We start from the raw sequence: 138,924 nt of genomic DNA, 5'->3' as shown, positions 1-138,924 counted from the left end.
GCTAGACTTTCCCCTCCATCTGTGCCCCACTGTTATCTCATCTGAATGTGATTCAAACTAAAAAGTGATGATTTAATGCCTTCAAACTTAATTAAAAACACTGAGCACATCGTATTGTTCAAAGTGTTTATGTGCTGCTGTGCATTTTATTGCATTAAGCAATTTTCTCTTTTAATATTGTCTTCAGTGCAAAGACACGTCTACAATGAGTAAAATTAAACCTTTTGGAAAAAGGTAAATTTTGTCAAAAAATATGGAAATTCTAATTTTGATGTTGTTTGACAACACAATTAAAAATATAGATGACTCAATTTTGTATATAACATTTTAATTTTACTTGACATTGTCTGCTTTAACTTATCATCCAGCAAATGTTTTTTTTTTTTTATATTGAAGTGGAATATTTTACAAACCCCAGGACTCTCCCCTTATAAAGCAACAGACATATTTGCACTGTTAAAAACTGAGGATAAGAAGTTTTACAAAGATTGTTGGAGCATTTCATTTCTCTTGAAGACTAAAACCTGCATAAATGGCACACAATTAGACATAAAGATGCACAAATCACGAATGCCAAATCACGCACACACATTCACACCCAAACATACAGGTAGACAACACAGCAGGGCAACATTTCTCCCTTGTTCAGATGTTCACGATGCAGCCATGTGGCTCTGAAACACTGGCTCTGACTTGCAAAAAACAAATCCTATAACACACACAAGCTTTCCCCCACCTACACAAACACACACACACACACACACACACTTGAGATGCAATTACAGCCAGATGACGACATCAGTCTGTTGCTGCTGCATCAGTGAAATATGTCTATTAGAGTTTCTGGCTCCAGAGACTCAGAAGCAGACAGCACACAGAAAGTATGAGATCCAACCGTTCTTCTTCTAACATGTGATTCCATTTTATCTTATGGGCGCTTTTACATTTATAAACATGCATGTGTGCTGTCGCGGTTTTCCTAAACCCTAGTTTCAGTTAGGGTTCAGCTACTCTATTTTGTGTTAGCATTACATAAATAATCGGTCATCATCAGTGGTTAGATTTTATGAACCACAGAAACAAGGAATCTGATTTCATCAGGGTTTTCATGTTTGTGTTACTGACGTACAAAACAGACAATAACTTTGATGGAACAAGCAAAGATCAATGTTTCAAGCATGAACTTGAACTAAAACACCAGGGAACCTTTAATCAGGGATTTTATATCTGACTGCAACAAGACACGCTCTACTGACAAAACACCAAACATGAAAACATAGAGACAAAAGCTTTCACATTCTAATAACGTATTTTCAGCCCCCAAAAGTATCAGCAATTCTGTCAGTAAGTCTCAAGGAGATTCATACGGTTATTTTATGAAATCTTAGATAGACTGGTTTCGCACAACAATAAATACATTTTTTTTTTCTCCTAGAAAAACAAAACAAAAAACAAGTTGCCATTTGACAAAGCTTGAAAAAAAGGTTCTAAATGTCAACTAAAAGTATCTGGACTATCCAAGTTCTGATTGTCAACCTTCATCATTAACGTGATCAACTACACCTGTGGTCACACTGCTCGGGGCACCTGATTGAACTTAAAGGTAATTAACTTCGTACAACCACTGGATGTATAAAATAGGCAAAGACAAATGGATGTGAGCTCAGAGAAAAGGTCAATTATTGTTTGTTCGCACAAAGACGACTCTTTTTGTCAGCTCAGCAAAAATCTTCCATCCTCCACCAAAAGGTTCGGACATGAAACCGCAGCGCGGAGCGGGGGAGCCTTAGGAAGACCAGCAGCAGACTGGATCACATAATGGTGTGTAACATCAAGCAAAAACGATCAACGAGATTTATCAGACACAACTCGGTTCACAGTCTATTTTGAAATATTACCAAAAAGTGTGAGCACAAAGGGAGATTGATAAAGCATGAACTATTCATATAAGCTCAGATGGCCTCAAGAGTTTAAAAAGCATGCACAGAAAGTCAGCATGTGAATGTGTGTGTTTTTTTTTTTTTTTTAGATGAGTACAAACTCAGCCTACAGAGATGTGTGTTGAAAGGAAGAACTCTAACCAGACAGCACTAAGGGTTCAGTAGAGCATGTAGGTGGGAACGTCAAAGTCTGGAGCTGTTTTTCAAATAACTGTCTACGGGTATTTTCAATGCAAGCTTGAAGATATCGGGCCAAAACATTTTTGAGTGACAGAAGTGGGTCTTTAAGCAGGATAATGATTCAAAGCACACCAGCTGGCTGTTGAAAGAATATTTTGTTCGAGAAAAATCTGAGTCTTAAAACATTCCTCGCAGAGCACAGACCTAAATCCCACACAGCACCTGTGGGATACCACCGAGAAAAAAAAAGTCAGTTCATCAATGAATTAAAGGTTTTGGTGGCTGAAACATGGAAGAAACTTTCACTGCAGAAACTGTTTGGTTCCCATCGTAGATGCGCGTTGTCCAGCAGTTCAGCTAATTACTAAACACTGATCTTTAGTGACGCCATGACTGAATGTCAGCATACTTTTTGTCTTCATTTTCAGGGGGACACTGTATACTTTAGCAACCTGCCATAGTCATTTCCCATTCAATAAACCTGTATAATACATAGTCCATATATTACACTGCTATTCTTCTGTCACTATGAGACGTTCAAAATAATATGAAAAAGAAAACAATTAAAATGGCTGAAGCCTTTTGTTTTTTCTTGCTGAATATCCGTGTTAAAAAATGCAGGAAGATTCCCAACTCAAAAATGTGAGGACTGCAGCTCTGCAAGTAGAGAGCAGCCTGAAGTCACCCTCCAGCCAACGAGTCCCATAAGGTGACTGATCAAAGAGCTGTGGGAGCTCTTCAGTTTCCTGTAAGCAGCAACACTTGCCATTGATTATTCAATACATTATTAATGTGCAGTTAAGTGGTTTGCTGGACACTTGCGGTGAGATTTGCGTGCGGTTGTACATCCTGAAACGTGTAACTGATCCAGCAGAAAACCACCAGCTGCCAATCACAGCTCGTCTCACCTGAGACTCGCGGGCATCAGTTCTGATGAAGGTACAGCTTTCATACTCAAATGTTTTATGAATGTATTGTTTTGGATTTTGATGTTATAATGAATCTACAAACAAATATTTTATTACAGAACATTGTGGTGGCCAGTAATTCTAAAATAACGACCACATAATCACAACGTCTGATGTTGGAAGTTATCTGGGAACTTTTTGTTTGTTGTGTTTCATTTCTTGTCACCTCTATACACTCTTTTTAGCACTCTTTTGGTTTCCACTAATCCCCGAAGAAAATATCACGCTCTTTATTGCAAAATGCTTCAATTTGTTTACCAGATCATTGATAACTTTGTCTGCCGTTTGGTGCTGGGCACGTAGTTTTTGGTGCGTGAGAATGTTTTCACTAAAAACAGCTGCCTGCTGCTGCAGCTGGTGAAACCTGCAAGACTGAACAGAAACATTAATGTTGTGGCCTTAAAACCAAAACAAAGAGCTGAAAGGTGCTAAAACAGTCTGAAGCTAGGAGGAACAGCAGACTGGACCCTCTTTATATTAGACATGGTAATTTCATCTGCACATACACAAAATACAGTTGTTTACTGCAGCTTTGGAGGGATAAATTTAAAAAATTTAAAAAAAATTTAAATTTTGTTTTCAATTCTCTGCTTGACAAATTTAAAAAAAAAATTAATTTTTTGTTTTTTTTTTGTTGTTTTTTTGCTATAACACATAGGCCAGGAGTAGATTTAAGGCAGACTTAGAAGCAGAGGGAATGTGCGGACACACAGCCAGAAACTAAGACTCAAACTTGGGCCTGCCAAAGAATAAGAAGATATGGGTCCTATTAGCAGGCTGAGGACAGTTTGTGTGTGTGTGTGTGTGTGTGCGTGTGCGTGTGTGTGCGTAAGTGTGTACGTGTGTGTGTGTACGTGTGTGTGTGTGTACGTGTGTGTGTGTACGTGTGTGTACAAGGGGGTGGAGGTGGGAGGGTGGACCATGAAGCTTGGCAGGATCTGGTCTGAAGAAGCCAGAGACAGTTTCCCTCCCAGCCGGCGACCATCTGAAAGTGTCTTTTTCTCTTCCTCTTTTCCTCTTCTTGACTCATTCTGCATCGCGCTGTTCGACAGTTTTAGTCGAGTCTCACTCCTCACATGCCTCCTCTCCCTTCTTTCTGCTCTGTTTGTCAGTGTGTAGTTACTTCACTCAACGGTAAATCTATTTATTCCTTCCTCCCCCTCCCCCAGACATACTCAGGATCTATGTTGACTCCTTCAGGAGCACACACACTTCACGAACACCAATGAGGCAGCTCTGTCATCTGCAGAACTTCAGCAAGCTCACACTTTCAACCAAAAACACCACCAGCATCTTTCAGATCTTTAGTCGAATCTGCATCAACCCATGCACAACCTCCGACATATTGAGACTGACACCGTCTTGTGTGTCTAAGTGACCTAGATTTTAAGTAACCCCCCACAGTCAGCACACCCTGGACGGGGTTAACTGTGTAATTGTATCAGTGTGCGTTGGGGCACTTGCGGTGACGGTGGCATCTTGCTGTATACTGTGTTATATCTTAGCTCAAACTGCACAACTGTAGAAATGAATCAGCTTTCTAAAATAAAGCATATGTGCTCAGAAGAGGGTCTGTTAGCACCTTAGGTGTCCTTTACATCCAAGTAAGTTTATCTACCCAGCAACCAACTACTGACTCATTATACAAGCTCTGTTCTCAAGCACCTTTTTGTCACCCACTTCTTAACTCTTGCCCCTCAATCAGCGAAACCATCATCTCTTACTATACCGCCATCCTAACAACATTTCCTCTGTCCGACACCCTCCTGTGCCTCTCTGTGCTCAGCCCTGATCCGACTGTGGCCTCTCATCTCCATCATCTGGGACCTAGCAACAAGCCTGAGGCTGCTATTAGCCTCCTTCTGCTCAGTGTCTGGGTGGATCAACTGAATGGATCAACAAGGACAAAAGAGAGATGGAGAAGTGGGCCCAGTAGCAACGGGAAATCAAGGACTGAATCTAGCTGGATAGTATCGCATAATAGGGGATTTTTCCATTAATACATGGACAGAGTTTGAGTTCAAACTGAGCAGCCCTTTTCATTATCAGTTAATGAGATATTTATCAAAATGATCTTGCGTGTCATTGCACAGGGAAGCAGCAGCACAGTGTAAGACCTTTTCAAAAACAACGACTAGAAAAACAAAAGATGCCCTATTGACTTTTAAGTTAGTTTGCAATAGTACTTAACACAACAAGTACTATAACACTTACTTTTCCACTTAAGGAGGGAAAACTATCCAGTCACTATTTCCATGTTTTGTCTCCAAAGCTACATGAGGTTTCTCAATACTTTCAGACAAATGAAAGCTGGGTTTGTGTGTTTGGGTAAATTACCCTCTTTAATATTCATCAGTAATAATTTTGCGGTGTATTATTTCAGATAGCAACAAAAAAAACGACTATAATGACTTCTACACATTTAAAAGTCAAGGTGGACACTGACTGTGCAAAATATGAAACTTCCCAATATGTATGTATAATGCAAATATACTTGTCATATGTCAAAACCTCATCCTTACTGATGCTGATTAATATAAAAAAAAAAATGCATTGAACAAGCACTTTCAGATGTAGCCTGTAATTTAGTACTTTGCAGAGAGGAATTCATGGTCTCTGAATCCCACTATCATATTGAAATAAAAACTCAAAACTTAACTAAGAAAGCAGTCCTGGTGAAAATAAGCATCTTGTTTTTAGCAGAAGAACCATGAACAGAAGAGCCCCATGTGCTTCAACAATATATTACAAAATACAGTAAGTTGATAACAAAAAAAACTGACCAGCAAAAACAAAGAACAAACCTCCACATTTTGACACCGATTATTTGGAAACCGTCTTTTTCCGTCAGACTTAAACAAGGAAGTGTTTCCATCTGTCTGCTGCTGAGTTCTCCTGAGTGAGTGAAGGCAGTGGCCCCTGCACCATTAAAAATGACCTTGGATCAGCATTAATGATGTGACCCATATTGATTTTTCCATGTGCTGCATACAGAAGAGACATAAGTGTTTGTCTGACTGAAGCTTTGCTTTCTCTATCAAAATGACCAATTAGACTCAATAGGGCCGACTAGAAACGAGAGAATAAGTGAAAAGGGAAAAAAAAAGAGGTGAAAGAAGTTGGTAAAAGAGAGCACAAGGAGAGAGGGGAAGTTAAACAGAGAAGAGGTGGGAGGCTGATAAATGAACAGAGTGGATCTATTCTCTGTGGAGGTTGTTGAAATGAATGGATGACTTTCTCAAATAAACTGCAAAGTCTGCAATAATGCGAAGCAGCTTGATGAAAGTCCGCCTCTTCCAATGGCACAAGTGGCATTTACTGATACCACAGGGAGTGTGTGGGTGAGAGAGAAAACACACAACCTTTTAATTCAAATCAACACTCGTTTCTTCAGCCCCACAACTTCATTGAGCTCAGGTGCCATCCGATTATCAATCTGGGCAAAGTTTGAGGTGTTGTGTATGGCCGTGTTGTGTGCACACTGAGACGCACACAAACTACTGCAGGAGCTGTTAAACACGCATGAGCATCAGCTGGGTGTGTGGCAGGCAGTTTTATATCCTTTTAATGGCGAGTAAAGATCAAGCCGGGATTTCCATACAATTTATCTGGCAGCCACATAGAGAAGAAATTAACAGCTCCATGCAGGACAGTTTGATGACCTGCTGTTCTATTGATTTATGACACTCATTAAATAAACGTTCAAGACTGCTGCCTCACCAGTCATTGCACCAGTCAGTCCCCAGAAATGTCGGTTTCTGCGGGATTGGGAAGTTTGGATGATAAATGTCAATGGATGCAGACACTTTGTTACTGAGCTTACAATGAATTGACGCCCTGGATCAAAACTAGGGACTCACCCGTACAAGGTTGCTGACTGCCGCCTGCACCGCGGCCACCGGCACCGTCAGATCCGGGATGGCTTTACCGTCCACCTCCCCCTCCTCGTGCATGATGACGAGGTGGGAGATCTGCTGGGCCACCGGCTCCAGGATACTCTCGATGGTCTTGGTGTGAAACACCGGCATCGTGAACGACTTTTACCGCAGCCCTGACAGAAGAAAGGCGGCTGGTCGCTCCAGCACTGATGATCTCCCCTCTCTCCTCTCCTTCCCTCTCCTCCTCCTCACCGACACCAACTGGAAGACAAATATCGAGCTGTCAGTCCAGCCCCTGAGAAGAAACCCTCTCCTCCCGGTGTGCACCGTCTCCCCCGTTCAGCACCTCGGTAAAGGCTGGACGGTCGGTGTCTTCCAGTGGGAGCGACCCAAATCGTGACAGAAGGAATCACCGCCCTCCACCCAATCACAGCGAAGGAATACAGCTGCCAAGCGGGTTGGTGTTGGTGCGCACTGACGCTTTCCCTGCACGCGCGCGCGCGCGCACACACACACGCGCACACACACACACACACACACACCATGCACATAAACACACTGCAAACGAGAGCTCTTCCCAAATTACGTCATGCATGCAAGTGGCCCCAAAAAGGAAAAGTGTTGGGGTAACTTAATGGGAAGAGAGGGTGATTATATGGGAGAGGAGGTGCAACATCTACAACGAGGAAAGGTAGTAAACGTGTTGTCTCCACTTCATGCAGGCTTCATAAAGGTCAGTTTCACATCTATGAAACTGTAGAGGACACCAGTCATGAGCGGAGGATCTGCACCTCTGCCTACAATGTGAAAGAAAATTATGGAGGTGTTTTTTGGAAATGAAGCTTCAAACCTTCATCTGACATATGATCTATGTTCATTAAAAGGTGGGTCAGGAGTTCATGTCTCCTGGCCTCAATGTGCACGTCTAAATAAAGACCAAGGATTCAGCTTGCTGCTGGCTGAAGCTGAAAGAAGCAGTCTCACTGATCATTGCACAGCACCCACAGTGTTAATTTTTTTTTTTTTTTTTTTTTTTTTACTGAAATACATTAATTAAAGGCAATTGTCGTATGGGTGTATCTGCAGTGGTTTGGTTTCTCTTTTACTCTGAATGTGTGTGACTGGTTGTCCCTGGTCCTTAGATCTGAATCGGTATCGGGGAAACCAGAGAACCCAGCAGCTAAAACAGCAGTATTTATACCCCCGAGACCCCCTGTTGAGCCTGCAGCCAGAAGACCCCCCCCCCCCTCTCCCCCCCGTATGTGTGTATGTGTAGACAAGAGGCTGCTGTCCAAACCAGACAGACTGGACGCTCTGGTCCTCCAGGTCCTCCAGTAACTGCCCTTTCCTCTTGTCTCCTCGCCTCCTCTGGAATTGTCCTTAAAGAGGAGTAAGAGTCGTACTCGCTGCATCAAACCCATATATGGATAGAGGCAGCGTAAGAGATGCAGTAAAGTAAACTAGTCTCAGTGATTAATTGAGGGGTGGTCGGACAGACTCTGATTGGCTCCAGTAGCCTTGCTGTGAACTATCTGTATATGTGGACTTGTCCAAACATACTATGATAGAAAGCATTGGAGCTTGGTTGCTTGGAGAGGTTTTGAAGTATGCGTTCAGTAATGATGCGATGACCATCACACCGTTAATCTGTTTGTCATGGTTGGAGCAGTGATGCTGAGTGTTCCTGTGAAATGTTCCTTTTTTTTTTTTAGGTGGGTGTTTGCGGTAATGCACAAACTAAAACTAAACCACAATTTCTTACAGTAGCCCTAAAATAAACATTTATTTTTAAAACCACATAAAACGTAAAGTATAGAACAGTATTTACCCTTCAGTACAGCTGATTCAGGGATAGAAATGTGTCATCTGTGCGCAGTCAGGCGTTTATAGCCAAAGTCAGCACAGTAAATCAGCAATGATTCTTACAAAATTATGGATTTTTGCCATCATGGCTTAAGGGACGACCACGTCATTCTGTCAGCCTGTCTAGCATTCTTTTAGTTTCTTAAAGATATTTAGCCTCAGACATTTAAAATTCTATTCGCTGCATTTCCATGAAATTTTGTATAAACATAATTTTTTTGAGGGTGAATCTTTGTGACTTTGGGGATCCTGACGTTTTCCCCTCGACCCAGCCAGTTGACATTTGTTGTTTTCCATGAAATGTCTCAATAACAACATCAAATGTTTGATCGATTTCAATGAAATTTGGTTTATACATTCATCAGGATTAAATGTATTGTTTGGTGACTTTTCATCTCGCACCATCATCAGGTGAAGTTTCAAGATGTCAAGTACTTTGGTTTATGACCAAATAAATTATAGACATTAACACCAGCTTTGTTTTCAACAAACATAATAAATTGAACAAGACAAACCTACCTGCTTGACATCACGATGTTTTCATTGTCACCGTGAGCAGAGAATTGAAAAAGGTCCGACTGGGGTACTAGATTCTAAAACGGGCAACATGGCCTCCCTCAGGGAATCTGCTTGATTTCTGTTGTCAAAATACAGATAAGGGACAAACAACCTCTTCAACATCCATATAAGTCAACTCAGGAACAAAATGGAACTTTAACGTGACATTTTAAACATTTAGCAGCTATTAAACTAGATAGATCTGGATAATCAAGTCTGGCTATTTTCAGAGCACGTACATTTCTTCCTTTCACCACAAATGCTGCCATGGCAAGTGACATCCAACCTAATTGTCATGGATCTCAAAACCTTCCACTTTCCAGCTGGAATATTCCTAGTTTGACAGGTGTTCAGGTGTATTTTCTTCAAGGGCTGGAACGATTAAGACATTTTTGCTGACTATAAATTGTCATCGAAATAATTACAATTGTTTAAATTCCTTTTCAGTTCACTTTATGCCACTAATATAAGCTTAATCATAGTTTAATCATGCACATATACCTTATAAAGAAGTAGAGCCATTTGTTGGCATTGAATACTGGAATACAATTTTTATTTTTGTTTGCCCTTTTGACTTTGTTAAATTGCACAGGGCAGATATGACATATATAACTTAAATATACCAAGCCTATCACTGAAGTATACAGAGAAATTACTGACAAAGACAGGCACCAATAATCAAAATAAACAATGAACTAAGGTGGTGCTAATTGTCCACTCATGTTGATGACATCATTAAAGGAGCGCATGTCAAACTTCAGAAGATGTGGAATTAGTGATGAAAATTTGAAATTTCCCCCACTTGGAGGTTTGAACTTTCCTACTTCCAAATTGCTCTTGAAAGCACCATTACTCTTGTTTCTGTGCAAACCATCTTTTTTTAATTTTTTTTTTTTAACCAAAGTACAAACTTTTTGCCCGCGCTTAACTATTGTGCTGAGATGGTTTTTGTTTAAAAACCAATGCTGTGACCTGAACTTTCTTTAGGACGTCAAGACCGTCCACCTTTATTGCACTAATAGTAAGTAACTCAAAAATAAATAATTCAGAGACCAGAAACAGGCAGGTTAAAAAAAAAAAGGCTGTAAAGCTGCAGCTGGGTTGGCACAATAGATAATCAGGTAGGGGGCATTGGACCATAAACTACAGAGGTAAAGCGGGAATGGGTAACAGGTGAGCAGGTGGATGGGTGTGGGGAATCAAGTGACCAGGATAGAAGGGGTTATAGCGGGACAGATGGGAGTGGCGGGATCTCAAACAACAGGAGAGCAGAGATAGCAAAGGGCAGACAGCAACAAAAACTGTGACAGAAAAGAGCTGGAAAGCAGTTCATCTACTGTGCTACTGGTAGTTTCTTTACATCAGAGAAAGAAGACAAAAATGACAAACATCCTGAGACTGAGTAGCATTTTCTTTTGTCTGCAGGAGAGCTTCATTGGGAGAGTTTTAAACCATGGTGAGAATCATTTGCAGTATACTCGGTGTGACAATAAAACGTAAATGCAGGCTTAAAATCAGGACAAAAAGCCAGCAAGAATCAATCAACCATTTGCTGCCATCATCTTTCTTTTTCATATGGACCTATCGCATATAAAGATGAATCTGTTGCAGTCCATTTGACAGATGTTTAGTGCAAGAATTCACAACATCTTTAGGGATACCAGAACAAAGCCACAAATATTTTGTCAAGGCTTTTGAAGAATTAAATAGTGGAAATTAAAGTTTTATAAACACACCACCTAATATTAAGCTACTATCTCTAGTTTAATTTGTCTTGCATTTCTTTAGTAAATGAAATTTTCTGCTCTATTAATTCACATCTCCAAACTGCTACACACCCGATTGGTGCGTAACAAGTAGCCTATAGTTTAAGCCTACAGATGACCTAATTCATGAACACAGTGACTCAGTTTTCAAGTCAACATTATTTCTACTAAAATTACTTTCATACTCTTTATTATGTGGGACTACACAGGTGCCTGTATGCACGTTTTACACAGCAGCGCCCCCTACTGTTTGACTCGGAGACACCTGAACTCACAAACTGAGTACCAGACTCACTTGATTTGGATTGTCAGGTTACTTACAGGAAGGGAGGGGACCCAAACACAGGGCACCGGAAGCGGGAGGTTTGAGAATAACCGCAAGCCTTACTCACGCAGTCCTGCAGGCTACAGGCCAAGGGACTGGCAGAAGTCTTACACGAGGAGGAATGAGCAAGAGAGCAATCATTTCTCAAGAAGGAAAGAGGACGTGACGACCTTGCAAATGAAACCGGGGAGAGGAGAAACTACACAACTGTGCTGATGAGCTAGTGAGACACAGGTGAGCCCAAAAACACAGGAAGTAAAACGAAAAAGACAGAAGAGGTGAGTGATTTCAAAGTAAAACAGGAAACCCTACAAACTAAAAGCAGAATCATAACAGTCACATGAAGTTACTTTTAGTAAGATATATTTAGATATACTTTACTTGTTAGGCTCATTTAAAAAAAAAAAAAAAAAAAAAAAATTATGTCCGCCAGCAGCTGCTAACTGCTGCTTCTGACGTATAAACACAGGACAAGAAATATGAGGCCTAAAGCCGGTGAGTGTGTACATGTTTAGTTGTGTTTATGTGTAAGCACAAGCAAAATGGAGACAGAAATATGTGGGGAATTGAAATAAAGGAGCAAGATGACCATGTAATACTTTTTTTTAAATTTTTTATTTACTTAAACAAATATTGCAGGTTCAACCTTCTACAAGAGGAAATGTATATTGAATTAAATTAGTCAAGATAAATAAACTTTCTTATTGCTTGTTTAAAAAATCTATACTTTAACAATGAAAAGTTTATGTACAAGTAACAAACAGATTTTATGCACTATATACAATAAAACATTCACTTAGAACTGTCACAGTAGACCATTACTGTGCAAAAGTATTTTCACTGTTCATTAATTTCAGTCTCAAAACCAAACGTGCAACATCTGCACATGCTTGCATACACAGAGCTCAGCTTACAAAACTGCTGCCAAACTTTACTTTATGAAACATTCAATGCCCGACAGAAAACAAACCCTTGCCACTGTTTCATTTTTGAGGGTACATCCGTCCATCTGTGTAGCCGGGGAGTCCTGTTTCTGTTGCGATCCACTGGTTGTAGTTGGTGACCCGTGTGTAAACGCCTGGTTTGTTCCAATTGGCGCATCCTTCCCCCCAGCTCACCACCCCGAACAGAAATATTCGGCCTGATACTTCACACGCCAGCGGACCACCAGAGTCACCCTGTGAGGAGAGGGCACCACAGTTTGTCAATCAGTAAAACATGAAGTATTGTTCCAATTATATCGTTTTTAAAAGATCGTATGAATACTGACAGACAATAAAAAAAGAATGGTGGTAGGTGTACTTCAAATTCTTTCAATTTGTTTACTTTTCCTACTGAGATCCAGGTATTTAGTGTTGTTCTAATGATTTTATTCTGACCCAATGTGGTCTAAAACTGAATTTAGACAATGGCACTAAGCTTCTCCACTGAAATTGGAATAATTTGAAAGTACCTTAAGGAGCTCTTTGGGTCAATGACCAATTCTTTATTACACACTAACTCAGTTCTGGTGTAACAATTAGTGAAATGTTTCTTTCCTAACAATAATAATGTATTTAATAAAACAAAATATAATTTGAATGTGAAAAAATAAACCATGTTAATGTAGAAATACAATGAAAAGATATTCATAAAACATTACACAAAAGTGAGAAAGAATAAAAACTTCTTGCTTGCAAAGAATTTTTTGAGCTGCACACCGTGGGAATAAATATTTTCAGCACTATTCAAGATCAATGCTCTTCTTCAACAAGTGAAATAAATAGTTTTCAGATCCTCTTTAATGCTACCAAAAGGTCACTTTACTTTACCCACTTCTGTTTTTGAATACGTAAGCAGCCTCCAGTTTTCTTTCTCTTTATGTTTATGCGCTTAGCTCTTTAAATTCTTGTTTATTCATTCATTTATAAACTGGACTCTTGTTTACCTTGCAGGCATCAGTGCTCCAATCAGGGCTCCCAGCACAGAGCATGTTCTCAGTGATGAGATTGTCATAGTGAAGTTCACTATTACAATTAGTGTTGGAGAGCAGTTCAACGTTGGCCTGTTTCAGGAACTGTGAGAACTGCCACGACTCTGCAGACGACACAATGTCAGGTGTAACAATCATAGAAAAGGCTGAGAGAGCAGTCATGAGTCTGAAGGTCGGAGGCTCTGCAGGACTTACCGGGACGCTCCTTCCCAAATCCTGCAATGCTGCATGTAAATCCTGCAGGAAGCTGAGTGTGAGCAGGAGGGAGACAAACTGTCCGTACAGAAGGTGACCTCACTGCACATCCTCCATTGGTGCTTTTGATCTTCAACAGTGCTGAAATGTAAAGATAAACTTGTTTAAGTCCTGTGTACAGACGACTTACTCACTCACACAGCAAATAAACACAGCAATGTTTGCACACACCAATGTCGTTGTTGTAGTTTGAATCATTGTATTGTTGGTGGATGATCAGTTTTTCCACAACAAAGCGCTGCTCCTTGTTGGCATATGTCTCATTGATGGCAGTCTTCCCCAGGTATACGGACAGATCTTTGGTTTTGACCAGCTCACTGAACACAAACACAAAAGGTTGCTATAAACACACGGGTGTGTAAACATATTACATCACCAATGTGAGTCATATGGCCTGTATAGTTTGATAATTGCAGTGGTGTACGTGTGTGTGTGTTTGTGGTTTCTCACCTATCAGAGAAGCAGTGAGCAGCTGTGAGAACCCAGCACGGCGAGATGAGCGAGCCACCACAGAGGAAACCGTATCTGTAAAAGATAGCAGCGACCCACGGGTGCGACTCTATAGGTGTGAAAGAACCACCTACGATTTTATGCATCTGCCGCTCAGACCTCTCGCCACATGTCAGCTCTGGAGGGACATACGAGAAGAGTCGGTGAGTGCTGATGAAGGAAATCACGTGATGCCAGTGATAAAAAAAAAGAAAAGTGGACGTAAACAACAAAGCTACCTGTATCCATAGGGGGTGGTGTGGAGCCTGTATAGGAGAAGAAACTATTAGAAAAGTCCAAATCAAACATACAATGATTCCATGAAATATTGTTTACAAATAAAGTTTAATAAATAAATTTTATAAATTCCCAATGTCAGTCTTACATCTGGGAATATTGCAGAAAGATCTCTCAGTCTTTTTTCCTTTTCGGATATGACACCAAGGCTCCGTGCTCTGGTTCGGATTCCTAGTGTTCAAGTGCAATAATATTAAACATGTGATACCTCTCTCTAACACACATCTCTGCATCAGATGGGTGACTGTGTACCTGCAATAATTATGGTTGCCAAGTCCCTTTGAAGGTCCCCAGAGGTTTTTAAACATGTTCCAGTTGAGACACCTGCGGCCATTTGATGACTTGCTGACAAATCCTCTGTAACTGCTCCCATCCCCAGACTGACACATCTCTGTGGATCACAGCGCAAAGAGAGGCAAGGACATTTAATGCATCCAGTTATAAACAAGGAATATTAGGAGGCCTGTCTAGACATTTGACTTACTGCCTCTCTTTTTGGAAGATCTTTGGGAAAAAGCCTGTGATGAGCAGAGACAAACTGAGTTATAAAGATTGATAAAAAAAAAAAAAAACTTCTGTGTACCTAGATTGCTATTAATCCTTAATTTACTTCCTCTTATTGCTGCTTACCACGTTCACACTGAAGGCTGCAAAGACGACGATGATGACAGAAAGATTCATCTTCACTTCTGGTTTCGCTTCTGCTTCCTGGAGATATTTTTGTCTGAAATTACAGAAATGGAACATAACGAGTGGATGTAAAGCCCCTGTGCTCTTATATGGATTGTAAAGCACATGACAGAGGAAACGCACGTTAAAGAGACATTTGGTTTCTTTGTCTGGGTTCAAGAGTGAAGCAGAAAAATACTCACTTTAATATGTTCTTTTGTAACTTGCTAATAGGACCCCAAGAGGAAAGATTGCATTGAAATTTCAGTCATGGCTTCCTCAGTGTCAATGTATCCATCATCAGTACACAAAGTATTGCACATACACGTTTCTGATGATTGTATGTGCACATTTGAAGAAAACAGTGTTGTCGAGGTTTTAATTTGAGAGCAACAGAAAGAGGATGTTCAGTGTGTGTGTGCTCTGTACTGTCAACATAATCTCTATCTCTACACTAAGTGCGATATCAATTTATATTAGTTGATTACAGCGTAGCATGTGCACACCATTGCATCACATTAGTTTTGCACTGCATACAGTTCAAACTTCAAACTTCTAGATGTTCCTGGAACACAGTGTCAGCTTGATAAAGGCAAAAGCAAATGTCTGAAGCTTTACTTTAAATATTTGACAACAAAGAGTTGGTGCACTGTATCTACTAGATTAAGATACTTGTGTCAGATTTCATTGTTCTTATTCATAAAGTTAATCAGAACAACATCTTATATTTTACATAACATGACAGTCTACCGCAGGAAGCTTTGTTAAAGATCTATTTACCTTATTGTCCAGACTTGCAGTTCTAATGAAAGCCTCTATTTCTTCCAGCTGAGGTGACTCCGCTCCTCTCTGTATCCTCTGATATTCACTTGTGTTGTGGGAAGACTTGAACTCGCACTGTTGTTCTCGTGTTGCAGTGCTGATCCTCTCCGTGTCATCTCCCTTTTTATAACCCAGCGGCTACGAGCGGGAGGAGTTTAAATGAAAACATCACTCGCGACTAATTGCTGAGCAAATCATAAAATTCTTGACCAAAGAATTTGTCATTTCCCGTGACACATACCCGATGACCAAACTCTCTGAATGTTTATCCAAATTGGGAGATGTGTACAATAAAAGCATCCGATTCAAAAGTCGAGCGTTGTTGCAGATAAATAACATAAAAAAGTGTCATTTTTTACAGTCTGTTCACCATAAACAAAAGACAAAACAAGATTTAAAAAAATAAATGGACTCAGTGCAGAGTGCACTCAGAAGTCTCTAATCAGTGCAAATAATCCTTTCATGTTCAATGCAAGTACAATGCAAGTAGTTACACTGTTACTCTACACAATGACATAACTCAGAGATTCAGCTACAGCTCTAAATCTTCATTTAAGTATTAACAAATTCTTTAACTTTGTTTGCCTCTGTCTTATTTCAGTGCATTATATTACAGTCTCAGTCATTGGCAGCTTTTAACCAAGTGAACACATTGACCCTCCTCAGTCTACCATTTACCGTTAAAGCATTATTGTTAATCTAAAACCATTCATGGTGTTGCTCCTTTTTGCATGAATTATTTCTTTATCTCTTCGGAAAACCAACATTTATTTTTATAAAGTTTGAATGTACCGTAATGTATTTTCCCTCTCCTCTTCCAAAAGGAGGCCATGCACTACATCTATACTGATGTATACACCGAATCATTTGCTTGTTACCACATGCAGACAGCTGTATTCTTAATCAAGACCACTCTTTAAAGGCACGTACTCCTGAATCTTGAAATAATGACAAGTTAAAGCAAATGTTTGACTGACGTCTTTGATCCTGAATCTGTTTTGGATAACAGCGCAGTTGTTTTGCAAGACAACATTTGTTGCACATCCTTTGTAATACCACTTCCCCCAAAACAATAGGTATTGTAAGTAATTTTGCATGGGACTTTCAAGACTAAAATCTCCCCCATAAGTTACCTCATAAATAACTGACGTCTGTGTTACTCACATTTCCTCGTCTTTGGTCATGACAATGACCAGATATGACACCTACACGTCTGAGGTTTTGTGAATTGGAGGTCTTTGAGGGATGAAATTAATACAAGCATAATGCCAAGTCCATGACCAAAAAACATGTTAAATAAATGATTTACTGACTCCAATAGCATGTACCTGATTAAAGTCTACTTTAAGTCTCGCACAGGTGTTTCATCAAAAGAAAAACTACGTGTTAAAATTACCCAACCCAGGGAAGCCCAGGATATTTGTGGTTTAAGCCAGCTGCAACCTGGAGTGTCCAAAATATCTGACGCCCCCAGATTAGTCTTACCACCAGCCACACAAATGCTGCCCTAGAGGCTGAAAACACACCTCTTGGTGTCCCTGAATCTTCTTCACTTTACCCTTAAACAGCTGTTTTAGATTTTTAACTCTTTAATGTCCACAGTTGCAGAGACAAGTGATGTTAATAGTCATCAGGCTGTTCTCTGTCTTTATCTAACAAAATCATCTTTGTTTTTGTTTGAGCTCAACTGTCCTCTTTTTGGCAATACTATTTTATAAAACAAATGTAATTGAAATAGAGCTTAAAACCGAGTTTTAGGTAAGATCTTTCTCTTTCCTTTTGGACATAAAAATACTATTCCCACAAGAAAATGGTACCATATATTTGTGAATGACACACCTACAAAAATAACAGTGATTATTATATATATTTTCTAAAAAACATATGGGTTGACAGATTTGTCAATACATCCTTGCAAACACACATATTCAAGTCAAACAAATTCGTGTTTTACCTTATTTCTTATTATTAATATTATAAAACATATGTATGAAGGAGCTTCTTTTTAGACACAGGAAACAAACTCGTGTGGAGAGAATGAGTAAGCAGAAAATTACAAATAAATACATACACAGAAACAAAGTATGACTCGTGTTTTATTTTTGTCATAATCACATAATATTAGAATAAACTTCACAGATTTGCTCTCTGTCTTGATTACAGACGAGAACATGTATTAATATTTTTCTGGATCTTGAACTTTTGTAATGTGCAAAATATCTTTTCACTGTTCACTTCTACTGATGGGGATTTTCAAACCACATCCTTTCCAGCGTACTGATGAAAAGCAGCATTTCACTGGAAAATGTGTAAGGGTAAGGTGTTTTGAGAAATGCCTGTTATATTTAACAATTTGCATCATCCCTTCATCACTGTTTTGACCATATCAACACTTTTCTGGATTGATCACACATTTCTTACTGTGAGCTCAGCTTTTGTTTAAAAAAATAAAAAAAAAAAAGATGAGAATTTTTTGTTCTCTCAAACAGTTTATATTTCAGTTAAATAAATCCATCTATTGCACAGACAATGCAGATATTCTGCAATATACTCATTGACAGTTGATTGTTAATTTCATGTTCTTTTATTTTATCTTGTCATTGAAAATTGATTTCTAAAAAAATGTTGGAAAATATTGTTTACCCCTGTTTGCATAAAGGTTTCTGCAAAACGCCCTCAAAAGTTTCCATGTCTGACTCAGGTTTACCTATTTGTTAAAAATACATGACAGACATCGTTTGGACGATCTGATATGACCATCAAATGTTGAACGAACGGTCCAATATATATAATATGTTATAGGCTGCGCCATCCATTCGATTTTTTTCAAATTCAACAATAGGCTAAAGAACTTGAATAAATTAATCCGACCTCATAGATGTATTGTGCTCCAATTTACTTTACAGTCACTTAATAAAAACACAGTCGGGTATAAACCTTTTTCTGTTAATAGGCCTACTCTTGAAGCAACATCAGTGGGACCAAAACATTCATATGGAGCCCCTCAGGTCCCGATTGATACATTACACACAATATGTTGTGTGCAAAATAAATAAATAAAGCTGTATCCATATAGTGATCTGTATATTTGTATAAATATGTAATAGCCTGACTTAGGCTCGGTGAGGAAACAAATCTGTGGAGTATTTCATCTGGTGATATTAAGCAGAGAAAGGCATATTTTTCAACCAAAATAATGAACCAATGGAACCCCTGCGTGGATCTCCTGTATTTTTTGTTTTTGTTTGCCTGTGTATGTGCCCGCAGATTATACCGGCTCCAGATCATCTTCGGGTGTGCGTAAGAGGCGCGTTTAAAAGCATTTATCCTGAAATCGATATTGACGTGACAGTATTGCCTGACTGTCTAATGTGTCGTCATCAAACATGTGGGGCAGAGCTGGCCTGATAACTCATCCTACAAGACCGTATCTTAATTCACACTTTGTTGATTTCGGGAAATTAATGTTGATAAGTGATGAGCCTAATTTCATTTGAAAATCTTGTTGTTTTTCTTAAGTTTATTTTTTTCAAAAATATAGTTATAATAGTTCGCCAAAGGTCTATTTGTGCGCATGCGCCCACAAGTGGGTGTGGCTGTTTGGAAGGTCTTTAATCTTTTTTATGTGTGATGTCATAGGCTGTTGTGGAATACTATAAATTGAGCTGCTTATTAAGGGCCTTCTTTTTCATTCAGAACCGACTTTAAGAGCACATTCAACAACCGCAGTGAGGATCCAACAGTATATTTATAGAAGCCCAAGTTCCAAACAAGCCAAAGAAAGCAGCATTGTGAAAGAAGAAGGAATGTCTACAATGGAGCAAATCAAAACAAAAATTAACTCTGTGAAGGAATTTGAACCAGATGTTGACGTTATGGAGCAATTGAAATTCAAAGTTGACGCTATGGGGGAATTTCAATCAGATGTTGACGTGATGGAGGAATCCGAATCAGAAGATGACGCTATGGAGGAATCTGAATCAGACGATGAGGCTATCATGGTCTCACAAGATCTTATTCAGCCCATCGTCAACAAACATTTGAAAAGGATCTCTGCAGCACAATGGACCATGTTAGCTACAGGGGCCAATGACTCTGACACAGCAGCTACACTGGCTGATATGATGACTGAAATCATACAAAGCTGTTCGACATATATCCTGAGCTTCGCCTTTCCAATGATTTTTGCGTACAATTTTCATTGCAAATCTGGGAAACCCGTAGCTGTGGTAGGCTTTGAAACATCCCTGGGAGACTCACTCTCAGCCAGCTTTGCCGAGGCTCTTGATCTCCCACAGAAGACATGTAGGACTTCTAAAAAGTTGACATCACTGGTTGAGAGGGAAGTGTCACACAAGGTAAACACCATTGTTTCTAACACCATCAACAAACCTGATTGGCCATCAGATCCAACCGTTAATGTCAGTGGCTCCATGTCCAACATAAAATCTCTTCGACGCATGGTGTCTCACGCTGCTAAATGTCTTGGAAGATGTTTAAGAAAGGTGAAATCCAAGTACCCCAGACTCTGTTGGCCAAAAAGCAGAGTTTTTAAGTCAACCACATGCTCTGAATCAGAAGGAGATGTAATAGAAATAGAGAAACCAAAGCGATGTGACATTAAAAGCATAAAATCCAAGAAAGTAGACTTAGCTACAAAAGCCATAAGCAAAATTCTCATGAAACATTCTGAAGAGAAAGTAGTCATTGGGAAAGATGCTGAATATTCTTTTGTGCCTTTCACCACCTGTGCGGATGCTAATGAGACAGCAATTGAAATTGTCCAAGCAATTGAGGACCTGTATTCTTCTGGAAATGTTGCTGAAGTTGATCAGGAAAATATACCTTATTTTGATATGAGGGAAGTATATGAAAAGGTGAACATGTTTTTCACCTCACTGGCTGCACCAGAATATACCACCAAACAACAAGCTCACAAAACTCACTTTTGCAAGTTTGCCCAAAAACAATTTGAAAAAATGAAGGAAGAGCTGGAGACCATATTTAGGACAAAAGACACAAAGTTCCTGTTGAATCCAAAACAGGCTCCAGGATCCTCCAAGTCTATCCCGGAAGCTGCTGAAGACATTTTACTAGAATCTGTTCCACAGTCTCCCCAATCTAAAGCTTGGAGTCTGCCTGGTAGGGTGAAAGAGAAAGAACGTCAATCTTTATCAACAGATTTTGACACCATCAAGCCTGACGTAGAGAGCGTGTTTGATCGCTTAAACCAGATGGATAAACCTACAGGATATGCCAGAAAAATACTGAAAAACATCAAGTGCAGTGGTGAAATAACAAAGTTTTCAAAGAAACTAAGTGATAAAATGTACGGCGATCTGACACTTGGACGCACAAATCTAGTTCCCGTTACTAAAATGGGAAAATGTCTTTCTGACTCTATCATTCCTATGAGGGGGCAGATGGACGACAGTCCGTTCGACTTTTCTCCTGAAGTCCTATATGCCATGACAGAGGACGCAGTAGGAAAGTTCTTGCAGCAGGTGCTACTCTGGTTGGAGAAGGAGACATGGGAAAAAACGAGTCGCAGTGAGAAAGTGTCCAGTGCACTAACTGATATTGGAAAAATACTCACAACAATGCTGTCTTCAGAAGAAGAAGAAAGCCTGTCAGAGTCCCCTGAAACCAACTACAAGCAGTCAACATCATCTTGGACAACTTCCGTCTTTCCTGTTAATGACACTGTATGCAAAGCAGAAATGGAAAATAAGGACATCATCAGGCCAGAGTCTCCGCAAACCAGTGATAGTATTATTCCTTTCAATGGTTCTGTATCCAAAGAGGAACCATCTACAACAACTAAGACAATGACCAATTCCCTTATCACTACTCTGTTCTCGAGAATACTCAAAAAAGCCCCTCAGAAAAGCCAAACTTTCCCGATGCCAGAAGACACCAGTGACATCATCAATTCTCTGTCAAGCAAGGTGCTGGATGAGATGGACGTCACTGAATCTGTTGTCATTATAAATGATGACAATATAAAAGAATTCATGAAGGCCGTGGTTAAAGACCTTCACAAGGATTTTGAATCCCCAAAAAAGCTTCTGGCGGCTGCAATGGCATCAAACGATACATCTTTTGAGGATGCTGTTGTAACATATCTGAAAGTTCATCTGAAGTTTATACCCCGGCCCCCCGAAAAGAAGTCTGCAACCGGCAAGTTGGCTCAAGTTTGTCAGATGTGCCTGTCCAACTGCTACAGATCAACCTGATACCCGCTTATCTAACCAAATACGCCCCAAAAAACACCATCAACCCCAACCCCTCCAAAAAAGACTCATATAACTCAACCCATCCAATTGACCCCCCCCCCCCCCACACACACACACACACACCACACACACACACCCTCAAAAAATGTAATCAACCTACCCCCCTCAAACATCAAACCAACACCCCCAAATTAAATTAAACGCACCTCACTTCTCTATAAAGGGCAGAGGCATCTCGGTGTTCTCTGTAAAATATCCTCTTGTGTAGGGAAATATTGACACTTCTGTAAATGTTTAGTCTGCACACACACACACACACACACGCATTTTTCAAATGTCTGATGTTACAAAAAACGTGTTTTTTAGCTGTTAGTTTATGCACTCATTTTTTTATGGACCCAATTTAGGCACTGATTTGTTTAAGCACTATTTTATGAACTTAAGTTATATGCATTTGTTTATGTGTTTCCTTATGCATTAATTTATGCGTTGTTTCTACCCTGGATTGATACTGACTTTATACACTGAGCTTATGTGCTGAGCGTACGCACTGTGTTTATGTTTGTTTTACTGACTTAGATGAGTTCAGGTACTTTCAGTTATCCAAGGATGTGAGTCTTTGTTAAAAATCTACTTCCAGACAGTCAATTTCCCATCTGCTCCTTTCAGTCTGTGTTTTATTTGACTTTGGGATCATGACTGAGGCTGCAGCACATGGCACCATCTAGTGAACAAATGAAGACATCACCAAAGTTTTGGAAACATTAGGTCTCATCTGCTGGGGATCGAGCCCAGCTTGTAAAAAATGGCAAAGAAAAGAAATAGTCTTGTTTTTAGAGGTTGAAAGTCAATTACTCTACATATGTACATTTCTGAGCTAGGATTGTTACTCAAGTATTTTCATTTGATGATACTTTATACTTCCACTCCACTATCAAAGGGGAAGTATAGCTTATCGTACACTACACATATTTGTCAGATTTAGTTACTTTTTAGATGAAGGATTTGACCTTTTTGTCCTCTGATGTCTTACAAAAATCAGATTGTAGTCAGGGTCACATTTCAGATGTCTGTGAATTGTCAACAGCTCCCCCAAATAGTTGCTAATTTCTCCCTCTAAACTTATCACATTGTTTCTTAACTAACAGTTCAAAGGATCCAATATCTCACCAAAAATCATCTGAAGACCCTTCAAATTTATCTCCTGTCCAAGTGTATAAAACTGGATATAAAGTAGACAAATTAAACCTAGCTTCACCTGCAGTAGCTACAACAATGCTTACACACTGATGTTTCAGTATTAATAATCTAATGATGGTATATCTATTTTAGTCAGAGGGACCAAACCAGTACTTTTTACTTTAATACTTTAACTTCAATTTGCTGTGGGTTTTTACTCCTCATGCAGAACATTTGCCTGTAAAAGAATACTTTGCATTGCTGTATTGGTCATTTTACTGAAGGAAAATACCTGAATATTTCTTCCACTGCTGCTAAATAAATAAATAAAAAATAAAAAAAAACAACGATATCAAAAAAAAAACTTTTTTCACTGCTGCTAATTTCACATCCCTGTAAATCCGCAAACTAACTCGTCATTAGCTGGTTTGGGTGATTTATGTCTCGGGGTGACAGAAAGCCTCAGCGCCCGCATGCTGCTGGGAAGATGGACACGCATGCGCAGAAGCAACGTCTGGCTGTCAGCGTGCGTACTTTCACTTTGGCCAGATTGGAGCTGTCTGTCTCTCAGCCGAAGATTTGTTTTTTTTTCCCCCCTCACCAATCCCCCACCTGAAACTCCAACGAAAATACAACTTCAACTTCAACTTCATGTCCGATGAGTTTACAAACGCGGACGCGTAATTTCGCCGGCTCGACCTTTTTTTTTTTTTTTTTTTTACTCAAAACAACACACGAGAAAAAACGAACCGTAAACAATACGGTTAGCTAACTCTGCAGCAGCAATGTGCTGACACTCAAAAGTGATCCAACTCTCCTCTGCAGACTCCGACCTCCCGGACAGGTGAGTTCAGCGTATTTGCGGAGTGAAGTGTTGCTTTGGGTTGACGTTTTGTTCAAGACGGTCACGCTAACTTTGAGTTATGCGACTTCGCTGAACCCAACTACAGCAATAAGACGACAGCTAGTTAGCTGCAGTACGAGACACATCCAGCATCAAGGGTTAAATATGGCATTAAAGAGCAAATAAGATATTTAAAATGTCATTTTTACCACTTGAATATACAATAAATAAAAAAAAACAATAAGATAAAACAATAATCGTAAATATATATGTATAAATCAGGCTATAATATCCATGGAAAGTAGTGTGGGAAAGATATATTAACCTTTGTGTTATTCACTATATATGAAAAGTTTTATATTCCTTAAATACGTGTCGTAAAGACAGTTTAACTGTTGAAAATAACCCTGTTTGTCCTGCTGGCTCTGAGAGGAGTGCTACAGATAGTATTCAATGAAGTGACTATTTGTTGCATTTATAGTTTAAATGAAAGAAGCCGTGATTAAAGCTTTCAGTGGAGTCCAAAATTATTTGGAACATTTTTTTAATTTGTTGTTGTTGTGGCTCTTTCTAGCTGAGGTCGTTTGCAGACTTCCTCCGGAGCCCAGAGACCAGCAGACGTCTCACTATGGAGAGGACTGCACTCAAACAGAGTCAGCTGTGTGGCTCCTGGGAGATGAAGGAAAGACTCGGTATGGGAGGCTTCGGGCACGTCTACCTGTACCAGCACCTTGTAAGTTCTGTCATCCGTCTATACATCCGGGATCATGTGAACTCCAGGTCCAGGTGTGCCTTTTCTTTGTTTTAACCCCTGTTTGTGTTTGGAGCAGGAGTTGGGAGCAAAGATTGCTGTAAAGCTTTGCCGCCTGGAGCTGAACTCCAAGAACAAAGACCGCTGGAGCCGAGAGATTCAGATCATGAAGAAGTGAGTGGAAATCAGCTGTGTGGACAGATAAAGTAGCCCATGCACAAATTGACTGCACATTTTGTTTTTGTCAAACCATTGCGGCATGTTTGGTGCTCTTCTTGTTCCAGGCTGAACCATGTAAATGTGGTTCAGGCCAGAGAAGTACCAGAAGAGCTGAGCTCCATCGCTTTAAATGACCTACCCCTGCTGGCCATGGAGTACTGCTCGAGAGGAGACCTACGCAAGGTACCAAATGAATGTTTTCTAAAGACCGTGTTGTCTTCAAAGTACTGCACTTAAATGACTTACCTCTTTATGTAGGTGCTGAGTAAACCAGAAAATTGTTGTGGGCTGAAGGAGAGTGAAATCCTCTCGCTGCTCAGTGACATTGGTAATGTTTTCATCAGCTTTTACATTGACTTAAAGTCACTGCAATCACATGTTAATGTGTAAACGTATATTAATTATTTTTTGGTCCAAAACACAGGTTCTGGTATCCAGTACCTCCATGAGAACAAGATCATTCACAGAGACCTAAAACCAGAGAACATAGTTCTCCAAGAGACCAATGGGAAGGTGAACCTATTTCCCTTTGCACATATCCTGTGCAATCTGCAAGTTCATATACATATTAAGTGGTTCTCTTTGCCTTGCTTTCATAATGAAAATACGTTTCCTCCAGCTTGTCCATAAAATCATTGATCTGGGTTATGCAAAAGACCTGGATCAGGGCAGCCTTTGCACATCCTTTGTTGGAACTCTTCAGTATCTGGTAAGTGTTGAATCACGATGCAGTCTTCTGCACGCAGGTTTCTTTCTGTCATTTCCTGCTCTTGTAAATTCATCTGCACATGTTTTAGGGTCCAGAGCTGTTTGAGAGTAAACCCTACACTGTAACCGTGGACTACTGGAGCTTTGGGACGGTGATCTTTGAATGCACATGTGGCTTTCGGCCCTTTTTGCACCACATGCAGCCGGTACAATGGTGAGTCAACATGGCAGTGATGCAGCTGTTTTCTGCATACTGAAAAATCCAGGTATACGCACAACATTAAAACACACATATTGAAGTTGGTAATGTTGATGTGGATTAATGTGAGCTGTCCCATAATAATGAATTAATAAACACATACATGTTTTATATTAGACAGCTCTATAAGAGATACTTGACTAGGTTACAATGAACTCAATACAGACATTTTTATTAGTCAACCAAATAGGTGTTTATTAAAGGACCAGTGTGTAAGATTTTGGAGGCTCTATTGTCAGAAATGGAATATCATATTCAAAATTATGTTTTTTAAAAAAAAATAATTATTTAAAGGTGTATAATAATCTGAAAACTAAGAATTATTTTCGTTACCTCAGAATGAGCCCTTCATATCGACAGGTCCTCTTCCACAATGCCACCATGTTGCGTCACCATGTTTCTACAGTAGCCCTGAAGGGACAAACCAAACTTTGGCTTTAGAGAGGGCCCTTTATGTTTTCCATGGGTTTCGTGGCCCCTGTAGATCCTCTGACACGGGGAGGATGAGATGTGGGTTGGTTACAATCTGCAACCTCACCAATACATGCCACTAAATCCTACACAGTGCTCTTGAGGGAACACAGACTATTTTGTGGCTCTAGTTTGCAATTTAGTGGATTTATTTTCTGTCTTTCTGCATGTTTTTCTGCTTTTACAGGACAAGCAAAGTCAAGAACAAAGGTCCCAAAGACATAATGGCCGTAGAGGACATGAACGGAGAAGTCAGATTCTCTACACATCTTCAATATCCCAACAATCTCAGCAGGTGGAGACACACAGACCCTTTTCGGTGCCTGCCAGTAAAGCATTCCTATTCTAACTAACGTCTAACCTGTGTGTGTGTGTGTGTGTGTGTGTGTGTGTGTGTGTGTGTGTGTGTGTGTGTGTGTGTGTTCGTGTGTGTTCGTGTTCATAGGCCGCTGCTGGAACCAGTCGAGTCTCTTCTGCAGATGTTGTTACTGTGGGACCCGGCGACCCGCGGTGGGGGGCTGGATCCCGACACAAACAAGCCATATTTCTGCACCACTCTGCAGAACATTCTCAACATGAAGGTGCATAATGTGAACTTTTGCTTGTATCTAGACTTTTCATGAGTTTTTTTCATGGCTTCATACAAACCGCAAGACTGGAATGTTGTAAGCAAAGAAAACCTCATATTTTCGTCCAGGTCATTCATGTGTTGGACATGACGTCAGCACAGCTGCACTCGATGGTTTTGGGTGCTGAGGAGAGCTTACACTCCCTGCAGCTTCGCCTTGAGACACAAACTCAGACACACATTTCCCCGCTGAGTCAAGAGCTGCTGCTGGAGACGGGAATCTCCCTCGACCCACGCAGACTGCCGGCACACTGTTTGCCAGAGGGATTGGTATGTAAAACTATTTAATTTCAAACAGGTGAAACAACAAGTACAGTGGACAACAGGAGATTCTGTTTTTTATCTCCATATTTTAAAATGTTGACTTTGTTTTGTAATATTGGACAGTCTGTACTGTAGTGTACTGTAATTTCTGTCAACAGAAATGTGTTTTTGCAATTTTTTTGCATTTCTATTTCAACAGCATGTTAAATTAACCTTCAAATTTCCAGTGGATTTTTTTGTAAAGTAAAAATAAACAAGTCAGATTTGTTGGTTTGTATTAACTGATAAATTATTTTACAATACATTTGCTGACTATATGATTGAATGTATGAAAATGTCGCGCTTACAGTCCCTCCTACTCATCTGGTATGAATTGCAGAGGAAAATCTAAACCTCTGCATTCATGGACGTCCACAATGAGTGAACTTCTGCTAACACATGATAATGTCCACAGTGATATTTTTTGGTTGTTTTTAGCGGGGATGGGACAGCTCCATAGTCTTTCTGTTTGATAAGAGCCTGATCAAGTACTCCGGACCTCTGACTGCCAGACCTCTGCCAGAGAGTGTCAACTTTATAGGTGAGATGTATAACTGTGCAAAGTTTATGGTTCCTTTTCAATCTACAGTGAGTTTTTGGTTTGAAACATGCCCTTGCATTAAAGAAGATCTTTGTGTAATGTTTTTAGCAAAATTATAGCAAATTCTTTGATTGTGGCATCCAAATTGAATTGTGAATCATGTATCTTTTGTGAACTCTGTGTTGTCTCAGTTAGGGAGACGAAGACACAGCTGCCACTGTCTGCTCTTCGAAAGGTGTGGGGCGAAGCAGTAAGCTACATCTGTGGACTGAAAGAGGACTACATTCGCCTGTACCAGGGGCAGAGGGCCGCCATGTGAGTGCATAATCACACACATAAACACATCCACTAACACTCTGACACATTCTTAACTTGTGTTTTTTTGGGGTTTTTTTTTGTAGGCTGAGTCTGCTGCGTTACAACACCAACCTGACGCGCTACAAGAACCTGCTGTTCTCCCAGTCGCAGCACCTCCGAGCCAAACTGGCCTTCTTTAAGACCAGCATCCAGCATGACCTTGACCAATACACCAAGCAGAGGAGCACCGGCATCTGTGAGTGGATGTTGATGTACTGATGTAATACTGCGTGTAGTTTTATGTCATGACTGAAGCCGAGTGGACAATCTGCTGTCATTGTGTTTATCTGAAGCTTCAGAAAAAATGCTGAAGACATGGCAAGAAAATGAAGAGAAGGCTGATGAGTGTACAAAGGTAGGACCGTTTTTTTAATCCATTGTAATTCTACCCAAACTTACCTCTCACTGTCACTGCGATGCTGAGGCTTTCTCTGCTGTAGGTTGCAGATGTGGGGTATCTGGATGAAGAGATAGTGGCTCTACATTCTGAGATTGTGGAGTTGCAGAGGAGTCCGTTTGCGAGGAGACAAGTGGATGTGATGGAACAGCTGTCAGTATCTCTGTGACACAAACTCAAAGTATAGTTATTTCCTTAAATTAATGGTTCACGTGTGGCTTTAAAATATAGTCAGGTGTCCATATGTACAGTAAAACCGATGTTTTGAGTGCTGTAATCATTCCTTCTATTTATCAGGCCCCCCAGCAAAGCACAATCTTGAAATCGCAATAATTAACACGAATTCAAGCAATCTCCACAATGGCGCTTGCAATTTAGAATTTTTTTTCGGCAAAAAAAGGTATTAAAGCCAAAGTAAGGCTTATAAAAAAAAACCTTGCTTAAGTAAAAAAAGATAAGTCCTCATTTACAGTCAGTAGAGCTCTTCAACTTTTGCTCTCATCGCCAAAACAAACCACACGCTGGCTGAAAACATTCAGAGCAACTGGAAAAAACATTCAGGGGTTTTGTGGGAAATATGGTTTTATCATGGGAATGAAAAATACGTTATATTAGTTTAATCCACACTTCCTGTCTTTGTGCATCACTTTTATGATTTATTTGTTAACATTTTTCCAAGTGCAAAACATTTACAAAAATATTAGAACTGAAATATTTCTGTGATGTGCAATATACCTATTATCATGGGAAGTGATTACATCGTAAGCGGTTTCAAAATTGTACGTTTTTTTTCCCCTGGATTTTTGCAAGTTCTGTAAGTACTACATCACAATTTTTGAGAAACCATGCTGCAAAATCAGGCAGTTTTTGATTTTAACAATCACAAAAAACTCCTCGAACTCTTGGAGGGTATCGTTTATTCTGTCTTTTCCACACCTAAAGTGGAAGTGATGGGAAACTGTGTAATTGTCTTTTTGCAGATAAACACCATCCAGGGAAACACAAAAAGTAAAAATGGAAACAGAAAGTAACTTTAACGGCTGAAGCTTTAAAATACATTTTTGAATGGGGTTTCAATGTACATATGGACACTGTTGTTGTAGGATAGATGTCAACCTGTATAAATAACCGTGGTATGCACAAGTTAATATGATGTTTTTTTCCAGTGAAGAAAAGGCTATTGAACTCTACAAGCAACTGAAAGCAAAATGCAAAAGTTAGTACAAATCATTATACAACTACTAAAATAGTAGACGTGACCTATTACAGGCTCCTGCTTCTTTGTTCAAAGTCTATTACAATGCTCAAGAAACTGATAATGCTTGTTGCTATGGATACAATTCAGTTGTAAGATGTGCAGAAGGAGTCGCTGAACAAACATGTCACAATGTCTTTAATGTTTAATTGACTCCTCAGCATGGCTGTGAATCGAAAAAGCAGGATGCATGATGGGTGGTGTGCAGTGTGTATGTGTGTTTTACATCACCGTGTCAGACGATAGTTACATGGATGATCGTAGAAGTTTGTTTTCTACAGGTCCGGACCCTCCACATGGCTACAGTGACAGCTCAGACATGGTGAGGACCATACTCCAGACAGTTCAGAACCAGGACAGAGTGCTGAAAGACTTGTACACTCACCTGAGGTAATTTATCCACGTTTCATTCAAACAGATACACCCACAAGCACGCAAAGTTCAACACTACCGACGTGTCATTTCACCGTTCCATGTGTGCCGTTTGTGATGTTCTGCACATTTCTCTTTTTTTTCTGTAGTACAATTCTGGTGTGTAAGCGACGCATCGTGGATTTGTTCCCAAAGCTGGAGAGGGCGGTAGAGAATATAAAAACTGCAGAGGCAGCAGTGATGCAGATGCAAATGAAGAGGCAGAAAGAGTTCTGGTATCTCCTCAAGATTGCCTGTGTGAGTATGTAATAATTATACTGGCAGTATGATAATTGGCAGCTGCCTTCTAATGAGGGTCATGTTTTCAGAATTGGTGGAGGTCCCGTTGTACTTTTAGTTGTATGGAGTTTTTCTTTGTAATTTGATAATACATGAGGAAAATGCTAATGTTCCCAACGGCAACATGTTTTCCCTCCATTTTTTTTAATGCTTTTTCAGCGTTATGTTACCTGCCTGCTAGCTTGATAAACTGTTAGCCTCTGTTAGATGCTGACAGTAACTTTGATATTAGCTAATGTGCTTTTTACAACCCTGTTTCCAAAAAAATCGGGAGACGCTGTGTCAAATAAAAATAAAAACAATGCGATGATTTGCAAATCATGCGAACCCATATTTAATTTAAAAAAATAGACCAAAGACAACATATCAAATGTTGAAACTGAGAAATTTTATTGTTTTATGAAAAATATATGCTTATTTTGAATTTGATGCCAGCAAAGCGTTTCACAAAAGTTGGGACGGGTGCATGTTTAACACTGTGCTGCATCACGCCTTCTTTTCACAAAACTATGTAAATGTTTGGGAACTGAGGAATCCAGTTGCTGGAGTTTTGAAAGAGAAATGTGGTCCCATTCTTGCCTGATTTGTAGTTTGGGTCCATTTTGTTGGAATGTTTTAGCAGCTTAAAGCTCTTCAGTGCGGTATGAAATCTATAAGTAATACCATGTGTGCTTGTCTTCGTAGGCCCAGAGCATTTCTCCATCGCAGTCACTTCAATCACAACCCACGGACAGGTAAGATCTGGTTGAGTCCCATTTCTCTGCCTCAAATGTCACAGAGCTTGTAATCCTATATGTTACGATTACATCTGAAAAACATCGAACGTATAGCTTTACTAAAAAAAAAATCATGTGGCTGTTTTTCTGTCACCAGATTTATCTGCTGGGTTTTGTAAAAATCACTAGTCTGCCACAAGAGGTCACTCTCTGAACCTTAAAGTCTAGCAGGGGAACTTTTCTTGAATTACTAGACTTGAAGATATGCAGTTAGTTTAATGTCTCTTGTGTCTTTCAGTGAAACTGTTAATCAATTACTGGATGAAAATCAGCGCTACCTGAGTCACCTAACTTCTCTGTTGCAAGACGCCACCCAGGAGCTGGAGCACAGCGTCATGGTACGGTATACAGGCGAGAGGGAGTGTGTTCATACATATGAGCAGATTTCTGAAGTAAATCAATGCTCCCATTCACTGTTGATGCCAGAAAGCATTTGTTAAAAGTAAATTTTATTTCGAAAATTGTATTGACTTTTTCCTTCTTAAAGTTATACATTTGCATTTAGTCTTTACTCGATCATGCAGGTTCTTCTGTTTGAGATTTGAGAATTGCATGAAAATAGATGGTAGATGGAGAATGGTATGTTGAGTATTAACAGTACATACATGTATCTTCTCTCTCCAGCAGGACTGGAGCTGGACTCAGTACGGAGCTGCGAGAGCCAAACCTCAGCAGTTGTAGAAACTTGCCAAAGACTATACAAAGTGCCTTATGAGAGTTACACTGTCAGAAAGCTTTGTGATCCCTTACTGTGTCATTTACATGTATGTAATGCTGTCAGACAATAATGTATGAAACAGCATGATGTAAGTTACTCATGTTTTAAGTTAATATAAAAATATATTATTGAATGTTCAGAGGTATTTCCCTCTTTAGCCACCATATATTTATTTTAATGGTAATATTGATTAAGAGTTAAACGATTGCTGCTGAAAAACAAGGCATGATGGAATGTGAATCTTTTTTTTTTTTTTTTTTTTAATATATTCATGGCACTTATACCATGTCTTGTCTTCATTCAAATTCTCTTTGAATCAGTTTATTTCTCTCCTGCAAGTGTGAACCTGCTAAAGATAGTAAATTATTCTGGTCATTAACATTCACACAGTGGACCAGATTTTACTCTGGTATAAAGAATGCATTCAAGGATGCAGAAAATTACACAAAACAATACTACATCTATTTTATTCCTAGTATAGTGCTATTTTGTTTTATTTTTTAAATGAAAATATAGCTTTGTAACATCCAATAGATGGAGACATTAGCACATACACAAACACACACATTATACAGACATACATAGATGAGAAAAAGCGGTACTTGAAGCTAATGCAAATAGCCCTCCTCCCATTTCAATGCAAGAGACCAAAATATGTAGCTCTTATCATGTGTATATATTATTAACATAAACTATGTATACTTCGACTGAAGTATTTAGGTGTTTATACAAGACAAACCAGGTGAACTGTATTGAGTGGCAGTATAATTTTGAAGAAAAGAAAAAAACTCTTTTAACAGGAAGAGGACCTCCAACAGAAACACTCAGAGGCAGGCGACCATCTGCTTCAACTGGCCGGGCTGAGACAGGAGCAGATACAGAAAAGAACAGCATAGAGTTACAAGACACAATACGTAGTTGGTGGGGCCAGTAACCACAGACCAGAAACATGCTGGTCCAGGGACAAGGATACCTGGGGGAAAAAAATAACTATACGTCATACCAGGCATATTTTTTTAATCCGAATTATTTGTTTTATTTGAGTTAAAACAACTTGGATCTGTCCGATTAAGATCCACAGGGCAGAGTTCAGGCACTCGGGATATAAACGGCATCTTATCAACTGACTGGTGATCGTTTTGTTGATTGTGCTTCAGTCAAATCTTGACGACTGGTATGGAAAAAAAAAAAAAAAAAAGGTCTCGTCTTGAAGCTATTTGGCAAATGTTTATGTACATGGAAGTAAACGGTTGGACAAAAAAAAAAAAAAAGATCTCGTTAAGCTCCTTAAACGTAATAATAGATTCTGTATTTCCGAGGGTCCGTGAAGGCAGCATGTGTAATAGTCACTGAGATATAGAAAGCTGTGGGAGGCGGGGTGAGGGGGATGGGTCGTTGAATGATTAGAGGAGAAGGGGAGACGGTTCGAGTCAGTGGTCATTTCTATTTGTATTGATCACAAACCTGTCGTTTACTCGGACCCCCCCACCCCCCACCCCGCACAGTGAGCGTTTCATTGAGCCGCAAGGTGAGTTCACGCGTTTGCTTCACGGTCGCCGCATAGCAAAGGTAAAGTTAGCATGTAGCAACACGACGGACGGAGTGGCTGACTTCCGAAACCACCCCATGTTGAAAAGCGAGCTAGCCCAGCCTGTTGGGGTTTAACCACGAAGGGAGGCTCAGCCTTGTTCATGAATTAGTTGTAGTTCACAGCGGTGTGGTTACTTTTGAAGGATATAACGCAGCTTTCGGTGACAGAAATGGACCGGGAAGACTTTCCCTGAAGTAATTCTGCAAGCTGATCGTGCATGTTGGCTTGTTTGGCTGTTTAACGCAACGTGAAGTAAATCATTAAACTGGGTGCACTTGTGTTCAAGTCGGGATATAACACGTCCTAGGTACAGTAACATAAACATCTCGAGCTGTGGGTACGACGTGCTGGATGTGTACTGTTTAATTTACACTTTCATAATTCCTATAATTCCCCATAATTCTCCAAGTCACTTGTTAAAACCTTAGTTTTGAGAATGAAATACGATAATACGTTTTTTATTTTTTTTGTCTTCCTCTACAGGGTTTTCACAAGCATGTCTGTCTGCAGTTGGGACAATTTCCTTATATTGTTCGTTTATGCGTTTTCTCTCGTACCACGTTGATTTATTGAGAGATATGTGTGTGTGTGTGTGTGTGTGTGTGTGTGTGTGTGTTGTAATTGATATTTCACCCACTCCACGTGAGAGCAGACTAAATATTAGAAACACCTCTCAGTATGATGACGGGTTAACAGCACTGCAAAAACTACAGGCTCCAAAAAAACAACAACCCATAAAGCTGTTACCTTTCAAACTAACCAATACACCTGTGAGTGACTGCATGCAGTGCCGCTGACAAATTCACCATGTTTACGCTCCTTTCTCTGCCTGCAGGTGATCTCTAGTAAGGATGACGATGCCGCACGTCGGGGCAGTATTTGCAGCAATAGCAGGAGTGATGGCCATCATATTGCACTCCTCTATCCACAAGATAGAGGAAGGACACCTTGCTGTGTACTACAGGTATCCTAACGCTGACCCTAATATCTGTCTGGCCGAATTAACACACACACACACACACACACACACACACACACACACACACACACACACGTATACCAAGAATGAGGACGGCGTATTATTGTTTGTAAGAGACCTAGCTCCTGATAATGATTTGTATAAATTCAGCCTGGATGTGTAAATATTATCTGTGGCGTCGTGGTTCTCTTGAAACCTTGTTTGATGGAAGAGATCAAGTGTCCGTTAGTGTACAAATTACCAAAATGTAACAGGGACGCACAACAAACCTTAATTGTTGACAGTGTTCATGAGATGGGTGAAAATTATAGGGACACCCTGTAAAAAAAAAAAGAAAGAAAGAGGAACATTTTTCAACAAAAACAAATTATTGCCACACCTGAAGGAACACATTTCTGTCCAGTCCTTTTCCCACCTTCTTTAATATACATCAGATAACCTGATGTTCAGAACGCAGACCAAATTATTTGTTTGTATTTGTTTCAGAGGTGGGGCACTGCTGACTTCTCCCAACGGTCCTGGATATCACATTATGATGCCTTTCATAACCACCTTCAGATCAGTGCAGGTAAACTTGCCTTGCAGTCCTGAAACTCGGCCTTTTAGCGGAGGCATATCTATTACATAACGTAAGAGTCAACCGTGAGGTGCTGCTCAGGAGAACCAGAGTGGGATCTCCTATAAATAAGTCCGCCACAGCATGCAAATAGCTGTCATTCAAGCATGGCTGCCGTGTTTCTGTTTTACACCCTGGTCATGCATCAGTTTTGTGCTGCTGCATACCTGTACTAGAATAGTAACTCTATAAAAAATATATCTGTATTTGAATGCTGAATCTGTTGGCAACGGGACAAGACTTTGGTACCGAAAGTGTTCTGGTTTCTGTTTGTAGTCAACCAATCATGTTTGAGTGGGCTTTAGTTGCATACAGATAAACAGCCAGCACAAAAACAGGAATGCATCGGCTGAGATGTAATCTCTGAACCCATCGTCTATCGTCTGATGAGGATTTTGCTTGTTATTAGCTTTATTGTGGCACTTTAACTGTAAACTGGGTAAATTGGGTCGTAGATGTTGTCTCGCAGCTCCAACTGAATTCTCACGTCTAAAGCTGCTGAGCAGACAATAAACAATGAAGAGAAAGTCTTGGCTCAGATATCATCTGCTGGTTTTACTGGAACCCTAAAAATATTGATTGTTGCCCCCCTGAGGGTAAATCGTCATCAGACAAGATGCCAGTGGGTTCTGTGATTGATAAGAAAAGAAGATGAATTGGTCTTAATAACGTTCAGTGTTTTATATACAATAAATAATTATGTATTACAACAAATAGCTGATAGAAGATCTTGGTTGAATTCATGCATTTTAACAGTATTTTCAAGTTTTCTGACATCACCTTTTGTTTGCATTAAGGGTGAAATTCCATGAATACAACATTTTAATATTTTCTAAATGAAAATGAGATTGTCAAATTGGTCAAATTACCATAACAAGGTCAGTTGCATTGGAGATCTCACATCTCTAAACTATAGGACCTAAGTTGGCTAAAAGATTAGTTTACCAAACTCCTTTGTCCGAAGTTCTTAATTAACTTTTACCATCAGCATTTATATGTGACGTATGTATTATGTATGTAGTGTATCTATGTATGTATCTTCTGTAAACTTAAAACAGACATGCAATACTTTATGTATTCTTGCATTCTTAACATAAACTCGCAACATACGTCTTGGAAAAATGCAAAGATTTGTGTATTATTGTGAGACTGCGTTTTGAATGAGACTACGTTTTGAATTTTTGTTTCAGACGACACTCCAGACGGATGAGATCAAAAATGTGCCTTGTGGAACGAGGTACGACTGAGCTCACTGATGTAGCTGCCATCGCATTCATCCCCTCGCCAAGCTAATAATGTATTTAACAGGTTCTTTGTTTCTTCACAGTGGTGGCGTGATGATCTATTTTGACAGGATAGAAGTTGTTAACATGCTCCTCCCTTCAGCAGGTAAAACATGTTCTCACTTCTTTATTTGTCAGACTCATTAGGCTTTACAATAACGGTTGCTTTTCTTCTTTTATGTGGAGTGGTGGAAATTGTGAGGAACTACACCGCCGATTACGACAAAACTCTAATATTCAACAAGATTCACCACGAACTCAACCAGTTCTGCAGTGTACACACTCTACAGGAGGTGTACATCGAGTTGTTTGGTGAGTTAAGTTTCATGTCGGTACAGTTCAGTTCAGTCCTGAAATACCCAAGACGCATATTCAAAGTTCTTGATTTTCTCTTGCAGACATTATTGATGAGAACCTGAAGACGGCACTGCAGAAAGATCTCAATGGCATGGCACCTGGACTTACAATACAGGTATTTAAACTTCGACACGTGTCACCATTTTATTGAAGTGATTGTAAAATGGGGTCATAGGTTTTCTGCTGCAACAGCTTATTCAGCCGTTAGTTGACAAGTTCTAGAAGACAGTTGTAAATGAGGCTTAAAAAAAAATCAGAACATCACAGCTCGTCAATATTACTAAAAAGATACTAGAAGACCAATTCTACCCAGTCGTCCCCTCGGTAAAAATGTCTTGGTTGTGAAGCGAAGTGTCAGTTTTTTTCTCTCTGACGAAGGCAGTCCGTGTTACCAAGCCAAAGATCCCCGAGTCTATCAGGAGGAACTTTGAACTCATGTGAGTGTAAAAAAATGTACTTTTTACTTGACTTTTTTTTTTTTTTTTTTACTTTTACTTTGTACTTTTTTCTTGCACCAAACCTGCTTCAGTTTCTGTTTGACCCAACCACTCAGCTTAAGTAAGATTGCACAGAAAGCACAATATTGGTAAGAACGTCATTTTTTTTTTGTGTGTGTGCGTGTGTGCAGGGAAGCGGAGAAGACTCGTCTGCTAATAACAGCTCAGACTCAGAAGGTTGTGGAAAAGGAAGCAGAGACCGAAAGGAAGAAGGCCATTATTGGTAAATGTGCTGTTTTACTGTAAATCAGCCAGCTGTGGCAGTTTGTCTCTTGGAGTCACTCATGTGAAACCCCACTGCCGAACTACACCTTCTTATAGTTCATGTTTTTCGGCACTGCAGAGGCTCAGAAAGTGGCTCAGGTAGCAGAGATCCACTACCAGCAGAAGGTGATGGAGAAACAGACGGAGAAGAAGATCTCTGAAATAGAAGGTCAGCCTCGCTTGCTCGGTCATTTCTCTTCTGCGAGATGGATTTGTGTACGGTGACGTCTGGTGTGCTGGTTTATCATGTGTCTGTCTCGTTCAACACTGCTTCTTTGTCTCAGATTCTGCCTTCCTGGCCAGGGAGAGGGCGAGGGCTGATGCGGAGTATTACTCTGCTTCCAAGTTAGCTGACGCAAACCGGGTAAAAAAACAACAACAACTGTTAAATCACTTTCATACATAAACACAGACATCAAGCAGTATCTAATCGAATGGCCTTAAAATGATATCACGGTCGGGAAGTATTTTTGTGGTAGGTACTCTTGAAATATTGCTGGACTTTAACTAATATTTTTGATAATTGTTGCAGCCCACGTGTGTTTTTTGTAGATTTATACAGTAAGCCTGTGTATTCTGATTGTGGTGGACTTGTTTGTTTTGGCTGAGCTGTAGCTCTCTCCGCCTCTTTAAAATAACACTGATCAGAGTTTTAATGCATACAAACCTGCTGTCATGAAATGAATCAGTTCAGTGCACCTGATCAATAGAGAAGTAGCATTAAATAGATGCAGACTATATTGGATAAAACGTGTCCTGTTGGGTTTTTAGCAAACTAACTTCAGGTTTTTTTTTTAAATGTTTTTTTTTCCTCCATGTCCCTTCCTACATGTGACTATTCTATAATAATAAGAACATTTTTCACCAATTGGCTTCTCTTATTGATTTAAAAAAAGATGTAATGATCAGTTCATAACCGTCCCCTTGACTAGAATCAGATCCTGAAGCCACTCATTTAACTGAAAGTCTGTGTAATCCACCATTTCCGCACTCCTTAAGCTGCCCCAGCAGCAGTGTTACATTTAATACACATAGATGGCGTACATTGTCGGGCCACATTACGATTAGCACCAGTATTGTCATGAACAGCGGTATGACTCGGCACTAATCCAATCCTAACAGACTGTTGTCTTTCTCTTGAATCTTTGCAGATGAAGTTGACGCCAGAATACATGGAGCTGGTGAAGTACCAGGCCATAGCAGCCAACAGTAAGATCTACTTTGGCCAGGACATCCCGAACATGTTTGTAGAGGGAAGCAACGGCCCCCCCAAGTCTGCGCGCTCCCCTACTTTGACCAATGCTGAACCAGGCCTGCTTAAAGATGGGCAGTGAGTCCACTACTCTGCCGCTGCACAGGACGGGAGACCCTGACGAGCGCTTGTCTCGTCAGTGGGGTGGAGAACGTTGAGCTGAAGACGACGGGTGGGATAGCTTTGCTGCTAATTTGGTGAACAACACACTTCAGTCTTAAATCTAAATGGCAAAGAAAGAAGTGGGGAAGTGTAAGGTGAAAGACAAGCGACGCAAGTTAAAAAGAAGAAAAGGAAAGTGTTTTTAACCTTCCACTGTTTGGGGAAAAGACGAGCTTTAGGAATGAAATCGATGCCATAGTTAAAAATCAAAAGCATAAAAAATGATTATGCCTAGAAAGGTGGACAACTAGGAGTCGCCCTAATTTACATGTGCTCGCAATCTGTGCAGTGTTTAACTTTGCTTTTGGAGCTGCATACATTTTTTTGTTGTTGTTTGCAAGCGGAATGATTTGTGATGAGTTATATTTGAGCATTAAATACCGTCTGCTTTAGCTGCACTGGAATCCACTGGTGACACTAATTAAACGATGGATGGACAATGATTAGGGTGCAAAGAGGGGGGGGGAGTCATCTCTGTGCCATCTTCTCTTGCACTGTGCCGCTGGTCGCCTCTCAACTCGATTCAGCTTGAGGGCCATTTCATCACAACTCATGAAAAGCTTCTATTCAGAAGTTTGTGCAGTATAAATAGTGTAGTTCACGACAAGGAGTCCATTCTCATTTCCAGTTGGCTGAAATCATACAGATGCTAGCTGTGAGAGGGGAGTGGTGGACAAGTGGTGTCAGAAGGATAGTAATGTAGTTTATTGTCTGTTCTCGGTTGTGGTTGAGATCCTGTGGCATTTACTATGAAGCAAAATGAGATAAAAGGAAGGAAACGGTTCTAGTGCTACTTAGACAAAATCAGATTTTGCCTTCTTGAAACTAAGATTCAATAATTCATTAATATAGCAGTGCAACGGTGAAGCAGTTGAATTATAGTAGGTAGTTCCACTGCAGGAAGTTGTGATTTGTATTCCTTGTCAAGAAGTCGGGACATTTTTTTCTTTCAGGGCCATGCATGTTGAAATTTGTAGTTTGGTTTGATTCAGATGATTAGTGGAGCCTGCGACTGTCTGCCAACTCTGTTGTTATACAGCTCATTCAGACGCGGTTAAATGTAAATTCTCAGGAAATGTGTTTTATTTTAAGAGGATAGCTGCCTCATTTTTGGCAGAGCGTTCGCTCCCAAAAGCCAACATCGACAAATAACTTTGATTTAAAGATGAGAGAAGCTGTGATTTAGTGTCCAATGGAAATGGAAAAAAAAATACTGCGCTCAGCTAAACTCAACATGTCTCCTGCCGATGCGTAAGGTGACCTTTTTACTGCACCACCATCATTTTTATTGCACCATATATTCACAGTGGGTGTCAGCGGCAGTAACAATATTATGAGGATGTAGCTGTCAAAGTACAAATAATACAAACACAATCTCCCTTCCACTGTCAACGTTTACATTTTTTTCTGTAATTCAACAGCTGACGGTCTAAAAACTTCAGTTTTTTTATTAACATGATCATTTAAAGGGTTTCCATGACAGCACACAGCTCCTAATTACAATACTAACTAGTGGGAATTTGGTTAACGTCTGATCAGTTTTGTGACGACATGAGTTCCAGAGCTACACAGAAACGAGCGTTGAATGTTGATATTGCTTTGGCTTAAAAAAATTTAAAAAAGCTGCAAGTTGGTGCTAGTTTTCTTGTGTTTAAGCTTTTGGATTTTGTTCAGATCTGTGTTTCACAGACATGGAAATACTTCCACTATCGAGAATTACAGCGTTAAATAATGTTGGGTTTCCCCAGACTTAAATATTCAGTGATTCTTGCAAACTAAAAGGCTCCACTTGGACTCGGCTGCAAGACCTCTTGAGAGCTTGGATGTGGACGTGCAGCGCGGTACAGCCTCAGCATAGATTGTACCCGAGAAAGACTCATGTTTGGAAGATGTCTTGCTGTTTACGTGACCTCCAAATGGCAGTTAAAGGCTGCAGTCTGCATTCACTTTGGTGGTGGGTTCTAATAAAGATGCAACAGAGGTGTCTGAATCACTCATGAAAATGATTTTTTTTGTTTTTTTGTCAGTATTTTGTACAATCTGTGAAATTTAAACATTGTCTCCTTGTTTTAAAAGGTTTATATGCAAAAATGTTTTCACAATGTTCTTATGTAAAATAAAGCCTATTTTGGTACCTTTCTTCTGTGTTGTGTGTGTGGGTGCTGTGGAGTACACTCGGGTGCCAGCAGGAGGAGAGCTGCCACCATGTTAGAGAAGTAATCTGATTGGAAAGAGATGATCAGTTCAAAGTTCAAAGTTAAATTTACTGTGACGATCAATACAAATGAATTATACTTTCTTGACATGACAATCAGTTTAACTGAAATTCAAATTCAAACCATAGACCACTAATAAAGTATTCACAGACTTTGTCGCTATCATAATGTTTAACTGATAGATTCAATTTCAAATTATGATCTTTAGATTCAGATTTTCAATCCGATTATTCAAGTTCGATAGTACGGATATAAATTATCGATTCAAATTCAGTCAGTAATTATCTAAGTTGAACAATTCAAATAATGATTAAAATTCAGTTGTGACATTTCTATGCATGTTTTATTTCGATATTTTCAAAGAGTACCCATGTTTCATCAACTTGTATTTCTTTTGTAGAGGTTTTTCACAGGTTTACAAATGATTTAAAATAATTTCGCAAGCTTGAAATGATTCATATTGCACCAAATAGTTTAATTCAAAAATTGTAATATGATGAGCATGTGTAAGTTAGTTATTCATTTGAATGACTGGGTGGTTGTAACAACGTGAGGACGAGTCAGTGAAAGCCTGCTGAATAAATAAACAATCAATCACACAGTCCCTGTTGTTCTAACCCACATAATGTGTTGCAAACACGACAAAAACAGAGCCGCGTCTGTCCGTTGTGTTTTTAAAATGGTCGTCCCAAGAGAATGACTAAAACTCAAGTCCTGCCCTCAGCACGGCCGGTCAGATGTTCACAGGGTCTTTCCAGGAAGCATTTGAAGTGTGTGTGAGTGCGTGTGATCACTGCCTGAATGACCAGATGAGGGATAGCTTCCTCTTCTGACCTCTCAGTCCTCACGGAGATCTCCGGTATCCCCTTTACAGCCAAACCATCCGTCTCTGGTTTCTTGTGTCTTGATTTTTTTTTTCCTGATAATAGGATTTGAAAGAAGTCCGAACAGAAAGCAGAAAGGAAATAAACTTCACTCGTCCTCATTTATTTACGAAGCTGAGCAGTGTTTTGTGTGTTTGTCTGTGGCCTGTGTTCGTTTTAACGGGTGGTCTCATTATTTGCTGTCGGGTAAAAAAGTCAGTGAGTTTAACGCTCTCCCTCTCAGGAAGTGAGGTCAAGGTCAGGTTTTACTACTTCCAGGCTGAAACAGCACTTTTCTTTCCTTCCTTTTGTCCCCGATCATCAGATCCTGCATGAGCCATCTTGCCTTGACTCCTTCCTGGATCTGTCCCTCCCCGGAGACACAAGGGTGTGGTCCCTCATCTCAGAGTGAATCTATTTCCTAAACAGCAGTGTGATGCTGAGTATGATTCATCAGCAGCAGGCTGCGCCTTTATCAATAGCTGCTCTGTTCTGCAGTTTTTCTTTTGCATTCTTATCTTGTGTGTTTGCACTATACAACCTCACCAGGGGCATTAGATTCGCTGTCTCCCTGCACTTTTCACCGTCTGAGCTCCTCTATATTTCTCTGGTGATCCTTTTGTAGTCATGACTTAAGTCTGCTGTTCAATTTAGGCTCCAATCTTAAGTCTGTTGCATCATTTATGCATATTTTGGTCAACCTACTTGTGCTTTGTTCTTTTCATTCTCCCGTTCTCAGTGTAGTCATCATATGAGTACTATTCAGCCTGTAAAAACGTTTGCATTACATTTTCTGTGGCTCTCAAAAGAGCTTTGTTTCGGGGAAAGTGACCCTGATATCGTCAGGGTTATATTGACTTAAGGCACAGGTCACACCAGCAGGTAAAACAGACAGAAGTTGATGGTACAAACATTTCTTTTGAATAATCTACTTTAACTTTTAACTGTTAAGGACCAACTATTTTTTTTCTATCTTCAACACAACTTTTTGTTGATCCTGAAAATCCTGGACAATCCTGAGACTGAAATGCGAGTACTGAGTGAATGTCCCAGCACAGATAAAACAGCCCCAATAATTAAGTCCCTTGGTTTCAAACATCTGGAGCACAACATTTGGTGAAGAGCAGGCATTTGGGCCTGACACTTAAAATGATTTGAGATAAAAAAATAAAAAAAAGTTTAAAAAAAAGCAGTATTATGAACTGGGGGATTGAGGTTTAAAGATGAGGGGATTTCACAGGCTGAGGAAGTATGAAGACATATACTCCTGAGTTGCATTGTGAGAATAGTAGTAATTATTCATTTTATGGAGTTTGACTACTAGAGCTCAATACTCTGTTACTTGGATTTTGGAGACGGTGATAGCAACAGCTAGAGGCATCATGTTTTTGGGTTGTCCGTCCATTTGTCTGTAACTCTGTCTGTTATTTCAGGAACGCCTTCAGAGAATGTTTTCAAATTTTACACAAACGTTCACTAAACTCAAGGATGAACTGCCCAAAGGGTAAAGGTCAATATGCCGGTGGCCATTACTCAAGAATTAATCAAACTAATTATGACAACATTTCCCACAAATGTCTAATAGGATAAAAGGATGAGGTCATGACATTAAACATGTAAAAGGTCAAATGTCAATTTCACTGTGACATCAAAACGGTCTGCAGAAACACTTTTCTGTCCATTATTCAACACAATAACTCAGAGAAGGAGATCATGGCCATATTTTACGTGTGGTCAGATACTGAATTGGCGACACTAATCTTTTTTAGAATTTGCAGTTTAGTTGCAGCAACATCTTTGGCATTGTCGGCTGTCAATCATTTATTCAGTGGCCTAGCACGTGAAAACATATCATTTCTTCACATTCACATTTCTTTCAGTCTTCACCAGATGTATTATACGAGTTTGGACAGACATGGCTCTTAACTGCAACTTGATGAGCTGGTGGAGGTGTACCACCGCAATGCCCTAACTCTAGTTTTTAGTCTGTCAAGAAACTCCTCCAGCTGTATGGAAGTTCAAAACTAAATCGCAGAACTATCCCTAAATAAATAAAACTTTTGATGGCATTCATTTTTCAAAGCATCAACACTTTACTTTTAGTACCTAAAACTTGAGTACAGATTTATGTATGTAGTCTGTTGTCAGGGTGGAGAACTCTTTTAAGAGGAACCATTTATGATGCTTGGTGGGTTTGCAGAGGCACAGTGGTTCACCACACTTGTTGAGTGGGTTCGGATCAAATGCTTTACGAGACTTAATTTACCCCAAAATAGAATGAGATGCAAGCAAACAGTTTATCAGTCTAACCCACTTTTACTCTGTATACTGTAAAATACATGCATTGCAATGTTCTTTAATTCCCAAATGTATGGTTGATCTCATTTGAAAGTTGTATTTTTTTTTTTTTTTTTTTTACTCTAGTGTTGTGTTCCTTCAGGCTTGATAACGGTGATTAAACAGGTGGTATGAAGCGGAGCAGAACAAGAACAGTGACAGCAGCAGGCAGCTGGAGAACATCAGCTGCTCCTGATAAAGCCTCAGCAGGTTGTCTGCCTCCGGTATTACCAAGAAGACAACGATAGAGACACCACCAGGTCCTATATGATGTGATACGACACTGAAACAACCTTTACATTTCAACAGACTGACCACAGGCCGTGTCAGAAATGCTCGTCTGTATTTGGTCATGTCTCAGCTTCATCGTCACATTAATTCTGAAACGCAGTAGTCGCAAAAGTGGAAATCATGAATAACTGTTCTATCTATAATCAGTTTAAACAGAAACTCGAGTGTTATTTGAAAAAAGTGATGTAATTTTAGACATGGAAGGAAGTGATGGTCACAGTGAATAAACCTAACGCCACATCTAATTATGTTTGCAGCTCTGACTGGAAATCTCCACTGTCATTTGCAACCCTGTGCTCTTATACAGTGAGACTGGAACATCAAAGTGGTCGGTCACTTTATTGAGCACTTGACAGTCAGAAGTCGTATCGGCTGTGGAGAGAAGACTGTAAATACATAAACACCATCAAAAACACATTCTAAACACTCCTCACAAAAAAAAAAAACTATTTCTATGTCAACAAGTTTTTTTCTCACATAAACAGGATTATAAAACATTTACAGCAGAATCTCCATTATTCACAAATATGCATGTTTTGAAACAGGTGCACTTTTACGTTATGAAGCACGAAATACTCGTACCTACATGTCTCGGTTGTGAATGATGCAACTGATGTCACCGGGAATTGAATGACTAAACTCAAATTTCTTCATCACAAAAACACACTTTACTCAGAAAACAAGACATTGAAAGATTGCACAGCTGAGGAATTCTACTCAACAGGTCATTTTAGCTGGTAGGACCAAAATCTGGGATCTTCATATGATCATATTGACTAATGGTTTATTGGTGTTTGTGTTGAAAGGTTTTATATCAGAACTTCTAAAACAAATTCTGTGTATATGTGTTACATATTATTGGTATACACATTTGTATCAGCGCTTGGTGCTTGCTTTGTACGTCTCAAGATGCTGTCTCAGAGCTTCAATTCGCATGTCCTTCAAGTGAACCAGATGCTCTAACCTGTCCACTTTCATCTTCAGGATCTGCGTGCACACACACACACACACACACACACACACACACACACACACACACAGACACACAAGGATGCAAAAGGGTGAGGTTAAACTCGAGGAAGTTTCTTTCGACAACCGTGAATTAAGAAGAAAACTACCTAATGTGGTCAAAGAGGAAGTTGCACACTTGTGTCATAATTCAGCTTCTTTCTTAAAACACAGATGTGCCCACAGATGGAAGAGTTAAAAAAACTGTTATATCCGCTGAGTAGATACTGACTCATTGACCGCTGCTAACACAGGGTATGACGCATATATAACTCACACACACACACACACACACACACACACACACACACACACACACACACACACACACACACACACACATCTGCAACAGCATTTCAGGTGGTGTTTTCTTTATGACAAGGTTCTTCCCCTGCAGAACATGAGAATGGAAGCCGGTTCTGTTTACAGATGTTGGACCAGTCAGCAGAATGTTTCCCGCATTCATGCGAGTGTGTGTATGTGTCAGTGTGTACCTCCACAGTCTCCTGCAAAGCCATGACAGCTTGGTCTTTTTCCTGAAGGACTAGGTGGAAAGTCGGGTCCGTGTCTGAGACAAACTTGGCTTCATGCTGCGGTTTACTGTACAGGAAAAAAAAGACACATTATAAACACTTGTACTGATTTGTTTTATTTAAATTAAAAGCAGTGTTTTGGTCAAACCTGTTTTTCTGTCTGTTCTTTTCCTCTTTATTAATCTCTGCCAGCTGAGCCAGAAGTCTTGTTTCAGTCTGATGGATCGCTGACGAAAACCACACAAAAGTACAACATTTCAACAATAACAATGTGACTAAAAACTCTGCTGTTGTTGGAGACCTGCAGCGGTTCATCTGATAAATGTAACGTAAAAAGATTAGACTGGAGTCTAGAAGCTAGGAGAAGAGGGAGAAACAAGGAGGGAAGATAGAGAAAGAGAAAAATCAGGCTTTAAGTCAGCAGGGCTGAGCTCAGGCCAGCGATAAAGGCCATCTGGTGATGTTGGGAACTGATATGAGGACGTGAGTTTTGTGTCCGATTGTGGATGGGGTGTAGCTTGAAGAGGAAAGAGCAGAGGGAGGAGGCCCTGGCCCGAGGTCAGCTGAACAGGGTAGTTTCAGGGACAGATGAGGTGTGGGAAACATAAGAGACACATATCAGCAATTCACTCCCTTAAGGTCGTGGCATTTTCTAATCAGTCCAGTCTGTCGCCTTCAAACGGAGGGTTTGTGTCTCTGTGTGGTCACTGCTATCTCTGGGGCTGTTGACAGGCCACATGCATGGACAGTCAAGAGAGAGGGCAGGAGGCAGAGAACATCTCGTGAAAGCATCATTTCAGTGGCAAAATCAGCACCGACAGCAGTCACTATATGGTTCTCTCAAACGCAAAAACCACCTCAGTGTGTGTTGAATATGCTGATTTGGTATTTGTCAGCTGAGCAGCAGATACATTACTAGAATGAATCTAAAATTATACCCACTTCCTTCGCTGTGCTAAAAACAGGCAAATTTCTGACACTATCAGTCCAGTCAGGGTTACAGACTGACTGTGTCAGCTAATACTCTCCCCACAAGACACTAACATGCTGCACAAAAAGGTATAAGGCACACAGTCATCACATTCGTTCTCATTCAGCAGCTGTAGTGTCCATAATCCACTTGATTTCGCTGACTTAGTCATAGTTTAGTCACTTCCAGCTAAATCTTTATCACTATCCTGTGGTGTGATGTGATGTCAGGTCAAATATGACACCAGATATAGTGTCTATCAATTACTAATTTGCTTCATGAGTATGTTGGTGAAATAAAAGATATGTCAGTTTTGTATAAATGCAATAATAGAATACCTGCACGAGATCTCTCCTGGTTCCTAATGTCATAATATTCCAACTCCTAAGTTAGAAAGAAAAAAGAAAAGATCAAATGTAGTCATATTTTGTGATTCACATGGAAGACAATCACAAAATACAACACAAAATACTGATTCATATTTTGTAATTAGCATTCAAACAAACAAAGTGTGTCACCAGTATATCGTCAGCGGTGTGCTCCAGTTTCTTTTCCATCTTCTCCCTGAGGGCGCTCAGTACGGGCACTATCACTCCTACGGTGCTCAGAGCAATCTTCTTCACTGTCTCCTCAGGCACATGAAAATCCAGCTTGGAAAACACTTTTCTGTCCATAAAAAAAAAAAAAAAAAAAAAAAAAAAAAGACACGAGTCTGATCAACAAAACTAGTTACAATAGGAGCAACATGTGATTTAATTGAGGAGAGACACCACAGGGGCCAATATATTTACAGTGAAGTCCCATAAATCTGAAGCTGGCTATGTGCCATGTTAGTGGCTGGGGAGAGGATGAGTGGGTGGATGTTGGATTTGTTCTCACGACCATATGCAGAGGCGCAGCAAATGCTTTGCCTCTGTGTTTATAGAAAAATTGTCCTGAAAAACAAAAACCGAAGCGAAGTCTGTCATTTCTATGAAGAGATATAGATTGGGATTGTAACATTTTGTGAAGTCATGTTGAAATCTGACATTTTCCAGCTGTGAGGTAACATTTTTCAGTAGTTATCATCTCATGACCTACATTCACTTCGTGTTCAGTAGCCTCCATTAATAAGGCCTCTTTCATCAGATCAATATGAAATCCGATTAAACAAATAAACAGCGATAGAAAGAAGTGCCTTTACTCGAGTACTGTACTTTATTGAGGTACTTTACTTTAGTATTTCCATTTGATGCAACTTTATACTATATACATTTTAGAGGGAAATATCGCACTTTTTTTTTTACTACACTACAGTTATTTGTCAGCTTTAGTTAGTTTTCCGATGAAGAGGTGTCACAAGCTTTTAAAATCCATCACATTGTTAAAGATTAAACCAGTAGTTTCCAACCTTTTGTCTTCTGAAGTCTTAGAAAATATCATTGTGCAGTCGAGGTCACATTTCAGATGTCTGAGTTGTTGACAGTTCCACCAATTTCTTTCTGTAAATTTCTCACATGGTTTCACTTGACTAATAGTTCAAATGATCTAATGTCTAATCTAATGTCTCCCTCTCAAAAATGTAAAACACATTTGTTTCAGAAAGTTTTTTTGTTTTTTTTTCTCATTTCATCTCCCAGTAAACATCTTACCGCCCCTCAGATTGATCTCCTGTCACTTTATATAAAACAGAAAATAAAGTAGTTCAAACTAGCTCCACCAAACTTTTACTTTAACACTTGAAATACATTCTGCATCTAAAAAGGCTATTTATGTACTTTGAAAAAGTAGGTTTTTTTTTCCCACGCAGGACTTTGACTAATAGTGGAGTATTTTTTTTTACATTACTCTACCTAATTAAAGGATTTTAATATTTCTTCTGCCACTGCAAATAAATAAAAAATAAACTGGTGTCTTGCCTGTTGAGGAGGTCCCAGTTAATGAGCTTCTGCTGTGTGGAGTTTGCAGGATTATAGTTGTGCAGGTCAACAAGCTTTGGGAAGAAATATTTTACAACCTCAGCAGCCATCACTGCAGAGGGTTCATCAGAGAGACAGTCAGTTCACAAGTCAGTCAAACCACAAACAGGACATTTGAGTTGGTAAATTACGCAAACAGCCAAACAGGATTGTTTTAACTAGAGAGATACGTGACACTTTCGTGTAAAGATCGTGTTACTCCTGCTGCTTGTTTGGTTTAACATCCTCCCTGCGGACTTCCAGCATAAACGAGGGCTGACTTCACTACCTCCGTCGCTGAAGTCTCTTGATATATGTCTTTTGGGCCGGGACAGAGGTATTTTGTCTATCCATGCGAACAAATCCTGCAGTTCCTCTTCGTCCAGTTCTCGGTCCATTTTTTTTTTTTTCTTCTTCTTAAAGCGGCATCTGTTTCTTGAACAGTTTGTGAAGACCCAAACTGTTTGAGGGAGCTAGTTTTGTTAGCTTCCCGTCGAAAACAGCTTGTTTGAGGAGTTGCTAGGTTACCGCTGCTCGAATATGGCAACGCAGATAAAGACTTCCGGTCAATAAAGGTGGGAAAAAATAAATAAATAAAAGTGACCGAAACATTTATGGTCGTCATTCACGTTTATTGCAAGCACCTTTTTTTTTTTTTTTTTTTTTTTTTTTTTTTTACAGGAACAAAGGAAAATCTCAATAAATAAGAACATTCTGTGCTCAGAGTTTGCAGGACAAATCAAGGCAATTGTAAGAATCATTGGCATGAAGGACTGTGTGATCATGTCTGCTGCATAGAATAATCAATAAAAAAAAAAATTAAAAAAAAAAATCCCTTGAATAATTACAATCAACATGTATCAAGTCAGCACACAAATAAAGCAGCTGCTGGAATAATTCAGTCCCACAAAGTCAAGCATACATCAGTTAGTACAAAAAGAAAAGAAAAGGTATGTAAAATATTGTTGATTTAAAAAAAAAAAAAAAATCTGTAAAGTGCCCATGTTGATGACACGTTTTAAAATCCCTTAACAACATTATTTCCGAGAAAGGCAGTACCAAAACCATGTGAGGGAAGAGTAACTGTTAGTAAAACAGTTACAGCATTGATAGTGCAGTTGTCTCATAAAGTGTTCACATATCCCAGGATCAAGGCAGAGAGATATATCCCTTAAAAAAATCATCATGGCAGCATCGCCATTTGTCATTCAGAAAGCACAGAAGTAGAGTCTGTCGATCATGGCTTCAGGTTTTCATCAACATACAGAAGGCCTATATAAGCAAGACACAGACAGTGGTAATCCTCCGGGAGTCCACGAGGGACAGAAAAGCTGTCACGAGACTTTGCTGGTCTCTCGTGGATCTCGTTTCCACTTTAAAACGGACGAGCGTCTCCTTCTCTGTCCTTCTAGTTGGGACAAAGACAACGTCCACTGTCAGAGGATCTCAGTGTTTACTCCAAGATGAATTATTCCCTCTGTCATCTGGGCCTGTTGGGGGGCATCAGCGCAGATCTCCCTGCGAGCTGCAAAAGCAAACAAATACTGTTAGCACACATACTTCAGATAAGCGTCTCTTAACACAACTGCTCTCTTGTGTCTTTATTTCACTTGTGTCAGTGTCTTAGCTATTCAGTGGTGGCCAGGAGAGGTTTATGAGTTTACTGACTCACTAACAGTGAGCCACTGCTTGTTCATTACACTGCTATGTTGGGATGACTCCAAAAACCACAGACATTCACGTTCCAGCCTTTTGAAACGTGAATGCTGTGAATAACATTAACAATGTCTGAAGGCTGACCGCTGGGATTCGGAGGTTTTAGGAAAGTCTGGTTGTCTCTTGCCGCTGTCTGAACACTTACCAGCTGAGTGTGTGGCAGTGAGGACAGGACTGCAGAGGGCTTCGGCTTCATTGGAGGCATTGGAGGCTTTGGCTTCATGATCTAAGATGGAGAATGTCCATATTATAAACAGGCAGCAAAGGCAAGGACAGTCAAATATGTGGAAAAAAGTGTAGCTTTTATAACGCCACTTGTAATGTTCCTTACTGGTTTTGTTGCAAGTGGTGGCAGAGGTCTGGATGGAGGTAGCGGCTTTCTCTGACAAAAAAAAAAGAGACCAAAAAAACATTATAACAACAATTTATGCATCATTTTTCAAAGCCAACAGTAAAAAAAAATAAAATAAGGGATGTCACCAAATTGATTGTGCAATTTTACCTCAGTACAGATTGGATTCTTCAACAGAGTTGATGGGTGCATGAATGGCCTTATAGCCTAAAGAAAAACATGAATTTACGAAATGAAACACAGTAGTCTGCAATTCTACATATCAATAATGTTACATATAAACTAAGGTCAGAGCAGATCTGCTTACCTGTTGTATCGTTGATGGCTGAGGCACAGATGGCAATTTCTTGGGTGGCTGTAAAGAGAAAAAAAACTCAGATAAGTGGAAGCAAAAGCATCTGAATTCTTAGTGGTTTTTGCAGCTTAAATACAATAACAGCCTGTTTATGATGCAGAATCACACTGTGGTTGTCAGCGTGTGGCTCAGGGACACTTCAGCAGGCACATATTTGCTGTTTCTGTAGCTTCAAATATGTTCCAGTCACTAAAAATTAATTACCACGTTGACATGGCTTGAGATGCAAAGTTGCATTCCTACAAATGGAAATTTCACGTCAAAGGTATCGATACAAGATAAAAAAAAAAAAAAAAAAGCTAACGCATACAGTGTCAGTGTGCGACACTCAGTGCTCTCTGGTGCCGAAGCTGTTTTATCGAAATGGAAGCTCACCTCTGGAGCTGCTCTGCTGGGCTTCGCTGCTCCAGCCTGTGGTCTGACGGCAGTAGAGAACAGGGGTTTACAAACTCGAGTGGCCGACGACTCCAAAAACGTAGGCTGGCTGATGTGTGTGGGCCGGAGACGAGGGCTGCCTCGTGAACTGCTTGACCGAAACAACGGGTTGGATTGTCCTGAGGTAGATGATAGGCATCTACAAAGAAATATACACACAGGAGCTCAAATTAAAGATGGACAAGATTATGGTGTTTGGTTAAGTGTCTTAATGTACAAAGTGATCTGAAAAGAGCAACATCTTTCTGTACCTCTTTGCAGGTCGCCTTTTTCTGATGCAGCACATTAACGTCCCGATAACCAGGACCAACAGCAGGAGTAAGCCGACCGCCAGTGACACAATAAACACAACCAGGTTCGACTCTACACACACACACACACACACACACACACACACACACACACACACACACACACACACACACAAAACAGAACAGATTACACTTTTATTGCAGAAAGATGAGCATGCAACAACATACGTCAACTGCTTAGGAAACAAAATTCACTGTAACATCATTACGGCATTTGTACAGACAATTGTACAGGCATTTGTAGGGAAATTCCACTAAATCAGTGTGTGCTTGCACTCATCGGAACAGAGCACAATTGTTTCAGGGTCCATGAGATACCTAATCCAAGTATTAAACTATGGTGAAATACAGAGCATAAGAGTCATGTGTAAATTATGGTTGCTAAAAGGTCAAGCATGTACAGAGGCAGCTACACAGACTCTGACTGTCAGTGTGCACATGTGCATGGGAGGACATTACAAGTACAATACCTTCAGGCAGCTCTGACTGCTGCATGGCACAGAAAGGTGGAGCCCAGCCAGGATCGCAGTGACACTTCCTCTCATGGTTGCAAACCTGTCAGAGATCACACTCTCAGTCAGTTATGTTATCACGGCACTCCAAAGTGTTGAGATTTCAACAAAGTACTCACCCCACGGTTGTTGCATTTAGCAGAACAGTCATTTGTTCCGTACACTTTTACGTTCTTGATGTCTTGACACCGTTGATTGTAACAAACCTGAAGGACAGATAAAGACACCGTGAGGACACTGATCCTGTTCACAGGTTTGCAATACGTGGAGGTTTTGATCACACCGACTGTCACCAGCTGTTTTCTTACCATGTTGCTGCCACACTTGGTGCCAGTAGGTACCATGCCCAGATCTGCGGGGTAGTTATCTTCAGGGTTCATTGTAGCCTCATTGCACATGTCACCATTTCCTAGTTTGTAAAAGGACTTCCTGGATGTCACTGGGAACTCCCATCCTCCAGAGCAGAAGAGCGTCCCACAGGATTGATCTCTGTAACCGATACCCACAAAATCTATTTCAAAAACTAACAGTTCCACCTTTTTAATATGCACCGTTGCAGTGCTGTTTTGGCTTTTGATTACATACCGGCTGGAGCATCTCTGGCTAAACAGTGTCTTTCTGCAGTTTCCATACTGGTAGAAACAAGCATCTGCAGCTACGCCAGCATCTGAACACAATCATAACAAGACGGCTTTATGAGGCATGATGTATCAGAGTCAGAGCATATCTAAATCAAACTGTCAGTCACTGGTGTTTTACCTGGTCCCCAGAGTCTCTTGCAGTGTTCCTGGCGTGAAGGACATTGTCCATTGTAGCAGTATCCTTTCCCGCGGTTGCAAGACAAGCCATTTTGGGTGTAGGCGTCAGTCGGACAGGAGGCGGAGAAGCCAGAGCAGTACTCTGCCAGGTCGCAGGCCCCTGCCTTTGGTCGGCAGACGCTGCCTGTCGGTTTCAGCTGCAGATCAGAGAGAAACACAGATGGTGATGTACCGACTACTGAAATACATAAACTCACACATAACCAGCCAGACGGCGCGGTCACACCATTTCTAGTTATACTGTAACTTAATTAGTATCAGTGTGACTTCACTTGTCTAGAGAGGACACAGCGAGTAGTACTTACTTGGCAGTTCTGGCAGCACTCTCCCTCTGCACACTGAGCTCCTGCCTTCAGTTGACAGGTGGTGGCATTGCAGCAGGGATTCTTGCATTCCTATGTGGCAGACAGAGGGATGCAGAATATGAAAATTTAGTGTCCTGTGTGTGATTTGCTTATATGCATGCAAACTCTTTGGGTGTCGCATGTACAAACCTCTACAGTGCCACAGTCGCACTCTTCTCCGGGCTCTAGAAAAGCATTTCCACACACTTGTCCCCCATAGATGCGATCAGTGGTGGGAGTGTCCACCAGACAGGCAGGGTTGATCTCCTCCAAGAACCTGTTGAGCTGCTGCTGACTGCAGCTGCTGAACAGCTCTGGATACACAATTCTACAGGGAGAAGTAACAAGAATAGGACGAGAGAAAGAAAACACTAGCTTTACTTTGGGTTTAAGATTTGTATATTTGGGGGTTTACGTGCACGTCAGAAACTAAGCTTACCCGACACTCTCAGCCATGATGCAGCCTTTTTTGGATGTGAAGGAGCCACAGACGCAGTTTTCAGTATCGTGGGACAAACCCAGGTTGTGACCCATCTCATGTGCAATAGTAGAGGCCACTCCTATCGAGTTAGTGTTATGGTCCTGTGTGCATAGTAAACATAATTCCCTTTAATTACCTATTAATTTCCACATTTTTGCATGAAAATAAGTAAATATTGAAGTATAATTACCTCATTGACAGCTCCAGAGTTAGAAGTGCACATTGCATTGGTGTTTGCTAAGCCGACAGTGGAGCCATCAAAGTCCACACCTCTGAATAAAGATGAGGTAAAATGTTGAGACATCCACTCTAACAGTTCAGACATCATCCTGATATCATCATTTAAGTGGAGAGTTAAAACAGCAGCATCTTACGTAATGAACTGTGCATTGTCATGCTTGGTCTTCGGCAGCAGGCTCCGCTGACGCCAGTCGAGGAAGCGAACAAGAGTGAGCTCAGGGTTGGTGCTGACTTCTATCTGATCTTTGTACGACCAGATATCCAGACCGACCAGCATCACGCGAACACCCACGGGGCGATACAACTGAAACAGAGCAGTTAAACTCAGTTTTTCTGAATGTGTAAATCATGTAATGGCACAAACCACAGAACCTATATTTCAATGACAGGAAATCACTGTTGGGTCTGATGCATTCATGTCTCAGGGTATGCAAAGTGGATTGTGGATTATGTGTGAACATTTTCAGCTTTGGTGTGAAGATTCACAGTTAAAGTTAGATTTTCACAGCGACAGAACTTCTCCTTCCTTTTATTGGTCAGATTCCAGTCAGAACAAAGTATCAGGACAGATTTCCTGAATGTGATCCAGAGTGAAAGTAAAGATTGATGAAGTGCTACAAATGTTTCTTTTTCTATACTGAGCAAAACACTCATCAGTTTGAATCATTTAATTCACAGAGAAACAGACGTACCTTGTCCACATGGTTTGCTATTTCCAGTGCTCTGGCCTCTATTGTCTTCTTACTGCCAAACTTCTTGTACTAAAAGAGATTAGTATTTAAATTAGGAATACAACCAACAAATCTCACCTGCAGTAACAGACTCAGTGAAAGACAGGAGATCAAACCTCAGTGTGGTCGACCACAACAACCAGCTCCACCGTCCTTGGTATCACAGTACGGTCTTTGGTCTGGGCTCTGCTTTTCTGAGTAACACAAAAGGTGGAAGATATTAACAATATTAAACACGTGTTTATATTTATTGGTTTAGTTTGAGGGAGTTTACTATCCCCAATAATTGAGACTGTTTTCAAGTAGTTTTACTGTTTGACTGTTTAGATGCTTTTAGAGCGAGAACATGCTGTACTGTAGCAACAAAATGCACATTACAATCATCCTACTGAGATATTTTCATGGAAGCATATGACTTTATACATTAAAATATGATATAATAAAATTTTGTCATTTCTAAAATAATTTTGCCTCTTTTTTTTTTAGCTGGTTTCATGTTGTAAGGGAAACATGCAAAAACTGAATTATTGATATAGAACTGTGCATTGTGATAATTTAGAGCTTGTTTTTTTTTTTTGCATAAATGTGTCAGTTGCATGAATGCATGGTAAAATATTAGCAGTCTTGTTCCAAATATATCAGCTGTAGTCTTCGAAGCCATGTCCATGCTGTGTTTCTTTACCAGACTGCTGAGCCGGAACAGTCCAGACGGACGAGCTCCATGATCATAGAAAGTGGTTGTGTTTCCATGGGAACAGGAGCTCCTCTTCCTTCTCAGGTGTTTGTAGTTGTAAACAGCATGAAGACCCTCGTCGCTGTGTGCTTCAGAGCTCTGTCCGGCGTCCGGCTGTCCCGCCTCGGGACCGGCCAGAGGTTCAATAAGGTACGTCTGATCCTGGAGACGTAAGAAACCCCTGCAGGGCAACACAAGAGTTTTAGAGGGGACAGCGGTAAACTGATCACATAACTCTCTTGGTGTCCCTTCCACCTTAATGACCCTGACATGTAGGTCATTGTGATGGAGGACATGGATGCTGAGGGACACATCCCCTCTTTGGATTGGACACGCTGGTCATGAGTCGCGGTTGGAGACTTACAGTCCCATATCATCATGTGTTTAATTAAATTTAACACTTCCATTTTGTAATTACAGCTAAAATATGAACGAGAAATTCACCAGCTGCATTACTCACTTTATTCCTGAGCACAGTCCAATGCTGGCAGAGGAGTCTTCTACTCCCACAATGTGCCCATGGTAGTAGCAGTGAACCTGAACAGACATCCAAAGAGAGATTTGGTTTTCATTAATCTTCAAAATATAGCCAGTCAAAATGAGTCCTAATTTGAGAAATACAGAGTATAACTTACATATATATATATTGTACGATATGTGTTGTGACCAGAGGAAATGACAATCTTTACGTTAAGTTCCTTAATTCAAGAACTGCTGTAGTTGAGAAACTTACATTTCGTAAATGTCTTCTGATATTTTGAAATAAGCAGGAAATACTGGCATGTACTGTATGAAATGTCCTTAATGTGACTTGATAGGTACATGATGGAGATGACTGTGATCTGTAGCAAATTAATAGCCAAATGCCGATTAAATTAGTTTGGCTACTGACTACTGTAATGATAAGTGGGTCAAGTTTAAAGATCCACTTCTCATGGAAGATATGTGTTTTACAAAAATCTTCTATTGAACAGTTCAAAACCAGGACTTTTAGACTGGCAACAAAATGATCACATCAGTTATTTCCTTTACTAGAAATGAAATGACACAAAACCGCTGAAACTGGGATGGCAGGTGGGACAGGATATCCTGCCTTCTTCACTGAATTTTAAGATGTATCTTGTTCGTGCTCACAAAAAAGACTAATCTAAATTTTGTATAATACATCCTTCTCACACACTTAACAAATATAAATGAAAGAATGAAAAGCTACATACTCCAAGATCTGGAGTAGTTGAGACTTGGATGCCCTGATCAGAGTAATGTGTCACAGAAAAGTTTTTCCCGACAAGATCTCTGAAAAGAAAAGAGTTTTTTATGTCAATAATATTGACAGTACAGAATATGAGAACCATGCACAGCCTTCACCAAAAAAACACTGTTCAAAACATAAATGGATGTTTCAGGTTGTCTCACTTGTTCTTTTCCAGGTGCAGAGTGTAGTTTTTCCCTGCAATCCTCACAGAGTACTGGAGTACATCAGGGTACTTCTATTCACACACAAAACAGGAAGACAAAAGACTTTAATGCAGCCTTCCAAAGATTTAAACGATGTTAAATAAAGTGATTCAACAGTACAGAAGAGTGTGTGTGTTACCTTATGTGTAGCAGCATTATTAATAAGAGACGAATCTTTCAGCCTCTGGGGTTTAACTGTTTGGTACTTTATAACATGAGGCAGAGTCCTCACATTGGCCGCAATTATTCCTGCAAGTATTAGAAAAGATTTATGAGACAAAGAAAGAAAGAAAGAAAGAAAGAAAGAAAGAAAGAAAGAAAGAAAGAAAGAAAGAAAGAAAGAAAGAAAGAACAGCTACTCACCCCATGAGGAGAAAAATATCCATATAAAATATCCAGTCTGTGACATGTTGCTCTACCGCACGGACTCTGTCATTGTGTGCCTTGCAGTCTGAAGGAAAATGCAGCTCTCCGCCCTCTCTGCTGTGTAATATCCTGAGAATTACCAATTGAAGCCGAGAAACCACGAGTCACAAAAACCCTGTAAAAGGTTCAACAGCGGTCTTACACAAATATATAGCCTATGAAATGTGGGATGCTGAGACAGACAAAGAGAAGAAACTAAAACGCCTAGAAAGTTATTTTTGCAGTTTATTGAAAAAGAATAAGCTCTGCCTGTGTTGGTCTTAATGTTGGCATCGTCGTAATTATTCTCACAAGTTCACAAGAGGCGGTATAGGCTATCTAGTTCAAATGCGACAGAGTTTTTGTCTTTTTTTTTTTTTTTTTTAAATTATGTGAAAATTTCCAAAAGTTTATCAAATAAATGTTCATTGAGCTGACGGAAGCAAAACCCATTGAGACATATGTCACCATCTAATGGTAAATTGGTAGAATTGTAGGCTTTGCTCTAATGTCCTCTTTTACAATTGAAACGTGAAACTGACTCTCAGTTCCGTTTTTTTGAGGAACTTTGCATCCAGAAGGACAACAAAACATAAAGTAAAACACGGAACAGCTTTTAAAATCATAACAAAAATCAATTTAACTTCGGGCACCGCTCGTAGTGGATTCAACGCCAATGCTGAGTTTGGCCAGTTGGTGGCGGTATCGCACCTTTTTTTTTTATTTTGACAAAAATAACGAGAACCCTGCCTGACGTCATCAACCCGCGCCAATTTAAACCAAAACAGACAATTCCTTCGGACGCAGTCAGACTTTTAACTTTGCGGTAAAGAGCAGAAAGAGAGCATGAGAGCAATGCTGCAGCCGCCGGTCGAACCGCTGACGGCGGGAAAGGTTTCAGTAAGAAGCCGCACTGAAGACTGTCCGACGGGAGCCGCAGAGCAGCAGCAGCAGGAGCGGAGACGGGACGTTGAGGGACAGAGTGAGGACGAGGAGGGACACCCGTTCAGCTTCACGCCGCAGCTCGTCCGTCTTCACAAAGACCACGAGATCTTTGAGGTAACAGCAACAAACGAGCCGACCCGTCACTGAAAAGACTTCCCGCTGTAACATGCTGACTGCTGTTCACAGGACGGAGACGTCCACAGACACATGTACCTGCAAGACCTGGACATCTGCGACGCAGAGGACAAGCCAGCACTCAGGTATGAACTCGTGTCTCTGCTAGAAGTAGTTTGTGTCGTGCATAATTTTACAAGCTAATTATTAGGGCTGCAACTAACAATTAGTTTCATTATCAAATCAATCTGTCTTATTATTTTCTCAATCAGCCTTTAAACTGTCAGATAATGAACAAAAGCTGAATTCAGCTTTTTGATAAATCAGGTTTCCACGAAATCTTCAGTTTTGTGGAAATCGGTGAAGAATATAAATCAGTGTTTCCCGAATAATCCACAATCCAAACATATTTAGTTTGGTACCACGAAAAGAACCATACAATGTTCACATCTTGAAGCAGTTATATTTTCATTTAAGAAAAAATGACTCAAAACCATAAATTGATGATCAAAATATTTGGTGATACATTTTCTATCAATCAGCTTTACTGATTCGTTGTAAAAGAAAAAAAAAACATGAACTGCTGGAAGTTTTCTCGAACTGAATAGAACAGAAATTAAATTTGATCATTTTATCAGTATTTAGATATTTTTGTGGCTACTGTTTGTTAACAAATTGATATCTTTGTTTTCTGCACTAAATTCTTCCATAAATGTGCTACAATAACAGCTGTGGCGTCCTAATTGACCGCTCCTCTCAGGGAATCGGGGGAGAAACAAACCATCAAACCACAAATTTCCGCCAGAAATTATCTTTTTTTTTTCTTCTTTTTTTTCCCACAAGTGGTTGATTTTCCTTTTCTCAAATTTCCGCCCGGTGTGACGTCAGCGTTGGGTCAGCCGGTCAGTCAACCTTCCTCCTCTTGTCCCCTCTCAGTGTGTCGGAGTTTGCCTGTCACATCTCTGGCTGCAGTTCAGTCTTCAGTACGCTGGAGGAGTACGAGCACCACTACAACTCCCTCCACAGACACGTGTGCTGCTCCTGCCGTCGCTCCCTGCCGAGTGCCCGACTGCTAGACATTCACATTCAGGAGTGGCACGACTCCCTCTTCACCATCCTCGCCCAGAGGCAAGACATGGTGAGTCCTTGGGTAAAATACACACTCCTGTCATCGCTGCCGTTTGGTGCACATCCTCTTAAACTCTGAGCCAAAAACAAACAAAAAAAACTGCATCTAAAAGAAAATCCTTCATGCATTGTTTAAGATAAACACCAAAGCTTTTAAGGAGAAAATTCTGCTGACGCTTCTTTCACACTTTCAGTACCAGTGTTTGGTGGAGGGCTGTGGACAGAAGTTCAGGATGAGTAAACACAGGAAGGACCACCTCATAAGAATTCACAAATATCCTCCAGACTTCAGATTTGACAAACCTAAAAAGGACAGAGGGTGAGACTGCGCCATCTACATTTTGTCCACTAGGTGGCAGCAAGGTTTTAGTAGAAACATGACTCTATGCATGATTTCAGTTGAGGTGAGCTTGTGTTGGATAAAAATGACTTGTGCCTTTGAAATGATTTTTTTTTTTTTTTTGGACACATTCTTGAAGTGTGGAAGAAATGTTGTTTTTACTTATTTCAGATTTTCTTTTGTTAACATGTAACATTTAGAACGGTCAAGTTCTAAACTAAAAAGCGCTTTGCTGCTTTATTGAAATTAGTGTGTAACTCGGGATGATGTTTTTTCCAACAGCTTGTTTTAAATGCATATTTTTGAAGCACATCTTGACCCATTAAACAGTAAAATGAGTTTTAAGTCATCGTATTCGCGTCAAATACTCTTATGTTTTTATATATGTATTTTACAAATCGTATCTCTGTTGATAGAACCCGAGATACAAAGAAACAGCAGCAGCAGCAGCAGCAGCAGGACTCAGCCATGGAGGTAGTGGATGATGTGTGTGAGTCTGAGGGTGTGTGTGAAGTTTTGTGTAATGTGCTGTCCGATCAACCCGAGCAAGGGGAATCCATGGAGACGCTTCGGTCCGAGGAAGAAGCCGCTGGTATGGAAAAGTCCGCCTCTACCGAGGATCCTTCTGCAGCAGCTCAGGGCGAAGAGTATACAAAGCCCACACCACAAAAACCACAATACTCCTACAGGTTAGTCTTTAAACAAATCTGTTGGGAAGCAGACTGAGACAGGCATTTTTAAGATGTTTTTGGGTTCTGGGAAATTAGAATACATTTTTTGCTGTAAGATAGATGTTTGGTCTTCTTAAAGTAAAACTTGGGCAATTATGTTTTTAAGTCTGTGTTAAGCAAACTATCATTCTATTATTTATGTGGAAGGATATATAATTCGAGTGCATGCGAGTTGATATTTTCACACTATTTCTTACCGTTTTTATGATTCAAACAATGAACAGTCTGGGATACTAAATTCACCAGCCGTGCTCTTCTCTCTCAGGGTGCCTGCAGCCGTGTGCTTCGGTCACGGCTCTGTCCGCGGCTTCAGAGGACGACGGGGCAGGAGGAAATGAAACGTCAGCGTCAAGCCTTCCGTTTGCTGTCCTTTAAGATTTTATTACTTTGTACCCTTTTAACAGAATGAATTTACTGTCATATGTGTCCTTACATCAAATAAAATGTTTTTGCAAGAAAAAAACAGGATGTGTGTAGTTCTAACTTAGCTGGTAAAGAATACCTTTTGTTGTTGTGGCTCTCATCTCACTTTTCTCCTTTGTGATGACATCCAGCCTGTCAGCAGACAGGATCAACTGCACTGATAAATTAAAATAGGCTTTATTCCCATGTTGGTTTCCAAATGGAAGGTTACAAAGTACACCATATTATATTGGATGTTGTTGACCTGCTTCATTCTGATGGACAGTTTGACGAAAAAAAATATAAATGCACGTATTTTCCTTTTAAAAGAAGGACACAGTGCAGTTTGAGGCTTTGATGCAGATGTTTTTTTTGAGTCCGCTGGAAGATTGTTTTGAAGAAGAAAAATGAGAGAGGAAAATTTACATTATAGACTTTAATAATTGTACAAAACAAATGTTCAACCATAAAATAAAAAATACACTGTACAATAATGGCTGATGTGAGTTTATCAGCCATTTTTAGCACATTGAGTGTTTGCAAAAATAAACAAGGAATTTTATTTACATTTAGTAATGAAACTAAATGTTCTTGAGAGCTCCTTTAACAACTGTGCAAAAACATTCTCCCTTTGAGCTAATGACAATATAAAGAAGATTCATAGTTCAATTGTGTTGAAATGAGAAAATTCATTAGGAAGTTGCAAACAGGAATTGTGTGGTTTGGTTGTTATTGTTGTAGGAAATTCACCTGGAAAGACCTGATGCTGCATAGTTAAGTCGCTGTGCACCACTGAAGAGCTACAGGTAAACATGTTTTTGAAGATGAAACACAATGTACAGACAGATTTCATTACAAACACAACTAATGAGCACATCATAGTCTGATCCATGATACCTGGGTGACGGCAGCTGGATGAGTTGTTGATTGTGAGCTATTACAAATGACCCAAATATTGTAAATATGGATATACTTTTGTGTATGTTTTTGTTGAAATACTTTGAGGCTTAAACATAATTGTGGGGGACTCTTTACCAATCGCATGTGGTAACGTTTATTCTCTTCAGCTTCTTAAACTGTCTGACTGAGCTCTTACTGAATGGTTAAATCCCTCAGATTGTACAAAACAGTGTATTTTCAGAGTTTTAGACGATTAAAACAGAACTAATATTCTTTATTTTTTTAAGGCCCGTTAAAAGGCTAAATCCAGCAATGAACTGATTCCAGCAGCTCCACAGAATATTAACAGCCATCACTTCTGAAAATACAAAAGTGGTCTCTGTTACATGTTGAGCTGTTTCTAAATAATCTGTATTGCCCTTATTTCTTGTGGAGAAACATGGCACCCAGTGCAACTGTGTTGCTCAGTGAGGTGTTTTTAATAGTTTTTGGACAACAATGGATCTCAATGGCACAAAGGAATAAACTAAATCAAACAAATCTTATATTAAGCTCATTTCCATGGGATTTTTTTCACTTTAAGAAAAATACAGAAAGTCTCCAAAGTCATCCTTTAAATAGGCCTACTGATTCCGGTTTTATTATATCCCCAAAATTAAAACGGTCCTTTAAAATTGAGAACATTTCCTGAAATGGAAATACACAAAAATCACATCTCTTCAGGAGTTATTGCTTTCAGTCCAGAGCTACAGGCCTTTAAATAATCATGTCACTCACGGAATAATTCAGCCTGGACAGAAAAGCTCAGTACAAATGGAATTAAAAAATTATACCATAGAAGGAAAAAAAAGGATTTCACTGGATACACTGAAAAAAGGACCATCTTAACAAATAATTTATTGTGAGGTCCTTTTTAAATAATTGTTCACTGAAAATCAAAGACATTTTTGGAAAGAAATCTAAATTCAGTAAAATTATTTTTCTGACTTCTGTTTCTTGAATGAAACGACTATTTTAAAATTCAGCCAGATCAACAAAATATATATTTCACTTTAACGAAAATAATTGAGATTTGATTTAATATGAATTTTCACAGATTGATTCATAAAATAGACATTTTTGCAATATTTTCTGTTTGAAGGCATTTTTTTAAACGCAGCTGTCCCAACGAAGCAGCTTAAAGTTAGTGAGAGTTAAGACAAGTAGTACATCCCATACGGTCCAGTGAATAGTCCTGGCACAGGTAAGGCAGGCCGCGGTCCGTTAAGGGACCCGTACAGTGCCGGTGCGCCCACGGGTGCGCTCAACGGGAAGGGAAAGGCGAAGGCCGGGAGCAGAGGCTTCGCGGCCAGCTTTAGCTTCTCCAACTCGGCCTCCTGCAGTCTCTTGGCTTTAGCCCTGCGGTTCTGAAACCAGATCTTGACCTGGGTCTCTGTGAGGCTGAGGGAGCTGGAAAACTCTGCTCTCTCCGCGATGGAGAGGTACTGTTTCTGACGGAACTTCCTCTCCAGTGAAAGCAGCTGAGAGGTTGTAAATGGAGTTCTGGGTTTCCTGTTGTTCTTGTGTTTCCGTAGGTTGCAACCGGTCGGGCTGGGAAGTCCTGGAAGTAGATGTAGAAAGTCACATCACTGTGGAACATTTGTGATCGATGTGACACAACTGTATATGACTTTTCTAGTTCGATTTTTGCATTACGCATGGACTTAAGTAAATTCAAATCAGGGAAATATCAAACACCAAATTTAGGCATTTGTCAGTGTGCTGCTGCAGGCCACATCGGAGCAGTTATTGAAGTTGTTTAAAGCAAGTTTTTAAAGTCCCTCCCCTTCATCTTTTTTTTTTTTAATGGATGAAAATTAAGGACATTGGCTTTTTTTCTACATCGAATTTCCTCATCAGCGCAAGCTGCTCTTATGAAAAGATAGAAAATATAATACACAATGACTGAAGTCACTATTTTGCGCAAGAATCTTTGGAGATCCTCAAAACAGTTTCGGTAAGGTTTGGAAATAACGTGTCTGTCAGAATTAAGAAAGAAAGAGAACAACCGACACTCACTTGTAGGGGATGCGTAAGGAGCCTGCAACCAGGTGCTTGTCTCCTTGTCGCTAAGTTCCACCTCCTCCGGTTTGGACCGATGAAGTCCCCCCGGTGACGCACACTCGGTCTCCTCCGCTCGGACACAGCCTGAGCCAGGCTCGGGGGAGTGCAGGCGTCTGCACGGCGTCTTGTATGATATGAGTGACTCGACACTGAAAGGCAGATCTAAACTTTTGGTTTTACATCTTCGAACAGGTGACAGCTGCAGCTCGTCTGTTCTCACGCCACCAGCGGGGCTATCCTCTGGCGTGGAATCCCCGGGAGCAACCGAGGGCGGTGATCCCTGCGCAGGATTCATCACGCACGATTGAGGTGCCATACAACCTTCTTTCCTGCAGCTCTCTCCGTCACTGTTTGTGTTTTCTTGCTTTCACTTGAGGAGATCCGTGTTATTGCCGAGGTCCCTCCGATGCTGCGCACTGACTTGCCTTTCCTTCAGTGAAGTGCTGCAAGTTCCTCTCTCATCTTGCCGCCTGCCTATCGGTTTTTAGATGTTTCCACGTGACACGGTTAAAGTGGTTCCTGATAGGCCAAGCTTGTAATGACAATGTTGTGGTCCATTTATTGCGCCGTGGTTCTTGACAGATGTAAACCTTTCATCCGTTGCAGAGCGCGGAGTCATGTCATGTAAGGTAGGTCAAATGTGGACCTACCTTTCCAATACCTTCTAAAAACTCCTGAAATACTCTAAATAATATTAGCAGTGGATCAACTGACTAATGTGAAAGGTGTTGTTGATACTCAGATAATGATCACCCAACAGTCCACCTCCAGCTCTGCAAAGCATTTTAGTGTCTTTCAACTCGTGTTTTGGTGTTATGTCCCCAACTTTACGGTTTTGCATCACTGTCACTGCTCTCATCAACCTCGTTTTCAGAAGTAACAGACAGCTGCTCTAAAAAAAAAAAAAAAAACAAAAAAACTAGACTGGTGGACATTAAGAAGGATTTTGCAACTATAGAGTCAAATATTTAAATAAATAGTATACCATTTTTTGGTGTTGTTGTAAAAACTATACAGTGGCATCACTTGTTACAGGGCCTCGTCTGGAAAGTTGTGCTTCAGAATATGTTGTCACCGTATTTAATTAAAAGTAGCAAGTCTATCTAGGCTTGGATTTACAGCGCTCTTTATCTTCCTAAGAGTTATTATCACTGTAAATTTCTATCTTGTGGCCTCTAATCAAATTGTCTATGGCCATATTTCAGTCTCTTGTGTTCATTGTCTGTAATCCTTTCAAGAGACAGTGAAGGGCCCATTGAAGAGGCCCATCCAAATTGGCCTTGTTCTGCAGCTCTTCAAATCAAGTCAAATCATTTTCAGTGAAACCCAATATGTGAGAGGTTTTTTTTCTCTCTGTTATGGGAACTGCTGTTGGGCCTGCAGCAGCACACTGACTGCCTGTCTGTCTATAGGACAATTGGTTAAATGGAGTTAACTGTTTCTCTCCCTGAGGTATGTTCCTGCTTTGATCCTGCTGCGCCTGGCGCCTGTCTGCTCTCTCTCCCCCCTCTCCCTCTCTGTGTGACAGTGATAGATCGCTGGCAAACCATACAAGCTCTCAATGACTGTAATTTAGTGCAACATTACATTCTCCTCTACTTACTGTGAATATTACCACTCTCACTCTTCGTCTGTTTGAAAGGGGATGTAAGGCGGTCTGTAATGTTTTGGTTCTCCTCCATTGTTTCATGCCAGTAAAGGCAACTGTCAGGATTTTGGTTTGAGAAATTTAAATCGGTACCTGCACTACAGTTTTCTTGTATTACAAAGTATGTCTGAAACAGCTAATGTCTCATGTCTTTATTTTCAGGTCAGTCCAACCGCCAGATGTTGAGATAATTCAGTGGATGCAAGCGAACTTTGACCTGTTGGTGGCGCTACATGAAAAGCCCCACAGTACACACAGACAAATTTACACAAACCTATGAATTTCGCTGGCTTCCCCCAGTGGAGAATTGTTGTCAGAGTTAATTGTGGTAAAAGATTTTTTTTTTCTTCCGAACTGAACGTGTTGAACCAGGCCTAATATATTTCCTTTTTTTTAAATCCTCCTCTTTCATCAGAGTTGGCAGGGCTTACATGGCTCCTAAGCAAACTTTGGGTCGGGGGCCGGACTCGTTTGGGATAAACATTTCTGAAACACACAGCGGGGAACTTGTGGTGGTGAAAGTGTATCATCTTTAAAGGAGACGGGAGGCCTCCCCGGTGAAGCACAACAGAACATTATTCTGTGTCTTGGGTGGACCTGCCAACATTGGTATGTCAAAATGTCAAAGCATGTCAGATCACTAACTTTCCTTTTACATGCTGACATTTACAATAACTCTCACAGCTTCTGGGAAATAAACGGCGGTCACTTGTTAAGCACCACTTACAGCGATCACATTGTAAAGTGGAGTGATTGATCTGGGTGTTACATCCATCGCTGAAATAATAAAGTGAAGCTTACAGGCTGAAGCTCAGTTTCAATCAGGCCCAATCATGCCAGCCAAAGAGGATGTGGAGGCCCTCAGGTCTTCCTAGAGATGTGTCTCCTTATCTGATCTGAGGTTGAAGAGAATTGCAACATGTCAGTCTCCGTTATTTGTCTGATCTTTACCACGCTCAGCACATTGTGGCATGTGAGCTGCTGCTCTCTCTGTCTACACTCAAGTTCAAACCCAAGCTGACGACCTGAACTATTAAAAAAAACGATACAACAATTTTAACATATCTACATTTTGTCCTTTTTCTCGCATACCTCACGTAATGTCCGGCCTCAGTTATCACCTGAGAACATTTCTCAGGGTGTCACAGAGTCAAACAGGACAGGGGGTGACTCTGTCCTGTTTGTCAGATCAGATAAGGAGACACATCTCTAGGAAGACCTGAGGCCCTCCACATCCTCTTTGGCTGGCATGATTGAAACTGAGCTTCAGCCTGTAAGCTTCACTTTAAATAGGTCATTTAAAGTATGTTTCAACTGAACCTCAACTTTCAGAGTTGGTAATGGAGGTGGCTGTGTCTGACAAGTGCGTGAAGGTGAAGTTTTTATTTTTGAGGAATATTTCTCAGCAACTTTCTTGAGCAGGACATGCTAGGGACTCACATGGCAGATGAGGCCTGAAACCTTTGTAATTACCTGATGGCTTGCTGATTGGTTAAGTGCTTTTCATTTATCCTCTATATGTTAGCATGACGCGGCTGTCAGGGGAAAGTGTTGACAGGCGAGCAGCGAGCAGGTTATTATGCCTCTGTGTACTTTTGTATGTACGATATTGGGTTTGGTGACAGGAAGGCGCGTCCCACATGGCGTCTGACAGAGATGAGCAGAGTGTTTGGCTGACGGGGACTCTGTGGTGAGTCTTGCCTGAAGCGCCAGGTGCTAACAGGTGAACACAGAGATATTGTTGCTGCGTTGTTACGGTTTGGTAGAAATGGAGGGGGGACAAAGGGAACCGGACACCCTCTGTGGACCTGGAGCGAGCCAGGGGTTAGAGTGAGCTCAGTGACGGCGCTGACAGCAGGGGGGGGGAACTCGGATGGCAGCCTGCACTCAGTGATGATAATGATAACGATGATGATGATGTTAGAGAATGACCCACTAACAGAGGCTGGGGATGTCAAATTATGATACTGCAGGCTCTTTATTGTCTGGCCATGATAGGAGATGTAGGCGGCCGTATGAGGGTGATGACAGCAGAGGATCAACGGGGACATCGCGGTAACTCACGGAAGCAAGAGAAACCTGACACACACACACACACACCACAAAAACACACACACACTCGGAGGTACACGTCTTCCAATGCAGTGTCAGAGTCTTTAAAATACAGAGAAGCTCAACTGCAGGATCTGTGTATAATGACAGAAAGCTTCCTGTGAATCACAGTGGGACACAGAGGACTGGTATGTCCTCGCAGTATTTGTAGCTATTTTGTGGTGAAGTGGATGACTGAAGGCTGTTACCACAAAATAAAATACAGTATTTTCTTCACTCTCATTCTGTTTCTTGCCTGTCAGTTCCCTGTGTCCCCGACAATGAATTAAATCTCTTAAATGTGTCTGCCCCAGCATCAGTTTCCCACTGGGCCTCTCAGTGACTAGCAGAGCAAGGTCAGACGGCAGCACAGTGGGGGACGGTAGGGAACACAGTTTGGTGTGTAAGCTCTCTGGAAGATGAAAACGGTGCACTGATTTGTGTAAAACCACCGTTGCTGATTGACTATTTGCACACTGGGTTAAACATTTCCAACAATTTTCTTCAAAACCTCTCAAGTGATGGCAGCTGCTCTGCAACGTGTTGCGACATTTAAACTGTGACAAATCACACAACAGCACCTGGAGACGACTGGCCCACGCAGAAAAAGTCAGGCTTGTGTCTTAATTTGAAGACTTCTGTGTTCCTCTTGGAGATTAAAAAAAAAAAAAAAAAAAAAAAAAAAAATGGACTAATAAGTGAAGGTGTAACAATATATTACTTTAGAAATGTGACACTTTGTACCTCAGTCTGATAAGTTTGCTCTCTGCTGTTCAACTTTGATGAAAATATTGATTATATTAGACACTGCATTGATATTGTATTGATGTATATCAAACCGTGAGTTGACTTCTAGTCCATCAAAAACAAAAGAGGAGTTCAACATTTTGGTAGTTGTGGTTTAGTTGTGGTAGATGTAGTTGAGCCTGTAGCTGGTTAACGTAACTTAGTTTATCTCTTAGACTGGATACAGCTGAAAACAGCTAACTGTCTCTGTCCAGAACCAACCAAATCTGCCTACCACAACGTATTGTTTTTATACTTCAGTTTTTGTGCAGTAAACAAGCAACATACAATGATTAAGTGAGCTTTGGAGATGCTGGTTGAGAATTTTGAAGCTAGCCAATCCCCAAGTCGTTGTGCCACTAAAATCTGCTGGCTTTAGCTTCATATTTACTGCGCAGAAACAAAACATATGAGTCAGCAAGACAGCAAATCATATCTTCCAAAATGTCAAACTATTCCTTTAATAGAGGTGAGCTAAAAGCACCTTCTCTTAATTGTTCCTCCTTTGTAAGTCTCTGTAAGAGTCTGGCTCATCAAATTATCCACTGGAGCAAAACTGTGCACAAGAAACACGATTTTATTTGACATTTAGCAGAACAATTGTGTGTTTTAGATCATATTGCTTAAATACTGCTGTCGATGTCTGTTCAGAGAAAATGCAAATGAGTTCATGAAATCTTTCAATCTTTAGAACAATTTGTTTTAATCAATCTTTAACAGTATTTTCAGAGGAGACATTTTTATATTTTCTCCCTTATATTACTGTAGCTTGTGACTCAGATTGACTTCAAAAGATGTTGAAAGCATGTTGATGATGTCAGTAAATTATGGCATCATCATCTATCAGAGGCTTTGGATAATGTGGCCACAGAGGAGCCGAAACTGGAACAAATTGGGAGTTTCATGCCTTGCTCAGGGGCATTTTAGTGTTAGTTTGAGATGGTGGGAATTGCCCTTTGCATTCACTTCCTCTCAGCAGCCTATAATGTTCTGGTCACACCTTCCTCTCAAATTTGAGAAAACCGTTGTACTTCAGCTGTCTTGTACATACAGATTCGACATAAGAATATAGTTTAAAATATTTAGGGGCACTAACCTGTGAATTTGAGTGCGAGTCTGTGATCTCAGCCCGAACAAATATGCCGAGTTGATTCTTCTGTGATTACAATAGATTCCACGTCGTCTCATGAAGCTCTGAAAGGGATGGGAGGGCACAGTGGAGGCCCCTGAATAAACAACCATTAAATTCTCCCTACGCCTGTATGAGGGGAATCTTCAGGGGAGTTGGGGCTGTGCTTTAAACCAACCAAAACACAAAAGCCAGACGCAAACAGATTTAAATGTAGAGAAGGGGAAAAGTGTTACCTTTACTGCTTCATCTTTTAGTATGGATGCTCAGTAAAAGAAGCAGATTAGCGGACAGCGGGATAAAGGGAGGTAGACGTGTGGAGGGAGAGAAGAGGGGGATGAAGTGGATGAAGAAGATGAAAGCTTTGTTGTGCCGATGCTTAATGAGCTGGAAAACACAATTGAACTTCTCTGACTGTGGAAATTGCTGTGAGGGCATCGTAAATTAGCGCCAGTGTGGGAGCTAGCCCGCTGACAGAAAAGGGGCTTTGTGTGGTAAAAGGCTTCTTCACAGGCCTGTAGCTGCTGAGATCTTCACAGCGGTATCGTAGCTCGATCTGTCACACGACAAGGAGTTCGGCGGTTACTTCTAAACATGGATGAGGAACTGTTTGGCAGCATTTTAGTTCGTCCATTCATCAGTTTTTCCTGCTGTACTGTCCCACCTGTTGGTCTGCTGCACTCTGTGCTGGTACCTGTAGATTATAAACAGCGAGGCTCGCCAAAGATAGGGCGAGGGAGAAAAGGAGATGGGTCTAATTCTTCCCTGATATTTGGTGAACTCCAAAAGGGTGACTCTTCATTCTGGCTTTGCAGGCTTGGCACATGCCTTCTGTTACTAAGTGGCTTCGTATTGAAAGGCTCCACGGCCGCTATTCTCTCTCCCACTGGGTGCCAGCCTCTCTGCCCTGGCAGCTGCTGGGCTTTAGAATAGACCCATAGTTTCCCCTCTGCAGGTGAGCTGCACAGCCAAAACAGGGCCCCTCAAAGGCCTTTTCAGAGCCTCAATAGGAAACTGACTTGGGGAAAGAGGAACGGGCACACAATGGCCGCCTTCTCTGGACACAGAGAAGATGGAGATGAGCTATTGGGGTGCTGCTTTAGTGTTGCTTATAGCCATATCGAGGAGAGGTGATGAGAGAAGAGAGGACAGGATGAGTCCCCCCTTTTTAAAGTTTCTGAAGGCGTGGTTCTTTCCCCTTCGATGTTTTCTAGCTCTGCCGCTGCTGTTCAGGGATGTCCTGTCATCCTGCGTCTCCGATGTAATTGCTGCTCTTTTGAAACCTGATGAAACAAAATAGTTTTTTTTTCTTCCATGTCCTGGGGTGACGGAGGTGACACCCCTATCCCCACCTCCCCTCTCTACACCCCGCCTTCCCCTCCAGTCCTGTCCCAGACCACTGGGACTCCCTTTTGCCCCGGCAAAGCTCTTCCCATGCAGACAGGAAAGAATGCACTTCCCTCTGCTCCCTCTTACCTCCTATTCATAGTTTGCTTTTTAACTTTTATTAGCAACAGCTTTCACTGACATATGAAGAGTTGGCAGTCGAGAGACGGGCTGAGCGAGGGGGTGAGAGAGGAGGAGAGAGAGTTTAAGAGTGCGAGGATAGAGAGGAGCAATGAAGGAAAGGAAAAGCGGGATATCTTTTGTGCAACATGTCCACATGCCGTCAGAGTAGGACAAAAAACAAATACAATCTGGCAACCAGGATCTCTGAATCTCTGCCAACAAACGTTTTGCCAAAAATATTGTAAATTCTTCCATCGGTATAACATGGTTTCTTATGATTTGTTAGCTCATTTGACACATTAGTTGTCCATACCTCCCTCTAGGAAAACCATAGGAGGAACAAAATCAAACACTGCATCTTCAAAGCTGTTCTCTTGAGTTCACAGATGTCTAATTTTTGCCTGGAATGATCAAATGTTTGCCCAAAGTGAAACTGATGTTTTCACAGGCAGTACCAATCTGCAGAACTGTTTCTGCTGCTGAGATACTGCACTAAACAGTTTTGCCCCCAACAAATGAGTTGTGATTTATAGCAGAGTCTACAGCTACAAAACAGGCAATAAACAACATTTAGAAATTCCCCTAACATTTGCTTAAAGCTATTTAAATGATCATAAAGTAACTATGAGTGCAGACATCTCAGGTGGACATAAAGTCTAAATGACTGATGCCCAACTAAATAATTATTTACACATGTGGAGCAAAATTATGTGACTGAAGCCACATGCTTTAGGACAGATTACATATGTTGCATCTAAGTTAATATGAACAAATAATTTATCTAAAGTTGCTTGAAATTAATTTTTTGAAAAAGTTCAATCTTAATACTTTTATATGTGTATTTCATTTAAAACTTGTATGATTTGTAAAACATAATCTCCTGTGACTTTATAGCATGAAGTAAATTTTCTACTGTGGGATTATGAAAAACTGTCCCATCAAACGTAATGATGGTGAGTGTTATTTTAATCATGCCAATAACAGCCACTCCTACCCCAAAATTACAGAAATATATCTGCAGCACACTCTTTTGTTATTGTCTGCATTTCACATGAGATTTAAATACGCCGCCATCTGAGAGATTAGGAAGCCTTTAGCTGTCTAATATGATTATTTTGGGTAAGAAGATGCTATCAGTCCCTGTCTCATTTTTCCTCTCTTTTCTTTCTGTCTCCCTCCTTCCGTCTCCTCCTCTAATCAGTTCCACTCTGTTATTGCTGGCCCCGGGCTGTTTGCCTCTTTGCTCAACTGCTTTCAAGCATGAGCCCGAAGCCTGCTCAAATGTCTATTAGACGCCTTTAAATACCCAGTCAGGCCCACAGTCACTGTGTGGCTGACCTTACGCCGGTTGTTGCCAACATTATGGCATCAATGCTCACTGATCTGGCGTTCTTCACACCTTCTTCAGCCAGGAGTCGTTTTCCCCTCTGAAGTTAGTCACCCACTCTTGAAAGGTTAAGTGGTGAATAGCGACTCTCATGGCAGCGCAGAGGACTGAGCAGACTGACAGAGACTGACTGTGAACGCGGCCATGGACGACGTTAGACGCTTGGAAACCCAGGACAGACAGTTCAGCATAAGTTCTGAGGACAGACATACTCATGAATGCACCGCACTTCATGTACTATTTACTCTGAGGTTTTGAGAAGAAAGAAGCATTTCCTCCAGTCAGGCCAGCTGGGAGTGATTTAGTGACATTAGTAAAATCCCATTCTGGCAAGGTTCTTTCCTCAGGGATAAGTTCATAGGGCTATGTAAACCAACAATGTAACAGTAACCCTCTTCAGTGAGATTCATCTTATGTTGGTTTATTTGGAAAGGACACAGTGGGCATCATTATTGTGTTTGTTTAATTCACTGTGACTTTTGAGATTAACCTTTCCTGGTGCAACATTCAATAACTCCTTTATGTCAATAGTTGCTGAAATACATACTGTACAGCACCTACATAGTTTTCAGTACAGTGCCTTCTACGCCGAGCAGTTTCTAAACTAAGGAGGTTTGATGTCCTGTGGTGATAAAAAGGTGTACAATGTATTATTGAACAGAATTTACAGTTTTGCTGATATGAAATGCAACTTTTAACAAAAAAAACAACAACTGCCAAAACATTCCTGTTGAGCACCTGTAAGCCAACATATCTGTAGCTATTACCTTTGCTCTATGCGGCCTTATGTCTTGTTTAAGTTCTCACTTTCTGAATTTACCGACATCATCATAGTTATGATAAAGGGGAAAGAGATCAAATATTACTCTCAGACCTCATGTTTTCAAACAAGTGGTGACACTAAGTTTAGACTTAGTCTGACTCACCAGATGTAGAGCGTAGGACTAAATCTGCCGTTAACCGACTATTTCAGTCGACATTCTCTTCTCCTTCTGCTATCTGTGACTTACCGTTTTCAAAATACTTGTTGCGGCGGAAAAAAAAACAACAACATCCTAGCTGGCAAAAGAAACTACAAAAGAAAATGGCAAGTTTTGAAGAAGATTTGGATCACGCAATAAGGCTGTGGTGCTTTTCAGTCTTTCGCAGGGATTTAGACGTTTTAATGGCAGCTAGCTTGACGCAAATGTTCAACTAAAAGTTCCATCCTGACAATATTTTTCAAAGGCATGGCAGCTTAATCCTGATCTTAGCGCTGTGCAAAACGATTGTGATTGCTTTAAAGAAATACAAAACAGGTCAGTGTGTTTATTACCTGATAACAGAATGATATATGTGCAGCCAGTCCATTCTGCTGAGCGAGATTATCATCAAACAAACAAAACCTAGCTGTCTCCCGCTAAAACTGAAGCAGAAGAGTGTTATACTTCATTGACACATTGAATTATGTAAGAGCTTGTAAATCAACGCCTAAACACTTAATTAAAGAGTTACCAGAGCGATGAGCAAATTGAACTCAATGGGGAACTTAAAACCACAACATACAGTAATGTACAGCAGCTACAGAAAGGTGTGATTTTCTCTAAGCAGCTAAATACAAGGAACTCAAACCTATACTATTTTCAAAGTGTACCTATTCATCTTTCACAGCTTAGTTTAACTTCCACAGTCTTATCTTCATATTTAGAAATCACATTAAAGAGTATAAACAACAGAGAAGCATCTGCTGTTGCTTCCTGTTCCGCCCCCATTTCTATCCCTGAACTGTTTGACTACACAGTTTCTGCAGTTGGTTTTATCCGCATGATGTAAACATGTCCAATGACTATATTCTTATCAGTGACACATGTACCACTATATGTTGACCGGGTGGGATTTAGAGGAACTAAGGAAATAATAAAGTTAATTTAGTTTAGTTTGGTGAAGCACCGTTCGCCATGAAATCAGAAGAAATATACTGCTGTGCTTTAACCTAAATTACAGCACAGTGGCAGAAAGTGATCACTGATGGTAACCCCTCTCCCTTTCGTGCTGTGTCTCTCTTTACTCTGCTGCCGTCTGCTTTCTGCAGGTATGTAATTATGTTTTGTCAAAGTTTGGAGCCAGACTTTCCACAGGGTACAGCGTGGGAACAAAGCAGGGGCTAAGCAGGGCTGAGGTCAGGGAGCACAGTGGCTGCATGGTGGCGGCTACAAACAACAGAGAAAGACATTGAGGGACAGTCATCATTGTCAAATGAAAGTCTGCTATGGTGGAGTCAATTTGGAGGTCTGACTCACATCCTCTGACTGTGCCGAGGAAAGTTAACGTGGCACTTGAGCAACTTTTTTTTTTTTTATCTCTGTCATGAATGGAGATAGTTATGATATCTACAGTTGATGAACAATGCATTACTCATAACAAGATTCCTCAAATCTGATTACAATTTGTCATTGAGACACACTGCAGAACAAGAAAACATACAAATAAATGGTCAAAATTATATAAAAGGGCAGATAAATATTGGAAAGATTGATAAAAGGAGACATTTTATAAGATGACTGATTGATTGAGACATATTTAAATTATTGTTATATTATTAGCTGTAGTTATCTAACAGGGTATAATTATGTATTTATATAATAAATGTGTTTTTTCTGCCCACATTCACCTAACATTTACTCTTAGGACCCATCAAAACGTACTAAAAGAGAGATGGAAAACATGTTCAAATCCAAGATGCCTTTTTTAAAATGATGTGAAATGCTAATTTCTAGAAGGTTTTTTTTTTTTTTCTTCATAATTTTAGGTGTCTTTATATATTGTGTTGTGCTACATGTCAGTTCCTTGCTGCCATAACTTGAAGATTGGTACATTAGGCAAAGTTTGGGACAGTGTTGGGGCGCTGGGACTTTTCTTTGTAGAGTAATACTCTGGATTTCAACTACGAACAGGGATTAAAAGTTGTGCTAGATACTCATATTTTAGGACAAATTGTTCACTCTATGGTGGCAAACAACATGTGCACATGAAAACAGCCCTGGACTCAGAGCTCCATTTAATTTTGGATAAGGGAATCATTTTAAATTATAAAAAGATAATTGTTGTTACCAAGGAATCTGTAATTATCCTTTGACTGTGTAACAAAGAAACCATTGGTATTTTGAAATATGAAGATGCGCACAACGGAAATCAATCAGATTCACTGATAACAGTCTTTATACAGTAAGCGTTCCATATACTCATAGGCTGAGTTTGTTATTTGTTTTAAAGGAATGTATGAACTGATCATATCTGTGCAAAATCCGGTCTGTATTGAGAAAAAAAAGTAAAAGCAAAGAGCATAAAAAGTTTCACCCTCTGACATAACTGCTCAGAGCGGGCACATGTTTCTTTAATAAGGATGAAAGCGCAGCGCTCTTGTAACCGGATCTTTCTGTAGCAGGCAGCTTTCCATCAAGGAACAGCAGGATCCTCTCTATAACCCAGGAGCATCAGGACATATGGGACTGTGACACGCAAACCCAGACACACAAACTCAGACAGATACTGAGAGCATTTCTGGATGCAGTGTGCTGTGAATATCAAGGTAAAGGGCAGGAGTGAAGACAGAGTACAGAACATCTGTAACAACTGTATACTGTTAACACCTGTATTCATTGTCTGTCGTCATAACAGTGTTGGCAGGATGCACTCCCCTCTGAGATCTTTTAGCTGACGGCCCTGTGATGAATTCTGAGGGGCTGGGGGTCAGAGGTGAAAGGTTAGGGGTACTCCAGCTGGCAGCTAGGGCTGCAGCGGACTCCAGTGAAGAGGCATTCAGTGACTGGAGCAGGAGGGGGGAAATGGGGAAACAGAGAAGGGGGGCTAAAATTGTCTCTCTGTGTGTTATTGTGTTTTGTGTTTGATGTCCTCAACCCTCGAGGCCTTTTTTTTTCTTTTCTTTTTTTTTTTGCCTGAGTCATCACTCCTCTAAAATGTCAATAAAAGCTAAAAAAAAAAAAAAATAAAAAAAATAAAAAACACACAAAACCCCCCCCCCCCCCCTAAAACTAGATAGGTTATATTGCACAGACCTCTTTATTTCTAAAAGTTAATCAACATTTTTAATGAATCACATGACTACTATGTAATACTATGTTTCTTCTCATCCCTTTATAGATTTGCCAGAAAAGGACAAACAGTGATCAGTCTATGCTTCAGGGTTTTTATTTTTTTTATTCTCTGGAAGGTTGAATGAGTTTTGTTCACTAAAGACAGACGTTATTGGCATTTATTTAACTTGTCATGTGTAGTGATAAATGGATGCTATGCCATACTTCACATTTGCCCTCCGCTCTGTCTAGCTTTATCTTGCCATTAAAAGGTACAATATGTAGGTTATTATTTTTTAGTTGAAAACATTTAAAAATGAACTAAAATTTGCAACAGAATGTGAAGAAGAGAGATATCTACTGAAGTTTAGCATGTTAACCTGCCAGCCCCGCCTGTCCAGTCTTGTAATACCACCCGGCACCTCAAGAGGCGTTAGTGAGTCACTGCGGCGTTCAGTCTGCCCTCAGATGTAGTCTATTCTAACTTCTTGTTATGATGAATGGTGTAACTTTAACAATTGCTGAAATTCTTGACAAAAAAGAAGCAGAACAAGAGTTGACATTGGCATTGCTTTCCCCTGCTGATAACAGCTCTCGGCAAGTAAAGGAATGAAGTTTGATGACTGGTGAGTAAACAGTTGTTAATACTAACATGTCAAGCTCAATTAGCTTCAAAACATCTTTTAGTGCAACTAATGACAACACAAGCCATCACCCACTAAAAAAACATTCTAAATTGAGTTGATATATATGTTTTTGGTTGTTTTCTTACTACTATTTTGCTAAAAAAAAAACCTGACACAAGCAAGCTATAATGTAAACTATAGGCTTAACTAATCACCACTTTTTTAGTCAATCCACCTCTGGGCCTATACAATCCAGATTTACAATTCTTCATCGTTTAAAAAAAAAAAAAAAAAACATCCACTAAGTAAAGGCAGGGCAAGTATACACAAAATACAACCAAACTGCAAAAAAAACAAAAAACAACGAGAGCTGTACTGGACTACATAACTGCAGTGACTCACTAACACCTTCTACAAAGTGGTATTCCAAGGTGGGACATAAATCTTACATTTTTCCCCTTTAAGTTTGAATGTTGTGATTTCTGGGCCTAGAGGTTGAACATAATAGATCATTTAGTAGTTAAAGAGACAAATATTTAATTCAGAAGTTGAACATAAAAGAAAGTAAATATTTAAAAGGTCATTATTTGTCTTGTGTTTACAATTTGTTTACCACTGTCGTTGCAGATTTAAAGTTTTTGAAAGGCCGAAAGCAGTACATAAAGACAACTGCTGTGAGTCCATGTCAGTAGTCCAGTTTCCACAGTTCCCTGTTTTCTCCAATAGAGGGCAGATCTCTCAATTACAGGAACGAGCAGCATGTGCCAAGTGTTGGCATGATCTGTTTCATCTAACAGAGTTTTCCAAAACATTAGTTCTCCTCGAGTGGAAAATCTCTTTAATGAGAAGCGTACAAAACACAGTAAATAGCCATTAAACTTACATTAACAGCTCCCACATGTTTACTGAGTTTATGACGGGTGTGATTGAGGGAGGAGAAGGGCATATGGCATGTTTGTGTGTGAGTGTGTGTCAGAGAGAGAGACCACCTGAGCTTCCCCTCTCATTATGTGTCTATAATATATTATTTCCATGGGTGACACACACTGTCAAAGCAGTGTAATGGCTCATGCAGCTAGGATCTTTCATTCAGATCAGCTATTCAGATTAGCTGCCCTGGATGAAAAAGGCCAACCATGCCCCTCTCTTAAACAAAGAGCTTCCCGTCATTCTGTCCTCAGTTACATAACAGGCTGTTCTGTCTTTCTCCTGTGCGGTTCCTGGTCCATCTCCCCTCGTCTGCCTCGGCTGTCGTCGGCACTATTGTTACTGGAAAACTCAAGCATTACCTGTGGAGCCAGATAGTCAGGTGGCTCCGGGTCTCAGACTGACTGACTCATCACTCCCCTCATTTTACCTACACCCCCCACCCCCCTTAAAATCCCACCTGTCCGCAAGCAGACATTTTATTAAGCAATGTTAAAGGCAGTGTCTGAATCCAGTGTGTCTGCATGCAACTGTTGAGCAGATGGCTCACTAATTCTTTCTGCGGCCGCTTCGTAAGTCTGACGGCCCCCCTGCCAGACCATCGACATTTCGTGTTGGCCTTAGCTCTTCCATGGAGGTCCTTCCCCCCCAACCCTGTAATTCGTGCAAGTAAACTCCACCGTTGGATGTCTGATGTGTGCTTAATGGATGTTGGTGAAGCATCAATTAAGTTAATTGTAGATCATTGAGTTAATTTTAGTTATTTAGAAAACCCCAGCTTTCCTAAATGTTGTGAGTGCGGGGGATATGACGGAAAACTGTGTGTAAAGACAGAGGGGTGGTTATCCTCAAATACAGCCCTGCACTCCGGCACGACCTTTATGGGATTTACTGATAGTAATGACGGTGATGATGAGGTTTTGGTGCTGATGATTGTTTTAGTGTGGAGAGGAGTGGCTTTTTCTGTTTTTGTTTAATTTCAAACAGCAATACATTATGTGTTGAGGTTTGGTGTGGAGTCTGATGTCTCTGGCTGATTGTCACCTGTTAAATATTATGTTCTCTATTTGTTTGTCAGTTGAAACGTTTCGGTAAAGATGCCAATTAAAGTCAAGTAGAAACATGACATCTGCATTCCTGAAAGTCAAAGCAGTAATAAGCTGTTATTGGTTTCAGGGTAGAGCCAGGACACCGTATCCTGCTCTTCACCTATAATTTGAAGAACTTTCATTTGTTAGCAGTGCAATGACATATTAATCTACTGCATCTGACTACACATGGTGCCCGTGTGTTGGTATGTGGTGCTGCAAACTGCACACACATGCATTCATGCTCATAAAACTCATGCAACAAGTGTGTGATGTGAACATTAAGCAAAATGAAGCCAGGATCATTCATTGTAAAAATGGGAATTTTGTCAAATATTCATTTTGGTGGTTTCCCCCATAAATTGCTGCAAGCTGCAACATTTGGAGCATGTTCTCTATCCCAGAATTACGGGCAATAAATCAAGACTTGATGCTGCATTTAAACAGTTACAGACAGGCAATTTATTCTTGGCTCGCTCTGTGCGTTTTGTGAAATAACATTGTGTGCCTCTGTGTGTGTGTGTTTGCGTCTCACAGTTTATTGGCAGCAGTCATTACTTGCTGACAACTCCCACTCATTGTGGTCTTCATTGTTGCCCTTACATTTTTTTAAAGGGCTTGTTATTCATGAGATGCATGCACGTTCATACGGCGCACCAGCACACACAACTAGCCAATAGCAGGATAAAGGCAGAAGAACGCAGTGTGACGGGGAAATATATTTGCACCTCATGCACTTGGCAGAACAAATAAGGCTTCTGATTGCTTCGGTATCAGGGCACAATCTCAACACACCTCATATAAATTATCTTTGCATCACCCGCAGCCAGTTTGAAACAAAAAAAAGCTGAGGGTGGGTCAGAGACTCGGAGGAGAGATTCCGCCTTCTTTTCTGCTTATTTTGCTTCTGGTCTTGATAATGACCCTCCATAAATATCTTCACCTCCAAAGTTGAGAAGAAAATAAGTATTGTTTGTAGTATATGATCATGTTAAAGTGGTAAATCTTCATCTTGATATTGAAGTTTTATTTACAGTTGGTCTGTAAATTGTAAAGTTATAGGTTTGTACATATGGCTCTGATAGACGGGCAGATAAGCAGCAGACGTGCTGGAGCCGTCCTCTGAACAGAGCAGGAAGTGTGTGGTGTATCCTACTGATCCTGTTCTGTTGTACACTACACTGAATCCTGTTGTCATGAGACATTATTAACTCACATGTTAACGTAACGGCTCCCCTATGAACACTGAAGGAGGTGTATTGAAGAGTTCTCACGGCCGCAATGGCAAACAGCAGTTTGATGGAGGGGCTGCCAGATACACCGGGCTGAGATGAAAACACACTCCTGTGGGGCGCGTGTGTTATTCAAGATGAGTCGAATTAGTTTATGGCTGCGTATTTCAACTTACAGATGTTTAACATGATCTCAGTTCACATATCAGAAAAAGTGATTCATAACAGAATTGTAATTTAAACAAATTAGTCTGTGCATCAAATACAAAGCTGTTTTATTCTGAAACAGTTTTTAAAGTGTGATAGGATCTTGGCATGAACATAAATTAGAGTAGACACACACACACACACACACACACACACACACACACAGTTGACTCTGAGTGTGGTGCTGGCACTAAGATCACAGACCGATCATCTGCCTCCAATCTGTCCTCCTACAGCGGTTGTGCATGTGAAGGGTAATTAGTCGTTTTTAAATGATTGAAGCTGTACACAGTAGGACTCTGTCTGCGTCTGAGAAGGTTCCCATGAAAGTGAGCCAAGCATGGGCAACATATGCACTGTTGCTTTATGGTACTCTAACATGATACATATGCAAAACATGTAATTTGTTGGGCACCATCAGTTCCATTGAATAAATTATCAACCACCAGTTAGCGTATTAATACATAAATCCAAAACAACAACAGACTATTACCCCCTCTGAGGCCTCTAAGCAGGACTCACAGTTGGTTTGCGGGTCCTGCAGTAATGAAAAAAACAGGAAGTCAAAAAGGTTATCATTATTACAACCTTGATTTAATCATGTGACGCCCAGATTATAATCTCATTTTTCATGGGAGATCTGAGTTGACGTAAACGAGCGCTGCTTTGAGCAAAGTCTACATGTTACACCAGTAAGCTAACACGCTGACAGTATATGTTTATATGCTAATGTTTCACAGTTATAGAGTGTTTACCATCTTAGTTTCGCATGTTAGTATTTAGTTAGTTACATTTGCCGATTAGCATGGCAGTGAAACCGAAGTGCACCCGAGGCTCATGTCATAAACTGAAGTATTTGAAAAACTAAATTTGGTGCTTTATCAAAAGTCTTGGAATGACCAACATTATTACACTACAAAGAGAATCAGATTTCTATCCAGTAGTTCTCCAGCATTTTACTCAAAACCTCAAATTTACACCTCCAGGTAGCACTAGAAGAAATGTCTCCAACGTTATTAGGCTTCCTCATCTGGGTTACATAAATATCTGTTAAAAAAAAATGCCATGACAGTCCATCTAATAGCTGAGATATTTCTGTGTGGATTATGCGGTGGACAAATCCACAGACAGACTGCCACTGCCATCTGGCCGTGTCAACAGCATGACCAGATGATAATATAACAAAATTAAGAAACTGCAGTGCGTCTTCGGAGCAGGTTTGGTGGGTTTCTGCATTTCAAACTGACAGATGTAAAGTACGCTGGTAGTTTACTAAGAAGCATTTAGTCGATGAACACGTGCCTGGTTTGCTGCTGTCTTTCAGCAACATGGGACCAGCCAGATGTTTCATTCGGCACAGAGGAAAAACCAAAATCATCACTACTGAAAATCAGAGTGACGAATAGAAAACTGCGTATAATTTATTGCTCACACGGTCTAGTACAGAAACACAGGCAGACTCAATGATCACTGCTCAAACACATGTACTCAATAGATAGTAAACTTAATTTAAACTGTACTGTCATTACTTTGAGCCGAGGTAATATCCCTTTAAAGAGATTGGATGAACTAATTATGCAAGATTAAGTTTATCTCACTAGCTTAACCTCATATTTAAGGCTATCAAGCTTTATGACCTTTGAACTGCATGAGTGATTGCTGACATGATGATTAATCACAAAAACTAGTTATACTACTGTCAATTAAATCGTATCAGGATATGCAGTCAATTTTACTATCTTTGCATGCAAGAAATCAGACACAAACATAACCTTTAAATCACAGTTAATGATAATAAGAATGGAATTATGGGTATTCTGCAGTTTTATTTTTTCAAAGGATGAGCCCCTTTTTTTTTTTTATCCACAGCACAGACTAGATAAGGAATGAAGTACTTACAGCTGACGGTCACGTGTCCAGAGGATACGAAGGTCAGGAGAATATTACAGGTTTACGGGCCAAACTTTGATCCTTCATTTCCACAGCAAGGTGTTCAAAACATTTAGCAGACAGCAGATAGAGACATCATGTTCAGGTAAGAAAATGTTCTGGCTGCTTTTAATGCTTAACCATGTAAAAGTGCGCAGTTTGTTTTAATGACTGAACATGGATCTGTGTGTAACATCTACGAATCATGGGAACCAGACGTCTAATCCATACTCTTTTCACTTGTAGGATTTCTTTAATCGTCTGTGTTTCCCTGATATTTGGCGTCACAGCAAAGTCCCTGGTATGTACAGAACCTATTGCTCCTGGCTGTCCACAATATTATACTGTAGCTTCTACACTTTCAAACGTATCATACAACCTTCCTGATGACTTTAAATTGAAAAATATGTTTGTATGGTAACTATTTGGACAGCAGATGTGTAAAGTTTTCCCTCTTTTTTTTTCCAGAATAAACTTACAGATGAAGCCTTCCAGGAAGCTGTTGTGTGAGTTGTAGTTTCCTTCACTAAAATAGAGGTAAATATTCTTCCCTTGCACTGAGAAAATGCAGACTGACATTGTGTGACATTATTTCAGGTCCATAGATGAAAAAGGAAAGATGTCGTGGAAAGTGGAAGTGGAGCCTCCAGAGGAAATGGATGAGATTCAGTATAAGATCGACCCCAGCATGAAGATTTGGAAAAGTATGAAAAACCAGGACAAACAGCCCCTGCAGGTCAAGGAAGACTTGGATGAGCTGCACCATCCTTCAATGGCAGATCTCCTCCAAGTTCAAATCCAAAACCTGGACCCTGCTGCCGCCATCCAGGCAGAGCGCTTTCAGGGAGGTGCAGACCTGAAGTACAGTGAGGAGGCAGAGAAGGATAAAGATGACATCGACCACCCTGTTTTCAGTGAAGTGGCCTCAGAGGAACCTGAGCAGGACCGGGATGAAATCTACCACAAAGCAAGAGAGCAGCTGGATGTATATCTGGCCCCACTAGTGGCTGAATACAAAGTTGGTGCTGAGGTCCGTGGTGCACTCTATGAACCGGAGAAGGATGACAACGACCTGTATCACCATAACGACCAGCCTGTGATGGAGCCACGGAGACGTGAGATGAAGGGTGACAGTGAGGTCAGAGTTCATCTTCAACCAGAGGAGGATATGGACGACCTGTACCACCAAGACTTCTTCATGCCCGTCCATTACTATGACGACACTGAAGCTGCCGCTCCTGTCGATTTGCCATCTCAGATGGAGTACAGTGAGCCAGAGGTAGATCTGGATGATTTCTACCACCAATGATCCTTCAACAACTTGTCATTTTAAACCAGACACACCGCTGACACACTGTAGCTGGAACAGGTACATTGAATTGTCATTTAATTTTTTTAGCAAACTACCTTAATACCTTAATAAGAATGAAGTCATCTTGATGATAAAGATACTTTAACACACTTATTAAAGACTTCATGTGTTTTATTTATTATAATAAACATACAGCACAAGTTATTTATAAAGATATCAAATCTTGCCTGCTCCACGTCACATCACATTAACTATTAATTATAGATAAAAAAAAAAAAAGATGTTTTGAATTCACAGTTTCTGATGGAAACCAAACAAAATTGAAAATCAGTTTTATGCAAAAATATTCACCTTTTGATCGGAAAGATTTACATTATAAGGACTGATATCACTGAACAAAATGTGTCCAACAGAAATTAAAAACAGAAATTGTTAACTTAAACAACCATTAGGTCAAAATATGTGTTTCACTGCAGCTGCTCAGCAGGAATGACCCCCTTCTTCAGTATCAGGTTACCATACAGAGCCGTTTCCCTGAGTATAACAATAAACAGGAAAATATTTAAATTTAACGTGCATTTTTAAAAGACGTGTTTGAAATAATTAAATTTTTTTTTTGCAGATTTTCAAAACACTCTGTTGTGCATATGACGATCTCAAATCATTAAAAAGGTTGATTAAAACTTAGACTGGTTCCAGGCCTCTGAATTGTTGTCCACATTTCACATTTCTTCCGAAATTCACGAGTGAAGAGAAACTAAATGGACATTTTATCTGGCTGCTGAAACTTCATACAGATCTACCCGTTTTTTGTCATGGTAGGTATGCTGCTTTCTGAAAGGAACAACTAATAAATAAAATCTTAAAAAAGGTCCCTTTAGTAGAAAATGTCTACATTTTACCTTAACTACACCTTTTTGTAGTAATTTTGCCAACATAAAATGAAACATTCAGCTTTACTATTCGAATGAAGGCAGAGAAAATACGCACCCTGTTGCCACAACAGCGTAGGCCTTCTTAGCTCGTTCATAGAAAGCAAACCTTTCCACCTTCTCAAAAAGATCCTACATAAAAACAGAAATTAGTGCATAGAGAGAAATCATTTTTGTTTTACTCCCTGGATGTTTTATTCACTGGGTGGACAGGCTGTCTTACCGGAGACCCAGCCTGGCTCAGGAGCAGGGTGTAGGTCTCCCAAACAGGGACAGCTAAACATTTCTGTTTGTCAGTGTCTACCAGATCCATGACTGCAGCCTGGGGAAACACATGAGCACAGATGCAACAAATGAAATGACAGAAGAAATCACTCATTGATTTTGGTATAGATGTGTTGATCCTATATCCTACCGCAAAGGGGACGTAGGTATCCAGGGGCAATAACTTCAAAATGGCCTCCAAAAGCTGTGGGATTCCTAAACCTACATAAAGACGGTACACAGTTTGAACTATGAAAACACACTCACCCAATATTTTTGTTTTTTGTTTAGTGGTAATTACATACCATCAGCTCTTATTTCTTTTGGACCACAAGCACAAATGGATGACGCTGGGAAATTTGCATCAGCAAGCACTGAAAAAAATTAAGAAAAACACTTATTGACTGAATAAACAATAATGAAGAACAACAACCTTTTCCGCCTCTGTGTAGCCTGAGGTGAATGACCCTGTGAGATCTGCTCTGTCACTCTTTACATAGTGTTGACATCAACTTATTAGCTTCCTGTCCTGCACTGTACACAGGTTATAGGCTATTCCTGCTTAGCACCTATGTGTATATAGTCACAGATCATACCCAGCTCATCCCCATGCCCCATTTTGGCGAGGGCATACAGGAGGTCAGGTGATAAAACAGAGGGGATTCCTTTCAGTACCACCATACTCGGGCAGCCACAGAGAACAGAGAACCAACCGGAGAGGAAGTAAAGCGAGAGAAGTAACTCCAACGAACTTCCGCCTTCGTTAAATGAGCAAAATCAAGCCGTAACGTGTTGTGTAAGTTCGTTGTCTACGGGTTGACAAAGCACGCGTTTACACGTGTAGGCGTACTCTAGGCAGAGCATGTACTCTTGGTCGTAAAGATAAACTTTCCGACTGTACGTTTTCGTCTGCCGGACAGAGATTTTAGGGATGGATTGAACTATCTTGACTGTCTTTGGAGACGAAACGAAGCGCGTCACGTGATTAGGCAGCAGATATACGTGGTTGAGCAATAGAGAGAGAGGGGGGAAGCCCACGAAGGTGTTACATGCCTTAATTTAGCCCATTAAATGAGGCTTATGATTTTTATTTATTTTTTTCAAATACACTAAACAAAATGTGGTAGCCTATCTGAAGCTATATAGGGTGGCATTAGTTTGACAGAGAACCTCCTATCTGTGTTGTTTCGAACACCCTTGGGTGGGCATAATTCAAAGCAGACACCGGTGAATGTGTTATTCCGACATTATGCCAAGAATGTGAGATAATGAAAATATTTGTCAGATGAAAACCACTGACTCCACCCGGACTGTTCATCTGTGCCAGAAAAAACTCTCTCAGCTGGATGGCAGAAAAATGCTGAGGAATCCTTTCCATGACCGCAGAGCCTGGCGCTGTTAGAAAAAAAAAAAAGAGGCTGATCTGCATATAAAAAGGCTTTTATAAAACTCAAGTCACAGTTGCAGGCTTGTGGGCTTATACACTGACTTTACAGCTGCTGTTAATAATGAATAGGAGGAATATCTTTGTGCATGCTTTTAATCTGAAAATACATGTGATAATATTTCTGCATTCCAAGCCAACAATATATTTTGCTTTATTCCAGTTATATTCACCTATAGCTTTAAAACTTGGAATAACCTGTATGTAATGCCAGTTTTGCTTTTTACATTTAAATTTTTTTTTATTTATTATTTCCTGTTTTGCTATGAAGGAAATAGGCCCACATTGTATTACAAAAACAAACAAACCATGTGCTATCAGGAACTATAACTTACCATTAACTTAATTGTTCCTTATGGAAAAGGTTTATGTTGCTGCTCCCTTTTTCTATTTCGCCTTTTGACATTCTCTGCTTTGTTTTACTAGAGTGAGTTTCTTATTTCATGTGAATATAACGTTGAATTAAACTGGCTGTAAAAGAGCAGGAAAAAGTCACCAACATGACTGAGTGTCACAGATGCGACGTTGTTCAGGAGTATGAGAGTTGTTTCAGAGGGGTGGGGGAGACGGGGGGTGGGGGGGGGAGACGGGAGGCTGCTGTGCAGGAGAAAAGGCCCTGTCGCAGGAGCCAGGCCTGTCTGCCAGACTGAAAGCCCCTTCTCCCTCTCCGGACCCATGCTGCTCTCTCTTTCTTTCGCCTTCTTTAAATGAGTTTATCACGCTACGAGGGTCTGCGCTGCCAAAATGTAACGTTTTGCCCCCTTTGTCTGCGCGGAGAGCCTCAATTGAGTCTACATTTATTATTTTGACCTTTCGGTAGCCTCAAAGAGGAGTCTCTTTTCGGGCCCTCTCTGCGGACTTTTGTGCTTCCCCGCAGAGCGAGGAGACGAGTTTTTTTTTTTTTCTCTCCTCCTTTTATAAGTTTTTGTTCCAGGGGTCCGACAAGAAAGCAAGCTCCGGGGGAATATTGAATGAAAAAAAAAATCAATTAGGCCATGGCCTTGTGAAGATATGGGGCGCCGCCGTGTGAAGATCAGAGAAAAAAAAGGTGCCTCCTGATGATTGGAGCGCAGAAAGAAAGCGCGCACTAACCAAATTTGTTCTGGTGTTTTCTTTGAAGTCAAAATTATGGTTTTGTGTAGTCTCGAATATTTTCAACCGATAGGTGATGCGTATGAGTTGCCACGGATCAATCTGTAAGGTTAAAGGTTAGATCTGAATTTTTTTTTCATATTTTCAATTAAATTGCATTTTCCCCCCCCCTCTGATTTGCATAATTGATGCTGTAAAATGATATAATTTCCTCTAAATCAGCTTACAAGAATCTTATACTCACATTTTGTCTAAACGCCAGCAGCTATAAGAGTTATTTAGTGCTGCAGGCCAATGAGACTGCTATACCACATATTTTTAGTAAATAAATCAAGTCAGATTTCCTTTGATAGACTGATGACGTGTTCTCCGATTAACATACAAAACCCAATGCAGACAGGAAACGTTTATATGTGAGTTTTTACAGTATTTTAATGACCTCATAAGTGTCACTTTTCTTTCAGTTGCTCAAATTACGCGCTTGTCTGTGTCCGACTGTCTGTGCAACAAGGCCCACTGAGTTTCCTGACCACGTCCAGTTTCTGTACTTGTTTCTCAACGCGAGAGCGCCATCTGCTGGAGTGAAGTGCACACTGGTTGAAATCTGGATAACCTTCCCTGACTCAGCTCTGTAGCAGACGCTCTTTATTAAATTTGGTATTTCTATAATGCGAATTATATGTGATTAATCTATGAGCGTCTTATGATTATGCAACAACGTCTTCCCTATGAAACCACGGTTTCCCTGAGGGCTCCATAATGACTGGTTGCTTGAGCAAGTACATGTGTATCCTCGAGGATTATTGGTTACCATGAATGTAGATTGTAATATGGAGTCATCATATTTCTAGAATTGCCCATGTCGTTATGATTAAACCTTACTACCATCTGCTGGAATTTAACATGTATTGCATTTAATACACCAAATGTCATATCTTGCAATGTAGGCAAAATGAAAGTAAATAATTAATGGATCCCAGTTATTCTGGTCTGCTCCAAAATGTGGCCCATGCTACACTCTTCCACCAGGTTTCATGAAAATCAAGCCAGTAGTTTTTCTGTCATCCTGCTAACAAACAAACAAACAAACGGCAATTAAAAAATGACCTCCTCAGCAGATGTAATTAAGTACTGAGTCATTTGATATTATAAATGTGTAGTAAGGAACACCCCAATGTCTTTTAAAGCATGTTAATAAATCATCTTCCCATTTCTATTTACGCTTTACTTTCAGCACTGAAAAACACTCTAGATCTTTATTTGTAAAATGTACACAGGAAGGGTTGCATACAAAATGCAGACAAACCTTTGACAAATGAAAAGGCAGTTAGTACAAGTCATCGTGACTAATTTCTCTCATTTCACACCGGATATAACACGGTTATTAAATCATGTTCGCAGACAAGCCTCCTGCACCCAGACTGCATTTGATTTTAGAATTCCAGCAGGCAGAGCTTCACTGTGATAAGACACTCTTGTGCACGCACTCGTTGCCAAATCATAATAACCATAGCTGGTGTGCTCCACGACAGTCAGGATTTTTGCATCATTCAACGTATTGCAGATGAAGAAGTGACCAGCTGATATCAGGAACTTTGTGATCTTGGCCGAGCTCTTTCCTATTTGTCCTGGAAACTGGCCTTTCTCTTCTCCACAAAGGCACTCATGCCTTCTTTACGATCATCCTGTCGGGACAAACAGATGCACACATCATGAATGGACGGTTAAAATCAGAGTCAGCACTTCTTATATTCTCTCATACGAACTCTTGTACTTACTGTTGCGAAGGTGGAGTGGAACAAACGCTTTTCCAAACGATTCCCCTCAGCCAAGGTCAGTTCAAAAGCTGCGATCACACACACACACACACACACACACACACACACACACACACACACACACACACACACACACACACACACACACACACACACACACACACACACACACAGCAACAAGTCAGACAAAAATGAAACATTAAATTCTGCAGGTTATAAGTTACTCCGCTTTTTAAAATGAGCAGAAACAAAAACTACACACCTGCGTTAACAGCCTCTTTAGCCATAGCCGAGACCAGTTTGGAGTTGGCAGCGATTTTCTCCCCACATTTAACAGCTTCAGACACCAACTGGTCCACAGGATAAATTTTACTCACCAAACCTAGGAAACACAAAACCCTACTGAGTCAAAGTACAGTAACGTTGAGGAGGTACACCGGCGCAGTCCAATTTAAGAAGCTCATATCCCATCTTTAGTCAGGTGCAGGTCTATTCTGTCAAAGGTTTTAGCATTGTTGTTACGTAGAGGAAGTATTCAGGTCCTTTACTTATGTAAAAGTACCAATACTACGTCCTAAAAATGCTCATTTCATGGAAAAGTTCTTCTTTTCAAAATCCTTCAGGTGCTTTAGTGATATCAGCAAAATATGAGTTTTTTTTTTCTTTTTATGAGATAACTTAATATTTTTCGAACTCCAACGAATTGTTCAATGAAACCATCTGAAATATTTAGAGGGAAAATGTCTCTTCTGCCACCTTGTGGACAGGTCACATCAGACGTTTATCTCGTAATGTTTTGTATTGCAGAGAGCATAAAGCGAAATATTTCCCTCTGAACTTTGGTGAAGTATAAATGTAGTACAAACAGAAATACTCAAGAAAAGTCCTTCAAAGTGCAAAGTAAATGTTCTTTCCAACATTATTGTTACCCGATTGCTTGGCATCTTGTGCATTAATCTTGTCTCCCGTTAGCACCATTTCCATTGCTAGGGATTTGCCCACTGCACGAGTCAGCCTCTGAGTGCCACCCGCCCCTGCAAAGAGAGACCCGTCAAGAGCAGCTGCAGGAATCTGGCGACTTCCCTGTAACGAAGTCTCAGCAGGAAGGAAAGTAGTCACGAAATAAGTCTTTCACCAGGAATGGTCCCCAGCAGGATCTCTGGTTGGCCGAACTGCGCCTTCTCTCCGGCGTAGATGATGTCACACATCATTGCCAGCTCGCAGCCTCCACCCAGCTGAAACGGACGAATGCAGAGGGTGAAACACAGAAACAGGACAAGGACATGACTGAGATTTTCACTGGTACAGGGACTCACTATTTATTGTTTTACCACCCAACTACATTTTGTGCATTCTGAACTGATCAAATACTGGATTTATACTATAGCATTTGGACATCCACGTCTTTTTGGTCTGTTTTCATGGTGCAATTAAGGAAAAGCTCAAAACTATACCAAATAACAATATTTTAGACTCCACTGGGCTTCCACGGTTGTCACAACAGTTTGGGGAAGGCCTTTTCTTGTTATAATACAATGATGCTCCAGTGCACAAAGTGAAGTTCATAAGAATTTATCCTCTCAGACTTATGAAGAAGAGCTCGGCTGTCCCGCAAGAAAGCCCTGACCTCAAACCCATCCAACATTTTTGATTTATTAAAATGCAAACCGCTACTGATGATCCACTACAAAGCCCTAACCGAGGAGAGAAAGCCATTTTAGCAGCACGATCCCATACAGACGAGACATTCAGCTATCACAGGTGGGTGAAATGATTGGTGGTTTCACATACTTTTGAAGAGTATAAGGGTTATTTCATTTTATATCCAAGAAAAGTATAGGGTTTAGATTGTATTGTGTTTGAGTTAAGTCAAGGTAATGATAGTGTACCAGTGTGGCCAGAAGTAAACAGGAGATGGTTATATCATATCTAGAGATAAACGATGATTTAAACTAAAAGCATAACTAGAGCCCCAGACTTAGTTCAAGAATGAAGTGAATGGTGGGAGGAAGACGGGAAGATAAAAAAAAAAAGAAAAAAAAAAAGGAGGTAAATAGGTGGGAGAGAGAAACAATACGTGACATGTTAAAAGTTAATAAAGTAAAAATAACCTGACCCGTGCAATAAAAATATTACACTGGAAAAGTTATCTATTTTCATTACTTGTAGAGCTGCTCATTTGCTTAATTACTCTTATTTTAAGAATGGTTTCAGTTTTCTTTTCATTATTTAGATTTAATCACATTAATATTCATTTTCTTGCCATAGAATACTTTAGTGTCATTATATTGTAATGCTTGTGTATCGTTAAGTCCACCTACCGTCCCTCAATAAAAAATAATAAATATATAAATAAAATGAAATATGATACTCACAGCAAACCCATTGACAGCTGCGATCACAGGCTTCTTCACCGTGGACACTCTGTTCCAGTGAGCCAGGAAGTTTCCACCGTAACACTCTTGGAAGGTTCGATTCTGCATCTCTTTAATATCCGCTCCGGCTGAAAAACAAAAACATTGTAAACAGCTTAATGCACGTTATCTTGTAGGGGGGTACACATTAAAACACAAGCACAGACAAAAAAAACAACAACAAAAAAAAAAAAACACGCAATTCTCTCACCGGCAAAAGCTCGGTCACTGCCGGTGATGACAATAGCTCCCACGTCTCCGTCGGCTTCAAAGGTATCCAGCGCCTGTCCCACCTCCTTCATCAGCCCGTCACACAGAGCGTTGAGAGCCTTCGGCCGGTTCAGCTGAATGAAACCCACGTTGCTGTTCTCGCCACGTTTTTCCACCAAAATGTACTCATACTGACCACCTGCAGGAAGAAAGCACCGACACGGACGCTCAGGCGACACTTCTGTGCAAAGATTTCTGCACCAAAAATAAACATTATAAATGTCAATACTAAAAAGAATGCAATTCATTAGATGTATTTACCATATCACATTTTTTTCTGTAGTTTCCAGCAGAAAATAACAGTTTCCTAATAATTTAAGTCTTTGCTGCAATTGACACTATGAGATGATGAGCCTTTGAGTTACATTTAATACCCAAGATTACCAAGACTGCTGTAATTTATAGATCCCCTCCAGGCATGTTTCAAAACCTAAAGAATATATTCCACTTTGAAACAATAATTTGTGTCCAATAGGTGTTTTTTTTTTTCTCCAAGAATGAAAAAAAAAATGATTTTCATCAAAAAAAAATCTTTAAAAATGACATAAATTTCTACTCACAAATAAAGAAATTCCACAATCTATAAATATATTTAATTTATAAAGTTTAAGGGTTCAACACAAGATGCCTCATTCTTCACTGCAAAGTCCATTTCCAGTGTTTCCAGTGTTTCCAGATCACACTTGTGTAAATTGAATTATACCAGGACGGACTTCTAAACTATTTGTGATGTCACATATCATGTTTGAAGATCGCCCCCTTAAAAATCCGACTGTAAAAACAGCCTTCTAGTTTTAAACTCTGCACCTTAATCGTTGTGCAGTGAAGCTCAAACATTCAGGAACAAAAAGGAAAGTTTCAGTGACTTTTTATGCGGAAAGCCAAGTTCAATTGTTCTTTTTGTTCAAGACCTGCACTGTCGACTCCGAAACTGCTTTTGAGTGTAGTTCTTCAACCAGGTAATGGGTCATCAAATTGGTCTGACTTAATCCAATTTATCTTGATAAAAACACGGCTTTCTCCAGGCGAGGTCAGTTATTCAAGAAAAGGTGAAGCACCAACAGTAACAGCCTTGAAGCAGACCTTTAAACACAAAGACCTTTAACACACAAACACCTTTACAGCCAATGAGCAAGGAGTCTATCAGGATTTCAATGAATGAATAAATAAAGGATTTCTTAAAAAAATGATTGTGTCTGTGCCTACCCAGCACGAGCGTGCAAGACACCACAATTTAATAAGCCATATCCCTCTGAATAAATATTAAAAAAAAAAACAACAACAACCTGACGAATAACAAAAAAAAAAAAAAAATCAAATTCAATCATAACACTTATTAGAGTCTCCTACAGAGAGGTCCAATTTCTGGAATAACAGCAGTCATTTCTGGTCCTTCTCTTCAATTTAACTTTTAAGTTCTGTGGTATAAATTACACGAATAAAAATGTTGCAACAGACTAATTGAGCGGGTACAAACGTCGCACAGTGAATGACGCAGGTTTCTTGACATTGTGGCAGCAGTTCGTGCAGACTTCAACAACCGGAGCCCGGGCTGCTTTTTAAACACACACCTGAGCTGTAGAGGCGCCAGGCGGGCATGACGGCCGGCGCTGCTCTGGAGGGCCTCAGGAGCAAAGCGGCGCTTCTGCAGAGGAAAGCCATGACCGCAGACTGTCGTCAGTGAACTTCTCTGCTGGGTCGCCGGAAGCTTGTTCCGCCTCCTGCAGCTTCTACTTTGTTGGTGGTTGTCGTGAGGTTGCATGCTCAAGGTTTACGCGTTACCGCCACCAGGTGTCTGCAGAGGGTAAAGCAGGCAGGGTGGAGTTACCCTCTTTTTTAATTTTTTTTTTTTTTTATTAAGAATTAAATTAAATCTGCTTTATTCATGAGGTTGTGATACTATGACACTGTTATTTTTATTGTTTTCTCCAGGGCCTGAATGTTTTTGTTACAGACCTACCATTTTCATTTCGGCAACAACATTTATTGGAATTTGAATATTGGTTTAATACAGGTCCTGGCAAAATGGACAAAATGTATACGATTATGTCAACAGCAGGCCTATTGTGTTACAATATCTGGTAAAGTGTAAAACATTATGTAACATTTTAAAAGGATAAGACACATAGGCTATTTAGTAGGCATAAACCTCAGAATCCCGATATGAGAATTTTTCACAAAGGATAACGTTTTTTAAAGGGATCATATGCATATTTTACCATAACAGGATGCATGTTTTCACATGTTTGTAAGAAACCAAACATAGCCGATCATCAATGATTATCAATGATCACCAAGGTAATCTGATTACAATAAAAGAACATGGAAAAATAAATCAGAACATTTCAGAAAAAAACTAATATTAAAGGCACAGAAATGATAAGATACTTTCGACTGGACACACCTCAGTCTGACAGCTTCACTGTATTTGATGCTCCCGTGTATCAGACGCTTCAGATGCGCCTGTGTGCGCGCGCTGCGCGTTCTCGCCATCGTCTGCGTGAACGAGCCTGTATCGGTCCTCCAACAATTCCCCTCATTTTTTTCCTCCGAATACCAAAACATAAGCAAGGATAACGACACACGGGAATAAGGTAAGCAGCAGCTATCAGGATATAGTGGATATTAAAGGCCTAGGTGTACAATGCCTTTCATTTTTAACGCTGTGATTCGTTCAGGCTGCACTGTAATAGCGCACAGGCTAATTTATGACCACAGATGAACATCATTCATGCATTTATTTGTATTGTTTATGCAGTGTAGATTTTTTTTTTTAAATAAATAAATGATGGTACATACAATAACGAAAATATTGGGAACATACTAGCCCAGTTACCTGCTAAGTCATGCATTTGAAATGATGGCCTCAAGCCAACAAATGTGCCGTCTTTTGTGTATTACTCAATCATACATGCATGAAATATCATTTCATGTAGGCTATATAAAGGCTGAAAGCCAACAGCGATTTCTCCTGGTGAAAATATTTATTTTCAAACTGACCTACTTTAATGGAAATGTGCAACACTGAAATGTTTCTTTAAGACAATATTCAGCAGCACTAGACATTTGTTGATCATGAGTTCTTCAGTGCCTGTTATGTCACACATCTTTATGGTGATATTTCGATTTTTAGACAGACTTGATCAGTGAATAAAAGTCATTTATACGTAGCTGTTTGCTGAGAATTTGTGCCACCCAAACTAAAATAAGAAACCATTTGTTTTACCACGAAAGACAGCCTTCACGGATACATTCTCCATTTTTATCCTACACATTAAAAGGTGCAGCCATTAACTTCCACGGGTTGAATGTTCTTCTTAGCTGCCTCTTCCTTGCACAGATGTCAGGGATGAACCAGGTGGTTGCAACATGCTGGACTTGCCTCCTGCTCTCTGCTTTCCTGTTTGAGCCCGTGCTGTGTAAAGGTGGCCGTGGTGGGTCCCGGGGCTCCTCTCGAGGGTCTCCCTCCCGCAGCTCCACAGCGGGGAACTACCGAGGAGGAGGCGCCTACGGTGGGACCCGGTCCCGCTTCAGGGGGTCAGTGCGGACGTCCCCGGTGAGGGTGGCGGCAGCAGCGGCCGCCGGGGCAGCGGTGGCGTTGACGGCGGATAAATGGTACGCGTCTGCGTACCGCCGCAGCAACGCCGACAGCTCCGATGAGGAGCTGGATTACTACAACAGGACCAATTACTTTGATGCACAAATGTCAGGCGCAACTCAAAACGGATCTTTTCTTTCTCAAGTGGTTTCTATCTTTATTGCAATATTTTCCCCCAAATGTGGACTCTTACTGGACAGTATACTGTAGATGTTCAGGTTATATTTTAGGATACATTTCTGAAAGGCACTAGGACTGAGCTTCTGCACCTCAGTGTGCAGGAACCTGCAATGGAGAGGCCAGTTAGAGGTGCAGCACAGTGGTGGAAGGATAAAAAGGAACAATCACAAGTACATCACCGTACTGTATTATTTTACACCTATAATCATCTATATCAATGGACAGATATACATTACCAGCACAGTATTCCTTGTGACATTTCACCTCTCAAAGGGAGCGCCTTTGTCAAATCTACTTTAGAGTCAGACTTGGGCCAAACGTAAGAATTATCACTTTCTCTGTCTGTCTGATTTGTGTCGCTCAAACTGAGGAACATATTCCATCAGAAAAATGTCAAAACCTTCTGAAAGAGTCTAATGAAACTGCTGCTTAACAGTTTTAATTGTACTGCCAAACTACATCAAAAAACTCTATTTTTATAATATGCATACAAAAATACAAAGTGACCTGCACTGCAACTCTGTACAACTGAGGAAAAGTATTTATACATATTAGCAGAAATGGGTCTAAAGCACTTGTTTATGTAGGATACTGATGTGGAGTTCATTTCATAAAGAGGAACCAAGTTAAATCAAGTTGGCACCAGCAATTTACCATCCCAACCATAATAATTTTTTTTGTACTCCATTCTTTCTGCAAAGTTCAAGACTGGATTTGAAGACTTTATATAGTTACATTGTGATTTATAGGATTTGTATTGTCTGTCACTAGTGCGGCCATAAAGATGATCGTCTACAATAATACAAAGTAAATAAGAGTGCAGTGTATCAAAAAAGTCAAACTTCATTTTCCACAATCATCTTGAATTTCTGTGTAATTCCTTCCCTTTTAAAACACCTGAAATTCAGCATATTTATTTCTCATACGTGTGTACGAACTACGACATGGTTGGGAGGAACATTAGCAAACCAACTGCTGCTCTCAGTTATTAATGAAGCATTTTGGTCATCCCAGAAGACCTCTTTACCCACAGAAGACACTCAGGAACAACAGACTGTTCCACATCTATAAGTACACTCTATCATATGCTACAATACTTATGTACATAACGAATAAAGAGTTTGTAATCTCTGTCTTTATGCTAATAAATATCCTGTTTACACCATGCCATATAGCTGCCTCGTGTATTCCAAAAACAACGCTGAGAATAAATGTTGCAGCTGAATAAAGTTGAATTCTTTTATTTACAAAAGATACAAGTGACTTTTTATGTCATCATGAAACCAAACAAACTGCATCAAGTCAGGACAGACATGGACTATATTCTCTTGAAGACTTTAGTGGTCAAAGGGCAGACAGTCTTTGTTTATCTTGGTTAAAAAGGCTCAGGTCAGTCCAGCATGACTTGTCCCAGTTCTCCTTTCCTGAAGGTTCTGATGAAATCGTAAGCTGCTGCTGTATAGTTTGGGATAGTGATGGTAATGTTTCCTGAGGGAGACGAGGAACAAACATTTTATTCATGGGGCTGCTCTTTGCAAGCCTGATATGATGGTGATTACACCGTCGAAGTGAAGAGAAAAGTGCAACAAACAAACAATACGAAGATGGATTTTCCCCTGCAGGAGGACACGTTCTCCAAAATGGAAAACAATGTTTTTTAGAGATCAGAACAATTCACCATTTTTTGGGAGCCTGCCCCAGCTGGAAAATTGTTTGTCAGGCTGTTTACTGCCTACCATTTTAAAATTTCTGCTGCTATGTTTTAAAAGCCACTCTGGTTACTACAACTGTATAAAACACACACATATATATATATATATATATATATATATATATATATATTAAAAAAAAGCACAAATCTAATAATGTAGGCCATCAGCTTTTAAGGAACAGGTTTTTTGAGAAACAAGCTTATTCTCTTTGAGAGGTAGATATGGAGATTGATCCCACTCTCATGATATAGATTACATATGAAGCTACAGCTGGCAGCCTGTTAGCTTTACTTAGCTTAACGGCTGGAAACAGTTTACCTGGTGCTGTCAAGAAATAACAAAATCCGTCCTGTCAAAGCTTGCTGACTAATTTGTTGTTTGTTTATTCTGTACAGAACGTGTATAAATGACCAGTTGCTACTTTATGTTATTTTATGGAAATTCTTGCACCCTGCCAGGGTTAGCAGAGAAGCCAGTTTTCTACTGCTTTTTGTTTTACTGAGTTATATTAGTTTGGTTCCCCTGAAAAATCTGGTCAAAGTCCAGTTATTATGATTGTTACTGAAAAAAAATAATCAAAAGACCCCACATGCATCAATAACATTGTGGCATTTCAGCTCAATACAAATATTTTCCTATTAAATTCTCAAAAAATAATTAAAGAGATTTAGAGATGCTGGCAGGTGGATTTTGTTCCTTTTAAACAGAGTCAGGTTAGCTGTTTCCTGTCTCAAGTCTTTATGATAAGGCATTTGCTTTATATTTACTACACAGTCATGACAGTGGTATTGATCTTACGCTCAGCAAGAAAGCAAGAAAGCTGAGAGATAAATAGTCAGCAATACTGTATGTGTAGGATCAGCACTTTCTTACCCACGCCAGTGATGGCTTTGACCCGCTGAGTCTTTCCAAGTTTTACAGCTATGCGTTTGAGGACATGCTGGATATCATCGCTGGGCTCTTGGAGATTGTACCTCTCCACATAACTGCACGTAAACAAAACATAACTGTAAACAATCTGAGTAGTAAAAGTCTGTGAAGTAAAATAATTCACAGAGCAGAGGAAAGTTTACATAAACAAAATTTAGGTGATTGAAAAGAAATCCCACCTGAACTTCCCGAGCCTGTTCAAAGAATAGAGCAAGTAGTCAGCGATAACGTCTTCACCCACTAAATGGTCTAGTATAGTCCCTGCAGAAGAAAGATAAAAGTTAGCACATTGGAAAAAATCTCTTTCACAGACAAATGTGGTGGAATTTCCACCAATTTTAACAATATAATAAAATAAGTATATAAAAGAATAATGATCTGCTCACCACATAAGGCCAGCTTCATGCCTGTTTCAACACTTTCAATCTTCGGAGGGAAGACGCCGGGTGTGTCCAACAGGTACATTATGGGACGCTCACACACCTGAGGACAACAACAGCTTTAAATACAGCACATGGGGCTCACGCACACAAACACAGAAACACAGAAAAAAAACATTGTTCTCTACACACACCTGAATTTTAGTCAGGACAGCTTTAGTTATACCTGGCTCCCCACCAACTCGAGATGCACGACCTGAAATTGGTGTATTATCACAACATTTATCACTGAGGACGTGACGATTATCTTTATGAATCAAACAGCTACTTTTTTTTGGTATAAATATACCTTTTTTCAAGTTGGTTCTTCTCAGTGAGTTTATAAGAGATGACTTCCCCACATTGGGCACTCCAATCACCATCAGGCAGTAATTTGTATTCTAAAAGTTTCACATGACAAAGTTAGAACATGGCAAGTATGTTCACATTTATCCTACAGTAAAAAAAAAAATAGTTTAAAAACATGCAACAAGTGCAAAAGAAAACAAATGATTTGATGTGGATTCCGCTCTACTGAGGTAATAAAATGTATGACTGGCATTATTCTTGAAAATGTTTGGTAGATTTGTTTCATATCTTCTGTAGCTTATTGCAGATATGTTGAGCAATACAGAATGAGAAATGATGTTTGAGGTTGTTCAGAAACAGCAAGGACACAATCTCTGCCAGAGATTCCTGACAGCTTTCAAATGTGTATCGGGCTATAATTTGAAGTTTATTAGTCCCAAAGTTGAAATGAACAAAAATATAAGTTTACATTGCCCGGAGTAAGTATACTGTACCTCCTCTCTGTTAAAGCGTGGTTTGCCCTCAATAATCTCCATAACCATTGGCACCAACTACATAAAAAAAAAAAAAAAAAAAAAAAAAAAAAAAGTTTTTACATTAATGCTCATGATTTTCTGTTTAATTTCAGCTGCAGATAAATCTCTGCAAAGTTAAATGTTGAGTATGAAGTGAAGGTGACCTCGACCTTTTTTATGTTGTCATCTCTTTGCCTCAAACAGTCCGCGAAGATAACATTTCTCACTCCACTTTTTTCGAGCTTCTTTAGGATCCTCTGCGGAGACAATCTAGCGTTAGTATTTAACATTTTTAAATTCTGCTGACATGTGACTCTGCTGCAGAGGCAGGACGAGTTGTCACCTGCTTGTTGGACACATCAGCGAGGTCCATCTTATTGAGGATTAGCAGATGTGGTTTGACATTTAGCGTGTCCTGAAACACAGGGTTTCTTCCAGAGAAGGGGATGTGCTTAATGTTAAAGAAAAGGCAGGAATGGTCCGATTAACCTGCGAAGTCTCCAACGCACTTGTAGACTCAGAAAAGGCTAAAACAGGAAGAATCTTTCAACACTCACAGAAAATGTATGAATCCAAAATGAATCATATAAATGGGATTGATTGATTTAAATGTTATACGCTACTATCAGTTGTACACCACAGTAAAAAAAAATAAATAAAAGGATATTCTGGCATCATGGATTTCTATGATGCAGTCCACACTCTTGAGGCTGGCTCTCATCTGCTTAAGTCCTGCAAACATTTAAGTAATATTACAGCAAATATGTGACTATGACGTTATGTTTCAAATCGGCAGACATGTATATTCCAAATACAGTTCATACATTTGACAAATTCGGGAGATAACGCAAAACAAAGCTGTAACCTTTGGCCATGTGTCCGGGGAACCAATGAGCCACTTCCCGTCCACCAAAGTCGAAAACTGTTCTGAACTTGTCGATATTACGGAGTGTCTGGTACAGTTTCATGGCGACTTTTAATCTAAATACGACAATACCTGACTTTCATTTGTTTTAGACTTATTCCACCCTGCTAGCCACAAAAACTATTTTGCTCTGGACATGATGATGTGCGACACTGTTTACATGCCGACTCGACTGGAAGCAAACAACTTCCGTTCCGCTCATGGTAAGTTCCGCTGATGTTAGGTCGTTTTTCGCAGGTTTGTACGTTAATACGCCGGTTACTGCCCTCCTCAAAAAATGGATTACTTGAATCACAGGAGCATCCATCTGTGTCGTGCATGAACTGAATACCTGGTGTAGGAGCTATAATAATCAGAGGTGCATTTGTAAAATGTATCTCTGATTATTATAGCGACTGCAGTTGTTCTCCTGCTGCAGCAGCAGAGAACCTCCTCTGTGACGACACTACTTTATCCTCGTAGGTGTAAAGTTTCACTGACAGGCTTAACGTGACATTTGTTTTTATTCTAAGACCTTCAGAGAAGTTATCACCTGTAGTTATCTCTCCTAATGTATTGATCTGCTCCTTCTGCAGCTCAGGTTTTACATCTGGATACAGACACACTGCAGTTTTACATCCAGCAAGAAAGCTGTAAAAATAGGTTGTTTCTATTAAACATACTTAGATTTGATTTTATGTGTCCAACACTGATGTAAACGGTGTCAGCTCTTCGATCTGAAATATTGACAATTATAAGCTTAAAATACAAATCACAGAGCAGCTGTGCCGTTTTTCCTGCTATTCTATCCAAATGTCTGATTGGTCTATTCTACCTGTTTTCTGATTGGTCTATTGTATCCTGCTTTCTTACAGGTCTCCTGCTTTCTGACAGGTCTATTCTATCTTGCTATCTGACAGCAACTGAGAATCGGAGAGGAAGTTGAGACTTTTCTCCAAACTTCTGCTTTAAACTAACCGGTTTAAATAATAACTATATGCCGAAGAGTTGCTGTGTTGCTAGTTGCACCGGCAATGATGTGAAAAACTCTTGTCTTCGATTTGTTTCCCTGCCGTGTCCTAAAAAAATCCTGATAGAAGGGCTTTGTGGCACCACTACATATAAGGGAAGACTGGAGTGACACGACTTCCTTTTCTCAACCCTTTTTAACCTTGTTCTGATTATATGTAATTTGTGGAAAGCTTGTGCCAGCGAGTTCCACCACAGCTGCTTTGGACTGTAGGCAATATTAATTTATACAATTATTATTTTTTTTTTCAGTTTTCCAGCAAGAAAACATAAAAACACAGAGATGGAACTGTTAAAAAAATATGATTTATTCATAATTAATTACAATCAATCCATAAGAAATAATGAGATTGGCAAAGTGAAAATGTGAAAAATGGAATTCAGTCAAAAAATGAAATTACAAACTCAATACTAATTATTTTAAGCACTGATGTATAAAATGATTTTGAAAAGAACATGTGTGTTATTACTCTTGTGTTTCAATACTCTTCTTCACTGAAAGTATAGAAAAATGCCTGCCGGTAAATATCAAAAGCTGTATCATTAATGTGTTTAGTTAGAATATAATTACTTGATAAATTGTGTGGAAGGCCTGCCCTTGTTAACAGCACCAGGGAACTGTATTTGTATTTTAGTGCACTGAACTCTGCCGGGTCAAAAGTATTACTCCTCACTGGCTGTGGCACCTTCCAAAATTTTAAGTAACTGATTTAAATCAACCGCAGCTTCCATATAATTCTTCAAATCAACTCGGATGTCATAGTTTGTATGTAATTTGTTAACTCAATGTTCCTTTAAAGCTTTGACTTGATAGGCTCAGATGGACTGATAGAGGAGTAGTGAGAGATGAGTCTCTCAGCTTCTCTCCATCCAGTGAGAACAGCCCCATGGACGGTGGAGTAGTAGCAGGGGTGAGTCGCCTCTCCAGCAAACAACACCTGCAGGGACTGAAACAGGTCATAGAGTTAAAAAGAAGAGTCAGGTGGTGTGTACACTCAGGGCACATATTTATGTTTTGAGTATGAGCAGGTAAGTACATGTGACTGTGATCCCTTCGGTGGAAGAGGCTCCATCAAGTTGTCCTGGTCCTGCTGCGAGCAGCCTCTTCTCAGGTGACTGTAGGACCCACATGTCCAGAGGTCATGAAACCACTGGGAGCGTAGGATTCTCCTCGGGGTGATGGCAGGGTTCCCTAAACACACAGTTATTCTCCAAGTGCTGACAGAGATCAGACTAAAGTTCAAAATTTAATGATCCAGAAAAGGTCTCAGTGAAAGAGTTTGGTGTTGTAATGTCACATGTGAGCTGCTGTTGTATTCGGTCCTCTGCCTGATTTCATGCCCCAGCGTTTTAGAAGCAAAGCATTTTGTCTGGCCAGTTTTGTTGACTTTCTGATTTGGTATTTATTCCTTGATTTTTTTTTTGTGTGTGCTTCTACCTGGTAAATGTTGTTGAATGGTTTCTATTTTGTCTGATTTGTGTTTATTGTTATTATTTTCTAATTTGCTGTGATGTAACCCACAATATTAATAGGGTTTGCAGTGTTTTATTCATCTTCATAAGTTATTTCTGAACTATTTCACGTGCAGCACCTGTTGGGAGGGGGAAAATGAATTTATTGTCCTTCTTGAAAGACAGAGGGGGGTGGGAGAGGGTTGACAATGATGTAGTGATGTGATATACGATTCAGAGACTGCACAGGAAGTTCTATTTTGAAAACGGACCGGATTCTCGATGCTGTTACTGTGTCTGACTTCTTGCCTGGTTGATCAGCTTTGTGAAGCTTGATGTGTTCTCCGTCTGACTTCTGTCATAAATACACCGAGCCGAGACACTTTTGGGACACTGACATGCGCCACAATGCGTCTAGTTGAATACCAAGCACTGACTGGAGTGGCGGTGATCAGCTCTGGTGGCTGCGTCGAAGCATGAATGCGAAGTAGCTGATTCAGGTGGAAAATAGCCTTACAACTCACCTGTAAACCTGCGAATAAGTTGTGTGACGGCATGGGTGACCTCCAGTTCAGACAGCGTCTCCATATACTCTGACTCATGTCCAGCAATCCAGCCACACAGAACATGGCCAAACCTGAAAGTTAAAGCACAAACAGGTCTGCACTCTTAACCAACGAATCAACCACTTCATTACCACTAAACACACAATGAACAAGCGGGTAAGCATCGGCGTTTGTGTGCCTAATGTGACTGTTGACCTTTCAGTGGGTTTGAGTACAGTGAAGCCAAACAACTTCTTTATCCAGGATCTGTGAATATCTGGCACCTGGTCCACCATAGCATCCTGATACAGGGAAAGAGGTCAAACAGACAATCAAGTGTTTGACATTTTTGCTAACTACAGGTGTTATCATCAAACATTTTGGGCGAAAGATGTAAGCACATGTAATCCTGTTAAATCATAACAATTTAACATAGCTGAAAGTGATAATCAGTCCAATATGTAATCATATTTTATACAGTTGAACTGCACTTTTATTCTCTGACTACACGTCTCACCTCAGCTTCCCACAGGAGATGAATGACCTCACAGTCAGCATCCCACCACGGGACATCAAACTCCACAAATATTTTATTGTTTGTCCCAAAACCTAGCCTCTGGACGGAGTGCAGCTTGTGTAGAGGCAGAGGAGGATGGAACATGGTTGAAAGGTGCTTTTTTAGGTATCCTGAGAAAAAAAGAACAATAGGTTTGGTCAACACTGAATATCTTGACTTCATGTTGCTAAACAATCACACTGAACTGTTCAACAGTGATTCAAGTGCAAGATTAGGGAGATTGAGATCGTAGTGGGTAACAGAATATAGTAATTAAAATGGTTGAAAATAGGTCTCTGGCCACACATGTTGGCTTCCCTGATTGGACCTCGAATAAGGGCTGTGCGAGTGCTTGATATAAATCTGACTGTCAAACCTATTAAGTTTCATATTGGGCGGGATAGCTTACACCTCCGTGTAGTTTGGCGAACTCATGTAATTCCCCCATTTGCTCCACCCCAACTCTAACCTATGTTCGTGTATGTATGCATCTAATTTTACCAAGAGGTACTGTGACAATAACGTGATCAGCGTCAATCCTTGCCCCATCCTCACACTCAACCACCACAGGGTTTTCTCTCTTCTCTGTGTTGCTCCAGTGGACACAGCGCACAGGCTGATTGTAGGTCACTAAGCCACGGGGGAGCTCCGACATTATGTTTTTGATGAGACCTTCGTAGCCACTGCACAAGAAAGAAAAAGTCATTTTGAAATACACTGCACATGTATACTGAAACATTCAGTTTGTTAGCTGACTTTAAACATTAAACTGTATAATTCACCCAGGTAATGTATGTAAAACTACCAACACGTGCAGGTTAGAATATCACAAGCATTTAAAAAACAACAACAACAACAACAAAAAAAAACCTGTACTATATAGTCTGTAAGCAATGGTGGCGTCCGAACCGTGGGAATGTACAGTCCAGTCCAGGTAGAGTCTTGTACAGGCCAAAGGCCCCCAGGCCCACCTCATCCATGCTGTGAGTCCCAGTAACACAGCACTCAACTTTCAGCATGTTACTGATGGCACATAGTCGCAGAGATCTGGTGCTCGCATCAACATCTTTCCATTTCTCTGCTGCTCGTTGTTGCACCTCCGCCAGACAACAAACAAAGCCTTAATTCATGTGGGGTGAGAGAACATTTGACATATTCCAGACAATTTTTGCTGGCAGCTGATCTCAGATATTTGAAGCTGACACTACACACTCTGCCAGTATTATTGTTTCATTCACTGAAAGAAATGTAACTATGTACCTCTGAGCGTATGAATTCTCCCACACTGGCCCAGGGTTCTCCTTGTTGACCCTGAAACTCTGAACCTTCATTCAGAAGCTCAACAAACATCTCCTGAGCAGGATAGATGTCCTCAGCACTCAGCTTCCGACCTGCACACGTTCCAAATACTGATCAGGAACATACCATCAAGTTTACTAACTTACATCATATGCTACAGTTAGTAATACATGACCATCCTATATCAAAGACGCTGATTAAATGTTCTATTGACTGCAGTGTGAATATCTATCCACCTCTAGAGTGTCACACAGGTTGATTCACCTCTACGGTACACGTTCATACTGTCATCGAAGTGTTTGTATTAATTCAAACTATCTGGGTCAATAATTCTTAAAACATCTGGAAACCTGAACTGCTGAAGAAGTTGGGAATCCAGGGGGGATGTCCTCCGACGTCCATGGCCTGGTTCTCAGGAGTGAGGGCCTCTGGATCCAGAAGGCCGTACTGACGGGCCAAACAAAACACTGGGTTCTCCTCAGACGGTCCATGGATCCAGTTTGCCCCAATCTCAACAATATTATCACCTGCAGATGAAAAATAACAAGCAGAAACAGAAACTATGTTCATCTATTTGTTTTGCTTCACAGCAGTGTTTAACTAACTACCCTTAGATAAAGGTATATATGTTTATATCACTCACATAACCTAGCAGACAGACATTGCTAGGTTTGGTCCTTGGTCAGAATGAAAAATATATATATTTTTTAAATAGCTTGTACTATAGTTGGAACTTTAAGATGTTATTTTTTTTTTTTTAGTATGGAATCCCATTTCCCACAGAAAAACAATGAAATTTGAGCAAATATATAAATAAAATTGCTCTCGCAAAGTCAGAATTATGATTTTTCCAACTAAAACTAAAAATAACAGTGAGTAAAACAATAAAGTACAAGAACGAAAGTTCAATAAGTGATTATTTTTTATTTAAAAAGTATTGTTTTCACTTTCAGGAACAGAATTTTGACTTAAAAAACAATAATGTTCTTCTTTTTTATTTTTTTTTATTTTTTTATTTTTTTACTTGAAGTCCTAACAGTTCATCACTTGTTTGTTTTTCCTTACAGAAATGGGCCTCCACAGTTTTACAAAAAAAAGTGTGGCTGGATAAATATATTAACAGTAAAGTATAACAAGTTTTAATGCAGATAAACCTCTGTGATTGTTCGTTATTATACACTGAATCGTTGTCACTGTTAGCAATTCACTATTGCAGCTAATTTAACCCACATTATATACTTTTGGATAGTGTAACAACGCGTCATAAAACATAAATGAATATGAATTGTATTTACAACCAGTAGAGCTCCATGACCTCTCTACTACCCCTCATACTGGGGTTCAGCTACACCCTGCATTCACATCAGGAGCCTGCAGGAGTTCAATTTCCAAGAAAGACTCATAGCAGGTCTGCTTCTTGAGGACTGACTATGGCCAGAGAGTACTTGGCAACCTGCTGTCACTGTGCTCACTTTACAACCAGCTGTCTGATGCACACCAGCTGGACGAACCGTTCTCTCAGAGACCTTGTTGATCACACAAGAAACCCACATTTCTTGCGTAATCGCGCTAGGTTGCACACGAGTAAATATCCCATCGTGACCTTTGAACTCCTGCAACGAAATGTGCTCTTGTGATTAGATAAAAAGCCATCTGTAACAGACACTGCGGTCTGACAGCTGCTGAGGTACTTTTTAAAGTAGTTCTTGCACATGGCTCACCCAGTCTTCCTGTTTTTATTCGTCCTCCGCTCCTCGCAGTCGCTTCAAGTATACGGACGTGATGAAATCCAGCTTTGACGAGCCGGTGTGCCGCTGATATACCTGATATCCCGCATCCTATTATAACTATGTTGACGTTCACACCCTCAGCCATGGCTGGTTAGCACTACTTACTTCCGTGGACAGTCCCCTCCTTCCACCTGGAGCAAAGAGCGCTGATGATTTCCGGTCAAGAGTTTCAAAATAAAACGTTACTTTTTGGAGGCTGGAATTGTTTACAATTTGGTAAAAAGTGACAAACACCGTTGAACAAAGAAGAGGATGTTCAGGAAAAAGGCCCTTATACCCCCCCCCCCCCCCCAGGACAAAAGTCTTTGCTATAATATGCAGTATTTATAAAACTGATCTTTTTTTTTTTTTTGGACAGTAAAGGAATCTCTTTTTTGTTGACATTATAAAAGAATTCAGAGATTAATTTCAATATTTAATAGGACTCCATCCTGGTTTGTAATTCAGCTCTGGTGTTTGCAAAATTGAACGCATTTGAAACCCTTTTATTCTCCCGTTTTCAGGCTGAACCTAAGGCCCTTTCTGCAAAACAAACAATAAACATGCAACTGCTGTGAGGTCTATTTACAAAAATTAACAGTCAATGCTATTGAGATCAATGAGATAAACAAATTAAGTAATTTAATTAAATTTAAACATTTAATATTATAAATATCTTCTCCAGGATAAGCCATTCAAGGATAATTCCGGTTTGGTTCAACCTGTTGTTCATACAGAAAATTAATATATGTCCATTTATGAAAATGCCATCTATGTCATGTATATACATATGCTAAAATTACATATGACATTGAAATGCCATATAGGCTTACTGTAAGTCCATATTTAAAACAATAAGTTCATATAGACATAGATATATTTTCCACATAGGCCTATATACCAAATGTAAATTAATGTATCATTTTGCTATAATGTCATGCATTTTATTGAACTGTGTTTTTATATTTTACAAAGATGTGACAAATCTAATGAACATGTGTGTAGGTTTTTCAATCTCATGTATGTTGAGAATTGGTAAGAGCCGGGAGTAGTCAGCATTATTTGTATTAATACTATTATCTGATTAATCAAATAATAGCTGATTGTAGGTACATTTTTAAGGGTCAAGGTTAGTTCACCAAATATTACAGACTCAGTGTTTGTGAAACTGTGGGAAAAAGGAAAAGCCCTCCTCTCTCAGGATACCTCCATTGTGCAATGTTGATAGGTTCTCACACACACACACACACACACACACACACACACACACACACACACACACACACACACACACACACACACACACACACACACAATCTCATGGGAACTAGTTGGCAAACAGGGTTGCTCAGTACAACAATGCAAATCTGTGCTCAGTCCATGGAAGTACAGGAAATAATAAATATGGTTGTTTTCTTTGTGGGAAGCTCGAGCTGGGTATTATGTGTGGTGTCAGAAGAACTCCAGCAGCCTTTATATAGACAGCACTAATGCTGATTTATTACATAGAAAGGTCTAAGTCAGAGAAAACATTACCAAAAGTAATGTGCAGTCAGAATTTTCATACAAAATGTGAATATGTTATTGCAGATATCAAAACAGTGATAGATGCCATAGTAAAAATATGAACAAAAAGATCATACAAAGCAGTGAGATATGTAGTTCTAAAAGTAAAAGCACATCGCAAGTACAAGCACCCGTTCACCATCACTTCTACATTCACAACAGTATTCGGAAATGTTCCCACAGTAAATCAACAACCATTAGTGTTGCCCACACCCTTTTCCATCACACACACGCACACACACACACCAGTCCACGCATACAGAAACACTCATACTCTATCGCTGGTGAGATCTCTGCCTTCGAGCTGATGTAGGATCGTAGACTTCAGAGCACTGTACCTGTAGAGGTGAAAAAAACAATTAAAGACTCTGTTACACATGCCCACACTCACACCCAAATTTGTACTGATTCAAATACCCACACATTTCAATGTATTCTTTATCAATACTGAGGATAAGGCTGGTGTTCATTTTCTTATCTTCAATAAAGCCCATTGAAAGACCAAACCAGGAATGTGTTTCTTGGTCTACTTTCTGTCTGTGACACTCAGCCCCGAGCACTTTTGTCCCTATAACATATAAATCTTCAAACTACAGTGTGGAACGATGACTCAGTGTTTGAGCCCACATGGTGCAAGTGAACTGTCATCATGTCACACATTCAAATTTCCTTGACACATACCCCTATCATACCAATACAAACCTATCATGACCTTACCCAAACCATTCACCAAGTCTTCACATTATACTTAAATATTTTTGTTATGGGGACTTCCTTTTTGTGCCCAAATGTAAGGGAAGTCCCCACAATGTAACTGTAAACAGATCTAGGTTCCCACAAAATGAGCAATACAAGCATAAACACACAAAGTCTGCTTTACAAGGCTGAAATCTCAGTCATGAGTTAAGTTGTTACGCAAGCTTACAAATAGTGAGTGATGAGTGTTTCCGATAAACACTGTCTTCACTGAGGGGCAGCTGCCTTGTTCTGATTCCATAACAGTGGAAGGAGACACACATATTGGCCTCATAATGAAATAAATCAGAGCGAGTTTTGCAACACTGTTTGCTGAGTTGAGAGACTTTTGACTTACTTTTTGGTTAGTTTTGTTATCTCCCGTTCCTCTTCCTCTTTAAGTTTCACTACAAAGCTGTCTAAAACAGGGATCTCAAACTTTATGTATTGGGCAACCTAAGGAAAAAAACATAAAGAAAAAAACATTCGAACATGTCAACATGAGTCAGATACACTCGTCCTTGTTACAGGACACAAGCCAGACCATTACTGCAGAGATACGACAGGCATCCAAAAAGCATTTTAACCTCAGGTCGAAATGAAAAAATTTATACCAAATAAGCTGACTACCTGCGAACAGCTCTACCACTGACTGCAATTGTCAGTTCATCTAAAAACAAACAAAAAATAACCAAACAAAACAACAGCAGTTTTGACTTAAAAAAAATAAATCACATTTAAAACTTTATTTAAATAACAAACTATCTGTTCTCAATAGTCTACAAAACACACTTAACAGCTTTTTTCAAAGCAATGCTGTTCCAATAAAAAAAACATTTAAATCCAGTTCTGTGGTGCATCCAGAGTTTGTTTGTGGAAAGAAACATTACTCTTAGATATTTTAATTGGAAACTGTTTATGCTCTGAGCAACACAAATCCCCTCATCTTCATCGGGTTGAGGACAAAATAATAGGAGCATATTTCAAATTAAACCAAAAGTATATAGAACTAAAGGTAAGTAAGATTTTTATATATTTTTTTTGGAAGAACTGATCCTTTAACTCGTGTCACTCAGTTGATATTAATGTGAGTGATTCCAATCATAGAGTGTCCAGAAAATGTGTCCAGCAACAATCCTGTTCTATTTTTATTACTCAGCGCGGTCACAACAAACAGTCAGTCATCTAAGCCTATTGTTAAATCAGTCCCCAAACAGGATAGCTTTCCTCAGTGTGCTAAATTTAACCAAACTATCTATCATTGGCCTATTGTATCATTGTGTGTTCATGTTGAGGGCTACACAAAGAACTGGAAAAAGGTCACTAATCGTGAACAAGATGAAAGAATAGATAGAGTGGTGGAACATGGCACAGACTCACATCATATGTGACTTCTTCTCCCAGGTCAGCCTCCGTGATGAAGATCTTGGAGATTTTCTCACAGGGTCCATAAAGCACACGAGTAACCAGTGGGTATTCACCGTCCCTGAGTCGGGCTCGCTCTACAAGGTCAGAGACAAAGAGAAAAACTCTTCACAAATACAAAAAAAAAAAAGCACATTTCTAGTGACATAAACCACAATGAACATTAACTTACCGCCAGACTCATGAACCATATAAAGGACAAACTCTTCAGATATATTCTCTACCTTGAAAGACACAAACACCAATTTATTTTTATTTTACGTTTTGCTGAAACACCAGTTGATGTGAAAACAGGATCTGTACTGCTCACCCTAAACTTATGTAGCAGCAGGTTGAGGACTTGTCCAGTGGTCATCGAGCTGTTAACTCGTACATTGGTGACCGAACCATAGGCTGGAGTGAATACAGATGTCTGGAGGCAGAAAAAGATATATATAACTGGGAATGTCTCAGGAGAGCTTTGTTTCCAGGACTTGAACACCTCGAACATTTTGAACAGGAAATCTAAAACAGAGAGGAAATCCATCAGTCTGCAGCTGGAATCTGTTCAATAACAACATACACACATACAGTATCAGGACCAAACTGATGCAGGAACTCGGTGTAACCTTGCTTTCTGTGGCACATTAATGAAATCAGCCCACAGCAGGCCATTGTGAAACTCATCATTAGTACAGGCAGGAAGCCACTGCCCCTCTGCACCTGGAGATGTGTCAACAGCCAGATACATTAATGCGCGTGCTCGTGTGTGCACTCTGGGTATTGTACCTTGTGGTTGTAGAAGTGACCATTGATGGAGAACCTGTGTGTGCGCAAGCGCTGCAAGTCTCGGGCGGTGTGTGTGTTTGACCTCCTCTGAACCCGCATGAAGGAAGCATCACTCCTGGTCCTCAGCAGCTGAGGGGAGTCCTCTTCCTCCTGACCACCTGTGTCACCACCTCAAGGAAAACAAAAACACACCTCCCTTAACACGTGCATCAGATAGTGCCGCCTCCCCATTTTTTCAAATCAGCCCCATTGTACTCTTGAAGTCAAACGCTGTTGGTTCTCCTCGTTTCATTTAATTTGTAGAAATATAAACAGTATCCAATATTTCATCCTATAATTCAGTTTTGTTCAAATATTTTTTGAACAATCCCTTCACTATCAAGCATATGAATGTATCCTTATCCAACAAAAACATATGAAATCTTATGTCACACCTTTACACATTTAATAAGCAGCACCTACTTTTCACCCCTTGAATGGTATTGGTATCATTTATGAGATGATTACCACTATCAAGAGTTAGGGGGTGTACATTAAATTAAAATCCCAAATATATTCAATTTAGCTATAAAGATGCAGAACTTTAAATCTTCTACAGCATCAGCATCCTCACATTGCGTGTAATCAATGATCTGGGCTGTCAGGGGGAGTAATTAAAATGTGTACAAAGGAAACACAAATTAGTTCAGTTTTCTGTAGTTGAGAAGGACCCATGTGAAATATCAGCAACTGACAAAACTGCTTAAAAAAGGTCACTGACAGAGCAACGCTCAAGTAGCCTAACCCTAGTTATTTATAATGTAGTGACCTGGATAGCATGGATCATAATAAATGATCTACACGTGAGCAAGCCTTTCCACTGCTAATACTAAATAAGCACTTGTGGAGCTCTAATCTGTTTCAGAGTGTGTGTAATCTACATTAATCCAGCATGTGAGTGTGTGTAAGACTGACTGCACATGTTTGTACTCACCAGCTGGTCCAGTTTCTCTGTCCAGTGAATTATTGTTAGACTCTGCTGATAACTGCTTTGCCACAGCAGATCTATAATTTTTGTAAAAAGACAAAAGAAAAATGTACTGTATCTTAACATTTCCAACATTGTTAACATTTCATCTTTACTCAAGCTCCACTTACTAGATTTTACCAGTGCACCACTGCATCTGAATGAAGACTGAGATGTAGTTAAAGCCTGGATATAGCCAGAGTTCAAAGAATGGTTCAACATTTTGGGGAGTACGGTTGTTTGCTCTGGTGCTGTGTGCTAGATGATAACATCAATATCTGTCAGATCTGATGCTAAAGCAAGGCGATGATTAGCTTAGCTTTGCTTAAAGATTAATGGCTAAAAATGGCTAACTTAAGAATTTTTAGCAACTGATTTCAATTTTGATTTATCTGCCAATCATTTTGTTGATTACTATATATCTCGCATTTGGCTGTAAAATGCAAGAAAATGGTCTTTATAATTTCAAAATTTCCACTACATATTCATATATTTTGTTTTATGTTACCAGTAGTCCACAAATAATAGAGAGCAAGTTTATAGTTGACTGTTTGACTTTCTGTGTGAGAGGCCTATGTTGACGGTGTTGTCGTTACAAGATCCACATCTGTTTGTTCTGTTCTTTAAGACCTGACCAAACAGGGAGTATCAGTTTGAATCAGGTCGTCATACCTGCTGAGACGAAATCTTTCATTGTCATCGTACATCTGAAGTCTTATTGGTCGGCGTAGACCCCAATAGATGTTCAGCAGCCCCTCAAGGATTAGCTCTCCATCCTCCTACACACACACACACACACACACACACACACACACACACACACACACACACACACACACACACACACACACAACAATAACTATCCGCAGTCGTGGTCAGAGGGGATATCCTGCTGGCTGGCCGCCACAGCTCAATATCAGGTGTACGTGCAGGAACAGTCGCTCACAGCGATTGGGTGAACCCTCTCATCTTGGAGAAGCCCTGTCAGGTTGGACCCACCCATTTTTTTCCCAACAGTACAGAGGTAAAGTCAGGTCTGAGAAAGCAGCCGAAATAAGAACAGAGCCAAGAGTGCTGTGGGTCACGTACATGCAAGGGGAGGCGTTTCATTTTGAAAAAAATGAAACTCTAAATTTAGAGGAAAATGGAAACCAGACAGTACGTGCTCTGAGTACAGAGGAAAGTATAGTTAGCTTTTAAAACTGAAAGCAAAACAAAAGATAAAGGCAGTGAGTCTAATCATAATAATAATGAAAGCTCTTGCCCGAGTTTAGCAGACAATCAAGTTTTTTGTGCCTATATTGCAACTAAGCCACCATCAAATCAGAGAATACACCACAACTGTGACTGTTGTAATAATGTGGATAATTCTGCCAGTTAAGAAGTCCTTAAATACAAACACATGGCTTCACTGAGCTTATGACAGATTAATTGTGAATTAGAGGAACAAACATGGCATGCAACTGAAGAAAAGGAGCAATAGAGCTCCAAAAACAAATCAAACAATGAAATAGCATCTAGAAACTTCAAAAAACTGATGAGAAAACTTGTTTGCAAAACTGTGCAAATTGCAATCGAGGCAAAAACACTGTAAGGAATTCCTGATGTCTTGTATGATCACACTCAAAGCCGCTGACATAAAGATCAGCCACATGATTAGTGGGTGTTTATACACAAACAGCTTATGGAGTGAGACACATTTGTCATACTGTTTTCAAACTGTTAATGGTTTAGTGTGCGTGGATAATTGAGACTGACATATTTTTTGTGTTACACTTACACTAATTGTTCTGTCATAGTTGTACAACAGGGAGATCAAGGGGATTCTTGACAGTAAGAAATGTAAATTACTGAAAGAATGATACTGCTGGTAGTCATTTTTAGACTTTGAAAAATTAAACATGTCAAAGAAGGGCAAGAAGTGGCAGAACACTTTATGTGGAGGCGCTCACAGGGCTTCATTGTTTCTGAAACATAAACATTGAGTGCAGCTGCAGTACTGAACCTCGCTAACCCGCCACTCCTGAGTTTCCTGCACAAGCATTAACACACCCTTACATGCACACGCACACAAATTCACACAGACACGAGTAAGGTCAGCAGAGCTATTTTTGGAAGTAGCGGGTAATCGCTCTGCCACAGTGCCTCTATAAAGCCTGGATACACGTTCCAGTCCACTCATAATCAACACAGGCACAGGCTACACATGACTGTTTCTCTCTGAGCCACACCTGCAACTAAAGCATCAAAGGTGAGGTTTTTTTTTCCTTTTTATTCTTCTTTATCAGAAAAGGGCTTTCAATCTAGTCATCGCCACAAGTTGATTAAAAATCATTGTAACATAAAATTAATAATAATGAAAAAAATTCTGATTGTAATCACACTATCAAATAAGGAAAGGATGTTTTAGGAGCACAGTCGCTAATTAAGAATTTGAAATTGGAGTTTCTATTTAGATTTTAGTTTTTAATAAACAAAGCAGACAAAGAGTCATAGTCTAACTATTTCATTTTTCCTCTCTTGTTGCAGAATGAAACGCAGGCAGTTGTTACTTTCCCTGCCTCTCTTACCCACTATCACTGAGACCCTCGAGGACCTGCCCGTCCATCCTTCATCCTCCCAGTCTACTCAGGCCTCCCAGTCTCTTGAGGACTACATGACCAGTATCCAAGCTCTAGCCCGCTCTGTTGAGACCCCGAGCTGTGGCCCTGTCAGACTTCAGAGGTCCCCCAGGCTGTGTCAGTTCTCAAAGGCTCAGATTAAACTCTCTGTCTCAGCCTCAGCTCCTCGCGGGTCTCCCCGCACACTAAGGACTTCCAGACCCTCCAGTCTGAATTTAAACAGCACAGAGGATTTTTCTTTAAAAATGAGCAGAGAACGGGACTGCAGGGGTAAAGACCCTGTTGACTGGCTGTTTGGACAGATAAGGACTTGAGGAGAGATGCTGTTGTTGTTATGGGAAACCCTGAAGGTACTTCGATGGAGTAACCAACCAAGGTTGGAGGAACCTCAGGAGGAAATGCATTGTTTGCATTGGCTGAACAAAGACAAAAATCACCACATGGGACATGAGACTTATTTATTTAAATGCACTAAGGACTCTGGTGTACATGTTTACATTTTTGTAAAGATGTAACGGATAGTGTTTCTAATAAAATACTAAAATAATCTGGAAGATTTGGATTATTTGCCATTTCTAAAGTTACTTTACAGAAGAGCTGAAGACCATCACGTGAAATCCAGCTGAAGTGAATTATCAAAACAAAATAATCATATTGTGCTTGATGAACTTGTGACAATTTAACTTTGTTCTAACATTTTAAAAACTAAATGATAAAAATGAAAATAAAAAAAATTAAAAAAGATAGATTAACAGATATTAACAATAATAATTTACAGACATTGTTGAAATGTCACTGCCAGGATGGCATCCATAGATGTTAAAGCCTGTGATAGTTTTGTCTCCATTCTAGAGGTACTTATTTACAATGCTACAAAGTTTGAGTATTTTAATTTCATGCTACTTTTCTGTATATTTCAACTCTACTATAAACCATATCATTACCCAGTTGCGGTATTTAAGTATAGTTTCATTTACTTGTACTGTACATGATTTCCTTAACAGCATTTTCATTCCTTGCAACTTTAAACTTCTATTTCCCTAGACTTTAAAGGCAAATATTGTCCTACTAAATTTATAGTTTATATTATAATCAACCAGTAAATTATTATTTAGGATTAAAGATAGGATAAATAAGATTATGACATGAAATACAACATTCTGCATAATCAGTATGTTTACATTTAGGGACTTAATATTCTGATGCTGATTTCTATCCCAGGTCAAATACCAAATTTCAGTGTGGGATTAATACTTGTAACTGAGTATATCTATACTATGATCAGATTATCCACAGGATTTAAAAGGACCTCCTTTCACCTGCTACAACAAAACGTTACCACAAAATTCTACTTTAATATTAAAGCATCAGCGGTAATAACCCAATAACATCACATGCAACAATATAACACTCACAAAAGTAAAATAAATAAGTATTCTGTTCATATTATAACACCTTGCACATAAAACTGTTAATGCAGGACTGGTAAATTGACTATTTTAATTTTTCTCTGCTACTTTAATAACGCACATGAGCACTTCTATCACTGCTACACATCAACCTCACCATGAGTTATCTTTCTACAGTGAGTCTCAGCATCTTACTGCCATCTAGTGGTAAGAATTGGTGCTACAGTGGTGGCCTCGTAAATTAAAAGTACCTAACATAGCCACGAGAGTGAGCTCCACGCACATAGATTGACATTGGGTTACTATAGCTGACAAGAAAACGCAAATAGATTTTCAGTTGTAAATACATCGAGCCACTCCTGTGTTACTGTGCCCAGTGTGGACTCAGGTGAGACTCAAATCTTCTCTATAGCATATTACAGTCTAAAAAGTATTCAGCAACAAGGGATTTGGCTACTAAAATAATCAGGAGACCAAAGTTTACAGCACTTTTACCACAACTCCATTATACTGCAATATAAGTATTGCAGTATACTGCAATACTTTATTATTTACTTTATTATTTATTATACTGCGCTCTTGAGTGACACAGTGAATCATTGATGGTCCTGACTGTCTGTGCAGTGAAAGGACAATAAAGTACCCCCACAAATCAGCTGATACACTCACTCGGTGTACATGTAAGGACTTGTTCTCTCCTCAAATGTTGTCGGTTAGTTTACCTCCAAGTCAAGCCACCTGACTCTGTATGAATAACACACATCACCTGTCAATACCTGCAGAGCGTGATCATGATCTAATCTTAAAACAATATTTATTCCTCTCCAGACAGGTCGTCGTGTTTCTTTTTCAAACAGAACCTGTTTGCATCAGACATATATGATCAAGTAAAAGCTCTGTCTGAGAATTATGATATCTGGGATTACGGTCTATGACTTTGTTACATCTACACAGTCACCATTATTTCCTAGACCAGGGGTGGCCAACCAGTCAGAGACTAAGAGCCACATTTTTTACTGTGTTACCGCAAAGAGCCACATCATACACATGGGCACACATGAACATCACCCCATCCCTTCCTCTTACACACACACCTCTGCTCAGCCAAATTTATTGTGTGACATTATCATGTCACACACCAACATGATAATGACAGAAATTGACTCCTACAGTACTAAGACCACAGGCCAGTCATTTTCAACAATGAACATTGTGTGCACTGTCTCACACACACAAACTCTCAGTTCAACAAAGTCCACAAACAAAAACATAATAATTTACAATAGCGTTTTTCTTTTACTATGCATGTTGCTTAGTGCGACTTCTGGCATTCCTTGCCTTGAACAATCCTCTTCAAATCTGGCTTGTATTCTGCTGTTGCCACTCGAAGCAATTCTTTCACACGGGTGTCAGTCAGAACAGATCGATGCTTTGATTTCACGTGTTTCAGGGTAGAAAACACAGACTCGCAGACGTATGTTGACCCAAACATTGACAGTATCTTAAGCGCAGCCCGTTTGACATTGGGGTATTTTTCCATTGGCACACTTTTCCAGAACTCAATGGTCCCTTCCCTTAAAGCAGGTTTCAGTTGGTCCTCCTCACAAAGATCGATCATCTCCAACTCAGCCGCAGCCTCATCTGTGACTAGCGGGGCTTTCAAACAGTCCGTCTCCGCATTAAATGGGTCGACGAGGAACATAATCTGTGGCCTTTTCAACCAGTGTTGCATATCTGGCTCTTTGCTTATTCAGGGCGGCGCTGGTGACTTGCCCGCTGGCTTTTAGCAGAGTGGGAAAATGCATTAAATCTCCCTTTTGAATATGCGCCTTGAACAGCTTCAGTTTGTTGACAAACGCAAACACACTTTGCACCAGGTCAGGCAGCATTTTTAACTTACCCTGCAGGGTCAGGTTCAGTCTGTCCAAGTGACACAGCATGTTGACCAAAAAGGCCAGATCCATAATCCACTCGAGGTCCGAGAGCTCGGGATAGTCCTTGTCCTTCTCTTCCATGAACAGTTTCACGGCATCCAAAAGCTCAAAGAAGCGAGCGAGCACCTTGCCTTTGGACAGCCACCTCACAGTGCAGCGGCAGGTCACCTGGAAGTCCTTGGTCCAGCTCAGCGATGAGATCCTTGAGTTGCCTGTGGTTAAGCGCATGTGTGCGGATGTAGTTGACGATTTCCATCACAGGCTTCATGACGTTGTCTAAATTCAATGATTTAGACACTAGTTGCTCCCTGTGGATGATGCAGTGGAAATCCCAAAACTCGGGAAATGTTTGGTCAGCTTTGCACAGCCCCACAAGTCCGTTCACAGATCCGATCATGGCCGGCGCTCCGTCCGTGGCTACTGCAGTTAGTTTCGGTGTGGGCAGATTTGCTTTCGCAAATGCAGCCATCATTGTTTCTTTCACATCTATGCCACGGGTTCTGTCTTTTAATGGCACAACATCAAGGAGTCCTTCTTTGATCACACAATCTTTTGACACAGACCGTGCAAATATTGCCAGCTGAGGCTTGTCTTGTATGTCACAACTCTCATCCAATGCGACACTAAAATACTCACATGCTTGAAGGTCAGAGTGCAACTGTGATTCAATAGCCGTGTTAATGTCCGATATTGTGTTCAACAGTGTGGCGGGACAGTTGGACGTCTGATACCATTCGTTTTAGTTTGTCGTTTTCAGGAGACAAGATTTCAACAACGTCACTGAGGCATTTTTTAACGAACTCCCCTTCATTGTATGGCTTTTTAGCCCGTGCAATGTTCCAAGCCAGTTGATACGATGCAAGCGTGACCTGCTTTTCTGCCTGACTTTTCAAAGTGTCCAACTTGTGCTTGCGAAATTCAGTACCTTTTGGAAATTCCTTATCGATGTTAGCATGGAGTGAGCTGAAGTGGCGCTGAAGATTTGAAGCTTTGAAATGCGCTAATGACGTCTGACATATCAGGCAGAATGGCTTGCCATTACATTCAACAAAAAAATATAAACTTTCCCACTCTGTTAAAAACGTCCTGTGTTCATCTTCATATTTTCGTTTAGCTGTGCATTTTTTCCTGCCATTTTGAGAGCGAAATTGACACTAATTGTTTACTCCAATGGGTTTGCCCCTCCTGCTTTGCGGAAATTCACCTCATGCGCATGCGCGTTTGACGAAAATACCATATTGAACTCAAGCGAAGCGAACACGCACAAAAAAAAAACCACAAACACAAATGTTGATATGAACGTAAAAGAGCCGCATGAAACCAGGCAAAGAGCCGCATGCGGCTCGGGAGCCGCGGGTTGGCCAGGCCTGTCCTAGACGATTGACATCAGGAGTTTCCACATTTTGGTCTGAGGCCAGCTTCCAACCAAAGAATGTCACTGCTGAGTAATGATTCATCCCTCATACCCACAAAATATCTAATGAGTCAGTCCTCAGTAAATGACATTCATTTTTTGGATCTTGTGGGGAGACTGTTCATCTATTTGTCAAGAATCAAACTTCAATCTTAAAAAAAGTTTCTGGAGCCTCAAAGTGTGATTTTGGCTTGTTGTTTAAAATGTATTATGTTTATTTCTTAGCGTACTTTGGTTTCTTTTGTAGTAAAGACAATGTTTTTTGTTGAAATATTTCCCACCACCTCTCAGTCTACCCTTATAAACCTCAAAAGCTGCAGTGAAGCTGATTCAGAAGAGTTGAACAAAGCCCTCAAACAAGACAAATATTAAATTAACAAAAGCTGATGTATTGAATATTGGTCTTATGTCTGTACTGTAACAGACATGCATGCAAGACTTAACATCAACAGTGTAAGACCACATTAAGGCTTAATTTGTGAAGCACTTCTTGTAAAACTATATAATAAGAAAGAAGACACAAGTTGCTTTTGCATATTTATTTTACAAATAGTGTACTTTCAGATTACAATCTAAACACTGGAACAATAATAAACTTAGATTGTTTTATTTTTTACAACTAAATGTTCATCCATCCAATTTCACATCACTGAGATGATCAGACTGTTCTTGTATTGCTTCTGTAGCAGCAGTAACTGATTTTTTTTTTTGCGCTGCAAATGCAGCATTTCATTCACAGCGTAGGCAAACAATGCTGTTGTTGCACTTACAGAAATTGTTTGCCCAATACCATCAAAGTTGGCACAGTACCATTTACAGTGTCCCTCTTCCTGTCTGTCAGTTGCCAATTTCTTCTAAGTAATGCTAACCATCAACATTTTTGATGGTGTATTTGACTTTACTGTTATTGTTAGATTAGTTGCAACTAGACTGAACAGTTTTTTATGTGATAAACTGTTACAAATATTTATAAAATATTTAATTACCAATGTAGCAACTATATTGTTCTTGACTAAGTACAGGTTACTGTGCATGGAGAAAGAGTTGATGCCATGCACCATATAAAGTTTTCATATATAAGTGAAGCATTGTCACTGTAAATGGGTCATTCTACTATTCTGGCTGAGACCCTTAACTTGTTATTTGTTTCCTTTTTTTCTCTCTCTAAACTGGAACATTGGACAGCCTGAGTAATGTCACAGAAAAAGCACACAAACGTAATGTAAAATCTCCTGTTTTCACTGCAGGAGTCTCTTTTTACAGCTATCAAACTTCACATATACATATTTGAGTGAAGCAAGGTGTTCGGTTGAATTACATGAACACACTTTTTAATTTAAGTTTTAGTAATTTTGAAACAGAGATGAGACAGTTAAAATCCCATATCAAAGCTTCAGATGGCCTCTTACAGAGTTAGTGTTGTAATGCAGCACTGTGACTAGTTTCGAGTCATTCTTCATACAATGAAAATGAAAGTGCCCTGTTTAATCTGTCCTCGTTAAATATGAAGGCTCCCACTTTTAAGAAGGTCAAGCTTTGTTTGGTTAATATTAGGTCAAGATTGTGACTTCACTGGTTCCTCTGTATCCATATTAGGTCTGTGGTTCTGGGGGATTTTCCCACAATGTGACAATGTAGTGAGTCTGAACGAGGGAACAAAAAAACATGCGAAGAGCTTAACCACCCTACCCTGCACACACACACACACACACACACACACACACACACACACACACACACACACACACAATGGCGCTCTCTCAAAAACCTGCTGGTGAACACAAAGGGGATCTCCCAACCATAAAACCCATAGGTTGATTATCAAACAAATAACCAAATTCTTTTAAACAGCTTTACAGACACAACAGCAAGATGTTTAGTGAGGAAAGGTTTAGCTAAGCAGAGTTTTGTAATTGAAATTTGAGACTCCCCTGCTCCTTCCATTTTCATTTTGAGGGCAATGAGAGCTTTTTGTGGTTTACCAGCCATTTGCCATGTTGGAAAGGAACTCAGAAATCACATGTCTGTGCTCAGAACTGCTTCCACATTGGAAGCCAGTTTGGTCTCGGGTTTTCTGTCCTCTCATTATCTGCCAGAAAATCAAAGTGCTGGGCTGCAAAAACTGGTTCCAGTTTTGTTACGTGTGTGAGCTATTAGTCCTGCAGTCCTGCATGCCAGTTTCCACTAACTTTTGTGTTTAACTTTATATTTCCACAAGTATTTTGTGTCTCCTGCCAGGTAATCCATCTGTGACTGAGCTTTTCTTACCTCACGAGTCCTCAGCTGGAAGTTTTTGCCTTCGTGGTAACAGTTGTAGGTCCTCAGTAGTGACAGGATGTCAGACCTGAACATGAACGCACAACCACAAAGGGTAGATTAGTGTGAACAATGCCAGCAATAATGCAATTTAAGACATGTAATCACCACTGTGATTTTATTCTGTTGTGCATGAACACTGTGCAGTGTGTAGAAGGGCTTACTTTGGTATAAATTTCTCTTCATTGAGCTTCACGTACATCTGATGCTCACTCATTCTGACAAAAGCCCAGCTGTGGCAGAAAAACACAAGAAACAAACATTAAAAATGGCATTAAGTTTTTAATATCTTGGTGTGTAACTTTAACTAACCCTAATTATTCCAGAGATATTATGTTCATTTGAAAGTACAATAAGCAACCACATAGAAATATATGACAAAACATTTAATACATATACTGTAAATAATAATATAATCTAAAATATGCACATTAATGTAATGTGCTGTTGTGCTTAATTTTTTATAAATTTTAAGGGGACTGGAACATTTTTTTTTTTTTTTAATGAAAAGGTATTGAAATAATTGCTCGGGTGTTGAGGGAAGGGAATTTAGGAGAAATCACATGGTGTTGTTGACACAGAGCCAGCGGACTGACAGAAGGAACGTGTTGTGGCAACGCTCAACAAAGCAGTGGCTGTGTCTCATTCAAGGGCAACTCCTGCTGTTGTGGCCAGCCTATTAACTGTTAAAGAAATTAAACACAACTCAGTCATCACTTAGGTTACACCAGAAAGCATCCCTGCAATTTGTGCCTGAAACACTGGTGTCATCTTTTTGTCCAGTGCATATGACATTGGAAACTGATTAATCACTTCCACATCCTTCAAGATGTTTTCTCTGACAAACCCAGGATAATGCTGTCCCTGATCCTTGCATCCTGATTCCTGAGTCCCAATATATCCAAGGGAAGGTGCAATGGGGAATTTCCTGGTTTGGAAAGCCCAGTGCGGAGTGAGTGGGGGAGGAGCAAGAGTATAAAAGAGAAACATGTGGCTCAGCGGCTCAGTGTCCACGCTCAGCTTATCTCTAGAATGAAGCTTTGTCCTCAGTCGGTCTGTCAGCTCGCCTTCCTCAGCCTCTGCTGTGTGCTGATCACAGGTAAGAATCCAGGAATGGATCTAAGCTTAAATAAAGTGAAAGCAAGGATTGTTGTTTTGTTTGAGCATAACTGTCTGCGCATGTTAACGTACAGTAATTTGAACTCTGCTCGTGTTGCACTTTTATTGACTTAATCTTTAATCTTGTTACTGTGTTTGTGCAGTGAAGCAATCGGACAGCACGTTTGTACCAGGAAGATGTTTGTGTCCACTGATGCAACAGGGTGTCAGAGGGCAACTGAGTGAGTTCTCAGTCTACCCAATAAGCCCCAGTTGTTACAAAGTCACAGTCATGTGAGTACTAGATACTGCAGACAAACACACACGAACAGGCACACCCACACACACATAGACGAGTTTGACTAACTCTGTTATTTTACATGTTTTTCAGAGTGACACTGAAGAGAAATAATGAGCCAAGGTGTCTGGATCCAGAGGCACCGATGGGCCGTCAGCTGATTCGCTGCTGGAATAGGTGAGATCCTCGACCAATAACACTTACCTATTAGTAAATTAGTAGACACAAACTCACTGAGCTCCTGCACAGCAGTGGTGTCCTGATAGCTTTGGGAACCCTCAGCAGATCATGTAATCTTTAAATTTAGGTTGAAAAGAATTAAACTCAGCAATGACCTTTGCACATGACAAATGTGTAATAATCTTTATACACAACATCATAGAATATTCAAGGTCTGCCCATCCTCATATTTCCTGTGAATCAATAACAGCAGTATCAGATTTGTTGCCAAGCCAGTTCTTGTAGTAACAAAGCACCTACTTGTGCTGTTTCTTAGTCTTTCAGGTGGCTTTTGCTACTTTGGAAACAATAAAGGAAACATCAGTCAGTGCTGATACATATGGTAGAAATCAACACATTTTCTATTAGAAGCCAAAGTTGTAAATGTGATCTTTCCATAAATCTTATTTTGCCACTTCACACACTTTGTATGCAAACATTTAGCCATGAGAAAATGGAGTAGGTCAAATTCATGTTTAACATTAATGCAATGTACATTATCACCTCTGACCAGCTGAGAGGTCTGACATTGATCTGGGCAGGGACTTTGTACCCTCATCCCTACATGTAAACTAAGTGTTGTGCTTCTTCATGTGTTTTCTAGAGCTCAGAAGTTGGGTCGTGATGTGAAACTGTGCCTGAGGAGGACGAGGAGGAGAGGGAGGGGTGGTCAGCGCCAGCAGCCTCGACAGAGGAGACGTGGCCACAACAAGAAAGCCTCATCCTCAGACTCTCAGTAGTTAAGCTGACTGACAAATGACACAAAGCTACTGCATGGAGAGAAGTGAGGACTGACTGGTTTGCCACACTGTAGACTCTTACTGCAACTCCAGAGCCACCAGTGGCTGTTCACAAACAGCACGCTACCACTTTTCTTCAGAAAAAAATGTCACACAGCTCTGACATCAAGCTCCCCTAAAGTGTTGTCTGAGCTATAACTCAGCAGCAGGAGGGTCTTATTTTTTTCTGTGCAAATGACTGATGTAAAGTTAAAAAAACGAAGCCCTGGAGGCTTGTCATAAATGTTAATAGCTCTAAAGCATTGTTAAATGGTCATCATATTGTTTATGTATGGTTCTGTATATGCAGCTAGGAAAGCAAACTGAACACTTTGTCGGTTATTTATTTTTATATGGGCATTTCTTTTCAATAAATATACCAGAACAATACTGTGACTGTAATTTCTGGTTAAAGACTTTGATATTCGTGATAATTGAAGGAAGAGAAAACTGGTTACTTTCTTGGCAGGACATGAGAGGTCACTTTGACTACAGCCTAAGTTTTGGTTAATAAACTACAGGATGTGAATCAGCAGCTGGCAAACCTTATTGACTTAAACTATCTCCACAAATATCTCAAGGCTACAAAAGAAGTGTCTTGTTTTTGTGATTGGGCTGAATCTCTTTCCACAGCTCTCTAACAGGCTCTAACAGAGCACTTAATGTAAGAGTGCTGCACAGCTCTGTTACTGTGCAGCCCACAGGTTGTAATGTTTTATAATTCTATGGACTATTATCGGTGTTGTTCAGCTGATACATAAACATCCAGGTTCTCAAGGTGTGGAGCGTTGAAAGGGAGAATTTTATGACAGCTAATAAACATGATCACAAGCTGCTGAGATTTCTTGTACATCATGTGACAGGATAGACCACATTCAAGGCACAAGATTGTTCACACAGACACACACACGCAATTGGCTACTTCTGCCCTACACCCATAATGATGCCAATAATGTTAATAACTAAAGCATGTGTCAACCTGCTTTTTTTTCCACGTTGGCATTCACTTGGTCTCTTGCAAAACGGTTATCTGATCCCTTTCTCATTCTGTGCTTATCAGCACATGGCAGTAAATTGGAAAGTGAAAGCAATACTCAACAACACCAGTTGGTAGGTAGGTAGGTAGGTATGTAGGTAGGTATATACTTTATTAATCCCCGAGGGGAAATAAAAAAAAAAAAAAAAAAAAAAAAGAAAAAAAAAAAAAAGAAAAAAAAAAGAAAAGATGGTTCGAGAAATGTAAGGGACTTTTCCCTTCTAGTGTGTTATCATTGAATACTTTGGAAAAAGTTGAATACCTTTGAAATCAAATATTGCTCACACAGTGATGGGGTTATGAGTAAAAGACTGGCAATTATCAAGATGACTGCCTTGTTACTGGATGCCAAGTGACTGAAAGAAACCCTCTTAAAATCAAATTGATAATTGTCAAGGAAATTCTATTGTTTAGTCCGGACATACTATGAGATTCCTCTGATTCCCTCAATGGGGTAAAGGTCCCATAAAGGACACCCCGACCCAAGGAACTAACTGTCCAGGATACGTGTTGATTATGTCTGGCTCTGTCTGACAGTATTCAGCCAAGGCCCCATTGTTATCCTTGTCGGAACCAATGTGTTTCTTATAGTCGAGCCCTTGTGAGAGTACGGGAGAGAGGTGTAGCAACCAGGCACGGCCACATGTTGTGATCTCTCTCCTCGATCGAGCTGCTGCCAAAAAACATCACTGCGTTGACACCCAAAACAGTCTCCTCTGCCTTCTTCACCTCATCCCCACGATTTCCATCACAATAATGTAAATAAATATATTTACTTAAGTATCAAATAATTTACACAGAAATGGTACTTTTATGCCTCCAGTGACAGTCATATTTTAGAAATAAAACTATCAACTATAGGCCAATGATGAGCCTATTAAATTGTCCAACAAAGGCCCAAAAGCTTCACCTCAAGAAAAACCTCATTAAAATGCTACTTAATGCATTAGTAATACCAACTACATATATCAAAATACACTGAAACTAAGAGAGGCTATTCAAATTAATACTTTACTTGTGAAACTTGTACCTTGTACCACTTCCTCCACCACTGTTAAAATCAAATTTAAGATTCCACGAAAGTGTTTTGTGAAAATCTTTTAGTTCACAAATCATTCAAAATTTTTAATATTAACTGCCAGATAAGACAGATTTTTTTGGTTTTCATTAAGTTATTTACTCATTGATACAAATTAGCTGTATGGCAAAAGAAACATTGATTCATTGACAGCTTTTAAAGGTGTTAATAATGCCTCTCTCATGATGTAATGGTATCAGATTCACTAGGTATTTGAATGGTAATTGAAGCGATCTCAAGTAGAACCATAATTGATGTGAGGTGATGAGATTTTACAATGATATGATTAATGATATATGATATAAGAAAGATATAACAAATGTCTTACTTTGCTATTAAAGTTATTATTATTCATGTATTTTGGCCATAACATAGACTGCTCTGAACAGACACTAAAAGTTTAGACTTCAATATTTGTTTGTAATGCATGCTTAAAATCCCACTTTATCCATGTGGCCATGATGCTGGTGGTAAGATGGTGCCACCTGCTGCCTACAGACATACAGTGAACTTTCTCAGTGATTTCCCATTAAGCAGTTTGAAGAGAAAGCGTGTCATTGTCTACAGGGACTGCAGTTTCCTTTCACACTGGCAACAGAGACCGAACAAGCAGGGAACTGGACAGCTTTAATGTGGACTTTAATCCAAATGGCTGAATTATTGGTTGGGACTCAGAACTTTCTGAGATGATCAAATTAGTTTCAGTGTGTCAGGACAAAAGTTAATCAGCAGAAGTAGGCTAATGATGTGTGACTTATTTAAAGCAACTAAAGTTCCACTTTGATACACTCAATTTTACTGAGGCATTCCCAACAATCCTAATCATCAATCCTTTGACAATTGTTATTCTTTAAAGCAAATAAAACAGATCTTCCTGAAGAACAACTACACAGGAAGTGATTATTTTGCTTTTCTTGTAGCTGAAACAGAAGTTTGTTGAAGGGAAAAAAATAGAAGAAAAAAAATGCTTGCATGAGCAGTGGTAGTCACCACAAAAACCAGGAAACAGACTGACCACTGCTGTCTGACTGGGAAGTGATCTCTGGGAGGTGAGGTGCTAATTCAGCTAAACAGTTCTCATGAAAGGTGGAGACAGGATACTTTTATGTCTGTCACACTGCTGCTCCTCTTATTATCTGAACATGGCTGAAGATTAAAACCCAAGCTCATTGTCAAGGAAACTTTATTGTTTAGCCCAGGATACGTGTTGATTATGTCTGACTCTGTCTGACAGTATTCAGCCAAGGCCCCATTGTTATCCTTATTGGAACCAATGTGTTCCTTATAGTCGAGCTCTTGCGAGAGTACGGGGAGAGAGGTGTAGCAACCAGGCATGGCCACATGTTGTGATCTCTCTCCTCGTACAAGCTGCTGTCAAAAAACATCACTGCGTTGACACCCAAAACGGTCTCCTCTGCCTTCTTCAATTCATCCCCGCGATTTCCATCACACTCATCATACAGACTTTTCATAATCTACATAAATCTCCAAAGACAGTGTTTATGTTAATGAGTGAGGTAAAAGCAACACCTGTCAGTCCCCCTCCCTCCCTCCCTCCCTTTATTGACCTCTGTCTATCTCCACTCTCATCCAAGGAAACTGCTGACAAAGTATTTGCATAATAGGATGGTCAGTCCATCTCTCATACATATTTATACACAATAATGGGTGCATACATTTTCCATAACTTAAAGGATTCCAGTCTGTCGCCATAATTATGAATTATTCAGCCACTGCACATGACTGCACCAGAGATGGACCAAAAGCTGGATGATGGGCAAAGAAAATGGGGGTCACTCTATTGAGGTGAATTTACATAATCTTATCTTCTCTTGTCTTCTCTTCTTTTGTCTTCTCTTCTCTTCTAGCTCCCTCGGTGGACAAAGAACCCTCTTTGCAGGTCTGCTAATTGGTTTAATCATCGCGAGATTCGTTTTCAATTATCGCACCTACACCGGCAGCTGCGCCCACAGACCATCCATTCCCATGCGTAAAATGTCTAAGAGAGCTCCAAAGAACGCACATGATGTCTAATTTAGTAAAAACCTTTCCACAAAAGTACTGTGTAACCTATACATTTCGAGACAAACGCAGACTAGGCATATACATTCATAGTCGATTAAAATCGTCTATGTCTGTCGCAGCAATCGCTGTATTGAACGTGTAGTTTTATAGTAGCTACAACAGACGAGCGCTGACCAAAAGTTTTACCAGACATCATTGCATCAATACTCCTAAATGCCAAACAACTTAAATAAACCTGCATCCAACTTCCGAACATCTTATCATCAGAGATTTTTGTTGTTCTATAGGATTTAATTGCATCGGTACACTTCCTTCCCTCTTAATGTTTTCGTACAAACATCTCCTGCATTGATTTGATTAGTTTTGTTTGTCTTACCATTACAGTGTGAGTCCCCCGTATTCTTCCGTATATCAACCAGCGATGTGGTCCAGCTTATCGGTATCAGCTTTCATGCTCTCTGGCAGCGAGTGCGCTATTCAGAGCTGGAAGATAAGACTGACCACAGGATACTCCAATAGAAAGATGCGTTGATACTCTTTACCCAATCAGAGTTGAGTATGGGGCGGGACGCTCCATGATTGCGTAGCCTACCTCTCCTCACTTACTTGATCAAGGTGCCTCTGGGGTCTTATCCTCAGTCTCAGCAGTCTCTTTAGGCTTCACTTCTCAAGGCAAGACAAAACTCAGCTCAGAAGACCACTAGATTAAACTTCGTTTTTCATAAATGTGTTATTTTGACCTTTAATTAAAGGTTACATGACTGATAATAATAAATAATACATACTTTCCTAAGTACAATGATTTATACATTATGAGTGGACACCCAAATTCTGGTAATTGGATGTAAAATTACTTGTTTTCCATAAGGATACAAGAGTGTGGATTTAGGTTACAGTAAGTTTAAGTCATTTTATGAATATCGGCTTTTATGTTATAGTTTTTTGTTTTGGGGTTTTATTGTACTTTATACTTTTTCCTTTTTTGTCTTGTAAATCTTTGGATGGTGTGTTGTGTACATGAAGTTTGAAATAGTCAAATAAAACCAATTGTACAAAAAACAAAACCAAACAAAGACCCACGTAGCTACATTTTCTGTGTGCTGTCTGCAGTGACATCCGTTAAACTAACCACTTTTTTTTTTTTTTTTTTTTCTCCCCCATCTGAGCAGTAGAGGAAGTTCCTGTGACCGGTTAAGATTTATTTCTCCCATCCTGTTTTTGAGCCTGCATCTGCCATCTAGGAAACTATTGTTGGGTGGAAACAAACTGGAGGAAGTCTCTCTCGCTCTCTGTGTCTGAATAGGATTTATGATTTAACTTACACAGAGGAAGTAAGTTGTTGCAGCAGCTGAACAACTTCCCTCACAGGGAACAACTCATTCTAAAGGATGTCAGCATAACAAAGCTGCTGGAGCATTTGGGGAAGCGGATTGGAAATAGTGAGGTTCTTTTCCTCACTGTTTATTATTGGGTCACTCAGCTGCTAATTGACCAGAGATCATTGTGAAGATAATAATGCAGCTCAAATTATGGGCCAGTGAGCAATCTCAGCAAACACTGGACAAAGAATCTCTGTTGTCTCTATAAAAAAAACACCAGAATGTCTCGTCCCTCCTGACTCGATTCGCATTTCGTGATGTTGATATTTTCAGCACAAAAACATGTTTTGGTAACTGAAGCGATGTATCATACCAAGCAGCTGCTGGGGATGTAATTTGTGCCAAATACAGAGAATAACCCAGTTGTTTAACCTTCAGGCTAATTATGTGGAAGTGTGTTTTCACGTGCCGGCTGTCTGGCCCCAGTTCTCAGTGAGATGCGTTCTGATGAATGAGGCTCTCTGCTTTTATTGATTCTCTCTTAAGCTTTGATGCTGCAGAGAGATTGCGTCTTAAGGCTACCTACAGTTATATACCTGCAGTTCAGTGAACAAAGGACTGAGGAATACAGTGTGTATGTGTGCAGTGTGTGTGTGTGTGTGTGTGTGTGTGTGTGTGTAGTGTCTGTTTTGACAGAACAAACCAGTATTGATTTATGACCTGAACAAAAGGAAAATGTCTGTATAGAGAATGTTATCTTATGTAGCGTGATAAAACAAAAGGAAAACAAATAAAATGTTAATACAGGCTTTTCATACTTGCTATAATATGCTAATTTCAGGGTGGTTTATAGAGCTTGGGTTTGATTCACACAGCCTATTAATATTATCAGTGTTCAGTGTAGGACATGTACAGGATTAGGTGCGCCAGCTAGACACGTTTTGGTGAAACATATGGGCCTTTGGTGGAGCTTTGGTGGGCGATCTGATGTTTCTCTCATCACCATATTAACGTGAACACTCCTCCCAGCGCTCTGTCTCCATGGTCACCGCTCACACATGACAAACACACAATGAGGAGGCTTGAATGTGTCTAACACATGCACCTGCATATGCTCTAACGCCTGCCACTTTCAGTCACATTTGCACATGTTTTCTCTGAATGAATGAAACAGTTGATCTAATTTACTACCTTATGAATAATGTATGCTGCAGGAACTAGATTGGATTGCTCGGCATTAATGCCTAAACTCAAATCAATTCTGGCTTTGCAAAAAAGAGGCCTAAAGCCACCCACATGCACATGTCGGTACACATGGTTTAATTTTTTACATTTGAAGCTCAAATAATTGTCCCTAAAAATACTGTAAATGGATTTCACATTTCATTTTATACAAAGATATCTTTTTGAAGTAAAAAATATACAAATCAGTCAAATATTTAATAAAAAAAAAAAAACAACAACTAATAATCTTTATATTTTAGTTGTGTAATCACATAGAATAAACATTACCAAAAACTCAAAAATGCTTATTTTGGTATTTCCATTAAAATGGCTAGAGTGTAGCACCAACGAGCTGTATGCAGTCAGTATGAATACATTATGCATGCTTTCCATTGTGTGTTATCAGTATGGCGGTCAGTGTGCAGCGTTCAGTTGGTAATCATAGGTGCAGTGTCTGAGGTGGTGTCTGGCTCAGGCTCACAGTACCCATCCATCTCCTCCATCTCTCTCTCCACAGGCTCCTCCCTCTCTCTCTCCACAGGCTCCTCCCTACCTCTTAAGCATATCAGTGTACTCTCTCCCCAGCTCCTCCTCTCCCTGTCTATGTCTTTAGGCGCTGCTGTCTGCTCCAGCTCCAGCATGGACTGAACGCTTTCTCCTCTCTCTTCTAGGCCGAGGCAGCGGTCTCTGCTTGTGAGTGCCAGACCCACTCCTCTCCTTCCCGTCACCATATGGAAGAATGAAAAAGTGCTGGCCGAGCCTGCTCTTTCTGTCACACAGATGGTGGTCGGGCCTTGATCCCCGCAGCTCTCCTGCTGCCTTTTGGGAGACTTGGTCTTTGTTTTCTTGCTTAGTATGAAGTTGAAAAAGGCTGTCACCAGAAGCATAGACCCTGCATGCAGAGATTATATTCTATTTCTATTGGCTTTTTATCACAGAAGACGTATTACAGTGTAGGAAAAAAAACCAAGTATCAATGATCAAATTAATGATGGCTAAATTCCATTTAGCTACATCAGTTTTAGGGTCCTGGTGTCAGGCATGCTGGTGCTTGGTCCTGTCTTATGAGAGCACTTAAACAGAACAGAGCCATCATGAATTTGATCAGCTACACCAGTGCTTTTCCTACTACAGTATATGAGAAGTCAAAATGTCTGCTGTCAAAACGTGACATTGACAGGAAACAAAAATGTAATATATGCTAAGTATTGAACCTGTTGGTGTTGTTTTACCTGGGATAACGGCATGCCACACCAACACAGGGTGCAAAAAGCAGACCAACGACATGATAGAGTAATACAGGAATTTATGGAAGCCTCCAACGTGAGCCATCTTCCCCCACAACACAAGCACCGGCCAGCCTGGAGGACAGCTGTAGAGGCAAATAGGAAGAAGGTGAGGAACACAGAGACAGGTAGGTTTAATATACAGTCAGTTCTACCTACTGTGATACCTGTCACGAGTAAAAAAAAAAGTAATGTTCTTTTCATGCTTTGGAAAGAGACAGCTAAGACAAGCTAAACATGTGAATGCTAATAACAAAATTGAGATCTGACACTAAAGTTCGAAAGTTTCTTCAGAGAATCATCTTGTTATGTGTGATGTTTATGCTACAGTACCCGTGCCAACCATATATATTGCCGATGAGGGTTGTGTACTCACGGCAGACACATGAGCAGGAGAGTATCCAGGAAATAGGCCAGCTCAAACATCATGATGCCAACAGACGACACTCTGAGGGGAGACATTTTGATCCCGATGAAACTGATACAGTCGCAGTGATACAATCAGTAAACTGTTTCTAAATTATGTAAAGTGGATGAAGCTTATGAAAACATAATAAAAAGAAGAAATATCACCCTTATATGGTGCAGAAAACACAGCTTTGAGGAGTTGTATTTTATTTTGTTTTGTTTGGCGCTGCAGCAAATGCCCCCTCTCTATTTTGTGTTTAAATACTCTGATAACCATCTAATCCAGTGAACCAGAAAAATGCCCCGAGACTACCCATCATCATACACTACCCTCTCTTTTAAGTCTTATCGCTGAGTTGTGTATTTGTGTTTGTGTGAGTACAGCCCCGTCTGCATTTGTTTTTTGTGCAGTAACAGAGTAAACAGTCATGCATTTCTGGTCTCCTTCGAGAGATGTTTTCCTGTGGCTCAGTGGGAGTTTGGCTGAGTCACAGAGATAATAAGAAGTAGAAGAGGAGTATGGGTCTTCTATCTGCCCCCTGCCCCCAGCATCATCCTTCTGACTCCTTTCCAACATCTCCTTGGATGAGTATGTATTTACTGCATGAAAGATTATAAAATCCGGTACAGAATTAAAGCTGTTTTCTACAAACCCTCAAGTTACAAATTCTTTGCCATATTAAAATCCAGGTCGTATATTTGTAACTCTGAAATGCAACCAGTTTAAGTACAGTCAGGAGGGATTTGGTAGGTTTAAATTCCCACAGTATGTTGTGAAGTAGATTCAAAACCTATAAGCACTTACAGTAGGTAGATGCCGAGGCTGTTGAATTCTCCCTGTTGGATTGTCTCCACTCCCACAGCACACAACACTGAAAAAGACAGGAAGATAGTCTCTTCTTTTTTTTTTTATTCTGGTGAGAAGTTGCTGGTGAGCAGACTCTGTCCACCAGATGTCAGACTTAGTTCATGTACTTTTTAGCTGGAGGCAGGGTTGCAGTAGAGGGTAAGCCTCTCAAACTTATATATACTGTTCGTATTTTTGCTGTGATGCAACTTTGTGTTGCCTGTTTACATTTTTTTTTTTGCTTTTTTTTTTGTGCTTTTTTTTATGTATCTTTGTCATATTGCGCTCAAGGTAGCCGCTACTGTTTCCTTGCAGACATTCTCATTGCTGTGATGTTTATAAAAATTGGAAATAACGAATTCAATTCTTGGCTGAAACCCATTTTTCTGCTTTTTGAGCAAAAACGATTCACTTTAATCGACCAAAAGTGACTAAGCTTAAAGTCATACTTTACCTGCCAGGGGGGGCACCACTGACCTGATGATGTACATGATACAAGGATAAGGACAAATAATTTTTTGTAATTATTGCAATTGTTTCTGTCATGGTCACAGAACTTTTGTAATAGCTTACTCATGCTTGCAATTACCATATCAGTGCCAGCTAGCAAGGCTATTTCAATTGAGTGGGAATTTAAACCATCATGGAGGTTCTGCCTGTAAACCACAACCATGCTGTCCTAAAAAAACGCCACTACTTGTGTTTGAAGTTGTCACTGGGTGCTATGTTGACTTTGACTAATAAATAACAACATTTCATCAGTATTTCTGCATCATTTATCAGTAATAATAAATGAGTGATAAATGATACAGCATAATACATATTCTATTCTATTCTATTCTATTCTATTCTATTCTATTCTATTCTATTCTATTTCTTTGTGTACTTATTCTATTTTAGTGAAAATATACCTTTTGTAAAAGGGATGCTAGGCTGCAACAGGAAGTTGCTGATTTTTTTTGGCCTTTTTCTGTAATATCAACTTTGCTGACATGCTTTTGAGCAAGATGATAAATCTCAGCTACCCTTAACCTGTGACCTCACTGCAGTGGGAGAAGCTAATATGATTTTTTTTTTCTGCAGGGGATCAATACAGGGATTAATTGAATTGATCTCCAATTTAGCCGCTGCATTTCTATTATTTTTAAGAAATATACTCGGTTCCTTGTCAGAGTTATATATGAGGACAGATAGCACTCCCACTTCTGTATGATAAATATGAAACTACTGCCAGCAGTTGTTTAGCTTCACTTTAAGGCTGGAAACAAGGGCAAGCAGGTGTCCAAAGGTATTAAAAAAAAAAAAAAAACACCTACCAGCATGTCTCATTATCTGAGTGGACTGACACTAAAACATGGTTGATGCTACATGTACTGGATACAACTGTATTGATGTGTCAGAATAGAAGAAACGCAGTGACAACAAAGTCTTTTAAACTATGAAGAAAAACCTGTTTTATTAACCAATCTTTTTCCTGAGGTAGTTGAGTGATGATCACATGGAAGCAATTTTTCCGGCCTGCTTACCAGAAATTCAAAGATAGAATCAGCTCCAGAGGGAAAGTTGGGGGAATGCTGCTAAATGGTTTCTGGCAGTTTAGAGAGTGTAAAAGGAATTAATGCTGCATATACAACAGCTGGATATTAACAGTGTATGCACCTCCCTGCATGCATGTCTGTAAGTAGAACACACACATAGGCCAACAGGCTTACCCAGACATGTAGACGTGTGAACAGACCAACAGCCAACCAGCCAGCCAGAGGCACGCCCACGCATGCCATAAACATATACACACACACACACACACACACACACACACACACACACACACACACACACACACACACACACATATATATAAAAACAGTGCACAGCGAGCGCACATAGGTGTGAATGTATAACAGCTTGTGATCACATAAGTCCAGTGACCCAGCTGGATACAGAGACTTAGTTTCGGTGTCATGTGAGGCACATGTCTCTCAGTAAATGTTCAGTGTCTGCAGCTGTTTGAATTTAAGTGAAGAGGTTCCCATTTTTTTTTTTTAAAGAGGCAGCAACCAGAGAGCCATTTCCCTCATGATGATTTAATGTGACTGCGAGAGCTGCGTGCAATCTGTCCCTGTGTGCCGGAGGAAAACAGAGGAGGAGGGACAATAATAGCAAGGTTATGTATGATCAAGTATGTTTTTATGATCAAGTGTGTTTTTATACGCTCTATATATCAGCCAAGAGAAGGTTTACTGTTCTTGGTGGTAAATAAATACAGTTGGCCTATGTCACCGTTGGATCTTCCAACATTTTGAGTTCTAAAAATCCTGAAAAAGCCCAGCTGGATGCCTCTCCACCACAGGAAAGCTTAAGGCATGTTTCTAAGAAATGAAGCATTTTGGAGATTGAATTAGATAAATACTATTCAGCACTGAGTCAGATGTCAGCACTAAACAACAGGTCACACTTCTCAGAGACTATGATTACTTCTAATACTACTTATCATAACCTTTTATGTTGAATTTTAAGTTCTGACCTCAGATCTTCACTGAGAAGATCTGAACTCTGTTGTGCATCTGCTGTGTCCAAAGAACAAAATCAGGCTCATGTTAAGATGGTTTGTTTTTATATTTATGTCTTACCTGTTGCTGTAGAAACACCAAGGATCCTGCAGGCGCACTCCACTACAATCCACCATATGCTCTCTGAGTTCCCCATGACCTCGAATACTTTCCCTCTTCACTTTTTAAAAATGTTTCACTATTTCAAATAGTTGGTGACCTGATTGTTATTAAAGAAGAATTCTAGATGCATAGTCGACTGTTAGCTAAATAGATGGATGGTAAAAACACTGAAGTAGAGTAATCCGTCAGGGCCATGATGTGGAGCCTCTTAGACTGGACAAGTTTACTTCAGAAAGGTTTGTGACTCAATGCCCCTGTTGCTCCAGTAACTGCTAATCATACACACACAAGCACACACACACACACAAGCACACACACACACACACACACACACACACACACACACACACACACACACAATACCCCTTTCAGCTGGTTTAGCTTTCTACTTGTCCGCCAAGGTGAAACTGTTCAGATCAAGGTCATTTGTTCAGTGTATCACATTTGTCCTTCGAGTTGGTTAAACATTATCTGAAAGGAATTTATATAAAACTAACTCAAACACATTCAGAATTAGCATTTATTTGTGTGCAGCTCTGAACTACAAATGAGATCATTGACTTTGATTTCTGCCTCCCTACAACTTCTTTCTGTTTTCCTGTGTAATTTGACCTTATGGTGAGTATTTTGGTGTTTCGGCATAATCAAATCATCTGAACCACTTCACACAAACACCCTTTTTTTTTTTTCAAAGGCACAGCCACAAATGCAGCCTCCATATTTTCATCCACTTATTGGGACTTCGTTTCAGCTTGAGTGAGCATTGACGAAATAGGCCACAGCCTGCATCACACAGGAAAGCAATTCCTCCAGGTTTGCAAATATTATGAACAAACTCCACTTTCAGTTTACTTTAATGCACCACTGCCTCTGCATGGTGTGAATAGTTTAATAACGCAGTGGATATGGGATAAAACAGCACGAGAACAAACAGACACCCTTTCACACACTAACACATGCGTCAATGCAAGCCCACATAATCAGTTGACGCAGGTTTAGCTGAGGTGTAAGCTTGTTCAGGCGCAGCAGAGGCCTATTGGA

The 138,924-nt window shown here is 40.0% G+C and overlaps 17 protein-coding genes across 24 annotated transcripts in view; 6 read left to right on the top strand and 11 right to left on the bottom strand.

Moving 5' to 3' along the window:
- The window catches only part of LOC138195413 (vinculin-like), a 25,284-nt gene extending 17,914 nt beyond the window's left edge, over nt 1–7,370 (bottom strand). For all 5 annotated transcript variants that reach the window (XM_069144776.1, XM_069144779.1, XM_069144777.1 and 2 more), the window contains exon 1: nt 6,949–7,370. In XM_069144776.1, coding sequence (XP_069000877.1) covers nt 6,949–7,116 — 168 coding nt within the window. In that variant the 5' untranslated portion in view covers nt 7,117–7,370. The remainder of the gene's footprint in view (nt 1–6,948) is intronic.
- A 4,748-nt stretch (nt 7,371–12,118) lies between these two features.
- Nucleotides 12,119–16,062, bottom strand: plaua (plasminogen activator, urokinase a). The gene is made up of 11 exons (XM_069144066.1): nt 15,941–16,062; nt 15,122–15,215; nt 14,976–15,009; nt 14,744–14,882; nt 14,580–14,662; nt 14,434–14,460; nt 14,156–14,333; nt 13,877–14,022; nt 13,646–13,786; nt 13,406–13,554; nt 12,119–12,656 (listed from the first exon to the last, which is right to left on the bottom strand). The coding sequence occupies exons 2-11, from the start codon at nt 15,170–15,172 to the stop codon at nt 12,462–12,464; spliced, it is 1,143 nt and encodes a 380-aa protein (XP_069000167.1). The 5' UTR covers nt 15,173–15,215; nt 15,941–16,062; the 3' UTR covers nt 12,119–12,461.
- Nucleotides 16,063–23,936: 7,874 nt separating this feature from the next.
- LOC138195412 (inhibitor of nuclear factor kappa-B kinase subunit alpha-like) lies at nt 23,937–32,616 on the top strand. Of its 2 annotated transcripts, none has more exons than XM_069144775.1 (22): nt 23,937–24,241; nt 24,816–24,974; nt 25,072–25,166; nt 25,277–25,394; nt 25,470–25,539; nt 25,636–25,724; nt 25,831–25,920; nt 26,009–26,133; nt 26,837–26,944; nt 27,095–27,230; nt 27,347–27,547; nt 28,019–28,121; nt 28,313–28,436; nt 28,523–28,674; nt 28,772–28,833; nt 28,919–29,028; nt 30,042–30,091; nt 30,412–30,520; nt 30,652–30,799; nt 31,526–31,575; nt 31,856–31,955; nt 32,245–32,616. In XM_069144775.1, the coding sequence occupies exons 2-22, from the start codon at nt 24,870–24,872 to the stop codon at nt 32,296–32,298; spliced, it is 2,199 nt and encodes a 732-aa protein (XP_069000876.1). In that variant the 5' UTR covers nt 23,937–24,241; nt 24,816–24,869; the 3' UTR covers nt 32,299–32,616. The 2 variants fall into 2 exon arrangements, with proteins under 2 accessions (XP_069000876.1, XP_069000875.1); XM_069144774.1 differs by having other exon boundaries at nt 32,242–32,616.
- Nucleotides 32,617–33,694: 1,078 nt separating this feature from the next.
- On the top strand, nt 33,695–41,475 carry erlin1 (ER lipid raft associated 1). Its single transcript, XM_069144773.1, has 12 exons — nt 33,695–33,863; nt 34,762–34,890; nt 35,392–35,473; nt 36,712–36,758; nt 36,849–36,910; nt 36,991–37,116; nt 37,203–37,276; nt 37,540–37,598; nt 37,790–37,881; nt 38,002–38,091; nt 38,207–38,286; nt 39,074–41,475. Exons 2-12 carry the CDS (start codon nt 34,778–34,780, stop codon nt 39,254–39,256), a joined length of 1,008 nt encoding a protein of 335 aa, XP_069000874.1. The 5' UTR covers nt 33,695–33,863; nt 34,762–34,777; the 3' UTR covers nt 39,257–41,475.
- A 3,890-nt stretch (nt 41,476–45,365) lies between these two features.
- On the bottom strand, nt 45,366–49,968 carry spef1 (sperm flagellar 1). Its single transcript, XM_069144064.1, has 7 exons — nt 49,781–49,968; nt 49,453–49,564; nt 48,073–48,220; nt 47,893–47,938; nt 46,733–46,811; nt 46,546–46,651; nt 45,366–46,030 (listed from the first exon to the last, which is right to left on the bottom strand). Exons 1-7 carry the CDS (start codon nt 49,887–49,889, stop codon nt 45,920–45,922), a joined length of 711 nt encoding a protein of 236 aa, XP_069000165.1. The 5' UTR covers nt 49,890–49,968; the 3' UTR covers nt 45,366–45,919.
- Nucleotides 49,969–50,149: 181 nt separating this feature from the next.
- adam8a (ADAM metallopeptidase domain 8a) lies at nt 50,150–58,430 on the bottom strand. Its single transcript, XM_069144772.1, has 25 exons — nt 58,341–58,430; nt 58,117–58,226; nt 57,936–58,009; nt 57,737–57,815; nt 56,980–57,056; nt 56,469–56,700; nt 55,903–55,980; nt 55,748–55,816; nt 55,190–55,359; nt 55,006–55,087; nt 54,774–54,916; nt 54,485–54,662; nt 54,296–54,385; nt 53,932–54,127; nt 53,758–53,839; nt 53,481–53,661; nt 53,292–53,378; nt 53,131–53,215; nt 52,601–52,712; nt 52,290–52,488; nt 51,867–51,914; nt 51,710–51,766; nt 51,539–51,589; nt 51,353–51,433; nt 50,150–51,016 (listed from the first exon to the last, which is right to left on the bottom strand). The coding sequence occupies exons 1-25, from the start codon at nt 58,384–58,386 to the stop codon at nt 50,972–50,974; spliced, it is 2,652 nt and encodes an 883-aa protein (XP_069000873.1). The 5' UTR covers nt 58,387–58,430; the 3' UTR covers nt 50,150–50,971.
- Nucleotides 58,431–59,157: 727 nt separating this feature from the next.
- On the top strand, nt 59,158–62,093 carry znf511 (zinc finger protein 511). Its single transcript, XM_069144770.1, has 6 exons — nt 59,158–59,441; nt 59,514–59,587; nt 60,378–60,579; nt 60,764–60,888; nt 61,326–61,598; nt 61,906–62,093. The coding sequence occupies exons 1-6, from the start codon at nt 59,229–59,231 to the stop codon at nt 61,976–61,978; spliced, it is 960 nt and encodes a 319-aa protein (XP_069000871.1). The 5' UTR covers nt 59,158–59,228; the 3' UTR covers nt 61,979–62,093.
- Nucleotides 62,094–62,456: 363 nt separating this feature from the next.
- On the bottom strand, nt 62,457–65,464 carry msx3 (muscle segment homeobox 3). The gene is made up of 2 exons (XM_069144771.1): nt 65,001–65,464; nt 62,457–64,542 (listed from the first exon to the last, which is right to left on the bottom strand). Exons 1-2 carry the CDS (start codon nt 65,359–65,361, stop codon nt 64,136–64,138), a joined length of 768 nt encoding a protein of 255 aa, XP_069000872.1. The 5' UTR covers nt 65,362–65,464; the 3' UTR covers nt 62,457–64,135.
- Nucleotides 65,465–83,701: 18,237 nt separating this feature from the next.
- On the top strand, nt 83,702–85,147 carry LOC138195002 (uncharacterized). The gene is made up of 4 exons (XM_069144062.1): nt 83,702–83,783; nt 83,924–83,978; nt 84,146–84,183; nt 84,275–85,147. Exons 1-4 carry the CDS (start codon nt 83,776–83,778, stop codon nt 84,984–84,986), a joined length of 813 nt encoding a protein of 270 aa, XP_069000163.1. The 5' UTR covers nt 83,702–83,775; the 3' UTR covers nt 84,987–85,147.
- Nucleotides 85,140–86,868, bottom strand: fuom (fucose mutarotase). Its single transcript, XM_069144063.1, has 6 exons — nt 86,782–86,868; nt 86,491–86,559; nt 86,337–86,407; nt 86,145–86,243; nt 85,980–86,053; nt 85,140–85,523 (listed from the first exon to the last, which is right to left on the bottom strand). Exons 1-6 carry the CDS (start codon nt 86,864–86,866, stop codon nt 85,457–85,459), a joined length of 465 nt encoding a protein of 154 aa, XP_069000164.1. The 5' UTR covers nt 86,867–86,868; the 3' UTR covers nt 85,140–85,456.
- A 3,095-nt stretch (nt 86,869–89,963) lies between these two features.
- Nucleotides 89,964–94,901, bottom strand: echs1 (enoyl CoA hydratase, short chain, 1, mitochondrial). Its single transcript, XM_069144769.1, has 8 exons — nt 94,755–94,901; nt 93,125–93,322; nt 92,875–93,002; nt 91,635–91,734; nt 91,429–91,533; nt 90,762–90,881; nt 90,500–90,567; nt 89,964–90,406 (listed from the first exon to the last, which is right to left on the bottom strand). The coding sequence occupies exons 1-8, from the start codon at nt 94,843–94,845 to the stop codon at nt 90,341–90,343; spliced, it is 876 nt and encodes a 291-aa protein (XP_069000870.1). The 5' UTR covers nt 94,846–94,901; the 3' UTR covers nt 89,964–90,340.
- A 1,622-nt stretch (nt 94,902–96,523) lies between these two features.
- On the top strand, nt 96,524–96,991 carry sprn (shadow of prion protein). Its single transcript, XM_069144111.1, has one exon. It carries the CDS (start codon nt 96,524–96,526, stop codon nt 96,989–96,991), a length of 468 nt encoding a protein of 155 aa, XP_069000212.1.
- Nucleotides 96,992–98,186: 1,195 nt separating this feature from the next.
- Nucleotides 98,187–101,947, bottom strand: mtg1 (mitochondrial ribosome-associated GTPase 1). The gene is made up of 11 exons (XM_069144768.1): nt 101,712–101,947; nt 101,514–101,578; nt 101,190–101,294; nt 101,017–101,103; nt 100,826–100,882; nt 100,333–100,423; nt 100,178–100,239; nt 99,990–100,086; nt 99,783–99,864; nt 99,547–99,659; nt 98,187–98,449 (listed from the first exon to the last, which is right to left on the bottom strand). Exons 1-11 carry the CDS (start codon nt 101,812–101,814, stop codon nt 98,352–98,354), a joined length of 960 nt encoding a protein of 319 aa, XP_069000869.1. The 5' UTR covers nt 101,815–101,947; the 3' UTR covers nt 98,187–98,351.
- A 1,119-nt stretch (nt 101,948–103,066) lies between these two features.
- paox (polyamine oxidase) lies at nt 103,067–108,686 on the bottom strand. Its single transcript, XM_069144767.1, has 10 exons — nt 108,353–108,686; nt 106,982–107,158; nt 106,593–106,723; nt 106,242–106,429; nt 105,834–106,015; nt 105,294–105,463; nt 104,993–105,078; nt 104,756–104,868; nt 103,817–103,971; nt 103,067–103,726 (listed from the first exon to the last, which is right to left on the bottom strand). Exons 1-10 carry the CDS (start codon nt 108,504–108,506, stop codon nt 103,574–103,576), a joined length of 1,509 nt encoding a protein of 502 aa, XP_069000868.1. The 5' UTR covers nt 108,507–108,686; the 3' UTR covers nt 103,067–103,573.
- Nucleotides 108,687–109,166: 480 nt separating this feature from the next.
- Nucleotides 109,167–130,585, bottom strand: rassf4a (Ras association domain family member 4a). 2 transcript variants are annotated; one of them, XM_069144765.1, is made up of 11 exons: nt 130,504–130,585; nt 123,759–123,827; nt 123,547–123,622; nt 114,573–114,679; nt 113,868–113,938; nt 112,895–113,064; nt 112,437–112,538; nt 112,299–112,350; nt 112,082–112,203; nt 111,060–111,157; nt 109,167–110,304 (listed from the first exon to the last, which is right to left on the bottom strand). In XM_069144765.1, exons 2-11 carry the CDS (start codon nt 123,809–123,811, stop codon nt 110,235–110,237), a joined length of 921 nt encoding a protein of 306 aa, XP_069000866.1. In that variant the 5' UTR covers nt 123,812–123,827; nt 130,504–130,585; the 3' UTR covers nt 109,167–110,234. The 2 variants fall into 2 exon arrangements, with proteins under 2 accessions (XP_069000866.1, XP_069000867.1); XM_069144766.1 differs by lacking the exon at nt 109,167–110,304 and having other exon boundaries at nt 111,063–111,157; nt 112,299–112,346.
- LOC138195402 (C-X-C motif chemokine 10-like) lies at nt 124,612–126,407 on the top strand. The gene is made up of 4 exons (XM_069144764.1): nt 124,612–124,693; nt 124,857–124,986; nt 125,084–125,167; nt 125,814–126,407. Exons 1-4 carry the CDS (start codon nt 124,627–124,629, stop codon nt 125,947–125,949), a joined length of 417 nt encoding a protein of 138 aa, XP_069000865.1. The 5' UTR covers nt 124,612–124,626; the 3' UTR covers nt 125,950–126,407.
- Nucleotides 130,586–132,860: 2,275 nt separating the features above from the next.
- Nucleotides 132,861–138,107, bottom strand: tmem72 (transmembrane protein 72). Of its 2 annotated transcripts, XM_069144060.1 has the most exons (5): nt 137,842–138,107; nt 135,170–135,236; nt 134,333–134,404; nt 133,903–134,042; nt 132,861–133,562 (listed from the first exon to the last, which is right to left on the bottom strand). In XM_069144060.1, exons 1-5 carry the CDS (start codon nt 137,915–137,917, stop codon nt 133,099–133,101), a joined length of 819 nt encoding a protein of 272 aa, XP_069000161.1. In that variant the 5' UTR covers nt 137,918–138,107; the 3' UTR covers nt 132,861–133,098. The 2 variants fall into 2 exon arrangements, with proteins under 2 accessions (XP_069000161.1, XP_069000162.1); XM_069144061.1 differs by lacking the exon at nt 135,170–135,236 and having other exon boundaries at nt 137,842–137,907.
- Between the last annotated feature and the right edge of the window lie 817 nt (nt 138,108–138,924).

Source organism: Embiotoca jacksoni, unplaced genomic scaffold (genome assembly GCF_022577435.1).
Source record: "Embiotoca jacksoni isolate LCO1_2020_lvr unplaced genomic scaffold, fEmbJac1.0.p SCAF_12, whole genome shotgun sequence".
Classification (NCBI taxonomy): Eukaryota; Metazoa; Chordata; class Actinopteri; family Embiotocidae; genus Embiotoca; species Embiotoca jacksoni.
This window is presented reverse-complemented; position numbering and strand designations above follow the sequence as displayed.

Coding starts and splice junctions, on each gene's coding strand:
- rassf4a (XM_069144765.1), bottom strand. CDS start 123,811: ATGAGTGAGCATCAGATGTACGTGAAGCTCAATGAAGAGAAATTTATA. Junction 112,204..112,298: donor TATGGTTCATGAGTCTGGCG/GTAAGTTAATGT, acceptor CTGACCTTGTAG/AGCGAGCCCGACTCAGGGAC. Junction 111,158..112,081: donor GAGAAGAAGTCACATATGAT/GTGAGTCTGTGC, acceptor TTTTTTCCTTAG/GTTGCCCAATACATAAAGTT.
- znf511 (XM_069144770.1), top strand. CDS start 59,229: ATGAGAGCAATGCTGCAGCCGCCGGTCGAACCGCTGACGGCGGGAAAG. Junction 59,588..60,377: donor GAGGACAAGCCAGCACTCAG/GTATGAACTCGT, acceptor GTCCCCTCTCAG/TGTGTCGGAGTTTGCCTGTC. Junction 61,599..61,905: donor AAACCACAATACTCCTACAG/GTTAGTCTTTAA, acceptor CTTCTCTCTCAG/GGTGCCTGCAGCCGTGTGCT.
- LOC138195402 (XM_069144764.1), top strand. CDS start 124,627: ATGAAGCTTTGTCCTCAGTCGGTCTGTCAGCTCGCCTTCCTCAGCCTC. Junction 124,694..124,856: donor CTGCTGTGTGCTGATCACAG/GTAAGAATCCAG, acceptor GTGTTTGTGCAG/TGAAGCAATCGGACAGCACG. Junction 125,168..125,813: donor CTGATTCGCTGCTGGAATAG/GTGAGATCCTCG, acceptor TGTGTTTTCTAG/AGCTCAGAAGTTGGGTCGTG.
- mtg1 (XM_069144768.1), bottom strand. CDS start 101,814: ATGAAACTGTACCAGACACTCCGTAATATCGACAAGTTCAGAACAGTT. Junction 100,883..101,016: donor GAGATGACAACATAAAAAAG/GTCGAGGTCACC, acceptor TTTTTTATGTAG/TTGGTGCCAATGGTTATGGA. Junction 100,087..100,177: donor CTGTCCTGACTAAAATTCAG/GTGTGTGTAGAG, acceptor TGTTGTCCTCAG/GTGTGTGAGCGTCCCATAAT.
- LOC138195002 (XM_069144062.1), top strand. Junction 83,979..84,145: donor GCGTCACAGCAAAGTCCCTG/GTATGTACAGAA, acceptor TTTTTTTTCCAG/AATAAACTTACAGATGAAGC. Junction 84,184..84,274: donor GCCTTCCAGGAAGCTGTTGT/GTGAGTTGTAGT, acceptor ACATTATTTCAG/GTCCATAGATGAAAAAGGAA.
- LOC138195412 (XM_069144774.1), top strand. CDS start 24,870: ATGGAGAGGACTGCACTCAAACAGAGTCAGCTGTGTGGCTCCTGGGAG. Junction 31,576..31,855: donor CAATCACAACCCACGGACAG/GTAAGATCTGGT, acceptor TGTGTCTTTCAG/TGAAACTGTTAATCAATTAC. Junction 31,956..32,241: donor AGCTGGAGCACAGCGTCATG/GTACGGTATACA, acceptor TTCTCTCTCCAG/CAGGACTGGAGCTGGACTCA.
- echs1 (XM_069144769.1), bottom strand. CDS start 94,845: ATGGCTTTCCTCTGCAGAAGCGCCGCTTTGCTCCTGAGGCCCTCCAGA. Junction 91,534..91,634: donor CCTGCTGGGGACCATTCCTG/GTGAAAGACTTA, acceptor CTCTCTTTGCAG/GGGCGGGTGGCACTCAGAGG. Junction 90,407..90,499: donor TCCACTCCACCTTCGCAACA/GTAAGTACAAGA, acceptor TTGTCCCGACAG/GATGATCGTAAAGAAGGCAT.
- fuom (XM_069144063.1), bottom strand. CDS start 86,866: ATGGTGGTACTGAAAGGAATCCCCTCTGTTTTATCACCTGACCTCCTG. Junction 86,054..86,144: donor TGAGCCAGGCTGGGTCTCCG/GTAAGACAGCCT, acceptor GTTTTTATGTAG/GATCTTTTTGAGAAGGTGGA. Junction 85,524..85,979: donor TACGCTGTTGTGGCAACAGG/GTGCGTATTTTC, acceptor TGTTATACTCAG/GGAAACGGCTCTGTATGGTA.
- erlin1 (XM_069144773.1), top strand. CDS start 34,778: ATGACGATGCCGCACGTCGGGGCAGTATTTGCAGCAATAGCAGGAGTG. Junction 36,759..36,848: donor AATGTGCCTTGTGGAACGAG/GTACGACTGAGC, acceptor GTTTCTTCACAG/TGGTGGCGTGATGATCTATT. Junction 38,092..38,206: donor GAAGATCTCTGAAATAGAAG/GTCAGCCTCGCT, acceptor TCTTTGTCTCAG/ATTCTGCCTTCCTGGCCAGG.
- tmem72 (XM_069144060.1), bottom strand. CDS start 137,917: ATGGGGAACTCAGAGAGCATATGGTGGATTGTAGTGGAGTGCGCCTGC. Junction 135,237..137,841: donor TGGTGTTTCTACAGCAACAG/GTAAGACATAAA, acceptor TGTCTTTTTCAG/TGTTGTGTGCTGTGGGAGTG. Junction 133,563..133,902: donor GTGGCATGCCGTTATCCCAG/GTAAAACAACAC, acceptor CTCTGCATGCAG/GGTCTATGCTTCTGGTGACA.
- adam8a (XM_069144772.1), bottom strand. CDS start 58,386: ATGTCACAGACTGGATATTTTATATGGATATTTTTCTCCTCATGGG. Junction 58,010..58,116: donor ATAATGCTGCTACACATAAG/GTAACACACACA, acceptor GTGTGTGAATAG/AAGTACCCTGATGTACTCCA. Junction 57,816..57,935: donor CTGCACCTGGAAAAGAACAA/GTGAGACAACCT, acceptor TTTTCTTTTCAG/AGATCTTGTCGGGAAAAACT.
- sprn (XM_069144111.1), top strand. CDS start 96,524: ATGTCAGGGATGAACCAGGTGGTTGCAACATGCTGGACTTGCCTCCTG.
- msx3 (XM_069144771.1), bottom strand. CDS start 65,361: ATGGCACCTCAATCGTGCGTGATGAATCCTGCGCAGGGATCACCGCCC. Junction 64,543..65,000: donor TCCTTACGCATCCCCTACAA/GTGAGTGTCGGT, acceptor ATCTACTTCCAG/GACTTCCCAGCCCGACCGGT.
- paox (XM_069144767.1), bottom strand. CDS start 108,506: ATGGCTGAGGGTGTGAACGTCAACATAGTTATAATAGGATGCGGGATA. Junction 106,016..106,241: donor CTGGACTGTACATTCCCACG/GTTCGGACGCCA, acceptor TTTCTTGTGCAG/TGGCTACGAAGGTCTCATCA. Junction 104,869..104,992: donor GTACTCAAACCCACTGAAAG/GTCAACAGTCAC, acceptor TTTAACTTTCAG/GTTTGGCCATGTTCTGTGTG.
- spef1 (XM_069144064.1), bottom strand. CDS start 49,889: ATGGACCGAGAACTGGACGAAGAGGAACTGCAGGATTTGTTCGCATGG. Junction 48,221..49,452: donor AACTGGGACCTCCTCAACAG/GCAAGACACCAG, acceptor TTTTATGGACAG/AAAAGTGTTTTCCAAGCTGG. Junction 46,652..46,732: donor AAGAACAGACAGAAAAACAG/GTTTGACCAAAA, acceptor TTTCCTGTACAG/TAAACCGCAGCATGAAGCCA.
- plaua (XM_069144066.1), bottom strand. CDS start 15,172: ATGAATCTTTCTGTCATCATCGTCGTCTTTGCAGCCTTCAGTGTGAAC. Junction 14,883..14,975: donor ATCTTCCAAAAAGAGAGGCA/GTAAGTCAAATG, acceptor TGTGATCCACAG/AGATGTGTCAGTCTGGGGAT. Junction 14,461..14,579: donor TTTCTGCAATATTCCCAGAT/GTAAGACTGACA, acceptor TCTCCTATACAG/GCTCCACACCACCCCCTATG.